The sequence below is a fragment of the Aethina tumida genome, chromosome 4 (assembly GCF_024364675.1).
Source record: "Aethina tumida isolate Nest 87 chromosome 4, icAetTumi1.1, whole genome shotgun sequence".
Classification (NCBI taxonomy): domain Eukaryota; kingdom Metazoa; phylum Arthropoda; class Insecta; order Coleoptera; family Nitidulidae; genus Aethina; species Aethina tumida.
Window position 1 is genome coordinate 8,034,925 of NC_065438.1, and position 144,179 is coordinate 8,179,103.

A 144,179-nucleotide genomic window follows, 5' to 3' on the forward strand; every position below is an offset into this window, starting at 1 on the left:
CTGTTATTAACGGTTACATTTTTTTCTGAATCCACTACATAAATACCTCGTCGTGGAAATATTAAGTAGCCGGAATAAACTTGCCGGGAATAAATGTATCTAGTCGTGGACACGAATAGAATTGATTGTGTGCTCTTTGATTGATGACCGGTTAAAAATAATCAAATTCACTAGCAGGAATCCATAAACAACAATTACATTAAATTTAATTGTAACAAATGAAAGAAAAAAAAAATGTGTCAACTTAGATATTAATAGATAATTTCAAAAATTTTAAGATTTTGTATTTATTTCTAGAAAACGATAAATTAATTTTAACGTTATTATTTAATATATTTAAATATTTAAAATTATTTTTTTTATTTAAAAAATGTTTCAACTTGAATTATAATTAATACATAATTTCTAAAATTTTTAGTTTTTGTATTTATTTCTAGAAAACGATAGATTAAATTTAACTTTATTATTTAATATATTTAAATATTTAAAATTATTTTTTTATTTAAATTGAATTATAATTAATAGTAAATTTTAATAATTTTTGGATTTTGTATTTATTTCCAGGAAACAATAAATAAATTCTAATTAACAATGAATATCTAAATATATATATAATTAAATAATTATATTTTTTTAATTTTAACAATAATATCTATTTATTCTTTTTTTTTTAATTTTAAGAAAACCTACAATTAATAACTTTTTAATCTTTTTTATAAATGAAAAAAGTTGTAGTATTAAGTCAAATTATAATTAATAAATAATTTTTAAATCTTCCAAAATTTTTTCTTATTAACAGGAAAAAATTTACTAAATATACATTTCCTTATATTTTATTATTTCATCTTTTATTATTTATTTTTAATTTCAATATATATTTCTTTAATTTTAACAAAAATCTAAGTTTCCAGTGACATTTTATCTTTATTTTAATACAAAATTTTAAATTTATTTTCAGTATTTTTAATTATTTGCAGGAAAAAGAAGACAATATACACATTTTATTATATTTTATTACTTCATTTTCTTTGTTTAAATAATTTCAATATATATATTATTTTTAATTTTAAGAAAAATATGAAATATTTTTATTTTTTTAAATAAAAAAAATTGTTGTCAAAACTCAAATCATAATTAATAAATAATTTTTAAAATTTTTATTTTTTTATTTACATTTTTTAATTTTAAGAGAGAAAATATAGAATTTTCCAATAACTTTTCAATTTTTCAATTATAATAATAAATAATTTTCAAAATTATTAATTTTTTCAGTTTTTTATTACATGTACAAATAAATTACTATTATAATTGTTATGTTTAAGAAAAAATATAATTTTTCAATATCTTTTTAACAGAAGAAAAAAATCGTTGGTTTATCTCAAATTATAATTAATAATTTTAAAATTTTTTAATTCAATTTATTTAATTTTAAGAAAAATAATTTTACAATATCTTTAACTCAAATTAAAATTAATAAATAATTTTTAAAATATTTAACATTTTCCAGATTAAATTTATCATTATTCTTTTTTAATTTTAAGAATAAATATAATTTTACAGTAACTTTTTAAATTATAATAATTTATTTCCTATAAATAATAACTTTTTAATTATTTACAGGAAAAAGTGAATTCATATTACATTTTCCTAAGTTTTACTGATTATTTTTTTATTATTTAACTTATTTATTATTATTTTACAATATTTATTTAATTTTTCTAATAAATATTTAATAATAAATAAATTGATACACTTTTATATTTGTTCAGATTTTCTGTTTAATTACAAGAAAAATAAATTAAATTTTTGTAAATTTATTTAAAAATTACCAATTTTTATGGTATTATTACAATAATATACGAAATTTATTTAATTTAACTAGTTAAATTGTTTTATATAATATTACAAAATATTTATTGTTTTATTAGACATTTACATTTTAAAAATTTTATATAATATGAAAAAAAACTTATTCTGGAACAAATTGATTCATTTTATATTTTTTTATATAGGGTATTTTCCATTTTTCAGCTTTTGTGTTTATTTTCAAAACAAAAATATAAACTTTATTTCATAATGCACTTGAAAAATAATGTGATACGTTGTATGAAACAGCAATTCTAAAAATACATTGTTTACAACGTAAAACAAATATTTCCAACCTGAACAAGTTTTCCATTATTTAATTACACAGTATGCTTAATTTAATTAATTACTGTATACTAATAATATTGAAAATAATTATTAATTATCTTTGCAACAATGAAATTAAGAATTTTACAATTTGTGGATTTTGTGGAAACAAAATCATATAAATTTCTTACACGGAGCAAAAAAAATATAAAAATGTCTTTTTCAAAAAAAAAAAATAAAATAAAATAAAATGTCAAAAATGGTAAAATTTTTAGATAAAAAATATCAAAAATCTTAAAAATACAACTTTTGAAACAAAATATTTGTAATAAAAATTGTTTCAGAAATGAAAAGAAAAATATAAAAATTTCTTAAAAAAGGACATAATTTCAAAAATCATAAAATTGTATCTCAAAAAATTAAATTATTAAAAATTATTAATTTATTACAAGATTTTTAAATTTCTAAAATAGTAAAACTTTTATATATGATAAAAATTCCAAGAACCATAAAAAACCAACATTTCAATTGAAATTAAATTAAAAATAACGTAATGAAAATTATTAGTTCTAAATCTAAAATATTTTAAAATATCAAGACAACAAAATAAGTTAAAAATTGTTAAATTGTTGTTAAATTTTATTATTTAATTTATTTAAATGTTTTAATTTAATAATTTTTCTCCTTAAATTTTTTAATAAATAAAATAATTGTTGTTTTAACAAGACAATAATACTTCAATAATTATAATTAATAAATAATTTTAAAAAATTTTAAAATTGTTCTGGTTTTTTTATTATATATAGAAAAAATTAAATTAACATTACGTTTGGTTAAATTTTATTATTTCATTTATTTAAGTGTTTTATTTAATCCATTTTTTTTCTGAATTTTAAGTAAAAAATTATAATTAATTAATAATTTTCAAAATTTTTAATTTTTTAGAGGAAAAAAATTTAATATTTTATTATATAATTTATTTAAATATTTTTTATTTAACAAATTTTTCTTTTGTAATTTTAAAGAAAACATTTTTTATTTTTTAACAGATAAACATATTATAATTAATAAATAATTTTTAAAATTTTTAATTTTTTACAGTTGTTTGTATATATATATAATTAACAGGTTATTTATTTCCTGTAACAAACTGTAACTTAAACTTAAAGAATGTTGTTTTCAGATATTTTAGAAAAAAATATATTAATATATAACACAACTTTTCAGCTAAATGAAAATAAAAATTGAATTAAAAATTCAAAACTACATTGTGTAGTTACATAAAGTAATAAATCAATGTTTAGAAAAAGTGAAAAAATTTAAAAATTGATTATAAAATCTTTTTCAGACAACACAAAAAGCCAAAAATATATTTCATATGTATTTTTTGAAAATTAAATTAATGATTTAAAGAGTATTTTTAACAACAATTTCTTTAAGATATATTTAATTAATAATATATTTGTACCCATACTGTGGGACACATTATATTTTTTTATTTATCAAAAATTTAATGTATTTAATAACTTCATTTATCTAAATTATTTTTTTAAAGTTGTTTTATACAGGTTAGAAAGTCATTAAATTAGTGATGTGTGAATAGGTTTAATATAATTTAACTATTAAAATTGCTCCTCTTCATATCACAGTATGACATCAGGAATGCATTAACAACCTTAAGTCAATTAAAAATGACAACAATGTTGTTGGGAAGCCCGAAACCGTCCCATAACCAGCACAATCGGAGATGGATTATTCGGCATTCGCATCCTTGCATCCTCGTGCACATAAACAACGGGGGGCCCCCACGTATACATGCATGTCGGCGGGCGCGCGCGGCCCGCCACTGCAGAGGAATAACGGGGAACGACCAAAAGGGGGGGAGCGTGGGGACGGCGACGCCGCGGGGGGAACGGCTTGGATGGCGTCCAGGCGACGTTGCATCCTCAGTTCAGCACGCGGGCCTCCGGGCTCAGCCACGCTGTACTGCCAGCAACCAAAATAAATAATAATAATAATAATAATAATGGTTAACTACTTAGTAATGTAACTCACCGCTTTACAAGTAACCCCTAGTCGATAAGGATGGGACCTTGACTGACCATTTGCCGAAGGGATGGAAGCTGTTACGAACCCGGTGAGTGCATCCCCCCAATTTTTCACCACCTAAACAACACGTTTTATTTTATTATTATTTTTTTTATTTTGTTGGTTTTTATTTTTTATTTTGCTGTTATGTCATCAGTTTTCGAAATAGATTCGTGGGCATGTTTACGTTCCACTGTTCTCACATTTAATGGTAGGAAACGTACCTGTTTATTTTGGTAGCGCGACATTTCTATTTTACATAAGAAATCCGCTAAAAATACCACCACGTCAAATGTGCTAAAGACGAAATTATCCTGTGGCTCTTTTATCCTTTATCGCCCCGTACAATACAAAATATGCACATTTAAAAATAAATTGTTTTCGAAAGCTCCCCCTCAATAAATTACGTGTTGCAATGACAAAACAAAATGCTGGCGAACATATGACGTTTAAACGTAAATCACTCATCCAGATATTTATTTGGTGCCTGTCAATTCTCGCACCTGTTTCAAATTGGCCGCGTCCCGTTGCGAAATAGTTTTTTCTAACCGCACAGGCATAGATAAGAGTGTGTACTTGAGTTTCGCAGTATTGATCTATCTCGGTTCAGATTTCTATCTTTCGAACTGGCCAAGATATCATATAAAAGTCCGCAGGAAAGGTCCTCCGACTACCAATGTAAATAACTAATTTTTTCATCACAATTAACAACGTGATGTGATGAGGAGTTTCTAATCTAATAATATGATAATAATGAAAGCGGTGAAGCTCCACGACATGTACTAAACGACAAATCTAATTATAAACGGGTTGAAAACATGTTGTGGATGGTTACCATGTTTTAAGAGACTGAAGTAAAGTGCTCATCATCTTTACACGCGGATTAAAATTATTGTTTTTCACTGCGGATTATTCAGGTTTTATTATTAGCAGCGATTCCTTACACTTGTTTATAAAATTTATTAACTTAGTTAAGTACCTTAGTTTAACTTATTAATAAATATATTTAATAGAAACAAAGATTATAAATATTACGATTTTATGTAAAAATAACAAGTCAGTGAAAAGATAATGTCATATTGAATTGATATACATTTGAAAGCAGGACACCCCTTTATAATTTATATTTTTTGTTTGATATTGACTGACTTTTATTTCATTTGTAAAGCATGAAAATATGTACTCATAGACAAAAGTTTTGGCCCAAAACCAAAAGCTACAGAAAAATTTTTAGGCACGAACACTTAACCTAACAAATTCTTTTTAGTCAATCTAATTACACCACTGTTAAGCACCTTTTGAAGTGGGCTATACTAAATTTCATAAAAAAAATTGTGCATATTCATAATTTTTTGAAAAAATTAAAAATTATATTCTTATGAATTTATTTTTCTAGTCATATAGCTTGTCTATCCAAAATAGCAAATGTTATTCAATTTTTTAAGAATATTAAAATATTATACTAATAATACTATACTAAAATATTTATTAACCAAATTTTATTTACTTCTACCAATTCATCGTGAAATTCAATGGATTTACATTACATATTTTTCGTAATTTTCTCAATTGTTCTTTAGTTATTTCTGCACACAATTCGTTAATTATAATACGAATTTACAAAAATTTGAATTTAAGAGTTAAGTATAGTATAATATGTACTATATATTGAGAAATATGATTATTTGTATTATTTTGGACTGTTCTACAGATTACTTAATTCGGAAAAAAATAAAAACTATATATTTATGAAATTTAGTATATACTCATATCAGGGAGTTCTTAATTAAGTGGTGTAGTTAAATTTTACAATTAAAAAAAAATTAAAAAAGTTAATTAATAAAATAAATTTTAAGTATATGATTTTTAATTTTTTTCAATAATTCTAATTATAAATATGCAGAAGGTGGTTAATCAAGTGGTGAAATTAGATTTGCTATAAAAAATTTGCTAATTTGATTCTTCAATTTTCATACCTTTACACTTATCCAATGGGTTTTGATTTTGGGTAAAAAAACATGTTATTTTGTCTATAAGTATATATTTTCATACATTACAATTAAAAAAAAAATCTGTCAAAGAATACAAATTCTTCTACGAATTTTAGTTTAAGTACAGTATAATTAATATGGTATTATTAATACAATATTCCAATATTATTGAAAAATAAGATAAATTGTGCCACTTTAGACAGTTCCATAGATTACTTAAGGTGCTTAATCAAGTGGTGTAGTTAGATTTGTTATAAAAAATTTGCTAATTTGATTTTTCAATTTTTATACCTTAAAACTTATCCAATGGGTTTGATTTTGTGTAAAAAAACGTGTAATTTTGTCTATAAGTATACATTTTCATACTTTTCAATTACAAAAAAAAATAAATCTGTAAGAAATACAAATTCTTTTAAGATTTATGAAAATTTGAGGTTTAAGAATATTAGTTAAGTATAGTATAATTAATATGGTATTATTAATACAATATTCTAATATTATTGAAAAATAAGATAATTTGTGCTACTTTAGACAGTTCCATAGATTACTTAATTAATAGAACAATTTCATAAGAATATAATTTTTAATTTTTTTCCTCACAATTATAAATATACATTATTATCACATTATGAAATTTAGTATATACTCATTTCAGGAGGTGTTTAATCAAGTGATGTAGTTAGATTTGTTATAAAAAATTTATTAATTTTATTTCTCAATTTTCATACCTTAAAACATATCTAATGTGTTTTGATTTTGAGTAGAAAAAAAAACGTTATTAATACAATATTCTGATATTATTGAAAAATAGAATTTGAGCTATTTTAGACAGATAATTTGTTCTATTTTGGACAGTTCTATAGATTAAAAACAAATTTATTTATAAGAAGAATATTGATTTTCAACTTTTTCACAGAATTATAAATATGTACATTTTTTATGAAATTTGGTGTATTCCCATTTCAGAACGTGCTTAATCAAGTGGTATAATTAGAGTTGCTATAAAATATTTTTCTAATATGATTTCTTCAATTTTTATATACGGCTTTGATTTTAGGAATAAAAACAAATTGTATGAGGATATCCTACTTTCAGTTTAACCACACTATTTTTGAATCAATTCAATATCAATCAACAAAATTTATTCTGTTTTTATCATTATTTAAATCGAATAAACCTTAATCTATTTACATATTTTTTTAAATTGTTTTATTTTTGTAAAATCTTGATAATAGTTCAGCTAAGAGATCAAAGAAAATATCTCTAATTAGAGCAAAATTAAATTTAATTACAGTTTTAAAATAAAATATTTTAAAAATAAACTAAAACATTTTTATTAACTGTTTGATGTTTGATAATTAAATCATATAGTTTATTTTTATTCGTCAGATATAAATAAACAACATTCTTGTTTATTTTTATTATCCATATATAATGGTAATGTAACTAACTAATAAAATATAAAGCAAGTTTCATATTGTTTATTAAGAAGGATTTTCGGTAGCAGATTCTTAATATTGATTTAAAAACACTGCCGCAGCCAGATTTGGTGGAGTGCATCCATAAAACCACATAAAATTAGTGCTCCGTTCCGAGATTTTATTTTCCCCCGGAACATACACACATAAGACCATCCATCATCCGTATTCATAACTCCCCATTGTTATTTAAAGCAGCCAGAAGTACAAAAATCACCGGGGCCAAACCCGGACGATATATCACTTTAAAACGTTCTATTAACCGAAGCATAACACGTGGAAGAGTTACAGTCATGGAGAATATTGTCCCGTTGGAAAAATTATTAACGAATTATACAGGTAGACGGGAATAATATCTGCGGCCAACGTGTCGGTGACTCATACGCGGCGGCTAAATAAATTATGCCCGGACGGACAATCCCGGCGAGGCGATAAAGTTCCCGCAAAGAAATGGGTCAAAGAATACGTCGGGTTTTTATTTTAGGACGGGATAGTGCGGCACAGTGCGGTGTAAATTTACAAAACAATAAAAACCACTTCGACGTTCCACGTTGTTTGTCAATGATTTCGCTCAAACGACTTCCGGGCGGCTCCGGCAACTGTTTCTTGCGCCACCGTCTCGGCTTAAAAGCGAAAGCTTTCGTCAAATACACTGCGTGCAATAAAAATGCAACACCTAAAGATAATTGATTTATTCATTTTTTTTTTTTAGAGAAATGACGTGTCGTGGCATCAATTTAATGAAATTATTGACATTTTTTTATAGTATCTCATCCCACACGAACTGAATCTGACGTCTTAGTTCATTAAGAATCCGTGGAGGGCGCTGTAAATTCCTTAAGCTTTGCCCCATTATATCCCACACAAGTTCGATTGGGGAAAGGTCTGAAGATTTAGGTGGCCAAGGCAGTAAATTCGCATGGGAGGCTTCTAGGAAGTTTAATGTATTTCTGGCAATATGTGAATGGACATTATTCTGCTGAAAAATTAGTCAAATTATCAAACTCGCTTAATTGGCTAAATCTATTTCTTCTTCGTACTTTAGGCATGTTAAATGTTTAGTATAAATTACTAAATAAAACAAATTGTGACCAAAAATAAGTACAACGCTTGTTTGAGATACCTTAAAGATATGAAGAAAAATGGATAAAAAACAGACAATGCTTTTTCCGATTGACTTCAAATTTTAATCATTTCTTATGGTACCCACTTGTATTCCAAATTTTATGAAAATATTTGAATGCATTCTGGGTGTGTTTTTATAGTTAGTATATTAATGTAATCGAAATTTGAGTATTATTACAGAATAATAATTAATTAAAAAATTAAAAAAATCTTGACATAAATTGTCAAAAGCTAATAATGGGTAGGACCCCCTCTTTGATTAAGACACTCATTAACACGTCGAGACATAGATCTAATGAGATTATCGACATTTTCTAGTGGTATCTCATCCCACACGAACTGAATCTGACGTCTTAGTTTATTAAGACATGGGACACTTCTAGGAAGTTTAATGTATTCCTGGCAATATGTGAGTGGACATTATCCTGCCGAAAAATTAGTCTGAGATCTTTTCTTATGTAGGGATGAAAATAAGGTTCCAAAACGTCATCCACATACCACTAGGACGTCATATTGCCACTAATGAAAACTGAAGGTGACCTGCTACCTTAAGCAATAGCACCCCATACCATTAAACTCATAGTCTTAAGAATATGACTCTCCACAGCAAAGAGAGGATCACGTTTTTCTCCATGTCGCCGTCTTACTAATACATGACCATCGTGCATGAACAAGCAAAAGCATGATTCATCACTAAACACAATGTGTTGCCATTCCTCATTCCACTGTTGACGTTCCATACATCAGTCACTACGTTGGTGCCTGTGATTTGCTGGTAGAAGTAAGTCCAAAAAAGGACGATAAATTCATAGGCCAAAGGACCTTATATGAAGGTAAACGGAACGAATACCAATTGGCCTACCTTCATCGGCAAAAAATTCATCAGCAATTATCCGCGTTGAACTCATTCTGTTCCTTAGGTCCAATAATATAAGACGACGATCTGGTGGCTCTGTGGTAGCTCTGGGTCTTACGGAACCTCTTGCTCTACCTCTCCTGCCCACTTCACTCCATGACTGCCAACATCGTGTTACAAAACCTACATTTCTGTTCAAATGCCACTCTATATCTAGAAACGAAATTTATGCTTCATCCAGGCCCACTATTCTATCTCTATCAAACTCGCTTAATTAGCTAAAATTATTTCTTCGTACTAGTACGTTTAGTATAAATTACTAAACAAAACAAATCGGGACAAAAACTAAGTACACGCTTGTTTGAGATACCTTAAAGATATGAAGAAAAAAGAACAAAAAACTGACGATATGTTTTCTGATTGACTTTTAATTATTCCTTTTTTCAGTAGAAACCACATGTATTCCAAATTTTATGGTTGGGTGTTGCATTTTTTTTACTATTAGTATAAACACAATAAATTAGGGGAATAACCTGAAGAAGTGTATTGTTGGTTGTCTAATCCAAGAACATTTCAGTTCAGTTATTGAGCCATTAAATCGCTTGATAATGTCGTGGCAGTTTTGCAGGAATTATGTGCCCAGGTGGCATTAAATTGGAAAAACATTTACATACAATTTTAATTTCAAAAGACATTCGAAATCGATAAACCGGTGAGCGAATATGAGACGGAGTTAAAACTTTGGAGTAGTTTTAATCAATTTACCGCTTCCGGAACGGCAAACTAATAAACCAAATTGCATGTATCTGGTGGCAGGCGAAATTTGTGCATATACGCCTTTGGTGCAACCGAAAACAATCGATCGCTGCATTCGGAGAAAACGCAAAAACCGCGGATTGTCACAAAGGACAAAAAAATGCGGTGACGTCAAAATGCGGTTGATAAATTCGATTTAGATCTCCCCGGTAAACAACTATTCAAACAAGGCAACATCAGTTGGTAACAGTAACTAAATTTGAACGGGCAGATAAAAATAACCGATCAGGCCTCACCTACTAAAACAAAACCGTATCCTCAACGAGATAAAGAACACCATCCCGCCTGACCCATCGGTGGAAAGGTGAGCACTCGCCGAAAAACTTTCAGGACAATCTGCGACTTAGCGTACTTAACGGACTGCGAACAGCTGTAACTCCAAAAATACCAAACGTGTAATTTTAAATGTTTTGACGACCCTGTACCACAACGATTCGTCATTTATTTTTAGTTGGACTGACATTTGATTGAAATTCTCGCACTAGCAAAAAAAAACTCTCCACCGCTGATTGAAACATAATTACTGTCTCGTCAATCATATCGTTTACTCGAAACCGGCGTTACATTGTGATCTTATTCGATTTTCGTCGCTGTTTCAATACGGACAGAAAATTCGCATTAAATCCGCCTGTTTTTCAATCTACGTATTGTGTTCTCGTTTGTTGATTTATGAATTTTACTTGTCACGTTCGTGCTTCAAGTTCAAGTGGAATATGAATTTCAATGTTTTCGGTTTTCGAATTTATTAATTTCCGGCCACGTCGTATCAAAATATTTTCCCACTTGAAGTTATGTTTGAAACTTTGTAGTTTGTGTAAAAAATTAATATAATAAACCACACTCAACTGTCTTATACGAGAGACGAAGTTTGAATCTATTTAAATTTTATACTGTTGAACTTCTGAAGTTTTAGAGAAATATCTAGAGTTTTAAAAGTTCTAAACTATCTAAACTGTATACGAAGTTATATTAGGAATTTTGATGCCTATCTAATTACATAAAGAATAATTTAATATGTTTGAAATTGTCTAAATTATATACAAAATAGCAACAATAAAACAATGTTCTAATTGTATATAAAATTACTTGAGAGGTCTTCCGAATGTCTAAAGGAGACTTTAGACAGTTTTAAACAATGTCAAATGTATAGAGAATGGTTTAAGAAAATTCACGATTAATTATACAAACAAGAGATTGGGAAGCATGAAAATGTCTACATTGTATACAAATTGATAGAAAAGTTTCGTAACTGTTTTATAAAATATAGAACAGTTTGGGGAATTTGAAACTCCATGAATTGAGTAAAAAATTACTTAGGAAGTTCCACGAATGTTTCAGTTACATAGAGAAAATATTGAGGAGTTTATAACTGTCTAAATTATTCATAAAATGGCTTATATATAAAGTTTTATAAAAATCTTAATTGTATAGACACGAAATTGGAAAGCATGAAAATGTCTAAATTGTTAAAAAAATTTCATAATTGTTTTATAAAATGTAGAACAGTTTGAGGAATTTGAAACTGCATAAATTGTATAAAAAATTACTTAGGAAGTTCCACGAATGTTTTAATTACATAGAGAAAAGGTTGAGGAGTTTATAACTGTCTAAACTATTCATAAAATGGCTTATGAAGTTTTATAACGCCACGACATTGGGAAACATGAAAATGTCTAAATTGTATAAGAATTGTTAAAACATTTTCGTAACTGTTTTATAAAATATAGAACAGTTTGGGGAATTTGAAACTTTAGATAGTTTTAAACAATGTAAAATGTATAGAGAATGGTTTAAGAAAATTCACGATTAATTATATAAACAAGAGATTGGAAAGCATGAAAATGTCTACATTGTATACAAATTGATAGAAAAGTTTCGTAACTGTTTTATAAAATATAGAACAGTTTGGGGAATTTGAAACTCTGTGAATTGTATAAAAAATTACTTAGAAAGTTCCACGAATGTTTTAATTACATAGAGAAAAGATTAAGGAGTTTATAACCGTCTAAATTATTCATAAAATTGCTTATAAAGTGTTATAACTGTCTTAATTGTATAGACACGACATTGGGATGTATGAAAATATCTAAATTGTATAAGAATTGTTAGAAAAGTTTCGTAACTGTTTTATAAAATATAGAACAGTTTGGGGAATTTGAAACTCCGTGAATTGTATAAAAAATTACTTAGGAAGTTCCACGAATGTTTTAATTACATAGAGAAAAGATTGAGGAATTTATAACCGTCTAAATTATTCATAAAATTGCTTATAAAGTTTTATAACTGTCTTAATTGTATAGACACGAGATTGGGAACCATAAAAATATCTAAATTGTATAAGAATTGTTAGAAAAGTTTCGTAACTGTTTTATAAAATATAGAACAGTTTGGAGAATTTGAAACTCCATGCATTATATAAAAAATTACTTAGGAATTTCCACGAATGTTTTAATTACATAGAGAAAAGATTGAGGAGATTATAACTGTCTAAACTATTCATAAAATGGCTCATGAAGTTTTATAACTGTCCTAATTGTATAGACACGACATTGGGAAGCATGAAAATGTCTAAATAGTATAAGAATTGTTAGAAAAGTTTCATAACTGTTTTATAAAATATAGAACAGTTTGGAGAATTTAAAACTCCATGCATTATATAAAAAATTACTTAGAAAGTTCCACGAATGTTTAATTACATAGAGAAAAGATTGAGGAATTTATAACCGTCTAAATTATTCATAAAATTGCTTATAAAGTTTTATAACTGTCTTAATTGTATAGACACGAGATTGGGAACCATAAAAATATCTAAATTGTATAAGAATTGTTAGAAAAGTTTCGTAACTGTTTTATAAAATATAGAACAGTTTGGAGAATTTGAAACTCCATGCATTATATAAAAAATTACTTAGGAATTTCCACGAATGTTTTAATTACATAGAGAAAAGATTGAGGAGATTATAACTGTCTAAACTATTCATAAAATGGCTCATGAAGTTTTATAACTGTCCTAATTGTATAGACACGACATTGGGAAGCATGAAAATGTCTAAATAGTATAAGAATTGTTAGAAAAGTTTCATAACTGTTTTATAAAATATAGAACAGTTTGGAGAATTTAAAACTCCATGCATTATATAAAAAATTACTTAGAAAGTTCCACGAATGTTTAATTACATAGAGAAAAGATTGAGGAATTTATAACCGTCTAAATTATTCATAAAATTGCTTATAAAGTTTTATAACTGTCTTAATTGTATAGACACGAGATTGGGAAGCATAAAAATGTCTAAATTGTATAAGAATTGTTAGAAAAGTTTCATAACTGTTTTATAAAATATAGAACAGTTTGGAGAATTTGAAACTCCATGCATTATATAAAAAATTACTTAGGAATTTCCACGAATGTTTTAATTACATAGAGAAAAGATTGAGGAGATTATAACTGTCTAAACTATTCATAAAATGGCTCATGAAGTTTTATAACTGTCCTAATTGTATAGACACGACATTGGGAAGCATGAAAATGTCTAAATAGTATAAGAATTGTTAGAAAAGTTTCATAACTGTTTTATAAAATATAGAACAGTTTGGAGAATTTAAAACTCCATGCATTATATAAAAAATTACTTAGAAAGTTCCACGAATGTTTAATTACATAAAGAAAAGATTGAGGAATTTGTAACCGTCTAAATTATTCATAAAATTGCTTATAAAGTTTTATAACTGTCTTAATTGTATAGACACGAGATTGGGAAACATAAAAATGTCTAAATTGTATAAGAATTGTTAGAAAAGTTTCATAACTGTTTTATAAAATATAGAACAGTTTGGAGAATTTGAAACTCCATGCATTATATAAAAAATTACTTAGGAATTTCCACGAATGTTTTAAGTACATAGAGAAAAAGATTGAGGAGATTATAACTGTCTAAACTATTCATAAAATGGCTTATGAAGTTTTATAACTGTCTTAATTGTATAGACTCGATATTGTGAAGCATGAAAATGTCTAAATTGTATAAAAATTGTTAGAAAAGTTTCGTAAATGTTTTATATAATATAGAACAGTTTGTGGAATTTGAAACTGCATAAACTGTATAAAAAATTTGTTAGAAAGTTCCACGAGTGTTTTAATTACATAGAGAAAATATTGAGTTTCGTAACTTTCTTATAGGATAGAGAAGAGTTTGGGAAGTTTCATATAGCCTAAATTGTTCACAGGATTATGAAGTTTTGCAACTGTCTTAATTGTGCAGATAAGATTTTAGATAGGTTGTAGACTGTGGCTTAAGAAGTATCACGATTATCTTCATTGTACAGACACGAGATTAAGGAGTTTGGAAGTGCTTATATTGAAAAAGAAAATGTTAAAGAACTATCATAATTGTCTTGTGGAATATAGAACAGTAGTTTGAATTGAAGTCAGAAATTTGGAAACTGTTAATTGTATTGTATAACATTTTAATTAGTGATAGTATCAGTTATATGATGTAAAATTTTTAGAAAGTGTGTAACTTTGGGAGTAACGTCCGGAAGGTAAATAAAAATATTGTTATTGAGATCGATAGATGATCGGGATTTGTTTTGACGGGCGATATGGTTGCGTGGCCAACACAAGCAAAACCAAAAGATCCCACGGTCGGTTTGCCAACAACCAATGTGCATACGGCACAGAGCATACGCGATCACGTTTGGCCCCAGCGTGTCGGTGCCACGTGTGCACGTCGTAAAAACGATTTTTGGCGTGCGTCGTGGTGAGCGCGCTCCGCGCCCGCAACGAAGCCAAGGTTGCGGCTGGCCCTCATGGACACCTCTCGACAGCGTCCCGACGTCTAATAAAGATGCCAATGTGCGTGTCCATTGACGGCGCAATCGGGGAAACGTTTTGTGTTCATTCCAGTTGGCACGGGAACAACCCGCCGCACCGGGAGCCAACTGGGGTGCATGCGTTTTTGCGTTTCGGCGTGTGTGTCCGTGTGTGCACTGTTTACACTGCTAGAGCCAACCCCGACCGTTGCCAGATGCTAACGCATTGACCACTTGCCGACGACGTTCCAGTTCCGCATTTTTTGACGCTCTCTTCCATTTCTTTTACCTTGAACCTACTATTAATAAATTACCTAAAAGTAATTTCACTGGTATTTCATAATAATAATTTTATTCATTTGCTGTTGTAATCTCACATTAATATCCAACTTTTAAAATAAAATGACGGTAAAAATATATAAATATTTATTTTTATCACTTATCCCACTTGACAAGACTATTAATCAGAACCCAAATCTAGGTCAATTTTTAAAAATACTCAATCCTTTATAACTCAAGTTTTTGAATTTTAAGTATTCAACAAAAGTTGAACGGTCCTTGTAGAAAATTTCATTAGTATTGGAACTTGAATAAGTTCTCGCTGTTTCTTCTAAAACGACAGTAGCAGTACTTCGTGCATGGAATTTCGAATGGAAATGCATCTGCAAGGAAGTACTGCATCTAATCTTAAATTTCAATGCATGCTAGTTTAATTTAGTGTAAACAAAGTAATTTTTTATTAGTGAAAATGTCTACTTTTTTGCCAAATAAAGTGTATTTCTGGGGAACTTTATTGCTCTACTTTATTCAAAAGAAATCTGCAGCTGAAACACACAGAATTCTTGCTGTAACAATGCTCTTTTGGATACAACATGCAGAAATTGGTTTCCGAGCTTCAAAAATAATGATTTTGAATTTGAGGATAAAGTATGTTCTAGTGCACCGAAAAAATTTCAAGACAAATAATTGGAGGAATTACTTGACCAAGACCAAAGTCAGTCAACAGTTTCAAAATGTTTAAAAGTGTTAGAAGGTCATTGGGTCATTAGTTGAAGCTGAGAGATGTCGAACAGCCTTATCTTACGTGTGAACTACTGCTTCAACGGCAGGAAGGAAACGTTTCATGCACCGTATTGTGTCTGGCGATGAAAAATCATCTATTCCCTTCGATGACGCATGAACTAGCTGATCAGTACTTCCATTCTTACGAAGATATTAAGGAATGAATAGATTCTTGGATAGCCTCAAAAGGTGTATGGTTTTTCCAACGAGGAATTCACATTTAATTTGAACAAAAATCAAGTATTAAAAGTAGAGTAACTATTAAATAAAACAACCTTACATTTAGCTTTAGCTTTATTTTTCTTTATTTAGTATCTAGTAGCATATCTATTATTTTTAATCACTTCTAAACACCATTTTTTTATTAATTCCAGTAGCTTTTCAATATATTATATTATGTTCCATATTTCTTTCCATGTTGTTCATTCAAACTTGACAGTCTTTTTGTACGGATTCTTCGGTCAATTACATCACAAAGGTTTTCAATTGGATTGAGGTCTGGGGTTTGTGCTGGCCAAGACATTACACGCACTTTCTGTGTAGCGAACCATTTATTAACTAACTTTGACGTGTGCTTCGGATCGTTATCTTGCTAGAAGGTCCACCTTAAACTCATATTATCTTCGACAAATGGAAGCCTATGATTCTCCAGAATGTCACAATAAAGAAATCGATCTATTATCACGTCTGTATTAACCAGCAGGTCGATGGCAGGCCTAGAAAAACATCTCCAAACCATAACACCTCCTCCACCATGTTTCACAGTAGGTCTAATGTACTTGGGATTATACCTTTCATTCATTGGTCTTCTTACCCATGAAATGTCATCACATTTGAATAATTGGAACCACCTTATTCAGGAAAACAAAATTGTTTTTCATTGCCCATCTGTCCAGTTCACAAGTTCTCTTGTAAAAAGTTTTGTTGCTCTATTTTTTGCCGAAATGAAGAGTTTCTTTGTTGATTATCTACCATAGGGACGTTCTTTTAATAAAATAATTATTTAATATTTTTGAATTTGTTGCTCCACATATGCTGACAGAAAGATGGGAGGACTTAGTGGTTAGTGTTATTTTTGTTCCTTATATATTAAATAAAACTGTTATTTTGAAAAAATAAAACAGCGAGAACTTATTCAAGGTCCCAATAAATGATATTAAAGAATAAAAAATCACCAATAAATCTGTCGAACATGGTAATCAATAGCAAAATGAATTATCTGCAAGTTATAGCTGTTTAAAAATACTTTAGCGCCGTAACGCTTCGAACTTGTCAATGACAAGACCAGGCAGATGGACTGTGAAACGGGCGTCGCGGCGCACCGTTTCTCATTTCGAAATTCGCCTCTATTAATAGCGGGAAAACGGTGCGTGGTTCCAGTTGCGTAAATGCAAGAACACATAGTAAACAACCGCTGGTAATGTTTTGCAGGAATAAAAGAACGTTTGTAGTTAAAATAAACACTGTACGAATAACTGGATTTATTTAGCCATTTTGTAATGCAGGATAAAAGCAATATTTACTTTCAGTTTCGTTGATGTCTTAATATAAAATTTAATGGGACGAATTTTGGGCACGTTAGAATCTAACTGGTACAATTTAACAACAATAAAACAGTTAAAATGCTCAAACTATATTTAACTTCTGCTGCAACCAGAAAAATTTACGTTTCATCATACAATTTACTGGGAATGGCAAAAATAAATTAGTTTTCCATGAAAAACTTTATTTCAGGACAAATTAGTGGAATACGAAAATAACTTGACGACGAATTAGTATTATAAATTAATCTTATTCCAGATGGCTTTTAAAACGCCGCTATATTTATAAATAGACCGAATCACAATCTTAATAATTAAAGTTAAAATTAGTGATGAAAGTGCAATTTAGTTGTGAAACTCTAAAATGTTCTTAGAAATTGCATTATTACTTACAAAGAATGTTTGGACAATGTATAAATCGATTACTCATTGATTTGGTGTTAAAACACCGACCTAAAAATAATATTTCCGGTGAGGAATGTAGGTACTTTGTGTACTTAACGGGTATTTACGGTAACATCGGGTGACTCTTTGCCGTGCGAGTCTAAATATAAATTAGCTGAAACTATTCCCGTAGCATCTTCGCTGTGTCGGCGACAGGCATCCTACTCGACGTGCGTCGCGACGCAGACATTTCACCATCGCCATAGGTCAAGTGTAACGGACGAACAGTTTATTGCTTGGGAATTTGTTCGTTATGTCTTGGCAAAAAGTCGACAACGGGTTTATGAGTGGTTCGAAATGTCGTTCATTTTATCAACAGTTTTAAAAAGGTGTTGAACAGGAGTTTTAGGAAATTTAATACTATTTGCTTCAGAAATTTCACAACTATTCCAATTGTAATATAGAAGAATTTAGGAGGTTTAAAGCTGTTTAATTTGTGTACAAAACTACTTAAGAAGTCGTAACAGACTTAATTGTTTAAGGAATAATTTAGGACGATTTGAATCTGTCTCATTTGATACAAAATTAGATTCTCAACAAAATTAACTGCTTACAAAATAAGAAGCTTAAAGCTGTCTTAATGTGTATATAAAATTGTTTAACAAGTTTTCCAACTGCCTTAATTATATACAAGAGTGTTTAGTTTTTTATTGCATAATTTGTATATAAAATTGCTTAAAATATTTACCAACTATCTTAGATTTATATATAAGAAATTAAGAAGTTTAAGTTTGTTTAATTTGTAAATTAAATAATTTTTTAATTTTTATACAAAATATCATAAAAATTTGTATATATAATAGGTTAAAATGTTTACCAACTTCCCTTATTGTATATAAAAAATTGAGAGATTTAAGTTTGCCTAATTTCTATTACTTAAGAAGTATTTTAACTGTTTTAATTGTATACAGACAAATTAGGGACGATTTGAATTTGTCCAACTTAATTCAAAATTGTTTAATAAGTTTCTCATAGGTCTTAACTATATTACGAAGTGTTTATAAAGTTTACGACCATTTAATTCATGTATAAAATTGCCTAAGAAGTTCCATAACTGTCTTAGTCGTATTCAGGAAAATTTAGAAAATTGAGATATGTCTAATTCAGATCAAAATTATTTAGGAAAATTGGCAACTATTTAAACAGAACATAGAAGGATTCAAAAAGTTTATAACTATTTAACTTTTATACAAAAGACTGAAAGAAGTTAAATAAGTGCCTTAATTCCATATAGAGGAGTTTAAGACGTTTAATATTATCTAAATTGTAAATAAAATTGTTTAAAATGTTTAACAACTACCTGAATTGTATGTGTTAGAAATTAGGAGGTTTAAGTGACATACAGATAAATTTGGGACGATTTGAATTTGTCTAACTTAATTCAAAATTGTTTAACAAGTTTCTCATAGGTCTTAACTATATTATGAAGAGCTTATAAAGTTTACGACCCTGTATGTCGTCTATAAAATTGTCTAAGAAGTTTCGTAATTGTCTTAGTCGTATTCTAGAAAATCTAGTAAAATGAAATATATCTAATTCTCAAAAGAATTCTTTAGGAAATTTGTCAACTATTTAAAAAGAACATAGAAAGATTCAAAAAGTTTAGAACTACTTAATTTTTATACAAAAGTCTGTAAGAAGTTAAATAATTGCCTTAATTCCATATAGAGGAGTTTAAGACGTTTAATATTGCCTAATTTATAAATAAAATTTGTTAAAATGTTTAACAACTGTCTGAATTGTATATAAAAGAAATTAGAAGGTTTAAGTGTTTATAATTACTATACTAAACATCTTAAGAAGTATTGCAACTGTTTTAACTGTATACAGACAAATTTAGGACGATTTGAATCAGTGTAACTTAATACAAAATTACTTAATAAATATCTCATAGGTCTTAACTATATTATGAAGAGTTTATAAAGTATAGGATCGTTTAATTCGTTTATAAAATTGTCTAAGAAGTTTCATAACTGTCTTAGTCGTATTCAGGAGAATTTAGGAAACTGAAATATGTCTAATCCTTAAAAAAATTCTTTAGGGAATTTGGCAACTGTTTAAACAGAACATAGAAGAATTCAAAACGTTTAAAACTATTTAATTTTTATACAAAAGACTGTAAGAAGTTAAATAATTGCCTTAATTCCATATAGAGGAGTTTAAGACGTTTAATATTGTCTAATTTATAAATAAAATTTGTTAAAATGTTTAACAACTGTCTGAATTGTATATAAAAGAAATTAGAAGGTTTAAGTATTTATAATTACTATACTAAACATCTTAAGAAGTATTGCAACTGTTTTAATTGTATACAGACAAATTTAGGACGATTTGAATCAGTGTAACTTAATACAAAATTACTTAATAAATATCTCATAGGTCTTAACTATATTATGAAGAGTTTATAAAGTATAGGATCGTGTAATTCGTGTATAAAATTGTCTAAGAAGTTTCATAACTGACTTCGTATTCAGGAAAATTTAGAAAACTGAAATATGTCTAATCCTTAAAAAAATTCTTTAGAGAATTTGTTCAAATTGCCTTAATTCTATATAGAGAAGTTTAAGACGTTTAATGCTGCCTAATTTGTATATAAAATTGGTTAAAATGTTTACCAACTATTTGAATTCTATATAAAAGAAATCATGAGGTCCTGTATTCAGGAAAAATTTGGAAATTGAAATTTCATTTTTCTTATTCTTATTTGAGAAATATATATTATATATAACTATTTAATTTTTATAGAAGATATCTGTCTTAAGTCAATATATATATATATATATATATATATATATATATATATATAGCTTTAGAAGTATACAAAAAAAAGAATTTAATACTATTTTTTACATACAAAATTACTTAAAAGTTTGGCAACCGACTGACTGAATTTAGAACTGCTTTTTACACAAAATAACAAAATAAATAAAAAGCTTCGTATAATTGTATATAAGGCTGCTGCTTTCACAATTGTTTAATTATATACATACAGAAGAAATTGAAAAATTTAAAACTACCTAGTTTTAAACAGAAATGTATAAGCAGTTTGGGAACTGTTTATTTTACTTGTACACCAAAGAGTTCATCAAAGTTTGACGAAAACCGTTATGTTCCAGATTCCATGTGCACATAGCCCCACCGGGACATCGGCATCTATGGACCTGAAGAAGCTGTTGTCCCCCGTGCAGACCCGGCCTCTGATCAAGGCCCGTCCCTGTGTCCACGTGGAACATTTTCGCGCCAGTCCTTCTGTGTCGAGTCGGACTTAACCGTTTCGGAACGGCTTCCAGAGGACCGCAAGCACTTTTGCGGCCCAGCCCCAAGTGTACGCGGCGACGCACGCCGCCCGAACATTTGTATATATGGAAAGTTTATTCTAGTGTTTAAGGGATGGTGACGTGCGCCGCCGCCTCAATTGTTAATTAAGGCCTTCGTGATTTGCTTTACTAATATTATGTAAGTTGCACAAAGCAAAATAAGTTTTGGATTGCTGTTTAAAAAAAAATAATATTAATAATAAGAAACAAACCCTCTGATTATATTATATTATATTATAGATTGTAGGTTATACATATTATTATAAGTAAGGAAACGAGTAGAGAAACATATTTTCAATACGGCATCACCTGCAATTAAGTGTATGCGGCGTATTAAACTAATACTGCATGTTACTTTTATAATTAATATACTTATACAATTTTTTGCGTACCTTATTGTATTAAAGTTGAACAACGTATATACGTAAATTGGGAGTCCGATCCGTTAAAAATAAAAAAAAACGAACCCGAGGGAACAGTCCAGAACTGTCTCGTCACGGGAGTAGTTCAGCCAATTATACAAAAGGTGCAAGTAACTAACTATTTATTAGGACTTTTACAATAGATACAATTCATAGACTCAACTCACTGGTCAAGTAATCAGGTTGTTCGTATGATCAATTCCTAATTACCACACCAAATAAAGTCAACAAGAAAAACCTTTATTTATGGGATTGAGTCGGTAAACTAAACGGAGTTGGTCGTACAAATAAGTTGATACGACACGCAATAAACCTAACTGATTGATTGCTTTTGTTTATGGATCCGTCCAAGAACAATTAACAAGTCTCACAAACTTCTGATGTCAATACTCCTGTCGCTAATAACCGAATCCGTATGACCGGTTCGGTTCATCGGAACTGCAATCAACAGTATCTAAAAAAAAAAAATGAAAAATGGCTAGTGATATAAAGAGTTAGCTATTTAGTTAGAGTTTAAGTGCCCTGTATACAAAGGGATTGTCAAATTATACTCGATAGTGAATAGTGGCCTTTAAAACGATAAACTTATCCGAGCATGCATCACACATTATTAAATTACACCGTAATAGTGATTGCTAACCCTTTGTACAATGTATTTATCCTGTATTCATTAAAATGGTTTGAGAAAAAGCATTTGTTTGTTTTAATTCTACGCCCCAACATCCCCCCCCAATCTGACCACCAATAATAAATCTATAGATGTTTCAGCATGATTAATGGATCAATTCGAAGGGAAAAAATAACGAAGATGTTTTTTCTATGGAGTAATATAAAAACACCCATTCAAGTTCAGAACTAGAGCGAATCGATACTCGTCGTTCATGATAATTACTATTTCAGGCAGTATCAGAATACCAAGCTTTTCAGCACTAACTTATTTATTTCAAGTTAAATAGCATAGAAAATTTAAAGGGATGTAAATATACAAATTTTAGTTTTTAAGTATAATTAATCAATTTACTGTTCCTAAATTATTAAAAAAAAGTTAATCAATGAAAGTAATTAAGCTGAAAGTGCAGCATTTTCAAAAAAAATATTAAGTAAATTTTTTCTGAAAATCTATTCTTTAAATCATAATTTTATGAGAAATTACTGAAATATTAATTTTATTATGATTCAGAAAAACGATAATTAAAATTTAAATTTCTCGTTGATTTTAATGTGACCCAATAATTATAAATATTAGAGTGTCCATAACACGATCAGAATCTAATAGCACTAAAAACTAATCACCACACACAGTTCATCCCCACATTAACCCTCTGAATTTCGGAAAATTATAACGCACACATCCCAGTCTGCGACCGCGTATTGATTATCCCATCTCCGCAGGACCCGACACTGCATAGTTCCGTAATGCACGTGGCCCCATAGCTTTAATTTTCTTTGATGACTCTACACAGACACCGTGTGTCTTCCAATCACATGAACGTCTATCAAAGTTAATCGAATTAAACTCTGTAATCTTACTAATCACATTTTTTTTTGGAAACAATTGGTTCAGTTGTATAAAATTAAAGAACTGTCTAAGTCATTTTGTATATCATTTAAACAGAGTCAAACTTTCATAACTTTAATGTGTATGTTAATGTTACAAAAAGCTTCTTTATTTTTTTATTATCTATAATCGCGTCTACATCATCTGTATCATGAACAACGATGCTCTTGGAAGACTTATTATATTACATTATAAAGAAGACTTCTTCAAGAAGGTATATCATAGAGGTACGTGGCAATTTTGCTCCAAACAAGTCAGTCGATTCTTCACAGATTGTGGAATCGTTCCAGAGAAATTGGTATCAGTCATAGGAAACCATATACTGGTCGTCAGAAACTGACTGCACCTCGAGAAGATTCGAAGAAGAACAGCCGGCCAGTTAGGAAACCTTCACTTTATGACAACAAGGACCCATTTATCTATTCAAACCGTACGTAACAGACTTCATGAAGCCAATTTACATTCAAGACGTGCATCTGTTGTTCCTGAATTAACTAAAGAACATAGGAGAATGAGAAAAAACTTTGTTAATGAATACATTAACTGGAACATGAACCAATGAAGTCTGGTTCTCTTTACAGATGAATCCAGGTTTTGTTTAAAATCAAATGATGCATCACAAAGAGTCTTTAGAGGCAGAGAAGAACGATATTTCAATACATCTGTGGCTGAGAGAAGAGCTTTTAGATGAGGATCTGTAATGGTATAGGGTTTCTTTTTTGAAGGGCATAATATGGGGGTTATGGAACATTTTTGGGACATTCTAGGGCGACACATAAGAAATCTGGAACCCACCAATAACCTTCAAGAATTAGCCCAAAAGCTTCAGAGGGAATGGAACAATGTTCCTCAAGACTTGATCCTCCGGTTAATGATATCAATGTCTCATTGTTGCACCGAACTTCAAAGAATTTGAAGAGGACATACTAACTATTCAAACATTAATTTGAATATTGGAGCACATTTTTATTTTTGTTATGCCCTTCTTTACTATGATTAAATTCTGTAATTTATTATTCAGTTCAGAGACATTTTATATATAATTTAGACAGTTTAAAAGTTCCAAAACACTTTTATATATAATTGAGACTTTAACATAAATATATATGCAACTAAGATATACTAAAACTTGAACATATTTTTGTATATAAGGCAGTCTTAAATTCTATAATATAGGACTATTCTATCTGTACAATTAAGAGGGTCGTGAAACTTTCTACTCCATTATGTTGTTTGTTGTTCATATATGGTATTTAACATAGACAGCATCAAACTTCCGAAGCTCCTTAGTCTGCAAGCTTTTTTACGTATTTTTGTCAACTGGAAGCTTTTTTTCTAAACAAACGCTATAGTGTGTAAGACATTTAAGGGAGAATTAGGGGGTCGTGGGGCGGCAAATCGGGGGCACAGACGATGGCGACGGGTCGGTGCTCCTATCTCATTTACAGCCAGCGACCATGCGAGCGCATTACGGATATTTATGGGTCGGAGGATTATCAAGAAAGGGCGGGTTTCCGCAGACATCGATTTTTCACATGTGCCCCACTGTTCAGATGCAACCGACACTATCTGCGGCAATTATGTCTCATTATCGCTTGCTGCGACGCCACTGATTCAAATAAAATACATCCGACACGATCTCGACTCGAGATATTTAAATTTAATCATTTTAATCAATTTTTATCATTAATTAATTAATTAATTAATTTATTTATTTGTAGAGGAAAAGCTTCCAAATTAATTAGAGACATATTTATTTATTTTTTAATCAATATTTGTAACAGTTAAAAATGCTGCATTAATCCTTCCACAAAACTGCAATGATTTATTAAAATATAATTCCAGTTGCAAATGTAACTGGGATAAAGTACTCACTATGATTTATTCGAAGTTATAACAAACGCTAAAAGTGTTTTAACCTGAAAACTTATTTCCACTAATTGAAAACCTAAATCATCCCTTCGTGCATCAAAACATTCGCTAATTACTAAATTAGGATTCTAAGTCCTAATGCAACAATGGTTGCATATTATTTAATTGGTTTTATAATTTTTACGTCATTGTATTTAGTTTATTACAAAAGTAATTTAAAAAATTTTAATAATTTATCTATTATAACAACATATATATTTTAAAAAAATATTCAGTGGCGTAGAAAATAAAGTGAGAAAAAGAAGATCTTAAATTCTACACTACTTTCTTAGTATGAATGAATTTTAGGTATATGTTTTAGGATAATGCATACAAAATTTTAACATGATGAAGTCTACATTTGATGGAATGCATCTTCTTCAAGAGAAAAATATTTAGATTCTCTTCATTATTAGACGTGTTCTAAACTTACTTTAGAAACACCTTATGTATTTTATTATTTTTTAGGTTAAAATAAAAAATATAATTAAGAAATTTAAACATTTTTATTTATAGATGGAAGAATAGTTAATGTTAATAGTTCATTTGAACATTGGTATTTATTCATCTATCTGTGGGTATATTTTAAACTGCTATAAAGATTTTTTTTAATTATACATATATATTAATAAAAAATATATAGTACCATGACATTATATAAAATATTTATTTGTCAATGAAAAGTAATTGAAAAACCTTATTCGCTACATACTTTAATTATAAAAGTAATTAACAAAATTAGATTTTTATCGTAAGACTACATTACATAAATAATGCAAGAGAAATTAAATTATAGGGTAAAATGTTACAATAAATAATTTGCCTGTACTCGAGCAAAATAAAAAATGTGTTTTGCAAAATTGTCCATTAATTATACTAATTCCACAGAAAATGAATAATTAAATTAAGCACAAATGCGAAAATAATGACAAATCAGATTGATCAATTCGCATAGTATTATGGTTTTTTGCCCAAACGACAAAATAATAATGTCCATGCAAATTTCCGTATCCGCATTAAAAAAGGATAATTAACTTGGAACTTTTAATCAACAATTAATTTCGTTTATTAAATATGTTTAAGAAAAACAGATTTATTCGACGTTTAATATAAAAATTTACAACATTTTTTAGTTACTATGAATTTTGCAAATTACCCATTAACTTTCAGCTTGTGAAACTAACTCATTCCATTACATTTTTTAGGTTGTGTAAAACAATTTGTTTAATAAAAACTGTCCAAATTAAAAAAGAAAATCTCGCGAATCATTATTTGTTGAATTTAATAAGGTAATTAGATTAATTACTTGTTTGGTACACTTACTTTCTCTCTTGAGAAAAATAATTTGGTGGAACAATTAACGACTTATTGATAGTTTAATAATGATCTCGGTAATGATAAAAACAATACAACAATAAAATTTGGAAATCACCTAATTATTAAAAAAATATTCCATCTTCGGAAAATTATTAACAAAATAAAATAATGTTTCAACACTTAAACGTTTTTATTAATATTGATTTTATCGGTTAGAAATTTGTGGTAATAATTGAGTTATTAAACTGCGTGAATCAGCGTACCGGACCCACAACATTTTCCATTTAGAAAAGCGTCTGGTGACGAATGCCTTTAAACCATAATAATTATCGTTTATCTCGCCTATATTTCCAACCCACAATTACGTTATTAATTCAAAAAATAAGCCCCCAACAATTTCCATCGGTGCAGTACTGTTTCGTTTGATGAAGAACCAGATTTCCTCCCGACTTTCTCCCGACAGAAGTGTTACACGCACCGAATCATATGAAGAAACGGCGCGGCGTGTTTCGATCGAGTGGGGACGTATCCGCACTATCCGGGGGTCATACAATAATCTAACCTCCTGGCATTGTTACCGATTAATTTATTTATATTTATGCTTCGTGCACAGTACCGGCGATTCCGTTCCCGAATGTGGACTTACAGTGATTGATTGTTAACGGTGTTTTTTTGTGATTCTCTTACATTTAATTAGTTGAAAAGTAAGAGTAAGTATTTATTATTTTTTTACACATGAATAATAATAATAAGTACATTAATTAGTATTGTGTTTTTCGTGAGTGAAAAAATTAAAATTACATTTTAGTTACTTAGAAAAAAAATATATATATAAAAACTTTCAAAATTTACTAAATTATGAATTTAATGTGAATGTGAAAATTATATGGGGAAGAAATTTTGAAACAATAATAATAATAATAATAATAATAATAATAATAATAATAATAAATGTATCTAATTAATTTTATGTCAATCTAATAATTATTCGACTAATTAAAATAATTGTTCTTAGTGATTGAAAAAATTAAAATTAATTTGTAGTTTCTTAGTTTTTTATATAAAAAGTTAAAAATAAAAAAAATGCATATTTAAAAATTTACTAATTCATTAATGTAAATGTGAAAATTATATGAGGAAGAAATTTTAAAAAAATAATATTAAAAAATGTGTCCAATTAATTTTATGTCAATCTAATAAATATTCTAGTAACTAAAAATATTCATTAATATTTTTTATTTACTTCAACTATATTGATTAACAAGAAGGTACATAAAATAATTGTGTCTTTTGTGAGTGAAAAAATTAAAAATAAATTTTATTTAATTATATAAAAAGTTAAAAAAACTATTAAAAAATTTACTAAATTCATTATACATTCGTTTTTTCTATTAATTGATAAATGTCAATTTAAAAAAATTCAGTTTATTTAATTTTTGTATATAAATAAATAAAATAATGAATTTATTTATATTTGTTTTTTTATTCCATCCATGTTGCTTGTTAAATAAATGTGATTTCATAACCTATTACACGTATGAAATAATAATTATCTTATGAAGTTGTAGTAATCAAATGTTGGTGTATAATTATATAAAAAATTATCTGAAATGCAAATTCAATCATTGTTATTGTCATCTAAGCTATTTATAAACACACTCGACCATTTAAATAAGATAAGATAATAAAACATGTCAATGTCCATATTTTATGGAGACAAAACAAAAAACAATTTAATAAAATTAATTTTCCATAAGTTATAAAAAACTATTTATAAATTTATTAAATTCATTATGTAAATCTAAAATTTATATGGGAAGAAATATTCAAAAAATAATATTCAAAAATGTGTCTAATTAGTTTTATATAAATCTAATAAATATTCTAGTAATTAAAAATATTTATTAATATTTTTTATTCACTTCAACTATATTGATTAATAAACAAGTAAATAAAATAATTGTGCTTTTAGTGAATAAAAAACTAAAAAAACTATTTAAAAATTTACTAAATACATTAAAATAAATGTAAAAATTATATATAGGAAAAAAATTTTTGAAAAAATAATATTAAAAAACGTGTCTAATTGATTTTATGTCAATCTAATAAATATTCTAGTAAATAAATATATAGTGATTAAAGAAATTAAAATTAAATTTTAGTTACTCATATAAAGAGTAAAAAATTTACTAAATCTATTAATGTAAATGTGTCTAATTGATTTTATGTCAATCTAATAAACAAATAAATAAAATAATTGTTTTTTTAATTAAATTTAAATTTTAGATACTTTTTTAAAAAGTTAAAAATAAAAGAAAAACTATTAAAATATTTACTAAATTCATTATAGTAAATAACTAAAACATTCATTTTTCTATTAATTGATAAATTTCAATTTTAAAAATCTTTATTTATTTTTTTTATATAAATAATACAACAATAATGAATTTATTAATATTTGTTTTTCAGTCCATCCATATTACCTATTAAATAAATATGATTTCTTAACATTATTACACATATGAAATAATAATTATCTTATGAAATTGTAGTAATCAAATATTTGTTTATAATTATATAAAAAATTATCCGGAATGCAAATTCAGTCATTGTTATTGTCAACTAAGCTATTTATAAACACAATCTACCATTTAAGTAAATAAGTTAATAAAACATTCAATATTTATTCAAACAACACAAAAAACAATTTATTAGTATTAATTTTCCACAAGCTAAAAATAAATAAAAAGTATTTAAAAATTTAATAAATTCATTAATGTAAATGCGAAAATTATATAGGGAAGAAATTTTGAAAAAATAATAATAAAAATGTGTCGAATTGATTTTATGTCAATCTAAAAAATATTCTAATAGTTAAAAATGTTCATTAATTTTTTTTATTTACTTCATCTATATTGATTAATAAACAAGTAAATAAATTAATTGTGTTTTTAGTGATTGAAAAAAATTAAAATTTAGTTACTTACACAAAAAGTTAAAAAAACTATATAAAAATTTACTAAATACATTAAAATAAATGTAAAATTTATATATAAGGAAGAAATTTTGAAAAAATAATATTAGAAAATGTATCTAATTGATTTTATGTCAATCTAATAAATATTCTAGTAAATAAAAATGTTAAATAATATTTTTTATTCACTTCAACTATATTGATTAATAAACAAATAAATAAAATAATTGAGTTTTTAATTAAATTTAAATTTAAAATAAAAAAACTTAAAAAATGTAGTAAATTCATTATAGTAAATAATTAAAATATTAATTTTTTTATTAATTGATAAATTTATTTAATTTTTGCATATAAATAAGTAAAATAATGAATTTATTAATATTTGTTTTTTTATTCCATCCATTTTGCTTCTTAAATAAATATGGTTTTTTAATATTATTAAACATATGAAATAATAATTATCTTATGAAATTGTGGTAATCAAATCTTGGTTTAGAATTATATAAAAAATTATCTGGAGTGCAAATTCAATCAATGTTATTATCAACTAAGCTATTTATAACATAGTCGACCATTTAAATAAATAAGATAATAAAACATTCAATGTCCATATTTTATGCAGACAACACAAAAAACAATTTATTAAAATTAATTTTCCATAATTGTTTTTGCTGCTTTATTTGTTACTCTAATTATTTTTTACTTATATATAGCAATAAATACGTAATTAATTCTTGTTTTTGTTGAAATAATTTAACTTTTCCTTTTTGGCTTATTGGAGTTAATTAAATAATAACACTAAAAATTATTTGCATATAATAAGATTATAATATTGCCAATTAGGAATTACATTAAACTATGATAAAAAGAAAGGTTTAATTGCTTATATCAACTGTTAAGCATATTTCTAATTAATGCAACCTGAAACCGTTCAACACGAATAGAAACTGCAGATAATGGGGGACACAATAAATTACAAATATCAGTCGAAAACTTTTACAGCTTTTGCAATGAAACACCTGCTTTACGTATGCGGATAATTATTAATGTAATTGAACGAATTACTGATTTATTATAAATGGTAATTGATTGAAATTTTAACATTTTACATACCGTCGTCAATTCGAATTCAGTTCACGAAAGTTTTAATAAATAATGCAAATAAATACTAAATGCAACGAATATTTCATTGCATATTGATTGATTTTTTTACATACACAACTAAAACGTTGTATGCGTGATTTTGACACCTCACATTGACATTGACCAAACAACCATTACATAATATTCCCCGTTTTGAGTGTGAAATTTAATATTTTTCTTAACAAATACATTAAAATTTCCAACCATTTTTTATGCAATATTTATGGCGGACCCCCAAATTTATACAAAAACACAAAACTGGTTCAATATTAACAAACAGAAACTGTTAACATTGACATTGCATAAATTAGATACGTAATGATTTCCTAATCCAAACATTTTTCGAACACTTTTACATTTCTCAACCCTGCCATACAAGTGGCGTTCTCTATAAATTATTTATCTCTTCTTATAAACAATCTTTATTCCTTTGTCGTGGACTGTTTTAAGGCGTTTTCGTTTTATGGCAGGTTGTGCAATGATGAAACCTCAGATTAAGTCGAGCCTCTTTCAGTAATGTATTCAACATTCAAAAGCAGTTTTGTTTTAGGCTCGTGTAATAATGAAGTTACATAAACGTGTTAAATGTGAAGTGTTAACAGTACATACTTTCTTTGTTGAGATTCTTCACAGAATTCCCAGTTTAAAATAAAAACTGAATGAAATCTTAATATAAATCGCATATAAAAAATGTTACTTGACCTTCATCTTAGGTCCAGCTCCAAAATTGATCTGTATTTTGCACAACAATTTTTTATACGTTTTTGTTTTGAAATAATTTTAATGGCAAGTCAATGTCAGAAGTATGTTTGTACGCGGCTTTGCATTACGGTTTGATTTTGCAATTCCTATGGCGAAACTGGTAATAACCTAACCATAAGGCGAATTGCCTCAAGTGTTCTCTTAGTAAATGTCAAATTAATTATTATTTTACTAAACTGTTCCGTTTTTTGCACAAAATTCCAAAACCAAATAAATGTTTGTTGTTTAAATGCATCAACAAATTAAATTTATGTATAATATAAATTGCTTTTGCATAACTAATTTTACAATTTGTTAATTTTCCAGAATATAAAATACGTTTTAATATTTGTTTCCAATTTTAAAAATATTTAGTTAAAATTACTTGTTTTATTTATTTATTATTATTTTTTTAATGTCTAAAACTTAACTTGTTTTTCAAAATATTCTATTTAATTAAATTACAAAAAGACAAATTAAAATGATTACGCAATGCAGCAAAAAAATTAACAGATAGTAAGTAATTAATTTAAGTAACAATTTTTTTATTGTTAAGAAATCCTCTACAAATTACTAAATAACGACGGAGTTTCTCTTTTATACTGAAGTGCATCTGCTGAATGCAAATTTAATTGCATATGCATTTACTATTGAAATCCTTGTGTACTTTTATTGCATCATCTCCAATAAAAATAGCTGCTAAGGAACTATGCATATTTTATCCTACTGCACTTTAATTTATTGTTTTTATAAAATGCCACTGATTTAAATATATTCTGATCGACTAGTTTTTTGATAATTTGCATAATGAACAAAATTATCATAATATATTGAAAAACAACTGATCATTTATAAATGTGGCGGAAATCAGAATGCACAAAATCTTCCAAAATTATTTCCAAAAATACACATTAAAAACCAATTTGTAATCGGATGGGAAAAATTTTATGCCAAAATATTATTTCCATTGAAACTAATATTAATGATAACATTACAACAATGCAGTTTATATCAGACGATTTGTCGATTTGCCATTTTCCCACGAAAAATTAATTAGATTTATCTTATTTCAATTAAGAAGTAATTATGGTACGTTTGAAATTATTAATGAAATGTTAAGATTGCAAGAAAAGGATTTAGGTCAGTTACTATTCAAATTTGCAAACTCAATGTAATCAATATGAACAACTGGTACCGTTTTATTCAAGGTTGCAAATGAATAAAATTGAAAGCAAATAATTAATAAAACATACTTGATATTAAACATGTTATTTATATTACTTAAATTATCTAAAAAAGGTCAAAATATCTTCATTTAGTGTAGTTAAAGTAGTTAAAATATAATTAAATATTAACATATTAAAAATTCAAACATTTTAATTTAAATATTTAAAATTTAAACTTGGATAATATGCACTTTTATTTTTACTGCCAAAAAATATTATCAGAAATACATCTTTATTAATATAAATTTATCAAAACTTATTGGTCGACGTTTGTTAGTGTTAGATATGGAAACAATGATCACGAAAGCCTCAACCTTTACATTGGTAAATGCATTCAAATTCAAAAACTCATTGAATATGTAAATTATTAAAAATATAAAACATTTAATTTTAATATTTAAAACTTAACCTTTCATTTTTATTAAGAGAGATTTATCTATTTATCTTTATCCAGAAACACATTTCCATTAAGATATATTTATTGAAATTCCAAATATTAGTAAGTAGATTTTGTTCATTTTGAACAGTTCTTAAAAATTTTAATTATGATTATTTAAAATTTAAGCTGAATAATATTTTATACATTGCCAAAAAAAAATTGAAACACTTAATGAAAACATTAAGATATATTTATCAAAATTTCAAGTTTTAGTAAATGGATTTAGATCAATTCATTGTTAATAATTCAATTGGATTATTAAAAATATAAAAGATCCAATTTTAATATTTTAAACTTAACCTAAATTATTAGAAATATTCTATAAAGTGTTAAAAAATCGAATTTAAAATTTTCATTAAGATAAAATTAATTTAATATTTAAAACTTATTCTGGATAATTATCAATCTTTTCTACAGTGCAAAAAATTAAATCAGAACATATTTTCATTAAGAGAGAACAATGTTGTTAAAAATTTAAATTACAAAATACAAAAGTTCTAATTTTAATATTTAAAATTTAAGCTGGATAATTAGCAATATTTTATACAATGCCAAAAAATCAAATTTGAAACACATTTTCGTTAAGATATATTTATCAAAATTTGAAATTTTAGTAATTAGATTTTGTTCAATTCATTGATAATAATTCAATTAGAAATATTAAAAATATAAAAGTTCCAACTTTAATATTTTAAACTTATCCTGAAAAATTAGCAATATTCTTTACAGTGCCAAAAAAATGAATCTGAAATACATTTTCATTAAGATAAATTTATCAAAACCACAAATCTGGCTAGACAGATTTCGTCGTATTAGAACAGTTATTAAAAATTTAAATTATTAAAAATATAAAATTTCTAATTTTAATATTTTAAACTTAACCTTTGAATTAGCAATATTCTTTTCAGTGCCAAAAAATCGAATCAAAAAAAGATTTTCATTAAGAGAAACTTGAATTTCAAAGTCTTGGTAAATAGATTTTGTTCAATCGGAACAATTGTTAAAAATTTAAATTATGAAATGCAAAAGCACTAATTTTAATATTTAAAATTTAAGCTGAATTAGCAATATTTTTTACAAGGCCACAAAAATCAAATTTGACACACATTTTTATTAAGATATATTTATCAAAAATTTTACTAAAAAGAATTTGCTCAATTAATTGATAATAATTCAGTTAGATTATTAAAAATATAAATGTTCTAATTTTAATATTTTAAACTTAATCTGAATAATTAGCAATATTTTTTACAGTGCCAAAAAGTCGAAATAAATTTATTAGAATCACAAATCTGACTAAACAAATTTTGTTGAAATAGAACAATTATTAAAAATTTAAATTATTAAAAATATAAAAGTTATAACTTTTTTATACTTAATCTATAAATGAGCAATATTCTTTACAGTGCCAAAAAATCGAATCAGAAATACATTTTCATTAAGAGACACTTATTGACATTCGAAATCTACGTAAGCAAATTTTGTTCAATTGAAATATTTGATACAAATTTAAATTATAAAATACAAAAGTTCTAATGTTAATATTCAAAATTTAAGTTATATAATTAGCAATATTTTATACAATGCCACAAAATCAAACCTGTCACATTTTTATTAAGATATATTTATCAAAACTTCAAATTTTAGTAAGAACATTTTGTTCAATTTATTGATAATAACTAATTAGATTATTAAAAATATAAATGTTCTAATTTTAATATTTTAATAATTAGCAATATCCTTTACTGTCAAAAAATCGAAATAAATTTATTAAAAGCACAAATCTGGCTAAACAGATCGAATTAGAACAATTATTAAACATTTAAATTATTAAAAAAATGAAAGTTTTAACTTTTTTTTATACGTAGTCTGTAAATGAGCAATATTCTTTACAGTGCCAAAAAATCGAATCAGAAATACATTTTCATTAAGAGACACTTATTGACATTCAAAATCTTCGTAAGCAAATTTTGTTCAATTGGAACAGATATTACAAATTCAAATTATAAAATACAAAAGTTCTAATGTTAATATTTAAAATTTAAGTTAAATAATTAGCAATATTTTATACAATGCCACAAAAATCACACACATTTTTACTAAGATATATTTATCAAAACTTCAAATTTTAGTAAGAAGATTTTGTTCAATCCATTGATAATAATTCAATTAGATTATTAAAAATATAAATGTTCCAATTTTAATATTTTAAACTTAACCTGTGAATGAGCAATATTCTTTACAGCGTTAAAAAATCGAATCAGAAATACATTTTCATTAAGAGACACTTATTGACATTCGAAATCTTCGTAAGCAAATTTTGTTCAATTGGAACAGTTGTTACAAATTTAAATTATAAAATACAAAAGTTCTAATGTTAATATTCAAAATTTAAGTTACATAATTAGCAATATTTTATACAATGCCACAAAATCGAACCTGACACATTTTTATTAAGATATATTTATCAAAACTTCTAATTTTAGTAAGAACATTTTGTTCAATTTATTGATAATAACTAATTAGATTATTAAAAAAATATAAATGTTCCAATTTTAATATTTTAATAATTAGCAATATCTTTTACTGTCAAAAAATCGAAATAAATTTATTAGAAACACAAATCTGGCTAAACAGATTTTATCGAATTAGAACAATTATTAAAAAATGAAAGTTTTAACTTTTTTTCATACGTAATCTGTAAATGAGCAATATTCTTTACAGTGCGAAAAAATCGAATCAGAAATATATTTTCATTAAGAGACACTTATTGACATCAAAATCTTCGTAAGCAAATTTTGTTCAATTGGAACATATGTTACAAATTCAAATTATAAAATACAAAAGTTCTAATGTTAATATTTAAAATTTAAGTTAAATAATTAGCAATATTTTATACAATGACACAAAAATCACACACATTTTTACTAAGATATATTTATCAAAACTTCAAATTTTAGTAAGAAGATTTTGTTCAATCCGTTGATAATAATTCAATTAGATTATTAAAAATATAAATGTTCCAATTTTAATATTTTAAACTTAACCTGTGAATGAGCAATATTCTTTACAGTGTCAAAAAATCGAATCAGAAATACATTTTCATTAAGAGACACTTATTGACATTCGAAATCTTCGTAAGCAAATTTTGTTCAATTGGAACAGTTGTTGCAAATTTAAATTATAAAATACAAAAGTTCTAATGTTAATATTCAAAATTTAAGTTGCATAATTAGCAATATTTTATACAATGCCACAAAATCAAACCTGACACATTTTTATTAAGATATATTTATCAAAACTTCAAATTTTAGTAAGAACATTTTGTTCAATTTATTGATAATAACTAATTAGATTATTAAAAATATAAATGTTCCAATTTTAATATTTTAATAATTAGCAATATCTTTTACTGTCAAAAAATCGAAATAAATTTATTAGAAGCACAAATCTGGCTAAACAGATTTTATCGAATTAGAACAATTATTAAACATTTAAATTATTAAAAAACTGAAAGTTTTAACTTTTTTTATACGTAATCTGTAAATGAGCAATATTCTTTACAGTGCCAAAAAATCGAATCAGAAATACATTTTCATTAAGAGACACTTATTGACATCAAAATCTTCGTAAGCAAATTTTGTTCAATTGGAACATATGTTATAAATTCAAATTATAAAATACAAAAGTTCTAATGTTAATATTTAAAATTTAAGTTACATAATTAGCAATATTTTATACAATGCCACAAAATTAAACCTGTCAAATTTTTATTAAGATATATTTATCAAAACTTCAAATTTTATTAAGAAGATTTTGTTCAATCCATTGACAATAATTCAATTAGATTATTAAAAATATAAATGTTCCAATTTTAATATTTTAAACTTAACCTGTAAATTAGCAATATTCTTTATGGTGCCAAAAAATCAAAGCAGAAACACAATTTCATTAAGAGAGACTTATTGAAATTCCAAATCTTAGTAAGTAGATTTTATTTCCATTAAAACAATTGTTAAAAATTTAAATTATGAAATATAAAAATTCTAATTTTAATATTTAAAATTTGAGGTAAATAATTAGTAATATTTTTTATAATGCCAAAAAAATCAAATCTGTCAAACATTTTCATTAAGTTACCACAAATCTGGGTAGATAGATTTTATCCTATTAAATATATAATAAAAGATCTAACTTTAATATTTAAAACTTATCCTAGATAATCAATGGTATTTTCAACAAAGCCAAAAAATCGAACCAAAAACACTTTTTCATTAAAATAAATTTATCAAAACCTCTCGATAGTTTTAATTGTTTCAACGCAATTAACTCTTTAATAACTTTGACCAACAGATTAACAAACGACTGACGAAAGAATCGGACTTCATTGAACGGAACGACCAATGTTAATTCGAAATCAGGTCTATACCATTTCCGAAATACGAACAAAATTACAAAATTCACTTCCACATCACAACAACAATATTTTATTTTATTATTACGTTTTGTTCACACGAGCGTGAAATTTTGCTACTGTGTATTTGTTTAGATGGTTATAGAGCCGGAAAATGCTTTAATTAACTGATAAGAAAATCAATCACCATCGGTTTTATTAAATAAATATGTGGAGGTGTTGGAGCAGTTAGTGAGGCAAGATCAAACAAAACTTGTGGTAATATGTTATATCCTTCATGGGACATTAAATATTGCATTCGACTGCAATTCCCCAATAAAATCATAATTACTATGCAAAGAGAACGCAATAAATTTATGCTAATCATTAATTAAACAATATAAATTATTCAACAAACTATTAAATGCAGCCAATATTTGTATTTGCTTATGATAATTACCATTAAAGCAATGTTTGGAATAAATTGTTGAACTTTTGACAAACACCAAAATAATGTTAAGGCTAAATCATCTTAAGTAACAAAACATGGTAAAGGCGTCGAAAGTTTGTGAAATTATAAGTAAAAGTGCGTAAACAGTTACATAATTCCGTCTGGTGAGTTCACAAATCTATAAAAATGTCGCAACCCAATTCATTCCTCGAAATTTTAATTAACTCCTGAAGCAACCGTGAATTAATTAATGGTCAGTACCATTTTGCAGGAAAATGGTATCCAGCGAATTCTACATTTATCCACTGGCGGCGCTCGGGGTACTCGTCCTGTTCTTCTTCCTGCTGGACGTGGTCTGGAGCCTTCTGCAAGTGAGCAGGGCGATTTTGGCACCCTTCTTCATACCCAACGAAGAAACGTCGCTGGTTAAAAAATACGGTCCATGGGCATGTGAGTATTAATAGCATTAATTTCGGTGATCAAAGTTCGAAGAGTGGGATTTCCACATTTTGAGTGTAGCCTAGTTTCAGCTGTGATGAAATTGTATTTGCTAATTAACTTAATATTGAATCACGAAACTTTCCAAGTTCAATGTTATTAAATTATACTAAATCTTTTGAATTATTTTATGCGTGCCTAATACCGTTTCAGAAAATGTCAACTGTTACTTAATATCTCATTTAAACAACAGTTAATAATTATGATCAGTGTGTGAAAGGAAATGCTACTTACTGTGGTATGTTTCCAATTTTTTGCTGGAAGTGGCATTTTATGTATCTTTGACAGTGTGGTTAAACAGTTTAATTGTAAATATTTATCTCGTGTTCGACTGGTTTCAGTTTTGCAACTGAATGTGCAATGTGTATTTACCGAAGTGCGTTTTCGCAATTTCGATCCTTTATTCATCTTGAGTCGTGATTCATGACTTTAAAACGCTGCCCAATTTAACACAATCGATTTTTATACATATTGCCAAACAATAACCATAAATTTATACCAAGATAATATAACTCTTGCGGTTTTGTTTGATGTTTCGTATCTGCATCTTTATTTACAATTTTAATGGATGTGCAAAAACATGTTGTAGATATTATCTTAAGCATTTCTTGGGAATTCGGTAACATTTATCCCTGTACGAATTTTTGCGATCAAACTTCAATTGTTCAGACACATTCTTCTCTTTACCATTTTTTGCAATCAAACTTCAATTGTTCAGCGTTTTGCAACGTGTATCCGATTAATAAATTAAAGATTTGCGAAAGTCTAACCATAAGCACAATAAACCATTATTGTGCCATTAACTAACGTAAATAGAAACCGTAACTGACAGATGGCTAAGTATTTTGGAAATTGTTAAAAATCATCTTAATTGAAGAGAAACTTAAATGAAATAATAAATCAATGTTATTGCAACAGAGTTTCCATACTTATTTTTGTAAATATTTATTTTGTTTTATTACATTAATTCCTAGGCTTAAGGGGCACACCTAGTGTGATGTTTTTAGGATATTTCTATAGTCTGGACTTTTGAAAATAACATGCTAAAATTTAAAATGATTATCTCAAATAATTTTTGAGTTACAGCTTTGAAGAAGAGGAAGGTGAATTAAACTAGTCCAATGAAAGTCACAAAAAGTGTTTGTAACTTTTTATTTAATAAATATATCGAAGTGAAATTTTGATCATTTATAGTTAACACAATTATAGAAACAATTGAATAAGAAATTTTACAAAATTTAGTCATAGTAAAGAAGGGCGTAACAAAAATGAAAATATATGTTAATGTCCAAATTAATGTAACATTATAAAATATTACATTAACCTAACCTAACCTAACCTAACCTAACCTAACCTAACCTAACCTAACCTAACCTAACCCAACCCAACCTAACCTAACCTAACCTAACCTAACCTAACCTAACCTAACCTAACCTAACCTAACCTAACATAACATAACATAACATAACCTCTTCTCTCAACCACAGTTGTATTAAAATATCGTTCTCCTCAGTCTCTACAGACTCTTTGTCGTGCATCATTTGATCTTAAACAAATTCTGGATTCATCTGTGAAGAGAAACTGACGGTTACGGTTTGAGTAGATAAATGTGTCCCTGTGACCATAAAGTGAAGGTTTCCTAACTGGCAAGCTGTTCTTGTTCACTCTTGAAGAGACATCTGAACCAAATGTCAATCTTCTCGAGGAGTAGTTAATCTCTGACGAGCTATATGTGGTCTTCTATGACTGATACCAATTTCTCTGCACCGATTCCACAATCTGTGAATAACCGGCTGACTTACTTGGAGCAAGGTTGCCACGTAATTCTGCGATCCACCTTCTTGCAGAAGTACAAAGACCTTTACCACTTCATCTCGATTGAGATGTCTTCTTTGTACAAGAACATCGTTGTTCAGGAGACAGAATGGTGAAGGCAGTACCTTAGAAACTAACGAATTAAATGCTTAAAATTATTTTTTGTTTAATTCAAAATTTCATTCAATTCACTATTTCTACACAAATGTACCTATCAAATTTTAAAACATTTGAATGTGTAGTTTTCTTTTTAATTCCAAAAATCACCTTTCTTATGCCATCACAGTAGTTGTGCCCCTTAATTCGTAACATTGAAATATCCTTTATTTCCCTTCTGGAGTAAAATTTATCGTGTTTTCCACGGCTAACAAAATTAAAACCCCTTGACAAATGTGTTAGGAAACACCCAGATTAAAATGAATATTTGATCGATTCACATTTTTGTAGTGGTGACCGGATCGACGGACGGAATAGGAAAGGCGTACGCAATCGAATTGGGACATCGAGGCTTAAACATAGTCCTTGTGAGTCGCAACGAACAAAAATTGAAAGCCACCGCATCTGAAATCGGTAAGAAACTATTAAATTACGCAATTACTTTAATTTACGTTCAAGTGGATAATTGGAATTCTCGTGGTACTGAAAGAAGATGACTAAATGTCGTTTCAACACACTCATAATTTTTTCTTAAGAACTTTTTATGAACCACCTCCTTAAAATGTTAAGTATTTGTCGTGCCAAGAGCCTGGTAGTGTTTTTAGAAAGAGTGTACTGTTTGTACTAACTGGTTGTTTCAATGCATGCCAAGGATAAGTTTATTGGAATCTGCCAATCAGACAGTTTCTCAATGTCTTACAATTGCAGTTTCTAAACGATTCGCGTTCAACAATCTGTTGCAACAAAATGGTCAATTCATTTTTTACTTCGTTGCAATATGCCATGCAACTTAACATTCCAATTTTGTACGCCTGATGAAAATTGCACTTTAAATTAAATTGGTAATCGATAATTAACTGTGAATTTTAATTTACTATGCTTCAATAGAGTCATAAAAAATAATATGTTAATCGTCGTTCCTTTACGATTGTATATGTACAAAGTTATTTACTTTTAGTGTACTGTTAAAACGATTCCTTCTTTGTCCAGTCATTTCCTATTTTATAACAAAATTTGTACTTTCTCTTTGCGACATCATCAAATTAATTGAATACCATAATTGTTTGACATACCCAGTAATTTAACCGTTGGGTAAAGATGGCTATAATGAAGCTTGCAAAATTTGGTAACTGAAGTGCAGAAACACATGTTATTTACATGGTTACAACGTGTATAATTATAATAATTACTGTCGGTTTCAGAGCAACAATGTTCAGTAAAAACACACATAATAGTGGCCGACTTTTCTGAAGGATACAAAGCTGTGGAAAAAGTCAAAAAGGAGCTAGGAAAATTAGAAATCGACATTCTGGGTAAGGCAACGCAACACTGTGGCTAAAACTGACATCACCAATTTATTTTTACTTTGTTTGTAGTAAACAATGTGGGAAAACAATATGAGTACCCAATGTACTTGAACGAAGTACCTGAACAAGAGCTTGCGGACATCATAAACGTAAACGTGGGAGCTGTAACGTTGATGACACGTGCCCTAATTGACGACATGAAGAAACGAGGACGTGGTGCTATTGTCAACGTTTCTTCTGGTTCTGAATTGCAGCCTTTGCCTCTTTTGACTGTCTATGCTGCCACAAAGGTACATTTTCTATTTTTATATATCTTCATAAACTAACATGTTAATTGTTTTCAGTCTTACATTAAGAGCTTTACTGCTGCCCTTCGATACGAATATGCAAACAGTGGAATAACAATTCAGCACTTAGCCCCCATGTTTATAAACACAAAGATGAATCACTTCAGTAATCGCCTGCAAAAGTCGAGCACTTTCGTGCCATCAGCTTCAAGTTACGCCAAATACGCAGTCAGTACTTTGGGCAAAATGGACGAGTCGACTGGCTATTGGTCACATGGCATCCAGGTAACAAAATTCCAGTTGCAAAAAAAAAGACAATCAGAAAATCTTTGCTTTCAGTACTTCTTCACTAAAATCCCCCCGGTTTGGATCAGGATGTACATTGGAGGTTACATGAACCAGACTTTTAGGAAGGACTATTTCAGAGAACGGGAACAAGTTAAGTCTGAATGATTTCGTAAATTTTATAAATTTTTCTAGTCATTCGATTTACAAGAAGCAACCACTGCTGTCTTGTAGGTGTTAGTTAACCGAATTATGTTTTTAAACTGTGTTTAACATAAAATTGTTGTTTTTATACGTGAAATCTAGGTTTGTGTATTTGTATTTTTGTAATTATTAATAAAACAATGAAACAATTTTTGTATTTTTATTCTATTATAAATTAAATTTATAATCAATGTTCAGAAAAAATACACATAATAGTAACTGACTTTTCTGAGGTGTATAAAGCTGAGGAAAAAGTCAAAAAGGAGCTAGAAAAATTAGAAATCGACATTTTGGGTAAGGCTACTCAATACTGTGGCTAAAACTGGTATCACCAATTTATTTGGTGTTACTTCTAGTAAACTATGTGGGAAAACAATATGAGTACCCGATGTACTTGAACGAAGTACCTGAACAAGAACTTGCGTACATCATCAACGTAAACGTGGGAGCTGAAACGCTGATGACACGTGCCTTAATTGACGACATGAAGAAACGAGGACGTGGTACTATAGTCAACGTTTCTTCTAGTTCTGAATTGCAGCCTTTGCTGTCTTGTAGGTGTTAGTTAACTGCTGTCTTGTAGGTGTTAGTTAACCGAATTGTAATTTTAAACTATGTTTAACTTAAAATTGTTGTTTTTATACGTGAAATCTAAGTTTGTGCATTTGTATTTTTATAATTATTAATAAAACAATGAAACAATGTTTGTATTTTTATTATATTATTAATTAAAATTTTTTAAAAAAACTAGAATCCGTTTCTTCTCAATTTAATCTAAATATTTATACAGCATTAAATGATTAATTACAAATTGTATCCTTCTGAAACTACAGATATACTTTACTCATACTTAATCTGTGCTGTTACAACGAATGTGATATCATATTTGAAGATGCAAACTGGGTTGCTCGTTTCCAGGCGCATTTCTCTCCTGCAATTAAAAGTTTTAGGCCGACAATTAACACCGCACTAATAATCTACCACACTCATAAATTAGTTATGGATAAAACGTGATGGACAGTTCAAATAGAAGGCTGATTCAATAATATCTCATCTGATTTAAGCTTGTCAATCATTCGAAAGTTGTAGCCGCCTTATAACGATACTTTAATAAACATGATAAAGAAATTTATCGATTCTAATATCGGTTTATTAATTTACAATATTGGTTGGATGAATTCCGATGTGTGGTCTTGGTGATTAGGATTATTAAATTGTCGATAATGTTTGTAATTGATGGGTGGATGATTTATATTTATAATTTTGGTATATTATATAAAATTTTATTAACAAATCAGTTGTAAATATGAGAAGAATGTCGAAATCAATTATCCAATTTTGGTTTTGTAATCATATTTTTCGGAGAATAATCATAGTAGTGGCCCAGACAGAAAATTAGTTACTTGGAAGGTATTAATTTTAAAGAAGTTATAACGGTAAAATAGTATAACGAATTACTTGATGAGCCATAATAAACCGTAATTTACCAATAATTCCGTCTACGTTTATAGAACAAAAGAACATTTATAGAAATATGCTAAAATACAGTTACAGTTAGTTAATTGTATTTTAATCGTGTACAACTTTCATTTTTAACATTATCAGGAATTTCTCACAATATATTATATTAATTGCCTGCAGCTCAAATCTCTTAAAATTTATTTATAAAACGAAACAGGTTCGAAATTGTTGTGATACATTATTAAATAAATTTTAAAAAGTACCATTAAATAATGTATTAAATCCGTCTTCGTTTGTGCGTTGAATTTAAATTGGGCCGTGGACTTGTTTTTAAAATCAGCTATGTAGCGTAAAGTTTATTGATTCGGCCGAAAAATACTCGCACTCGTTCACTTGTTGGTAAAAAGGCTGCGACGCTGAAAGTGTATGGGGTTCAGAACCAGTTTAAATACATTATGGGGCCATATATTCGCGGAATTGTCAATTATATAACCGAGTGCGTTTAGTGTTTTTTTTTATCTTACTGCGGCGGGGTGATAATAAATTTTCATTAAAAAATCCAGTTGGCAAAACTACATTTACAATTCGTATGAAAAATGCGCTGAAAAAGTTCAAAGTCCTCTAAGATTAATTAAAATATCCAGTTGGCAAAAGTACCACAGTCCATTAAAAATTCCAATGAAAAGTGTACTAAATAGTCCCAAAGTTTCATTAAAAATCCAGTTGGTAAAACTACATTTAAAATTCGGATGAAAAATGCACTGAAAAAGTTCAAAGTCCTCCAATATAAATTAAAAAATACAATTGGCAAAAGCACCTTAGTTCATTAAAAATTTGAATGAAAACTTGCTCTAAAAAGACCCAAAGTTTCATTAAAAAATCCAGTTGATAAAACTACATTTAAAATTCGCATAAAAAATGCACTGAAAAAAGTTCAAAGTCCTCCAAGATTAATTAAAAAATACAGTTGGTAAAAGCACCTTAGTTCGTTACAAATTTGAATGAAAAGTTGCTCTAAAAAGACCCAAATTTTCATTAAAAAATCCAGTTGGCAAAACTACATTTAAAATTCGAATGAAAAATGCATTGAAAAAGTTCAAAGTGCTCCAATATAAATTAAAAAATACAATTGGCAAAAGCATCTTAGTTCATTAAAAATTTGAATGAAAACTTGCTCTAAAAAGACCCAAAGTTTCATTAAAAAATCCAGTTGATAAAATTACATTTAAAATTCGCATAAAAAATGCACCGAAAAAAGTTCAAAGTACTCCAAGATTAATTAAAAAATACAATTGGTAAAAGCACCTTAGTTCATTAAAAATTTGAATGAAAAGTTGCTCTAAAAAGACCTAAATTTTCATTAAAAAATCCAGTTGGCAAAACTACATTTAAAATTCGAATGAAAAATGCATTGAAAAAGTTCAAAGTCCTCCAATATAAATTAAAAAATACAATTGGCAAAAGCATCTTAGTTCATTAAAAATTTGAATGAAAACTTGCTCTAAAAAGACCCAAAGTTTCATTAAAAATCCAGTTGGTAAAACTACATTTAAAATTCGGATGAAAAATGCACTGAAAAAGTTCAAAGTCCTCTAGGATTAATTAAAATACCCAGTTGGCAAAAGTACTACAATCCATTAAAAATTCCAATGAAAAGTGTACTAAAAAGTCTCAAAGTTTCATTAATAAATCCAGTTGGTGAAACTACCATTTAAAATTCGCATAAAAAATGCACTGAAAAAGTTCAAAGTCCTCTAAGATTAATTAAAAAGTACAGTTGTCAAAAGTAACTTAATTCATTAAAGGAGTGCACTAAAAAACCCTCAAAGTTTCATTAAAAAAATCAGTAGAAAATAGTGTTTAAACTTATTTAAACTGAAAAAAAGTATGTACCAAAAATATTAAAGTCCTCAGACTTTAATACTAAAATGCAAAATAAATTTTAATTTGATATTATATCTCCCATAAACCAATTTGACATGTCAAAAATGGCCAAATTCAACATGTTTTACATGTTGATAAAAGAGAAAAGAATTCGAAAACCTGTTTATTACATTATGAGTCACATGTACATTATACATTCAGGTAGGTACTTAAAAGGTATTGATAGAGCACTAATGAATCACCATTAAAGTGTGTAATGTTGATGATGGTAATTTTTAGAGTAAAGTAATTTTAATAATGTTAATAAAACTTTCTTTTACCATAACTTAATACAATTTTGTTCAAGAATTTATTGGTTCCATTAGCAGTACCAATAAATAACAATTCCATTGGAGCAAAAGATTGAAAATTAATATAAATGGTTCGAGTATATCAAATAAAAGCAGCAACAAAACAAATTAAAGCTCCACAAATCATCATTACAGCAGCCGTCAACACACGGTACTACTAGAACAAATTAATAGTAGGAAAAGAGAGGATGACGCACGGCGGAGCATCGAAAACCTGGAGGCAGGTTCCCGTGGCGCTTCCTGCTGCGTTAAACCTGCTGCCTACCTGTCAGGCGTCCGCGTCGGGTTCCCATCGGTACCAGCTGGTCTTGCCGTCTTGGAGGTCTTCCGCAAGACATTCACCCACGTGCGAACATGCGCACTGGCCGCCGAAAGGAACGATCTCACTTCTTGAATTCGGATTCTGACAGTTCTTGGCCGATTGCCGTGGGTTGGCCAGCCGCAAGTGGGCTGCGGGGAATTGGCATTTGTTTTTTGCGCGACGCGACCATGTCATAAATTTAGGGTGGTCATTAGTTGAGGGACGATGCGACATAAATAATTTGTGAGGGTGTTTTCAGCGGACTTGTTCTGGATAAACGCGCACTGTGACTGTTTTGCCATTTGGATTTTCCCGCCAGGGGATTATTTTGAAAATTCGCTAGTAAGTACCCACTTTTTTTAATTTAAAAAAATTCGTCCAAAATTTCCAAAATTTACTAAATAATTTCAAAATTTTATTTTCAACCCTTACCCCATATTATATAATTTTTCATCCCTCTGGGGGGTAATAATAAAATAATATTTTGTTAAAGAGAAAATATATTTTAGAATTTATTTTCGGGCATCGTTCCCAATAAAAAGAATTCGAAATTGACGATTGCATTGGAAAGCATATACATAGAAGAAGTTTAGTAGGTTACCGCTTTCTTACCGTCTAACACTTGTTGGTGCTGCCTCGTTTATTATGCAACGTCCAATATCCGTAATTTTTATTAATAATTCACGTTTTGTAATTAATATGCGTATGGGCAAATACGGTTTGTTGGTGCGTTACAGTTATGGTAGAAAAAGTAACAAGGTTTGCGGCGATTTTTACGATTAGAAAGGAACGATGAAAATTCTATATTAGTCGACCTAAAATATTTATGTTTTTATTTTTGTGAAACTTAATTAAATGACAAAAATAGAAACGACATAAAATTAAACATATGCAGAGTTTTTAGCAAACTTTAATGATTAGAAAAATATTTTATGTAATAGATTACAGAAATTAACAGAAAACAAAAGTTATTTTTTATATTTAATTAAAAAATAAATATTTAATATAAAAAATCAATAAAACAAACAAAAACATTCTTAAATTTACTAAATGTTTATAAAATTAATTACATAATAAAATTTTCAATCTAAATAATGAAATAATAATATAAAAGTAAACAAGGTTATGCCAAAAATGTTCACTGTAAAATAAAAGAGAGAAATATAAGGCTGAAATTAAATTAGGTAATGTTTTAACTCTTTTTTATGTATCTCTTATTTCATTAATCTGAAAAATTTAAAAGATACAGAAAAAGTGAATAATAAATTATTTAATTTTAAAAATTAATATAAAAATAAATATTATTTCAAAATTTATAAAAACACACAAGTTGTTTAAATTAATCTGTTAATAATCTTAAAATATAATATTTAAAATTAATTAAAAATTAAAAAAAAACATTTGTTTAAAAAGTAAGACGGTAATAAAAAAATTAATAAAACCTATAAGAAATTAGCATTTCACCATTTATATAATATCTTTAATTTAAATTATTACACAATACAGAATTAAAACAAAAAAATATATAAAAATTTAAAAGAAAGAAAGGAATAGAATAATAAAAACTATTAAAAATGTATTAAACTAATACACGAAAGAAAATAAAAAGGAAAAAATTATAAAAGTCCTTTAAAAATTTGAAGAAAAAATAAAAAAAATATAACATGTATATTTCTAAAAATCTTCATTTCAAAATAAAGAGAAGGGAAAAAGGAATAAAAAAGAAATGATTATAAAACTCATTCTAAAATTGAAGGAAAAATAAAAAATATGTAATGTGTTTATTTCTAAAAATCTGCATTTCAAAATAATGAATGGCAAAAAAGGCTTAAAAAATAAAGGCATGTTTTTAATTTTCTTTATAATATTTTTATTTAAAAAGTAGGAAAGTAATAGAAAAAATTAATAAGAACTATTAAAAATGTACCAAACTTTACAAATTAATTAATAGAAATAATTATTTGAAAATAAATTTTTACAATAAAAATAATAACAATATTATTGTTACAATCATTGTTAAATAATATCTTCTATTTAACTTAATACACAAAAGAAAATTAAAAAAACTATTTATAAAAATCATTCAACAAGAAAATAATAAAAAATATATAATATGAATATTTCTAAAAATCTTCATTTCAAAATAGACAAAAATAATAAAAAATATTTAAAAATTTACCAAACTAACACACAAAAAAAAATAAAAAAGAAAAAATTATAAAATTATACAAAAATTTTATAAAAATCTTCACTTCCAAATAATGAGTAACAAAAAAGGCTTTAAATTAATAAGAACTATTAAAAATATACCAAACTTAATTAATTAATAGAAATAGTGTAAAAATATTTTTTACAATAAAAATAATAGCAATATTATTATTTATTGTTAAATAATATCTTCAATTTATTTAATTTAAATTCAAATTTAAAACAGAAAAAAAATATAAAAATCATTCAACAATTGAAGAATATTTATAAAAATCTTCGTTTCAAAAGAGGGAAAAAGATTTAAAATTAAGGGGAATGTTTTTAATTCTGTTTATATTACTTTTTATTTAAAAAGAAAGAAAGGAATAGAAAAGAATAATAAAAACTATTAAAAATATATCAAACTAATACACAAGAGGCAATACAAAAGAAAAAATTGTAAAAATCATTCAGAAATTGGAGAAATAATATAAATAAAAAAAACATGTATATTTCTAAAAATATTCATTTCAAAATAATAGAGAAAAAGAATTAAAAAGAATGCTTTTAATTCTTTTTATACTATTTTTTTATTTAAAAAGTAAGAAAGGAATAGAAAAAATTAATAGCAATTGTTATAAAATGTGCCAAATTTTACAATTATTTAATAGAAATAATTACTTGAAAATAAAACTAAATAAATTATAGCAATATTATTAAATATTGTTAAAAATATTATCTTCAATTCGGACTAATACACAAAATAAAATTAATAAAGAAAAAATTATAAAAATTATGCAATAATTGAAGAAAGAATTAGAAAATATGTAACATATATTTCTAGAAATCTCCATTTCAAAATAATAGAAGAGACAAGAGAGGCTTTAATTAAAAAGAAGATGTTTTTAATTTTCTTTATACTGCTTTTTAAAAAAAAAAAATAAGAAAGAAATAGAAAAAATTAATAAAAACTGTTAAAAACGTGCCAAATTTTACAAATTAATTAATAAAATTAATTACAATTTAACTAATAGCAATAGTATTAATTATTGTCCAATAATATCCTCAATTCAAACTAATACACAAAAGAAAATTAATAAAGAAAAAAATTTCAAAATGATTCAATAATTGAAGAAAGAATAAAAAATATATAACATATATATTTCTAAAAATATTAAAACATTAAAATTACAAGGAATGTTTTTAATTCTCTTTATATAAAACGTAAGAAAAGGATAGAAATAATTGCTAATAACTGTTACAAATGTGCCAAATTTTATAAATTAATTAATAGAAATAATTACAATAGAAATAATAGCAATATTATTATTAATAATAACATTTTTATTCAAACGAATAAACAAAAGAAAATGCTAATATTCAACTTGAGAAATAAAAATAAAAAATAAACAAAATTAATACTAAAAATCTTCGTTTCAGCAGGAAACAAGTGTTGAGATTTAATTAGGGAATGTTTGATCTCTTTTTACGCGTCTCTGATCACTATATTTAACCTGTCATCATTTAACAACACACAATTATAAACCGTTTCATCATGCAAACTAGTTTTAAGGTATTTTTTTTTTTAATCACAGCTATCGAAATCGTAGTCAACTTTCTAACTGTCCCACAAATAGCTTCATTTTTGTTTTGTTTTTACGTAAAAAATCCGATAAATTACAAAACAACCGGCCGAGATTGAAAGTCATGCAGTGACTTATAACATCAGTGGGCTCGGGTTGCGGCAAAAACCGCAACTTATCCGAGGAAAATCAAACTTAATCAATTTACGAGTGCCATTAACTCCCACCAATCGATTCACAATTTCGAATTGATTCGAGGTTGTTGCCGGAGTGGCAAAACAAACAAAAACCGTTCGGATTAACAAACGCGGAATTGCATTTATGCAAATTCGATTATAACGCAACGTATGACTTTTTTAGCGGTTCCATGTGGTTTGTGAACAAAAGCTGTTGTCCTTAAAAACAATGCTCGATTGGAATAACTGGAAGTGACCCTCGGCTGCACCTTAAAAATTTAATTTAATAATAATTAAATAAGCACAAAATATTTAATTATTTGTACGGGTTGGGCCTTGAAAGAAATAATTATTCTACACATTGTTAATCACAAAAGGGTTAACGATTAAGCTATTTATATTTATTTTTACATTGATAATTTATTACGCTGTAAAAAGAAGTAAAGTTGGTCATTTTTAACAATGCATCAAAATGTTTTAAGACCAATGTTACAACTTAATCGTTAAAAAAAAAAATAAAACAATAAAGCCATTAAAAATAGCATTGAATGACTGAAACAATCAGCATAAAATAATGAGCAAGTACGACCCCGCGAAAAAAAAAATGCACCAATAATTTCGATTGTTGCCGAACGGCCACAGAACATGAGTTCATGACATTTCCTGTCGAAGGTCTCGCGCCTGATCCACCGTTTCGGTCGCCGAGAGTGAAAGGCGGCGAAATCCCGCGCGGCGATTTATCGTCGCCGCTCAAATTTCGTCGCGCACGTTTTTCTTGTCGCGCGACACCGGCTAATTGCGCCGGATAAATCTTGGCAGCGCCGAAGTGGATTTTTTCCTGAACCTGAAACCAACTTGGGGACTCGCCGGATTGTCTTTTTTTTTTTTTTTTGCTGGCTGCCAACAGTTTGTTTTGCTGTCGGGGTGTTGGCGACGAATTTATTTACTCGTTGCGGGGAAATTTTATCCCGGCCGTTTGTTTGTGGCCACTAGACTCGGAGCGATTAGGCTCATTTTGGTGTTCGTTAAAATTGAATTCAAATGCGAAACAAATGAGCACGTTAACGGGTTAATAAAGTTGAACAGCTTTCACTGAAATACCAAAAATAAGTGAGTAATTACACAAGGTCGCACTAATTCCGTTTAATATTAAAAATAATTTACATTTAAACGCTACACTTTAAAATCATCCAACTTTCTTCATTATTACAATCAATATCAGTTTTCACCTCTTCTATTATATAAAAAATTTAACAAACAACAAATAGTGATGGAGAATTAATATTTTGAAGGTTCCTTTGAGTCTCCAAAGTAACATCTGGTATTGCGTTGGTAAAAGTACCTTAGTTCATTAAAAACATCCAAAGTTTCATTAAAAAATCCAGTTGGCAAAACTACATTTAAAATTCGCATGAAAAATGTACTGAAAAAGTTCAAAGTCCTTCAAGATTAATTAAAAAATAAAGTTGGCAAAAGTACCCTGGTTCATTAAAAATTTGAATGAAAAGTTGCTCTAAATAAACCCAAAGCTGCATTAAAATATCCAGTTACTTCAACTTCTTTTAAAATTCGTATGAAAAATGCACTGAAAAAGTTCAAAGTCCTCCAAGATTAATTAAAAAGTACAGTTGGTAAAAGTACTTCAGTTCGTTAAATATTTGAATGAAAAGTTGATTCAAAAAGGCCCAAAGTTTTATTAAAAAATACAGTTGGTAAAATTACAGTTAAAATTTTCATGAAAAATGCACTGAAAAAGTTCAAAGTCCTCCAAGATTAATTAAAAAATATGGTTGGCAAAAGTACCTTAGTTTATTAAAATTTTGAATGAAAAGTTGTTCTAAATAAATCCAAACATTCATTAAAATCTCCAGTTAGTTAAACTACATTTAAAATTCGTATGAAAAATGCACTGAAAAAGTTCAAAGTCCTCCAAGATTAATTAAAAAATACAGTTGGTAAAAGTACCTTAGTTCATTAAATATTTGAATGAAAAGTTTCTCCAAAAAGGCCCAAAGTTTTATTAAAAAATACAGTTGGTAAAATTACAGTTAAAATTATCTTGAAAAATGCACTGAAAAAGTTCAAAGTCCTCCAAGATTAATTAAAAAACACAATTGGCAAAAGTAACTTAGTTCATTAAAAATTTAAATGAAAAGTTGCTCTAAATAAACCCAAAGCTACATTAAAATATCCAGTTAGTTAAACTACTTTTAAAATTTGTATGAAAAATGCACTGAAAAAGTTCAAAGTCCTCCAAGATTAATTAAAAAATACAATTGGCAAAAGTACCTTAGTTCATTAAAATTTTGAATGAAAAGTTGCTCTAAATAAACCCAAAGCTGCATTAAAATATCCAGTTACTTCAACTTCTTTTAAAATTCGTATGAAAAATGCACTGAAAAAGTTCAAAGTCCTCCAAGATTAATTAAAAAGTACAGTTGGTAAAAGTACTTCAGTTCGTTAAATATTTGAATGAAAAGTTGATTCAAAAAGGCCCAAAGTTTTATTAAAAAATACAGTTGGTAAAATTACAGTTAAAATTTTCATGAAAAATGCACTGAAAAAGTTCAAAGTCCTCCAAGATTAATTAAAAAATATGGTTGGCAAAATTACCTTAGTTTATTAAAATTTTGAATGAAAAGTTGCTCTAAATAAACCCAAACATTCATTAAAATCTCCAGTTAGTTAAACTACATTTAAAATTCGTATGAAAAATGCACTGAAAAAGTTCAAAGTCCTCCAAGATTAATTAAAAAATACAGTTGGTAAAAGTACCTTAGTTCATTAAATATTTGAATGAAAAGTTCCTCCAAAAAGGCCCAAAGTTTTATTAAAAAATACAGTTGGTAAAATTACAGTTAAAATTATCTTGAAAAATGCACTGAAAAAGGTCAAAGTCCTCCAAGATTAATTAAAAAACACAATTGGCAAAAGTAACTTAGTTCATTAAAAATTTAAATGAAAAGTTGCTCTAAATAAACCCAAAGCTACATTAAAATATCCAGTTAGTTAAACTACTTTTAAAATTTGTATGAAAAATGCACTGAAAAAGTTCAAAGTCCTCCAAGATTAATTAAAAAATACAATTGGCAAAAGTACCTCAGTTCATTAAAATTTTGAATGAAAAGTTGCTCTAAATAAACCCAAAGCTGCATTAAAATATCCAGTTACTTCAACTTCTTTTAAAATTCGTATGAAAAATCCACTGAAAAAGTTCAAAGTCCTCCAAGATTAATTAAAAAGTACAGTTGGTAAAAGTGCCTTAGTTCATTAAATATTTGAATGAAAAGTTGATTCAAAAAGGCCCAAAGTTTTATTAAAAAATACAGTTGGTAAAATTACAGTTAAAATTTTCATGAAAAATGTACTGAAAAAGTTTAAAGTCCTCCAAGATTAATTAAAAAATATACTTGGCAAAAGTACCTTAGTTTATTAAAATTTTGAATGAAAAGTTGCTCTAAATAAACCCAAAGCTGCATTAAAATATCCAGTTAGTTAAACTACTTTTAGAATTTGTATGAAAAATGCACTGAAAAAGTTCAAAGTCCTCCAAGATTAATTAAAAAATACAGTTGGTAAAAGTACTTTAGTTCGTTAAATATTTGAATGAAAAGTTGATTTAAAAAGGCCCAAAGTTTTATTAAAACATACAGTTGGTAAAATTACAGTTAAAATTTTCATGAAAAATGCACTGAAAAAGTTCAAAGTCCTCCAAGATTAATTAAAAAATATGGTTGGCAAAAGTACCTTAGTTTATTAAAATTTTGAATGAAAAGTTGCTCTAAATAAACCCAAACATTCATTAAAATCTCCAGTTAGTTAAACAACATTTAAAATTCGTATGAAAAATGCACTGAAAAAGTTCAAAGTCCTCCAAGATTAATTAAAAAATACAGTTGGTAAAAGTACCTTAGTTCATTAAATATTTGAATGAAAAGTTCCTCCAAAAAGGCCCAAAGTTTTATTAAAAAATACAGTTGGTAAAATTACAGTTAAAATTATCTTGAAAAATGCACTGAAAAAGGTCAAAGTCCTCCAAGATTAATTAAAAAACACAATTGGCAAAAGTAACTTAGTTCATTAAAAATTTAAATGAAAAGTTGCTCTAAAAATACCCAAAGTTTCATTAGAAAATTCAGATGGCAAACCACAATTAAAATTCATATGAAAAATGCACTGAAAAAGTTCAAAGTCCTCCAAGATTAATTAAAAAATACAATTGGCAAAAGTACCTTAGTTCATTAAAATTTTGAATGAAAAGTTGCTCTAAATAAACCCAAAGCTACATTAAAATATCCAGTTAGTTAAACTACTTTTAAAATTTGTATGAAAAATGCACTGAAAAAGTTCAAAGCCTTCCAAGATTAATTAAAAAATACAATTGGCAAAAGTACCTCAGTTCATTAAAATTTTGAATGAAAAGTTGCTTTAAATAAACCCAAAGCTGCATTAAAATATCCAGTTACTTAAACTTCTTTTAAAATTCGTATGAAAAATCCACTGAAAAAGTTCAAAGTCCTCCAAGATTAATTAAAAAGTACAGTTGGTAAAAGTACCTTAGTTCATTAAATATTTGAATGAAAAGGTGATTCAAAAAGGCCCAAAGTTTTATTAAAAAATACAGTTGGTAAAATTACAGTTAAAATTTTCATGAAAAATGCACTGAAAAAGGTCAAAGTCCTCCAAGAGTAATTAAAATATCCAGTTGGCAAAAATATATTAGTTCATTAAAATTTTGAATGAAAAATTGCTCTAAAAAGACTCAAGATTTCATTAAAAAATTCGGTTGGCAGAACTACATTTAAAATTCACATGAAAAATGCACTGAAAAAATTCAAAAGTTTTACCAGCTTCAGACACTTTAAAGGTTAATTTCTTCAATGGTATTACAATAGTAAAAAGGCTTCCAAATTAATGTATTCAAATAAATCATAAAGCAAAGACGTAAATTACTTTTTCCTGTACCTAATAACAAAACTGTTAATTGATTTCATCCTTCTGAAATGAAAACACGATTAATCTCCGATCATTTTATTTTTCAATGTTCATATCACAAAAATGATTTATGACCGAATCCAAGGAAAAAAACCATTGACTTATTCCCTTGTAACATCTTCAACAGATACAGTTAATTTACACAGATTGTATCGGTGCATGTTTTATTTCCCGCGTCGTCGCAGATAAAACACGTTTTGTATTTGTTGTATGATCGGTTGCGTAATGGTTCGTGAATAAAGCCGACCACATTTGCATTTTGCAATATTCGAGATATTTAAAATGATATCACTGGTTGGTTATTCGATATTACGGGTGGCGAAGTTAATCGAGGCTCGGAGCGAAACGCTAAATGTCGTAACAGTCGAAAAACTGGTCGATTAATAAAAATTTCGATGTAAATTTATGCAGTTTTTTTATTAAACCCGGGTCAATGTCGTTATTTTGTAGGTAATAATTAGTGAAACTTTGTTTGGGTACACGAAATTGTTGAGTTAGTTATATAAACAATGTAGTGTGGCTTGTTTTTAATTAAAATTTAAATTACACTACTGCAGTTCTATTGTCAGTAATTATTTTTGTAATTAAGACTTAAGAATGAACTTTCTCCAGGCTTTCTTATGCTTTTTATTTATGGAGAGAATTCTGTACAAAAATGGACGTGAACTATTTGTTTACACTTTTTATTTTTCAGAATTACATCATTATCATGTTTCAGAAAAAAATCAGAACAAAAAGTGAAAAAATATTGAGTTTGAAGTGAATTAGAAAGGTCATAAACATTAAAAAATAAATAAAAACAAACACGTATAATTTATAATTACCTAAAATCTGTACAAAATGTGATATTTATAATTTGTTTTACTACAAGACAACTATTAATTTCCTCAAATATCATTTAAAACAAAAGGTATTAAAAGTATACAATTAAAAATATTTGGTATTAATTTAAAAATAATAAAAGTCTTTATTTTTCTCATTAACTTTGGAGATAAAATAAATTAGAAACAAGGATTAATAAGCACAATAAATTTCATCATAAAATGATTAGTATATTAGTTATTTCTTATATTAAATTAATCACTAAAAATCTTGATATTTATTATTCATTTTACCACGAAACATTCTTAGTCATCATTAAGAAACATAAATCGTTTAAAATTAAAAATATCTCATTCAGAACATCTTTAAACAATATGGAATATGAAGTGGATTAGAAATTTCAGATTAATATAAAAATTAAATAAAAACTAACACATAAAATTTTAATTGCCTAAAATCTATACAAAATGTAATATTTATAATTTATTTTGCTACAAGATTACTAATACTTATTAATTTTTCCAAATATCTTCTAAAATAAAAGATACAAAAATGACACATTTAAAAACATTTGGCATTACTTAAAAAATAATAAAAACCTTTATTTTTCCATATTAACTTTGGATATAAAATAAATTAGAAACAAAAATTAATAAACACCATAAATTTCAACACAAAATGATTAGAATATTAGTTGTTTTGTTTCTAGTATTAATTTGATCACTAAAAATCTGGAAAAAAACTTGATATTTATTATTCATCTTACCACAAAACGACTAGTATTAAAATTCTTAGTCATCCTTAAGAAATATTAAATGTTTAAAATTAAAAATATTTCTTCTATAAAGAAAAAAATAAAATCTTCATTTTGATATTATTTATTTTCAATGAAAATCAAATAAAATCTATTTTTCTAATTAAAATATTGTGTACGTAAGTGAATTAGAATTGAACGACTATAACTTATTAGTTTTCTCAAATATCTTTTAAAACAAGAGATATTAAAATGTCAAATTAATAAACACATTAAAAGATTAATACAAATATTAAATATTAAATAAAAACAAACACATAAAATTTTAATTACCTAAAATCTATACAAAATGTGATGATTATAATTTAATTTTAATTAATTATTAATTTTCTCAAATATCTTTTAAAGCAAAAGATATTAAAAGTATACAATTAAAAATATTTGGTATTATTTAAAAAATAATAAAAATCTCTATTTTTCCTCATTAATTTTGGATATAAAATAAATTAGAAAGAAGAATTTTCCCCATTAATTTTGGGTATAAAATAAATTAGAAACAAGAATTAATAAATACAATAAATTTTATCACTAAATGATTAGAATATTAGTTGTTTCTTATATTAATTTGATTACTAAAAATCTAGAAAAGTAAACAAGAAATGTCAGATTAATATAAACATTAAAAGATTAATACAAATATTAAATATTAAATAAAAACAAATACATAAAATTTTAATTACCTAAAATCTATACAAAATGTGATGTTTATAATTAAATTTTAATCAATTATTAATTTTCTCAAATATCCGTTAAAGCAAAAGATATTAAAAGTATACAATTAAAAATATTTGGTATTATTTAAAAAATAATAAAAATCTCTATTTTCCCCATTAATTTTGGGTATAAAATAAATTAGAAACAAAAATTAATAAATACAATAAATTTTATCACAAAATGATTAGAATATTAGTTGTTTCTTGTATTAATTAGATCACTAAAAATCTAGAAAAAAACTTAAAAATTAAACATTAAAAATTAACATTAAATTAAATTAATTTAAAATCTAGAGAAAATGTGATATTTATAATTTTTAACTAGTACATATTAACATTCTCGAACTTTTTTAAAACAAAACAAATCAAGTGCATAACTAAAAATATTTGGTATTATTTTTGTCTTAATTACAAAATAAAATAAAAATGTCTGTTCTTTCCGAATTAACTAAGATATAAAGTTAATTAGAGCAAGAATTAACAAACACAATAAATATTAACATAACATAATTAGATTAGTTGTTTTTGAACTAAAATTGTTATTCCAGTATAAAAAAACTTAATATTTATTATTCATCTTATCAGAAATAAAATTTATTTTATTTATTCTTAAAAAAATATTAAATTTTTAAAATTAAACATATTGAGCTCAATGAGGAATAAAAACTTTTTTTAACTTTGATCTTTTAATTAAAAAATAAAACAAGCATCATTTTTCCTATTAAAAAGTGAAATAAAAACAATAATTGGAAGATATTTAACAGAAAATAAATAATATACGTGGGCTTTTCGTTTAAATCAATCGTTAAGAAGCCTAGAATATTAATTGAAATTTATTATTCATCTCGCCACAAGATGACTGGTAGTAAAATACTGAAAAAGTCCGTTTAAAATAATTAAGTAGATGTTCCGAGAAGAGAAACTGCAAAATTAAATAGTTTTAGTGCTAAAGAGCTGATAACGAGTGCGTTTTAATTAAGCACTTTCTTTTTATTTTATGTTTAACTGCGTAATGCCGCCGCATCTTTGTAACGTCGAGTCCGCCGTTAATTTTCTCATTGTTAATACGCTTGGGAAGATTTTTATTGCCTGGTCGTTGTTCCACTGATCTCGGAACAATTCGCGTGTCGCGCAAACGAAGAGAAATGCGCACCGTAAAAATATTATAATAACAGTAATTGTAGATGAAAAATTAATAATATTGTCGATGACATTGAACGGCTGGGATTTAGCGCAGGATTTGATGCAGCGCTAAAAATAATACTGATTGTTATTCATAACGTAATGACCACGAATGTATGGTAAGCGGTTAAACAATTATGCCGCACAAATTAAACAACAATAACTGTAATTTGTGTGAGTTGTAAAAATGGGAAACGAACCGTTCATTCAAAATACTTCGGCACATTTTATGTCATGTACTCCATTTTCTCTTTTTGAACACATGCTTAATTACTAATCCCAATTGTCCACATGTTTTAGTTGGTATCCAAGATTATTATTACTAGAAAGTGACTTCTATAAATCGATTGATGTAACACACACACACGGAGTTTAAAACTAATAACATAAATTTGCAGTCTGGCACGCTTTTACTTACGTAATTGAAATTCCTGCAGATAGAAACAGAATATACGACAAAACTATGGTAAATAAAGATGTAGTTATTATGATAAAACATGTGTAATTCTTTGTAGTTGATACGATCTCTTGTGCCACTGGAATAGCCTCAGTTCGTGAACTAGATAGAAGATACAAGTACTTATTTAAAAAAATGTTCAACACAATTAAATGTTAACTAACCGTAAAATATTTTGGATCCAATCTTTGTTTTGTTAATTGTAAAACACGATATAAATTAGTCACAATGAAATCACTTCAAAAAGTGTTTGTAACTTTATATTTAATATATTGAAATGATGACTGATTGATCACCCCTTTAAAAACAACAGTCAAATTAATGTGACATTATAAAATGTCGGAAAATTGCCTATATTTAATAGTGAGTATGTTCTCCTTTACTTCTTAGATGTTCGACGCAACGTTGAGGCATTGATTGTGTTAACCGGTGGATCCAGTCTTGGGGTACATTGTTCCTTTCTTTCAGAAGCTATTAAGCTAATTTTTGAAAGTTATTTGAGGGTTCCAGATTTCTTATACGTCGCTCTAGAATGTCACAAAGATGTTCTATCGGATTCCCATCGGTGGTATTTCCTGGCCACTCCATGACCTTCAAATTATACTCTTCAAAGAAATTTTGAACAATTCTGACAGTGTGTGAAAATTTGGTCCATACTGATTCATAAAAGGTGACTCAATAGATTGCAGAATATCGACAATGTATCGCTTAACCGTTAGGGAACCATTTGCCGAGACATGAAGGACTGTACGTCGGTTTAAAGTTATACCATTGCAGATCTTCCTCCAAAACCTCTTCTCTCAGCCACAGTTATATTCAAATATCATTCTCCTGGGCGTCTATAGACTCTTTGTCGTGCATCATTTGATCTTAAACAAAACCTGGATTCATCTGTAAAGAGAATCTGACTCCATTGTTCATGTTCCAGTTAGCAAAGTTTCTTCTCATTCTCCTGTGTACTCTAGTTAATTCAGGAACAACGTAAATTGGTTTCATGAAGTATGTTACGTACGGTTTGAGTAGATAAATGTGTCTCTGTGGCCATAAAATGAAGGTTTTCTAACTGACAAGCTGTTCTTGTTTGCTCTTCAAGTGACATTTGAACCAAATGTCGGTCTTCTGGAGGAGTAGTCAGTCTTTGAAGAGCACTATATAATCTCCTATGACTGATACCAATTTCTCTGCATCGACTTTCTTGCAGAAGTTCATAGACCTTGATTGAGATGTCTTCTTTGTACAATATGTCTTGCAAGTTCATGACACAGCATGGTGAAGACAATTATTTTAGTTTTTCTACAGATATTAAAAAAAATAAAGAAGTTTTCTGTAACATTCAAAAGTATTGTACTGTGTAATTAATGTGTACAAGATTTACATGATTATCATAAAAAATATGTGAACTGTTTACATTTTAAATATTGATACTAATTTCATTGTGACTAGTTTATTATAAATAAAGTAAAAGTATCAATAAAATCTTCTAAATCACGTTGCGGCTCATTAATTTGCCTTTATTGCTAGCATCAATTTTCTCCCAGACAACATGTATCACTCCATGGCATAATTCATATCAAATAGCCAACTTTCTATTTATTTGTACTCTAATTGGTATGCACATTTTGAGAAATTCCTACAATGATAATTTTGGTGAAAGCATCGTTACATTGCTAACTGGTGCTCTTAATTGGATAATTATTATTGTCAGCAATTTAAATCTTATTATGTGCAGTAGTAATGTAAGTGCAGTTGTATAAGACGTTATGTAAAAGGCTGTCACGCAAATTCACTGTCAGAACTTTGGTTGTGAAATGAAAAATACAATTCACAATTTTCAACTTGCACAATGACATAATGTTAACACTTTTTTATAAACAAGAATATTTGAAGAGAGTCTGTACTTGATGAAGAAGCAAAACTGGATTTAACAGTATCAGTAACAGAGTTACTTTATTAGCTCTTTGAAGGGTATTTATACTTCACTTTCATCTTAGAAACTGCAAGAAGAAAACTTACAAATTGGCAATCTCAATTTGCCCCCAGATCCAACAAAAAAACCCCAACAATCTCCGGCGCTACCGAAGATAATCGATAGGAAACGTCGACCACAAGAAACACAATCATCCATTGTCTCTAATCGCCGATATCTGAATAATTTTCACCTCCACAAGACGCAAATATTAAAAACGGAAGTCCTCGGCCAGGTTGACTCGAAACAAAACAACGATATCACATCTGATCTGAATCTCGAATCTAGACGCAAGTGAAAGTGGGTCATTCGCCACCAACAGCTGCCAACCGCACGATAACGAGTAGTTTCTGTCGCACAAGAAAAAAAATTGAAACGTGCGACAGACACGGTTTATCGATTGCCAGGAAAAAGTCGATCTGCTTTTTTTTGGGTTCGGGGTTTGTGGGGCATAAACTGTTAATGGATGCTACCTACTGAAATGAAGATGTTAGTTACTTAGTTAACAAATCAAATTACAAGCGTCGAATCAAGCTCCAAATGGTTTAATTGGAACCATAAATCATCCTTTGTCAATAATCCAATCAATTAAATCAAAATGACTCTGGAGACCATTCATTACTGACGCACAAGGGTATTGAAAGGAAATGTAGATCATCGTCGAAATGAAGATGAAATGTCAATATCACGGTTGTAGCCTTGTAATTCGTAAAGTGAACGAACAATTTGTTCATCCAATAGAGGTAATTAATCGGTTTAAATTACCCACTGATCGAAACTTAATTTGTTCATAAAGTGAGGAAACATCAACCGCTAATTAAAATCAACGCACACAATATTGACTGACACACTTTCATAGTGCCATCACTTCGATTTTCCTTTGGGCTATGACACAAATTGTGGATTTTCGAATTTTGCAACTAGCTTACTTGTTAATGATGTTCGGACTGTTAAAGGTCATCAAGTCTTTATGAATTTATCGGAGGTCCTTTGCGAAACAACATTTTGATGAATTGGCGGATGTTGCGGCAAATTTCCACGGATCGTAAATAGTTTTATCGTTTGAACATCAGTATTTTTTTTTTTTTATTTTGATGTTTTTCCTAATAACACACGGACTTTAACGTCGTGTTGCGACGCAATCGATAACACGCTTATTAAGGAACGTTGCACAAACAGCGATTACCGTTTTATGGCGATTCATTTATTTCTGTCTATTTATCAAATTAGGAACGTTCCCAAGTTGTTCAGGAATTTTGCATGGTTTCGTTATGTAAGACGCTCCGAAAGGTCGCATGCGTACAGAATACTTGAAAATGTGTGACTCACCGAAATGGTCATTTCTGAGAATGGTACAGAAAAGAAGATATTTTTATCCTCTCATGATTACCAAGTCGTAAATGATAATCGTAATAAAGTGCAAATTAATTGTGATTATCTTGTAACAGTGTCATAAGTCTGGAATTAAAATAATTAAATTTGTTTTATCTTTATCTTAGTTAGGATCTTTTTTTGTGCAATATCATTATCTTTTCTTGCACACTTCCTTTGTAAATATTGACTGTAATTATAAATAATACGATAAATACGATCTAGATAGTGAAAGAAACTGTGGAAGGTCACAACTGCATGTTTATTGGAATTACTGTCTTAAACGCATTCCAATACTTGTTTCTTAAGATTCAAAATGAGCCACACATGTTTCCTTTTACTTAGGTAAAACATTTTAATGTCAGAAGAATATGGAACAAATTTAAAAGGTGCTAATAGTCTTTCAGAAAACAAAACAATAGTAGTTTAGAATATACCATAGTCAAAATGTTGACTTTTGGACATGTTTAAGATAAATGAAAATAAGTGAACAAGTAATTAAGTTTATCAATTAATTTTAAAAGTTTTTGGAAGTATCTTTAAAGATTTCATATCAACAAGTTCTCTGAAAGTGTCTAAAGATTTCACGTCAATATACAATTGTCATAAGATATTTACTAATTAACAAATATTGGCAGGTGTCGATGGATATACTTACTGGAGTCATTGATTCTCTAATGATTTAAAAATTCCTGCTAATACAAAATCCATAACAATTATATGAAACTAATTTAAAAAGTTTAGAAAAAACGAGGCTGTGAACTTTTGGAGAAGTTTAAAATCAAAGAAATCTATTAACCTAGTTATTAAGTTTATTAATTAATTTTTACAGTTTTCTTGAAGTGTCTTTAAAGATTTCACATCAACAAACAAATGTCATAAGATATTTACTAATTAACAAACATGGAGAGGTGTCTATGGATATTCTTACTGGAGTCACTGATTCTCTAATGATCTAAAAAATTCCTGCTAAAACGAAATCCATAAAAATTATATGAAACTAACTTAAAGGATTTAGAAAAGACGAGACAGTAAACTTTTGAAGAAGTTTAAAATCAAAGAAAACAAGTAACTTAATTATTAAGTTTATCAATTACTTTTTAAAGTTTTTTGGAAGTATTTTTAAAGATTTCTCATCAACATACAAACGTTATAAGATATTTACTAATTAACAAACATTGACAGGTGTCGATGGATATTCTTACTGGAGTCACTGATTCTCTAATGATCTAAAAAATTCCTGCTAATACAAAATTCATAACAATTATATGAAACTAATTTAAAGGATTTAGAAAAGACGAGACAGTAAACTTTTAGAGAAGTTTAAAATCAAAAAAAAAAACAAGTAACTTAGTCATTAAGTTTATCAACTAATTTTTATAGTTTTTTGGAAGTATCTTTAAAGATTTCTCATCAACATACAAACGTTATAAGATATTTACTAATTAACAAATATTGACAGGTGTCGATGGATATTCTTACTGGAGTCACTGGTTCTCTAATGATCTAAAAAATTCCTGCTAATACAAAATCCATAACAATTATATGAAACTAATTTAAATGATTTAGAAGAGACGAGAATAAACTTTTGGAGAAGTTTAAAATAAAAAAAAGAAACTTAGTCATTAAGTTTATCAATTAATTTTTATTGTTTTTTTGAAGTATCTTTAATAATTTCTCATCAACATACAAACGTTGTAAGATATTTGCTAATTAACAAACATTGACAGGTGTCGATGGATATTCTTACTTACTGAAGTCACTGATTCTCTAATGATCTAAAAAATTCCTGCTAATACAAAATCCATAACAATTATATGAAACTAATTTAAATGATCTAGAAAAGACGAGACAGTAAACTTTTGGAGAAGTTTAAAATCAAAGAAAACAAGTAACTTAATTATTGAGTTTATCAATTAATTTTTATAGTTTTTTGGAAGTATCTTTACAGATTTTTCATCAACATACAAACGTTATAAGATATTTACTAATTAACAAACATAGACAGGTGTCGATGGATATTCTTACTGGAGTCATCGATTTTCTAATGATCTAAAAAATTCCTGCTAATACAAAATCCATAACAATTATATGAAACTAATTTAAAGGATTTAGAAAAGACGTGACAGTAAACTTTTGAAGGAGTTTAAAACCAAAGAAAACAAGTAACTTAATCATTAAGTTTATCAACTAATTTTTATAGTTTTTTGGAAGTATCTTTAAAGATTTCTCATCAACATACAAACGTTATAAGATATTTACTAATTAACAAATATTGACAGGTGTCGATGGATATTCTTACTGGAGTCACTGATTCTCTATGATCTAAAAAATTCCTGCTAATACAAAATCCATAACAATTATATGAAACTAATTTAAAGGATTTAGAAAAGACTTGACAGTAAACTTTTGAAGGAGTTTAAAATCAAAGAAAACAAGTAACTTAGTCGTTAAGTTTATCAACTAATTTTTATATTTTTTTGGAAGTATCTTTAAAGATTTCTCATCAACATACAAACGTTATAAGATAGTTACTAATTAACAAACATTGACAGGTGTCGATGGATATTCTTACTGGAGTCATTGATTCTCTAATAATCTAAAAAATTCCTGCTGATACAAACCCGATAACAATTATATGAAACTAATTTAAAGGACTTAGAAAAGACGAGGCAGTCAAGTTTTGGAGAAGTTTAAAATCAAAGAAAACAAGTAACTTAGTTATTAAGTTTATTAATTAATTTATAAAGTTTTTTGGAAGTATCTTTAAAGATTTCACATCAACAGACAAACGTTATAAGATATTTACTAATTAACAAACATGGACAGATGTCGATGGATATTCTTACTGGAGTCACTGATTCTCTAATGATCTAAAAAATTCCTGCTAATACAAAATCCATAACAATTATATGAAACTAATTTAAAGGATCTAGAAAAGACGTGACAGTAAACTTTTGAAGGAGTTTAAAATCAAAGAAAACAAGTAACTTAGTCATTAAGTTTATCAACTAATTTTTAATTTTTTTGGAAGTATCTTTAAAGATTTCTCATCAACATACAAACGTTATAAGATAGTTACTAATTAACAAGCATTGACAGGTGTCGATGGATATTCTTACTGGAGTCATTGATTCTCTAATAATCTAAAAAATTTCTGCTGATACAAACCCGATAACAATTATATGAAACTAATTTAAAGGACTTAGAAAAGACGAGGCAGTCAAGTTTTGGAGAAGTTTAAAATCAAAGAAAACAAGTAACTTAGTTATTAAGTTTATTAATTAATTTATAAAGTTTTTTGGAAGTATCTTTAAAGATTTCACATCAACAGACAAACGTTATAAGATATTTACTAATTAACAATGTCGATGGATATTCTTACTGGAGTCACTGATTCTCTAATGATCTAAAAAATTCCTGCTAATACAAAATCCATAACAATTATATGAAACTAATTTAAAGGATCTAGAAAAGACGTGACAGTAAACTTTTGAAGGAGTTTAAAATCAAAGAAAACAAGTAACTTAGTCATTAAGTTTATCAACTAATTTTTAATTTTTTTGGAAGTATCTTTAAAGATTTCTCATCAACATACAAACGTTATAAGATAGTTACTAATTAACAAACATTGACAGGTGTCGATGGATATTCTTACTGGAGTCATTGATTTTTTAATAATCTAAAAAATTCCTGCTGATACAAACCCGATAACAATTATATGAAACTAATTTAAAGGATTTAGAAAAGACGAGGCAGTCAAGTTTTGGAGAAGTTTAAAACAAAAGAAAGCAAGTAACTTAGTTATTAAGTTTATCAATTAATTTTTAAAGTTTTTTGGAAGTATCTTTAATGATTTCACATCAACATACAAATGTCATAATATATTTTCTAATTAACAAAGATTAGCAGATGTCGATGAAAATTAAGACAAATGGAGCTTCAAACATTAATTACCTGATGACCTACAAATTCCTGCTAATAAAAACTTGCACAATTAACATGAACAAGCTTAAAAAGCGACATTAATGCAGCAAAAGAAAAGATCTTAGTAGTTTTGGAAAGGACTAAAATGAAAAGTACAAAAATAAAAGTATCGTAACCGTCGGAGTTTATCATTTAATATTAAAAGTTTTTACAACGTTCCTTTAAAGTTTTAACACCTCATACATTGTAAAAAAGTACGAGTCAACAAACGTTAGCATGTGTCGAATGAAATAAAAACAAACGGCGCTTCAAACATTAATTCCCTACTGACCTAGAAATTCCTGCTAACACAAAAACCTGCCACAATTACAGTAATTGCGGTATCTTGAGCACGGCTGCGGTAATTATCCGCGGCGTCTTCATTAACGAACCGCTCGTCTCGTCACTGGGCATAAACTTATAATCGATTTTGCGGCTTTTAAACTGACGTTATTAATTAGGAAATTAAAACGGATTGCGCAACGCTTATTGAACAGTTAACTGCGTTTCCAAGGAATCGCAGTTCCTTATTTATTGTTTGTGCTTCGATTGAGCAAATCGACGGTGCTCGGTCTAAAAAATATGTGTGCTGCGCCTGTAAAATGAATAAAATGGTCGCGAGGTTGCTAACCTTATGAGTTGTTGCGGAAAAATGTTATTATGCGAATAAATGTGAGCGTTTTACGAACCGTAGGCGGCTACAGTTAAAGTTAAAGATTATTTGCATATGTCCTTTGATCCGTTGTAAAACTCGTGTAGACATAATAATGGTAATAGGGATTTGTCGTTCTGTCCACTTCTTTACCTACGTATCCTTGACTTTTATTCGATTAGTCAGACGAAAGTTGCAACTTAATTGTTCTCTTCTTCTTTCATCCTTCCGATATAAATAAAGTCTAATCATTTTCCTGTTTTCTACATCATTTAAATTTTTATTGGCTTTATTTTACGTGCACCAATTTCTGTCAACTAAGGATGGTTGATTGAACGCCAAATGAAGTAAGAATAAACCTCAGACAAAGAGTTTTCACATATCCTGCCCAGCCTTGACTTTTTCAAACGTGGTGAATAATCACGGCTCAGTTTAGCAATTAAAAATGTGACAGTTTGGGTGCGGAGTCGAGATCGTGAACCTTGATACAAAAATTTTCGACCCGGGGTGAATTTTTGTAAATATAAATTGATAATTAAAAAAAATAGACAGTTATTAGCAGTAAATGTCGCCGTATTTATGAGCTGCACCCACTCAAATGTATTAAAATTTATAACTGTAATGTTAATAAACAACAAATTTTAGATTACGATGCAGCATGTTTAGAATAATAAAGGGGAAAGTGCACAGTAAAACTGTAATAAAATGGGTTCAATAAAACTGAAGACAAATAACCAATTCAATAATGCACACATAAAACGTTTTTGTTGCCTCTCTTGATTTGGAATATTGTTGGATGCAAATTTAGGATCGTAAAAGCGTTCAACTTTTACGTTAATTAGCAGTTAAACAACCGAAAATTTCATGTTGATGCTCCATTTCACACGCGTACATTAATAATATCGAGACCACTTGGTGAACTAATTCCTTTTAGCAAACAACCTATTGTTTCGTTATACATTTTTCATAACTTTTAATTCAGTATAAGCTTTATTAATAATTCAATTAGTCTGCAATAATTGGAAATTATTAGCCAATTGTGCATTATTTATTAAAACAAAAGGCGTGTGCGTTTCCACTATAAAATACGATTTTTTGACGTAATCGTTGTGCACGATTGCAGTTGTAAGTTTGAGAAATTTGGACCTGAGACGAGTTTATCATCCTTGTAATTTTTGATTAACCGTGACCTTTGAAGAAAAACGTAATTATTTGGTAACGATTAAATATCTTCGTTTTTATATACGTGTGACATTTCCGTAGATGAAATTAACGCAATTATGTTATTAAACAATTTGTTTTCATCAAAAATTGCTTAAAAAACAATGGCAATATTACAGCTCTTTAAAATGTTAAATGTTTTAGCCATAACTCTCTTTTTCAATGTAAACTGTCATATCATTTTTATTTACAATTATTGTTTTATACAGTACTGTACTTTATATTCCAAAAAATACATAATTTTTGTAATTTTGTTCATATAATGGAAAAATTAATTCCGAAATATTAAAAAATTAAGATGCATAATTTAATTTTTATTGTTTCAAGTTTATTGTTATAAAGCATATAATTTTATTTTATTTATATTATCAACTAATTAAAGAACTTTGTTTATTGACTTCCCAACATCAAATGTAGATTTTGTTCATAAAATGGAAATATATCTTTCAAAATATTTGAAATCCACATCAATTTTGTATTCCAAAATTATTTTATTTATATTTTCAAACAATTAAGGAATAAATTGTCTATAAAATTAAAAAATCCTCTCGAAATATATGACATCCTCTTTCTAATCTATAAAATATATAAAGTAAGATACATAATTTTATTTATATTGTTTCAATTTTTTAAATATTAAAATTAAATTGAACAGTTGCATAGTGGATACAACAATGACAGAAAAAATAATAAACATTATAGTTACTGCTAAAGAAATAAATAAATATAAATTTTCTTCGTAAATGTATGTTATTTAATCTTTATTTCTTTAGATGCAACTAGAAAAAGATCTGAATATTTGACATTCTCAAATCAACTCTCTTTTATAAAATATATATAATTTTATTTTATTCATATTATCAACCAATTAAAGAACTTAGTTTGTTGACTTTCCAACATAAAATGTGGATTTTGTTCAGAGAATGAAAATATATCTTTCCAAATATTTGAAATCTTCATCAATTTTATTTTCCAAAAAATGCATATTTTTATTTTATTTATATTTTCAAACAATCAAGGAATAAATTGTCTATAAAATTATAAAATCCTCTCGAAATATATGACATCCTCTTCAACTTTCTAATCTATAAAATATATAAATTAAGATATATAATTTAATTTTTATTGTTTCAATTTTTTAAAGATTAAAATTAAATTAAACAGTTGCATAGTGGATACAACAATGTCAGAAAAAAAATAAACATTATAGATACTGTCAAAGAAATAAATAAATATAAATTTTCTTCGTAAATGTATGTTATTTAATCTTTATTTCTTTAGATGTAACTAGAAAAAGATCTGAATATTTGACATCCTCAAATCAATTCTCTGTTATAAAATATATATAATTTTATTTTATTTATATTATCAACCAATTAAAGAACTTAGTTTGTTGACTTTCCAACATAAAATGTGGATTTTGTTCAGAGAATGAAAATATATCTTTCCAAATATTTGAAATCTTCATCAATTTTATTTTCCAAAAAATGCATATTTTTATTTTATTTATATTTTCAAACAATCAAGGAATAAATTGTCTATAAAATTATAAAATCCTCTCGAAATATATGACATCTTCTTCAACTTTCTAATCTATAAAATATATAAATTAAGATATATAATTTAATTTTTATTGTTTCAATTTTTTAAAGATTAAAATTAAATTAAACAGTTGCATAGTGGATACAACAATGTCAGAAAAAAAAATAAACATTATAGATACTGTCAAAGAAATAAATAAATATAAATTTTCTTCGTAAATGTATGTTATTTAATCTTTATTTCTTTAGATGTAACTAGAAAAAGATCTGAATATTTGACATCCTCAAATCAATCCTCTGTTATAAAATGTATATAATTTTATTTTATTTATATTATCAACCAATTAAAGAACTTAGTTTGTTGACTTTCCAACATAAAATGTAGATTTTGTTCACAGAATGAAAATATATCTTTCCAAATATTTGAAATCTTCATCAATTTTATTTTCCAAAAAATACATATTTTTATTTTATTTATATTATCAAACAATTAAGGAATAAATTGTCTATAAAATTAAAAAATCCTTTCAAAATACATGACATCCTCTTCAACTTTCTAATCTATAAAATATATAAATTAAGATACATAATTTAATTTTTATTGTTTCAATTCTTTAAAGATTAAAATTAAATTGAACAGTTGCATAGTGAATACAACAATGACAGAAAAAATAATAAACGTTATAGATACTGTCAAAGAAATAAATAAATATAAATTTTCTTCGTAAATGTATGTTATTTAATTTTTATTTCTTTAGATATAACTAGAAAAAGATCTGAATATTTGACATCCTCAAATCAACTCTATTATAAAATATATATAATTTTATTTTAATTTTATATTCCAAGAAATACATATTTTTATTTTATTTACATTTTCAAACAATTAAGGAACAAATTATCCATGAAATTAAAAAAAATGCTTTCGAAATAAATGACATCCTCTTCAACTTTCTAATCTATAAAATATATAAATTAAGATACATAATTTAATTTAAATTGTTTCAATTTTTTAAATATTAAAAATAGATTTGAACAGTTGCATAGTAGATACAATAATGACAGAAAAAATAATAAACATTGTAGATACCGCCAAAGAAATAAATAAATATAAATTTTCTTCGTAAATGTATGTTATTTAATCTTCATTTCTTTACATGCAACTAGAAAAAGATCTGAATATTTGACATCCTCAAATCAACTCTCTGTTATAAAATATGTCTAAGTTTATTTTATTCATATAGTCAACTAATTAAAGAACTTTTGTTCAGAGAATGAAAATATATCTTTCCAAATATTTGAAATCTTCATCAATTTTATTTTCCAAAAAATGCATATTTTTATTTTATTTATATTTTTAAACAATTTTAAACAAAAAAATTCTTTCGAAATATATGACATCACATTCAACTTTCTAATCTATAAAATATATAAATTAAGATACATAATTTAAATTTTTAAAGATTAAAATTGAATTGAACATTTGCATAGTGGATACAACAATATCAGAAAAAATAATAAACATTATAGATACTATCAAAGAAATAAATAAATATAACATTTTCATCGTAAATGTATGTATTTAATCTTTATTTCTTCAGATACAACTACAACAAATCTAAATATTTGACATCCACAAATCAACTTTGTGTTATAAAATATACATAACTTTATTTTATTTATTTATTTACTATTATTAAACAGTTAATAAATGTTCATAAAATAAAAAAAATCCTTTCGAAATATATGAGATCCTCTTCAACTTTCTAATCTATAAAATATAGAAATTAAAATACATAATTTAATTTTTATTGTTTCAACTTTCCCCTCTGATACAGATCTAAGATTTCCAAGTTAATATTATATTAGTAAAACCAAGCAGGTTATTAAAACACAATTTATGTTGACCCTCCTGTAAATGGCTAGAATTCTTGACATTTATCAACAAACCTCCCTCATTTTGTGGGTGTAACAATTACCCTTTTAAACGGCCATTATAAATCCCTCAAGCTTTTTATCATAACATCGATTTGTATCGATTTGAAATGGTCCTTTATTAATATTCAATGGGCCTTAATGAGTACGACCAACATATTTTATAAGTATGGCAGCGAGTTTCACTTTCAGTATAACTGCAGGCGATCCAAGTCCGTATCTTACGTTCACAATGATCAGCGAATTCAACCGTTGCAGTACTACAAGCGTACAATGTTATTGCATCGGCTTTTTTTCGTGCATTTCGCCGATAAATCGTGACATATTTTATATCGTAGGGACACCCACGAGCGTTCCGAATGGAAAAAAGAGAAAAGTGCAGTTAAGAAACTAATTTATTAGGTTACACAACTTGTAAAGCGAAACAGTTGAATGGTTTTAGGTACTGTCCATTTCGGAAGCCGTACAACTTGCATGCGCTCCGAATAATAAATTATTTGTAACATGTTCCCACTATCTATACTATATCTGGAAAATGCGCATACGAATGCGAGGATAATTACGTTCTTACTTTGGGCTATTGTCCTACAAAAAACAAACAACAAACATTGATCTGTTTAAAGTACTCCCGTACCGGTAATATTTGTACACGAAAATAAATATACCTTTACTATTGTGCGTTGGGTAATGTTTAATCTGGTACAACAATGGGATGGTAATCATTGTTGTTACAGACAATCGATGACACAATGTGTTTTAGAAATCAATTTCGGATGGCTGTCAATAGATTACACGCCGAATTAATTTTCAAAAAGTATTTGCAATCGTTAAACAATCGGCGAGAAAGTCTATTACTCGGTGATACTTCCTTATATCTTTATGATCCCCCGAAGATGAGACTTATTTAATTATTTTAAATAAAAAATTGATTGATGGACAATATCCTTTTATGTCCCGTTATTTATGTTCATTATCTTAACTCATAAACTTACTTACTTACTATTATAATTATTAAATTTTAATTAAATTTTGCTATTTTGTGTTTTAATTTAGTGTAAAATTCGTTATTATTAAATTTTCATTTATTGTTTTCTTCAAAATAAGTATTTTAGAATATTTTTTAAGTTTATATGATTTATTCAAAATTTCAATTCAATTTATTAATATTATTTTCTATGATAATATTGTCGATAATAATAGTAATAATATTATCTATAATATCCTATCATTAAATTTAAAATGCTTTATTAATTGAATATCAGTTCTTGTTTTCTTCAAATTAATATTTAGAAAAATAAAACAATATTTTTAAACTTTTTTAATAATTTATTCAGAATCAAATTCAAATTATTAAGAATATTCGTAATATATTAATAATTCTTAAATTTCAAAGATTTATTTACATGTTTTATGCTACAATAATAATTTGAAAGTTTGTTTTATCGAATATTTTTTATGATTAAATTCAATTTAATAAGATTTCTAAGAATATTTGTAAGTAATATATTAATAATTTATAAATATAAGATATTTCTTTCACTATTTTATGTTTTACGTTAATTTATAACATTTGTTACTATATTCTCAGATATTTTTTTTTCTACATAATATTTTGAAATTTAATAAATGTATTATCAAATATATATTAAGTATTATTTATGATTTATTCAAATTTAAATTCAATTTATTAAAGATAATTAAAAATATTTCTTAGATTCTTATAATTCTTAAGTTTAAGAGTTTTCTTTAGTTATTTTAATTTAGTGAAGTATTTCATAAAGTGTGTTCGTATATTTGTTAACACTTTTTATGATTCATTCAGTTTATCATTTCAAATTATTAAAATTATTCATAATAAATTAATAATTCTTAAGATATTTACATATTTTATATTTTAATTTAGTATAATATTACTTAAAACTATTTGTTACTAAAATCTTATTTATTTTTTTCTAAATAATATTTTTAAAGATAAAAAATGTATTATCGAATAAGTTTTTCATGTTTTTTTTTTTCAGATTTAAATTCCATTTATTTAGAGTAATTAAGAATATTCGTTATATCTTAATAATTCTTAAATTTAATAGTTTTCTTCAGCTATTTTTTGTTTAAATTTAGTGAAATATTTCATTAAATGAAAATAAAAATCAGTTCTTATTTTCATCAAAATAATATTTTGTATTTTCGAATATTTCTTGATTTTTTTTATTCATTTAGATTTAAATTTCAATTATTACAATTTCTAAGGATGCTTATACGTAATATATTAATAACTCAAAAGATTATTTTTTTTTCTAAATAATATTTTGAAATTTAAAATGTATTGTGTGTATTATCAAATATATATTAAGTTTTTTTACGATTTATTCAAATTTGCAATCAATTAAGAATATTTGTTATATTATTATAATTCTTAAGTTTAAGACATTTATTTAGTCATTTTAATTTAGTATCTTGTATATATATATATATATATATATATATATATATATATATATATATATATATATATATATATATCTTGTTAATAAAATATTTAACACTATTTATGATTTATTCAGATTTAAATTCAAATTATTAAGATTATTCATAAAAAATTAATAATTCTCAAGATATTCTTTACCTATTTTATGTTTTTATTTAGTATAATATTTTCTTAAAATATCTTGTTACTAAAATCTTATTTATTTTTTTTTTTTTCTAAATAATATTTCGAAAGTTAAAAAATGTATTTTCGAATATTTTGTTGATTTTTTCAGGTTAAAATTCAATTTATTAAGAATAATTAAGACTATTCGTTATATCTTAATAATTCTTAAGTTTAATAATTTTTTTCAGCTATTTTTTGTTTTAATTTAATTTAGTAAATATTTTGATAGCAAAAACTATGTATTTTCTAATATTTCTTGATTTTTTTATGATTCATTCAGATTTAAACTTCAGTTATTACAATTTCTAAGAATATTAGTAAGTAATGTATTAATAACTCATAAATATAAAAGATTCCTTTGTCTATTTTATGTTTTAGTTTAGCACAACATTTCTTAAAACGCCTTGTTACTATAGTTTCAGTGTTAAAAAAGTGTTGTATCAAATATTTCATGAGTTTTTTTTACGATTTATTCAGATTTAAATTCAATATATTAAAAACAATTAAGAATATTCGTTAAGTGAAATATTTCATAAAATTCCTTGTTAAATTAAAATTAATAAGATTATTCTTAATACATTCATAATTCTCAAATTTAAGTTATTTTTTATCTATTTTATGTTTTATTTAAGTATATTTTTTCTTAAAATGTCTTGTTACTAAAATCTCAATTATTTCTCCCAAATTATATTTAGAAGGTTAAAAAGTGTATTATCGATTATTTCTTTATGATTTTTTCAGACTTTAATTCAATTTATTAAGAATAAGTAAGAGTATTCGTTATATTCTAATAATTCTTAAGCTTAAAGGTTCTTTTTACCTATTTTTTTATTTTAATTTAGTAAAATATTTCACACATGCCTTGTTAATAAAACATAAGTTTTTGTTTTCATTAAAATAATATTTTAATAGTAATTTCGAAGATTTTGTTAATTTTTTTAGATTTCTAAGAATATTATATATTAATAACTCATAAATATAGATTTATGTGTCCATTTTTTTAATTTAGTACATTTCTTATGTTTTTTTTTTATGATTTATTCAGATTTAAATTCAAATTATTAAAACTAATTAAAGAATATTCGTTATTTCTTGAAGTATCTTTTTATTTTAATTTAATGAAATATTTCATAAAATCCCTAGTTAATAAAAATGTTTTTTATGATTCATTTAGATTTAAATTGTAATTTTTATAATATTCTATAATATAATAAATTAATAATTCTCAAATTTAAGATATCTTTATACCTATTTTATGTTTTGATTAAGTATAATATTTTTTAAAAATCGTTATTACTAAAATCTCAGTTATTTTTCTTCCAAATTATATTTTGAAAGTCACAAAATGAATTATCGAATATTTTTTAAATCTTTTTATGATTTATTCAGATTTAAATTCAATTTAATTAAGAGTTTTGGTTATATCCTAATAATATTTAAATTTTTCTATTCTATTTTTTATTTTAATTAAATAAAATATTTCATAAAATAACGGTTCATGTTTTTTTCAGAATTTTTCAGATTTATATTTTTATGATTTATTCAGATTTAAGATTAACTTGGTGAGATTACACAAAAATATTGGTAATATTGTAAATAGTATCGAAATTTTAGAGTTTTCTCAATCAATTTTTATGTTTATGTTTTATTTCTTAAAACACTTGGTTTTTATATTTTTACGAATTTCAATAAAATATTTTTTGAAACGTGTCTTGGTCATGTTTTACGTATTTTTATAATTTTTTATGTCTATATTGAAAACTTCAGATCGTTAATCTTGAAAAAAGGCTTGCCCATAAAATTTGGGTTGTCGTTTCTCGTTCATTTTGGACCGTTTATCGGCAAATTAATTGCGGAAGTTGCCCCGTTCTATATCATTGTAAAAGGTGCGGTTGCGAAGTGGTCGTTCTTGATAAATCCAGCCAGTTTTCTATTATACAATTATAAAATCTTTCGTGCCTTTGTCGGGCGAGGCATTGCGAAGTAAAAAAAAAAACTGTCGCCTTGAAAACCACCAACAGGCAAAAGAATTTGTACGTAATTTAACGAGATATGTATGTGTATTGAGAAATCAGACAAAGAACAGAATTCCTGTTTTCGACGGCAAAAAAAATGAACAAAGGGAAAAATTATATTGTGAATAAGATTTACAATTGCACGGACGAACGTTTGCGCATCGATATATCATCCCGAACGTTTTACAAGCTAAAGATGCATGCACCAATCTTTTAAATGCTAAACTGTTTACATAAAAAACCAAACAACTTCAGTAATTGTTGCTGCAATAAATCACAACTCATGCATTTTTAATTAATAATATTTATTTGCTATGTACTTTTTGTGATAAATTGTTGCTGGCTAAAAATTAATGGTGGTGCTATTTTGGATTTTGTTTTGATACGAGTCTAGTTTACATATTAGTCACTAAACAAGTTTTTAATTTATGGTTATCTGAAAGAATTGTTAATTATAAACAGCCAACCACTAAGTAGTATAAGTTCAGTCATCTTATATAACAAACCAACGCATAATGTTTATGGTAAAGGTAACGGGATTCACTTAAAATAATAATTAGCAGGAAATAATTGTTTAATATTCATACAAAGCGTCTGTTCGTCAAAGCCATTTGCACTTTCTACACAGTGTGCACAGAAATCTTTGACCAAACACATTTAACTCAAATTTACATTATATTGCATCAACAGCTTCCATAAATAAACAATCTTCAATGTTTAATAACACAACTATTCCTTCCCACGATAATTACTTGTCTTTTAAAGGTTGCAATATGATCAATAAAACCAAACCTTTACGGGTGAATCATACAAGGATTTGCTCAGGATATGAGAACAATTAAATGTGTAACACCGTTACATTGCAAAACCAATCGTGTTTAATATTAATGAGTTAATTTTTGTTCCAGAAATGACTTCTAATGGTCTGAGAAGCGGCGACAACAATTACAGCGATGAGGTCTTCACGGATGACGAAAGTTCGCCACTTACCGAAAATATCTACGGGGGAAGGTTTGTATTTTTCATTAATCAATCGATAAGAATCAATATTTAATCCAATTACCATTTAACCGCAATGCATTGTAATAATATTACATAAGTAACTGATACACATCTGCTCCATATTTGTTGTAACATGGGCGTGCGTTTAGTTGGCTGTACCTTTTAGCTTTATTACAAAATTATTAGAAAGGGGAGAATGTCCAGACTGACAACGATACGTGCTACACTTAAAAAAAAAATACTGTTATTTGTGACATAAAAATGAAAATTATAATAAATCTACACAACTATTTTTATGGGTAACAATATACAAAGGCGTAAAAATTGTTAAGATACAACGGCAGATTAAAAATTCTCGTGAATAACCATATATTTTACAGTTATTGTGTTAGTGGTTCAAAAACGCCATTGTTTTACGAAGTGTTGACATATTTAGAATAAAGATAAACGTTTTGAAATCATACATTTTTTTCCCTATAAAGAACTGGAATATATATTAAGCAATGCAGCAAAACATTCTAGTTTCTTTCTTTCAAGAATTTCTTCAAAATTAGTTACCTGAATCCCACAATTTATTTCATAGATGATTTAGTAAAATATTTAAATACAATAATTAATATTGTTGTTTCTAGTTTGACTTTTATTAAAATGTCTTATATATTTGGACCTTGAATAAGTTCTCGCTGTTTTTGGTTTACAAAGTAAAAGGTTTATTTAAAATATAAGGAACAAAAATGTTTCACTCAAAATGTTGGCCATCACCATTCACTACTTTCTCCCATTTTTCTGGCAGGATATAAATTTTTCGTTGGAAAAAACATATGTCTTTTGAAACTATCCAAGAATTGATCCATTCTTCAGTATCTTCATAAGAATGGAAGTTCTGCTCAACCAGCCCATGTGCAATCAAACCAAATAGGTGACAATCAGATGGGCTATGTCAGGAGAACACAGCAAGTGTTGTAGAACTTACCAATGAAGAGTTTTCAGATAGGTATCCATTGGTTTTGCAAGAAATGGCCGACCGCTGACATGTAACAAAATCACTTTGTCGTGTCTCTGTTCGTAAAGCGGCTGTACCCGACTCAAACACATCAATTGAAGTTGACAGCGATCTTCCGTGATAGTCTCATTCAGTTTGGGCAGCTCATAATAAATTACACCCTACAAATCCTATCAAATGCACAGAAGAAGCTTCGAATCATGAATATTTGGTTTTGCGGACGATGTTGATGCATGTCTGTGCTTACACAATGACTTCCTATTCCTGAATCATCGTAGTATATTCACTTTTCATCTTCAGACACGATACACCGCAACTTTTCAACTGTTAAAGCAGTATTTCCCACCTGAGAAAACGCCATTCGACGTCTCTGAGCTTCAAATCACACGGTACCCAGTGTCCTTGCTTCTGGATCACTTCTAACACTTTTAAACGTTTTGAAACTGTTGATTCATCTACTCCAATTATTTGTCTTAAAATTTTTTCATTGTGACAAAAGGTTCTTTATCATCAAGTTCAAAATCATTATTTTTGAAGAGTCGACACCAACTTCTATATATTGTATTGGAAAGAGCATTGTCACCGTAAGAATTCTGTGAGCTTCAGCTGCAGATTTCTTTTGAATAGAATAGTGCCATATAATTCCCCACAAATACACTTTATTTGGTACAAACGTAGACATTTTCAGAAAAATTACTTTGTTTACACTAAAATAAACTAGCACACGCTGAAATTTAAGTTTAGATACAGTACTTCCTTGCAGGTGCGTTACCATTCAAAATTCCATGCACGGAGTACTGCTGCTGCCATTTTTGAAAAAACAGCGAGAACTTATTCATGATCGTAATACTTATTAATACACGTATTTCTTAATAATGTACAGTTTCAAATTATTATAATAATAAAAAAACAAAGTTCGTCTGATGATGTTATTAAGATACAGCATCAAAAAAAAAACTTATTACAAAAATCAATCTAATAAAAAAGCTGCGTGACACATCAACTTTCAAAGTCGATTTACACGCTCATTACCGTCAAAAAAGACCCGATAAATTCCTAAAATCATTTCGAATCCGATCGCGTCCAAGGACAATCGAATTAAGTCTTAATTAAATATTCGAATTAAAAATAGATTAGCTCGACATTTCGAAGTGAAACATGCCTCGGTTGGTAACAAGATCGGACAAAAGCGCCAGAAACAAATTCTCGTAACCGATTGTGTACGGTAATTGAAAATAAAAAATTCGTTGCAAGGACGTTCGCAGATCCAGTTTTAAATAATAATAACGAAGTGAACGGAAACTTTCTCGTTGTTTAGAATTATTTGACGCGTGGTGAGTGCGATTGTGGCTGGGCGTGTTTCCAAACTCAACCGAACGATTTCTGATTTATTTATTGCGACTATGAGCGGGGTATAATTTTGGGCAAGGACGTAAAACACGCTCAGTTTGATTCAGAACAGATGTTTCATGTTTTAGTTATCCTTTCAAGTGTGAAATAAATTTAATTGTTTCTAGTTGAAGTTAAACTTTTAGGAGGAACTAAAACATTTATTCAAATGTTTAAAATATAAATTATCGTTATATTATATAGATTAGATTAGTTTTTATTATTCTATTAAAATATTGACCAAATTTAAATACCTACCGATTAAATAAGTATGTCTAAAAACTGTTTAAGGAAGTAGATTGAAAGTTCAAAAAAAAAAAAAAAAAATTAGAAATGTTAGATTTTAAAAGAAATTGTTAAATTAAACACATATTCAATGTTGGTTCTCATTGTTCTATTAATAAGGAACTAATATAGATAACTTCAATGCTGAAAAATTGAACAAAAGTGAAAAATTCTTAAAGAATCTTTGCAAAGATTTAAAATTCAAAAATATATTTAGGAAATTTGTTAGATTTTAATAATTTTTCACCATTTATTAAAAAGTGCACAAGTGTTAAATATTATTTTGTATTTAAACAAAACTAAAAAATACCTTCAAAAATATTTGTCAAAATAAAAATTAATGTAAAATGTTAAACAGATGTTAAATATTTATTGCAATTGATCCTTTAATATGTGGAACAAATTTGGATAATTTTCTTGTTGAAAAATTGAGCAAAACTGAAAAATTTTGAAAGAATCTTTGTAAGTATGTAAAATTCAAAAATATATTTAGGAATATTGTTAGATTTTAATAATTATTCACCATTTATTAAAAAGTGTGCAAGTGGTAAATATTATTTTATATTTTAAACGAATGTAAAAAATACTTTGTCAAGATAAAAATTAATGTAAAATGTTAAACAAATGTTATTTATTCTAATTGACTCTTTAATATGTGAAACAAATTTGGATAATCTCATAGTTGAAAAATTGAGCAAAACTGAAAAAATTTGAAAGAATCTTTGTAAGAATTTAAAATTCAAAAATATATTTAGAAATTATGTTAACTTTGTTAAAAAGTGAACAAGTGTTAAATATTATTTTATATTTAAACAAAAATAAAAAATATCTATAAAAATATTGGTCAAGATAAAAATTAATGTAAAATGTTAAACAAATATGTATAATTTCATGGTTGAAAAATTGAGAAAAACTGAAAAAAAAATGAAAGAATCTTTGTAAATATTTAAAATTCAAAAAAATATTTAGTAATTTTGTTAGATTTTAATAATTTTTCACTATATTCTAAAAAGTGAACAAGCGTTAAATATTATTTTGTATTTAAAAAATACCTTCAAAAATATTTGTCAATATAAAAACTAATGTAAAATATTAAACAAATGTTAAAAATATTATAACTCATATTAAATATGTGTATCAAATTTGGATAATTTTGAAAATTTGAGAAAAACTGAAGCACACCAGAAAAACATATTTTAGTATATTTGTAAAAAAATATGATCATTTGTACATCGAAATTCAAACATAATTTTTACGTTGGGCGCCAACAAAGCACATTTTCAATATATATATATATATATATATATATATATATATATATATATATATTCTTAAAGAATCTTTTGTAAGGATTTAAAATTCAAAGATATATTTAGAAATTTGGTAAGATTTTAAAAGTTTTACCATTAATTAAAAAGTGCACAAGTATTAAATATTATTTTGTATTTAAATCAATGATAAAAATACCTATAAAATATTTGTTAGCATAAAAATTAATGTAAAATGTTAAACAAATAATAAATATTAATTCTGATTGATCCTAATAATTTAATAATTTTTCAATGTTGTTCAAAACTAGGAAATTAAGCAAATTTGATTCACATATTAAATTTTTTACGGTGATTGAAGGTGTTATAACCAGGAAGAACGAAATAATTACATCGGAATTGGTTCTTTATTAAAGGAGAAAATATCTTTAAATAAAAACAAATTGAATATTTTATTTCTTCACACATAAATAAACCATAAAAACACTAATTAGTAACACGAAACTAGATTATGGAACAACAGCATAATATGTGTAATATTTGTGGTTTGCTATTTGAGTAAACAATTTTATTATACAATAATTGCGTGTAAAACAGGATGTAAAATTTATTTCCTACATCGGTAACACTCTATTAAACGACGCAACCCTTTACGATAAATAATCAATTGTTGATGACTGAATAAAAAAGACGACTAAGACGGCTACTATATTTATTTTATAGTTTAACTGTACACTCGTCAATTACTTAACATGCATTTACCGTAGATCGGTTATTACTCGTTGTTTAGAATCCTTAAACATTATCGTGGCAACACGAAATCTACATACAATGTGATTTTGTGGTGAACATTCTCAGCTACTGCCCAACTACATAAACATTGTCGATGACCTTTCTTATTTAAATGCCGAAGCCGATTTATTTTTTAATATGTTGCATTAACCTAATTATTTGGGGGTCGATTGGAAGATGACGGAATTTAATAGAATGAAGTAATTTTTGCGGAAAGTGAATCTCTCCTCTGACTAATGATGGGTTTTACAATCGGGTTTCCTAAGTGACAATGAAACAACTTATTAGCAGGTGATTCAATGAGGTTATTAGTATTTGATATTAGCACATTATTTTCTCTTTTCATATCACAAAGAAACTATTTAAATAAAAATAGATATACACGAGTATTTAAAGAATCTAAAACACCATAAAACTCTAATTACAACATAAACAACCGTAAAAATGTTCTGTGCATATGAGCTTATAGTTAATTTACGTATAATTAACTAATAATAGTAATATAATAAACAGTGAAGGAATCAACGTAGAAAAATTATACCACACAATAACGCACATCCTAAGCTCAATTAATCCCTCAAATTACAGACCAAAACAGAAATTACCTCCGTCAAATCGTCGGTAATCACCGTTTCACTCGCACCAACAGATTAACCACGTGACGCAATAGAAAAACCAAAAGTAATAACGAAGTACATGCAAGAATTCCATCATCAAATTAATAATTGTGACGACTGGGAAATGGAACAGTTAAAAGAACCTTTACAGTACAAAATAAATTCCCCCGGTGTGATGAATAAACTCGACGATGAGTTGTCAGTCGAAATGGCCACAATTTTGGAATACCTAATTAAAAGTGAAATGCCAAGGATAACAAGAAACTGTGTACGCGGATGTGAAAACGACGACTGCAACCGCTCGACATTCAATATGCCAAGACTCGGCCGAGTACGAATATTTGAGGCTGCTTAAACTGGCAGATTACGTTGTCTGCTGCACAAGAACGAGATCTTTTAGAAAATACGTTGACATTTGCGGGAGTCAATGCGATTCTTCGAGTTTTTTTGTATTATGCTAAAATTTTCGTTAAGATAAATATTTTGATATTTGTTTTGCTTCATCTAAATGTCTAAATATATGTTGGCACTATAAATCTTAAAAGTAGTTATAACGAACATTTTAATAATATTCAAATTTCAATTAGAATAAATATTTGACATTTTACTTTAAACTTTTATCATTGTTTAGATTTGTAATAGAATTTAAATCTGTTTCACTCTTTAATGGGTAACAAAACTTCTTAAGCATCAATAAAGGATAAATTAAAATAAATATTTAATATTTTACATTAAATTTTTATCTGACACATATTCTTAAAGGTACTCTTCACTCTTATTTAAATACAAAATAAAATTTAACACTTGTTCACTTTTTAATCAAGGATGAAAAATTATTGAAAAGCATAAATTTCCTAAATAAAATTTTGTTATTTTTAAAACCTCCCAAAGAATCTTTCAATTTTGCTCAATTTTTCAACTACGTAAATTATCGAAATTTGTTCCACATATTAAAGAATCAATTAGAATTAATATTTAACAATTTTTTATCTTGACAAAAGTAAAAAAAAGTTACAAAACTATTTGTCAAGATAAAAATTAATGAAAAATATTAAACAAATGTTAAATATTTATTCTTTTTAGTCCTTTAATGTATACAATAAATTTGTATAATTTCTTAGTTGAAAAATTAATCAAAACTGAAAAAATTCTTAAAGAATCTTTTGTAGGGATTTAAAATTCAAAGATATATTTAGAAATTTGGTAAGATTTTAAAAATATTTCACCATTAATTAAAAAATGAACAAGTATTAAATATCATTTTGTATTTAAATAAAAGTTAAAAATAGCTTTAAAAATATTTATTAGTATAAAAATTAATGTAAAATGTTAAACAAATATTAAATATTAATTCTAATTGATCTTTTGATATGTACAAAAATTTGTATAATTTCTTAGTTAAAAAATTAAGCAAAACTGAAAAATTCTTAAAGAATCTTTTGCAGGGATTTAAAATTCAAATGATTTTAAAAATAGTTCACCATTAATTAATAAGTCAACAAGTATTAAATATTATTTTGTATTTAAATAAAAGTTAAAAATACCTTTAAAATATTTGTTACTATAAAAATTAATGCAAAATGTTAAACAAATATTAAATATTAATTCTAATTGATCCTTTGATATGTAGAACAAATTTGTATAATTTCTTAGTTGAAAAATTAAGCAAAACTGAAAAATTCTTAAACAATCTTTTGTAGGGATTTAAAATTTAAAGATACATTTAGAAATTTGGTTTGAAATTTGGAAAGATTTTAAAAATGTTTCACCATTAATTAAAAAGTGAATAAGTGTTAAATATTATTTTGTATCTAAATAAAAGTTAAAAATACCTTTAAAAATATTTGTTAGTATAAAAATTAATGTAAAATGTTAAACAAATGTTTAATATTAATTCTAATTAATCCTTTGATATGTAGAACAAATTTGTATAATTTCTTAGTTAAAAAATTAAGCAAAACTGAAAAATTCTTAAAGAATCTTTTGTAGGGATTTAAAATTCAAATGATTTTAAAAATAGTTCACCATTAATTAAAAAGTCAACAAGTATTAAATATTATTTTGTATTTAAATAAAAATTAAAAATACCTTTAAAATATTTGTTACTATAAAAATTAATGCAAAATGTTAAACAAATATTAAATATTAATTCTAATTGATCCTTTGGATATGTAGAAAAAATTTGTATAATTTCTTAGTTGAATAATTAAGCAAAACTGAAAAATTCTTAAAGAATCTTCTATAGGGATTTAAAATTCAAAGATCAAAATTTATATAATTTCTTAGTAGAAAAATTAAGCAAAACTGAAAAATTTCTTAAAGAATCTTTTGTATGGATTTAAAATATATTTAGAAATTTGGTAAGATTTTAAAAATATTTCACCATTAATTAAAAAGTGAACAAGTGTTATTTTGTATTTAAATAAAAGTAAAAAATACCTTTAAAATATTTGTCAGTATAAAAATTAATGTAAAATGTTAAACAACTGTTATATATTAATTCTAATTGATTTTTTTATATGTAAAATAAATTTGGATAACTGAAAATTGAGCAAAACTAAAATATTCTTAAAGAATCTTTTGTAAACATTTAAAATTCAAAGATATATTTAGAAATTTGGTAAGATTTTAAAAATGTTTCACCATTAATTAAAAAATGAACAAGTGTTTAATATTGTTTTGTATTTAAATAAAAGTAAAATATACCTTCTAAAATATTTGTCAGTATAAAAATGAAAGTAAAATGTTAAACAAATGTTAAATATTAATTATAATTGATTTTTTTTATATGTAAAATAAATTTGGATAACTGAAAATTGATCAAAACTGAAAAATTCTTAAGAGTCTTTGGATTTAAAATTTAAAATTATATTTACTAATTTTGTTACATTATTGTAATGTAATTATTTTGTTCTTCCTGCTATAACACTTTCAATTACCATAATAAATCGATAATAAGACTAAAATTTCCTTTGCATCCTTTCGTAGTAACCTTAATCCAATTATTTCACAAGCGAATAATTGAACGAACGTTACGAATAGCGTTGAGTATATTAAGTAAATGTTATGACATTTGAAACGAGCATTGCATCAATCTTTTTTGCATCCTAGACTTAATTAACTAATCAATAAATTTTAACGATGTCGACTTAAAATTTTCGGTTAATTACATTTTATGACTGAAATTAATAATTATAATTAGTACCAAGCGTAGTACCATTCTTGGTACCACAAAAAAAGATTAAATTAATATTCAGCCGTATATTTTTATGAGTTACTGCACCCCGAAAACCCGAAAAATAATTAATTACCAAGTAGAACACCCATTAACTAGATCGTAACATTTTCCCCATTCGATCTCGATTTAGATAAGCTTCCAGAGTTGAGCGGGTGTTGACGTTTCATTATCCGACGGTCATTTCTCATAAACCCAAGGACAAATTGGTCCACTCCCTTTCTTCTAAGGTCACCGTCCACGATCCGGATCCAGAAACGGAGAAACATTGACAACGGAGTTGCACACACACAGGCACGCCCACGCACGCGAGATTTACGAAACAGAACGGCATAAGTATCATGTTCGCGTTGTGCTGTTATTAAAACAAGACGATAACGTTTGTATGGATGTAATACAGGACGGACTTTGTCGGTTACGAACGGGAGATATATTTTAGCTGGATGCTGATTGTAACTCACCGGTCTATTGTTCTAAAACCCTACGCGCGTCACTAGAACCATTTTATTGCGGTTATGATGCGAAGAATTTCTTGTCCTCGATTTGTGATTGTTATTTTCTTGTCTTATTGTTCCTATTCTTCACGCAAATCGCTCGGCAATAACTTTAAACTACCACTTATAGTCGGAACGATTGAGTCATAGATAATCATATGGTTCGGGCTTTTTGTATTTTGTACCTTTTCCTAAATGTTTCAGCCGCGCTTAAATGTAGTCCTCCAATTAAGGTGATTAATTGTTGTTCCAATATCTTAATTTACAATAATTGTACAGATTTAGACACTTTCAGTCCATTAACTTTAAAATAATCATTAGTAGAAATTTATGATAAATGGTATTCGGTGTTAAAATTTGAGATAAATATATTTAATTTAAAAGTAAAAGTATTTGACAATAATTTTTTATCAGATAGTAAAAGTTAGACTTGGTGATTGTTATATTTCCTTTCTTTCTTCATACAAAAATATTCACGAAAGTCAATGCTGTTATAATTTAATCAAAATGTCGAATTAGTTTAACATTAGTCAGGACAGATTACTTTTAGATTTGTTTAAGATTATAAACTAATTAATCATCGCCCTATCCTTACTAATTTTTGTAATTATTAAAAAAATTGTGAGGCATACAGTAGTGATTAGAGAAATAGCATCTTCAAATATATTTACATTTTCTGGCAATGATCACAAGGGGAAAAAAACAATTCCAAAAAAAATAAGAAGAAAATAATAATTAACATGATGTAAATATTAGTGACGATTTTTAAAAATTAGGGTAATTCCAAAAAACAAACTCGTTTTATAGACATATAAATTCGAAGAATCATTAAACGAAATATAAAAAAGTTAAAATGTGCAATATATAAAAATATGTAAGATAAAAACATTTATTTGTAGGTAAAGATAAAAAATAGATACTTTCAAATCATAGAAGTTTAAAAAAATGTATTTATAGAAAACCACTCACTAATACCGACAAACTGTATACATATTTTTAGATGTGGTCCAACTCTGCATTCTTGTACACCATGAGATAAAACGAGGGCCACAATTTCAATGTTAATATTCACAACAAAAATTAATACAAAACACTGTACTCTCATAAATTATTAAGATTTAGTCTATCATAAGTAGTAATTATTTAGATTTAGGTACAAAATGAATAATTGTATAAAGAATATAATACATTTTTTAAATAAAACTGCCTAATTAACATCCAATAATAATGTGTACTAGTTCTCTGGCCACCACTGTATATTAATTTTCATAGTTTACAAAATGGCATTAAATACTGACAAAATTAAAAAAAGAATCAAAATGTGCAATATATTTAAATATAACAAAAAATATATAAACAACCTTATAATTTACTAAATATATGTAAGATAAAAAACATTTATTTGTAGGTAAAGATAAAAAATAGATACTTTCAAATAATATAAGTCTACAAAAAATGTATTTACAGAGAATCACCCACTAATACCGACAAACTGTATACATATTTTTAGATGTGGTCCAACTCTGCATTCTTGTATACCATGAGACAAAACGAAGACCACAATTTCAATGTTAATATTCACAACAAAAATTAATATAAAACACTGTACTTTCATAAATTATTAAGATTTAGTCTATCATAAGTAGTAATTATTTAGATTTAGGTACAAAATGAATAATTGTATAAAGAATATAATATATTTTTTTAAATAAAATTGCCTAATTATATGCAATAATAATGTGTACTAGTTCTGTATATTAATTTTCATAGTTTATAAAATGGCATTAAATATTCGCATAATTAAAAAAAGAATCAAATGTGCAATATATTTAATAAAACAAAAAATATATAAACAACCTTATAATTTACTAAATATATGTAAGAAAAAAAATATTTATTTGTAGGTAAAGATAAAAAATAGATACTTTCAAATCATAGAAGACTACAAAAAATATATTTATAGAAAACCACCCACTGGCACCGACACACTGTATACATATTTTTCGATGTGGTCCAACTCTGCATTCTTGTACACCATCACCACCAGACAAAACAAAGACCACAATTTCAATGTTAATATTCACAACAAAACTTTACTAAATATATGTAAGATAAAAAACATTTATTTGTAGGTAAAGATAAAAAATAAAAGTCCACAAAAAATGTATTTATAGAAAACCACCCGCTAATACCGACAATCTGTATAAATATTTTTAGATGTGGTCCCACCCATCCAGCATCCTTGTATACCATGAGTCAAAACGAGGACCACAATTTATAATTTTCAATGTTAATATTCACAACAAAGATTAATTCAAAACCGTGTACTTTCATAAATAATTTATTAGTATGTATATAATATTTTTTAGTTTAATTTTAACACATCCTTGTAAATGTCAGTAAGGTATTTCTTAACCAAATTTACCAATCATTCTAAATTAACAAATAATAACAAAAATATATTTACTTAAAATTGGTTTGGCGTGTTGAATTCAACTTTCACCGAATCAGATTCGTATTTAAAAATCACACGTAACGCTATTTCCACCTAATTATCCTTTATATGTAAATAGGCAGCCGTTGCACCGCATTAAAAATCTAGCCGATAATGGTTTTATTGAAACAACTCCTTAATTGAGTTCAAGTCTTTCCATATTTTATCGGCCGACACATAAAATAAAAACGTATCTGTTGCAATGGCGCAATAAATTAGTATCATCTGCCAAGTGACTTGTCAACGGTGCGCAAGAATGTGAACGTGCCCTTTCGAACATTTGTAGGCCAAGATCTTCTTTGTCGTCGAAACATTGAACCCGACTGAAGTTTTACGGAGCACCGTGGTGAACAACTTCCTGTTGAAAATCGTCCCGGCCCGGCATTTTCATCGGAACCGACAAAAGCCACAATTTAGGCTGAAAACGAAAGTCACCTTGACGTTAAATATCAATAGCCAACATAACTGATTCATATTAAAGCTTATCATGAACAAAGTGAAGTAAAAGTACTCCGTTGTTGTTGCCCGGTTTTACAATCTAAAAACTCATTGTCTGGCCTTTTTGAAGTGCGGCTTTAGCAACGGTCCAATTTACACCCACAATTATACTTATATTGTTCACTCCCATTTTACTACTAATCTAGATTGTGTTGTAAATTGTATTACAAATTCGGGCGTGTTTAACACCACTTACTTTGTCCTTTACATTTGATTAATTTACTGGAATTTGAATAGTGTATGTTAATCTCACACAAAACGTGACACTGACTGGATGAAGGTCAGATCTGAAGAAATTTAAATTCTTCCAGCGTTCAGATTTCTATCATTACCAATAATTTAGTGGGTTTTAATGCAGACGAATAATTTTCGATTATTTCTACCGAGAAATGTACGAATGCATTAAAACAGTCGAAAGAACAGGGTGAAAATTATGAACAACTTGATTACTCAAACGATATAATTGTTTATTAGTGGGTTTAGTTAGATATTTATTAATATTTGGAAAAAATTCAAGGGTCAACTATAAAATAAATCAACCTTACGTACATTTACCCTTATTTAGTAAACTCATTCATTGATTTCAAAATAATCGTTCAATATTTCTGTCCACTGATTCTGAACTTTTTCGTAGAGTTTATTCAAATTCAACAGTCTCTTTGTATGATTTTTCCAATCAATTTCATCCCAAAGGCTTTCAAATGAATTGAGGTAGAAGGAACAGGGTGTAAATTATGAACAACTTGATTACTCAAACAATATAATTGTTTATTAGTGGGTTTAGTTAAATATTTATTAATATTTGAAAAAAAATTCAAGGGTCAACTATAAAATAAATCAACATTACGTACATTTACCCTTATTTATTAAACTCATTCATTGATTTCAAAATAATCGTTCAATATTTCTGTCCACTGATTTTGAACTTCTTCGTAGAGTTCATTCAAATTCGACAGTCTCTTTGTATTGCTTTTCCAATCAATTTCATCCCAAAGGTTTTCAAATGAATTGTGGTCGAAAGAACAGGGCGTAAATTATGAACAACTTGATTACTCAAAAAATATAATTGTTTATTAGTGGGTTTAGTTAGATATTTCTTAATAATTGAAAAAAATTCAAGGGTCAACTATAAAATAAATCAACCTTACGTACATTTACCCTTATTTAGTAAACTCATTCATTAATTTCAAAATAAACGTTCAATATTTCTGTCCACTGAACTTCTTCGTAGAGTTTATTCAAATTAGACAGTCTGTTTGTATGGCTTTTCCAATCAATTTCATCTCAAAGATTTTCAGTTGGATTGACGTCTGGATTTTGTGCTGGCTAAGACATTTCAGGTGCTCCTCCTTGCCAAACCAAGAAAAACATCTCCAAACCATAATACCTCCTCCTGCATGCTTCACAGTAGGTTTAGTGTACTTAGGTTATGCCTTTCATTAATTGGTCTTCTCATCCATGAAAAGCCATCAGATTTGTTGTTATTGGTATTTTGGTTTCGATTATATTGGGTTAAACATAAATATGTTTTTACAGACGAAGATAATTAAAACCATTAATTGTTGCAACAAACTAATTTGCATTGTTTAAATACTGGGATGTTTCGCTTTTGTATTGTGGGCAATTACAATGGTCAGGAACTACCCAATAATGTGTTTCCTTATTCATGGTATAAAATTACCTATTGACATAACATTTAATTCACTTCCATATAGACCATATAAAGACAATTACATTTACATTCGTAATTAGAAACTTCGTACATATTTCCACGTTAATTACTTTCGAATGTAAACAGAATAAAAGTTAATTTTTAATTTACTTTGTGCAAATAAAGTTTATGTATCATAAAAAATAAACTATGCTTTTAAAATTGTTTTAATTTTTAAAATTTATTACGCTATTAATTTTTTAAACTTTTAAATTAACAAAAAATTGACATAAAAATCGTATATTATATATTATATTAAATTTACAGTCACTATGTCGAAACTATGAACATTAAATAATCATACTCAAAGACATTTTTCTAAAGCAACCTTTACGGTACCATTTCTTGCATCTATTAAAATCTCCTCGCAAATGTCAGCGTTATATAACGTTCTTTAAAAAACTTATTATAAAATTTTTATTCATTCGTACTTGACTACGAAACTTAACTAACACACGATCTGCTAATAACAATAAAAAAATATAAATTGCGCATAAGTTATGTTAACACATCAGCAAAGCAGTCTGCACACACAACCCTATTAAACAAGGTCCCACCGTCTTTCCAAGAACAAAATTAATTTACAGATTAAGGTGACTTGTGCTTTCGCAGTCCATTGATCCTCCATGTCCAACTGAGTGATTTCGCTGTTTATTATTTAACCCTTGTTTATTTCATTTTTTCGCCTAACCGGTTCGTTTTCTGCGGCCGTCTCCGCTTTATCAACGCTCATTTTCGGGTTACCTAAGCAAATTGCCTTGTTCTAACAATTCTTTTTCAATTAACATGGATTTTTATGTGCACGTTTAACTTTTATGGCGTCATAAATTCGGTGAAAGTGTCCGAGAAGGAGATTTTTATCCGAAACGGATACAATTTATCCACGGCCAATAATTATTGCACGTTGTTCAAGAATCCTGAAATAAACGTTTCAGGACCTTGAGCGTTTTACGCCCGACAATTATTCCAAACAATTAAATGTGATACTGTTTGTACACAATGTAATCTACCTGGTAAAAAATACACACGTTTGGTTTTAATTACTGAGAACTGGTAGCGAATTTATGTTTGTTTATGTTTAATTTTTCTAAATGAAAAATTAAGTCACGGCTTTGTCCTCAATGAAAATAGTTAAAAACTGTTTAATGTCGATTCAGATACGATCTCAGCAATTTGAATATTCATTCTGATTATCTACGGTAATTTTGGGTTTGAAACACATATTAGTTGGTTTGCAAATATTGCTATTATTAACAATGTAATGGTCACCTTCTTTACCTACTGTAAAGTCATCTTAAAAATAGAATAACAAAAGTTAATTGTATAACTAAATAACCAAAACAATTCGAAGGAGGCAACGAACATAAAGAATTTAATTTACTCTGAACAAAAACAAATAATCCAATCACACATTCGAAATTGCCAAAATACCAAAACACCTTGTCGTGCGTCGGGAATACCGGACCTGGTGAATCACGACGGGTTCAACAGCTCACCTTGTGGAATCCAGTTCGCTACCCTCGCAACGGATTTTCAAGTCCAATAATGGCGATTAAATTAAACCCCGATGAAATATAGGTCTGTTATTGCACTAAAGGTTGATTCATTGGGCTGCTACTTTATTTTATTGTTAATTAGGTTCTGCAGCAGTGTGTGGTCTTCAGGACCCATAAATATTAGATGAAACATTAATGTATTATTAGAATCGGTTGTGAGAACTGTTTCATTTTCTCAACATTGTTGTAAATGTGACATTAAGACACGATTATTACAAATAACTCAGGAACCACGAACAATATATAAAACATTTCAAAATATGTCTAAATATGTTTGTGCAATACTCGTAACAAAGACTAGTTTTTGTCAATTACATTATTACCCAACACTTCCTCCTTAAGTCTTAACTTTTTCTTCTTTGTTTCAGTACGAGGACGGTTCAGGAGACGAAAGGATGGGACGTCTTCCGAGACCCTCCCATCAAGGAGGTGTCTGGGTCTATGGCAAACCAAAAATGCTTAGAAATTACTGTAAAAATACTAAAAGTAATAGCATATCTATTAACGTTTGTGATAGTCCTTGCATCCGGCATTGTGTCAAAGGGCACTTTGTTCTTCATGACGTCGCAGTTGAAACCTGACAAAGTGGTGGCGTATTGCAACAGAGAATTAGGTAGAGATAAACAATTTATAGTGAAATTACCATCAACGGAAAGAGTGGCGTACATGTGGTGCCTTTTGTTCGCCTTCGCGATACCACAACTTGGAGTGCTGTTTAGGTCCACCAGGATGTGTTACTTCAAGTCATCGAAAAGGCCCCTCTTCGCCCACTTCCTTGTGATATTTCTTGTTGAGACTGGTCACACCATCGGTTTAGCCCTTCTGATCTTCCACATACTGCCAGATATTGATGTGGTGAAAGGAGCAATGTTGACCAACTGCCTTTGTTTCGTACCTGCCGTTCTGGGGCTCTTATCAAGGAACAACAAGGAGTCGCAACGGTTTATTAAAGTAATAATAGATCTCATCGCCATCGCAGCTCAAGCAACAGGTTTCATAGTATGGCCCATTGTTGAGAACCGACCTGATCTATGGATTATACCGATCGCAATATTTCTAGTCTCTCTCGGGTGGTGGGAGAACTACATCTCCAAACATTCCCCCCTACCATTTATGAAAAAACTTGGACGCATCAAGGACAAATTCGACGACACCAGATATTTCACCTACATGTTCATCTCCATCTGGAAAATCCTGTGCTTCTTCCTCGCAATCCTTTTCATAATTTTGATTAAAGAAGGCGAAGTTGGCTTCTTCTTCAGCGAATTCTCAGAAGGTTTCGGGGCACATACAATCACAGTCTTGGAAATCAAACCAACATTAGGAGGGACCGCCCTGACGGACGTTTCTGAAATCATCCCAACAGGGGACGACACCATCATACCAGCTAACGATATGACTGCCATATACGTCCTGATGATTAACGTGCTGGGCTCATACTTCGCCTACATCTTCGGCAAGTTCGCTTGCAAAATTATGATCCAAGGATTCTCTTATGCTTTCCCGGTAAATCTGACCATCCCCATCACTATTTCTTTGATGATTGCCGCTTGTGGACTAAGGAATGGAGACCCGTGCATCTTCCATGACACCATACCGTCATACTTGTTCTTCGAAAGTCCCGCTAGTTCATTCTTGAATGACTTCATTTCGCATCAACACGTGTGGATTTGGTTGTTGTGGCTTTTGTCACAAACGTGGGTCACCCTGCATATTTGGACGCCGAAATGCGAACGTCTGGCCAGAACTGAGAAATTGTTTGTCACTCCAATGTACGAAGGCCTCTTAATTGATCAGAGTTTGGGGTTGAACAGGAGAAGAGACGACGAAGCTGACGTTAAAACTGAAGATCTGGATGAAATCCAAAAAGAGAAGGCTGATGAGTATTACGAAACGATTTCGAATCACACCGACGGATCATCACCGAAGACCATCAAGAGTTCAGACAACATCACCAGAATTTATGCCTGCGCTACCATGTGGCACGAAAATAAGGAAGAGATGATAGAGTTCTTGAAGTCTATTTTGAGGTTAGACGAAGATCAATCCGCCAGAAGGGTGGCACAGAAATATCTCCGTGTTGTCGATCCTGATTACTACGAATTCGAAAGTAAGTTGCAGTAGTTTTTTAATGATTTAGTTTAATTGTTTTAATTTCAGCGCACATTTTCTTCGATGACGCTTTCGAAATTTCTGACCACAATGACGACGATACTCAAGTGAATCGTTTCGTGAAGCTTCTAGTTTCAACAATCGACGAAGCTGCATCAGACGTTCATCAAACTCACATAAGAGTGAGGCCACCAAAGAAAATACCAACCCCTTACGGAGGTCGTTTGATTTGGACTCTGCCAGGCAAAACTAAGATGATTGCTCATTTAAAAGACAAGATGAAGATTAGGCACAGAAAGAGATGGTCGCAGGTCATGTACATGTACTACCTTTTGGGTCACAGACTCATGGAACTGCCAATTAGTGTCGACAGGAAGGCCGTAATCGCAGAAAACACGTATCTTCTTACTTTGGACGGAGATATTGATTTCCAACCTTCTGCAGTGCTTTTGCTTATTGATTTGATGAAAAAGAATAGAAATCTGGGAGCTGCTTGTGGGCGTATTCACCCCGTCGGTTCAGGTCCCATGGTCTGGTACCAACTGTTCGAATACGCTATTGGGCATTGGCTGCAAAAGGCTACGGAGCACGTTATCGGCTGTGTATTGTGTAGTCCTGGATGTTTCTCACTTTTCAGAGGCAAAAGTCTTATGGATGACAACGTAATGAAGAAGTACACCACAAGGTCCGACGAAGCCAGACATTACGTGCAGTACGATCAGGGAGAAGATCGTTGGTTGTGCACACTGTTGTTGCAAAGAGGTTATCGTGTCGAATATTCAGCTGCATCAGACGCCTACACTCACGCCCCCGAAGGTTTCAACGAGTTCTACAATCAGCGTCGTCGTTGGGTACCATCCACCATCGCCAACATCATGGACTTGCTTATGGACTCCAAACGGACTATCGAGATTAACGATAATATTTCTATGCCATATATTGGATACCAGATCTTGCTTATGGGTGGTACCATTCTTGGACCCGGCACTATATTTCTTATGTTGGTGGGAGCCTTCGTGGCTGCCTTCCAAATCGATAACTGGACTAGCTTCTACTACAACATCATCCCCATTTTCTTCTTCATGTTGGTCTGTTTCACTTGCAAGTCCAACATACAGGTAAGTACTAATTTAATTAAAAAGCAACTTTGAATAATGACGAATTGTTTTTAGTTACTGGTGGCGCAAATTCTCTCGACTTGTTACGCATTGATTATGATGGCTGTGATAGTGGGTACGGCTCTGCAGTTGCGTGAGGACGGTGTGGGCTCGCCTTCGGCTATATTCTTGATAGCTATGACGGGTTCGTTCTTTATAGCTGCATGTCTGCATCCGCAAGAGTTTTGGTGTATCGTTCCCGGAATAATTTATCTGTTGTCCATTCCCTCTATGTACTTGCTTTTGATTTTGTATTCCATCATCAACTTGAACGTCGTATCTTGGGGTACTAGAGAAGTGGCAGTTAAAAAAACTAAAAAGGAACTTGAGGAGGAGAAGAAACAAGCTGAGGAAGCCAAAAAGAAGGCTAAGCAGAAGTCCCTACTTGGATTCCTGCAAAACGGAGGAACAAGCGACGATGATGAGGGCAGCATCGAAATTTCTTTGGCTGGACTTTTCAAATGTATGCTGTGCACCCACCAAAAGGCTGGAGATGAAAAGGCACAACTAATTCACATCGGTGACACTCTTGATGCGTTGGCAAAACGTTTAGATCACATTGAAAAGTATGATCCATTTAAAATTCATAACCGATTTAATAACTTGTTGATTTGTTTTTTAGAGTGGTAGACCCGACAGGCCACGCATCGAGGAGGAGGAGCATGTCGGCTTCATCGCGTGGTGACCATCATTTGGGACCAGTTACTGAAGAAACCATGGAAGACGAATCCGATAATTCCGATTCCGAAGCAGCATCGACCGTTCCACAGAACAAGAGAGACGACCTGGTCAATCCTTACTGGATTGAGGACCCTGATGTTGGCAAAGGTGAAGTGGAATTCCTGAGCAGCAGCGAAATGAGCTTCTGGAAGGACCTGCTGGACAAATATTTGTTCCCCATAGACGAGAACAAGGAGGAAAAGGTATTAAGATACGTTTTATCAATTGTGCAATTATCTGACATACGATTACATTCGATGATAAATTAATGAGTTTTTCTGAAAATTATAGGCACGTATAGCATCAGACTTAAAGGAGTTGCGCGATCAGTCCGTGTTTGCTTTCTTTATGATGAATGCTTTGTTTGTTTTGATAGTATTTTTACTCACTCTGAAAAAGGACTACTTGCACATTAAGTGGCCATTCGGCGTAAAGACCAACATAACCTATGACGAGAGCACACAAGAGGTAATTATAACGGGGTGCACATGGTTTTATGTTCATGTCTTTCTTTCTCTAGATGTCGACAGGAATCATGTGGCCCCAAATCACTGCTTTACTAATATGTTTTTTTTACATTTTTACAGGATAGAATTGCGAAAGAGTTAATCGAACTCCGCAATAAGTCGGTATTTGCGTTCTTCATGTTCAATGCTCTATTTGTCTTAGTCGTGTTCCTATTACAACTTAATAAGGATCAAATCCACGTAAAGTGGCCTCTTGGAGTACGAACTAATATTACGTACATTGAGGAGACCGCTGAGGTATTTAAAGGTCTTATTTGATGTGTCTTCTATCTGGATTTTGGATACTAATGTGTCTATTGGGCTGGGACCCATTTCCAGTAGTGTTCTGTTAACAATTTTGTTGACTTTGAATTGTTCTTTGTGCTAGTGGTATGAAGTTGCATTCAATGTTCAAAAATATTGTTAACCAAATACATTACCACACCGCAACACTGTTATGTGATTAATACACTTGAAACAATTTACTTTCCGATGCAACAGAGGTTTAAGTGTTTATAACAAATGTTTTTTGTTATAATTTAGGTTAAGGCTCATCCACCACACCGACACATTTCACATCACATACCCTCAGACTGACTCAGGGCTATGACAATAACTAAATAATGCACTTGTGAATATCTCACCCGATGTGACGGAAATAACCATAACACTGACCAAGACCATACTTTTAACATTATTTTAATGTTGGAGGAATGGCATTAACAATCCATCCCATTTTCGTTCCCCCTATCACCATCCAAGATCATCCGTTTAATATAAAATATATTTAATTTTACTGTATTTTACCACCGGTACTCATATACCATAGTAGTACTAAACATCATGTTTATTTTTTTCTAAATTGATTTGGTTTTGAATCATTCATTTCATCAGAAACAAGACAAGTTAGTTTAACACAAAATCATTCTCATTAAATTTAACACCATTTCATGACCATTAAGCATTTGAAATCATACAAATTACACAATATTATATTTTGGCAAAATGAGCAAAATTGTGTCTTCTAAATTTTGCAACCTCCATATCGTTCGCTGATCATGCAGAAAAGTTCCTGCAGTTTTTAATGTTTTGTGTTCCTTGACCTTGTGGTTAATGTTTAACAATTGTTTACGTTAAACACATTCCTCTTCTAAAATGTATTCTGTATATATGTTATTAATTAAGATTAACCATTTTAACAATGCTATTTAATGTTTAATTAACGTAGAGCACGAAGGCAGAAATTAATTAATAGTAATTTTATAGGTGCACATCTCCAAAGAATATCTACAGTTGGAGCCAATCGGTTTAGTGTTTGTGTTCTTCTTCGCCTTGATTTTGGTCATCCAATTCGTGGCTATGTTGTTCCATAGATTCGGAACCATTGCGCACATCTTGGCTTCCACCGAACTGAACTTCTGTTGTAACAAAAAGGTAAGATCATTTGCGTACCTCCAGTACATAAATTGCAACCAATCTGTGGAAATTTGTAGAAGGAAGAGATGTCTCCAAACGCCTTGCTGGACCGGCAGGCCGTGGAGATAGTCAAACAGCTGCAAAAATTGCAAGGCATCGACGATGGTGATTACGAGAACGACTCAGGCTCAGGACCAGACAGAATAGGAAGACGAAAAACGATTCACAACTTGGAAAGAGCGGCGCAAAAGAAACGACAAATCGGAACGCTGGATGTGGCCTTCAAAAAGAGATTCGCCAAACTTAACGCCAACCCTGGTGCAGGTAAAAAACAAACTTAAATATTTGTTCACGATGACTAAACAAATTCAATTCAATGTTAGGTACACCCGTGTTGAGCAGAAGAATGACTATGGGCCGCGAAACGATGAAAGCACTGGAAGTGAGAGTCAACTCTGTGATGGCGGAACGCAGAAAGTCCCACATGCAAACGTTGGGCGCCAAAAACGAATTCGGCAACAACAACGTGGTGCAAAGGAACCACAGGAACAGCGTGGCCAGCAGCATTCCCGCTAAGGAGATCTTCGAAAACGGACACGTGAACCAAGCATACGAAGAGGAGGTCTACGGGAACAGGAACTCGCTACAAATGCATCCCAGGAACAACGTCACGTGGAAGGGAAGCAACAGCAGGATGTAACGTTGTGTGCGCGTGTTAATTTAGAATACTCATGAACAATTAGGATAAACAATTTTACCCTGACAAGCGCAGGGTGTGTAATTGTAAATACTCGTATGTTAGTAAACGAAAAGACTAATGAAATTGTTAATTCTTTCTATTTTTTTATATTTATGTACCAGGTTTTTTACTATTATCATTATCTAGCTACTTAAACTGCCTTTTGTACATAGTCCTTCACTTATACAAATTGCCGTCTTTTATATCCCGAAATTATCGATTCTAGAATTACCTCTAAATATAAGACTAAATAAATACCTTAAGCTCAACTTTTTATACAGATTTGATTTTTTTATAATTTAGTTTAGTTGTATTTATATTTGATTGTACGTTATGTGATACATAAATAAAGAAGATGTATATATGAAATTTCAAAATTATTTCTCCCTTTTTGTTGAATCAAACACCACATAATTCATAAATAATTTATTATAGCATATAAAAAAGATAACTTAATTTAAATTATCACACTATAAAAAAAAGTCATGGAAAACAGCCAACTAGTATAAATTTTAACTGGCAAGGTTAAGAGGCGCATCGTCACTGCTTGTTTCCATCGCTGATGTTTCCGATGGGACGCTCAAATCAGTAGGAGCAGCAACATTCTCTGTAACATCCTCGGATGTTTTACTTAAGTCAATTTCTTTCGGAGGACTAGGTTCCCTCTCGGATAAGTCTTTGGCAGACGCAGATAATTCCCTTAAAGCATTTAAGTCTTTAGAAATGCTCAGATCCAACGAAGAGTAATCAAGTTTGGGTATTTTAGCAGGTTTTTCACTGAAATCTGTAGGTTTGTTACTGAGATTTATAGAATAATCTGAAGCTGTACTCTTCATGCTCAAATCGGGTACTGAGAAATCTTGTTTTGAAGTGTCTGTGCTGGGAATGCTGTAGTCGTTCGGCGTCTCTTTGCTGGCTTTTGTGCTGGGAATCGAATAATCGACGTAGCTCTTCTGATTTTTGGACAGATTCAAGTCGGGGGCGGAAAACTCCATCTTATTCTTTAAATTCATCAGATCCATGGAAAAATCAGACTTCATAGACTTTATATCTGTTGGTATTTTTAAAGGTGAAGCCTGTGATTTATGTTCTTTAGATTTCGGAATGGGGCTGCTGGCGGATAAAGGCTTCAACAGCTCCTGCATTTTAAAAAGATTTGTTGAAAGGAACATGTTGTTGGCTGCCAAAGTACTGTGAGCCATCGGATCGGGCAAACCTAATAAACTGCTGGCGCTGGGAAATTTACCAGAATTGAACAACAGAGAGGAAATATCACCGGGGAGCATCGAACCAAAGTTAGAACCTAAACTAACTGGTGGCAAAAGTTGACTGGCTTTGCTGACACTGGGAATTGAAAGAAGTGACTCTTTCTCTTCCAAACAACAGCCTAGTAACTCGCGTATAAATCTCCAAAAGACACTTTCACGTTCATCTCTGGGAAACTTAGACAAGAGAGTGCTTTTTAATTTGTCTATATATAATGTGGTGCTTATGTATCTGTCTGTGAAGTTTATGTAATCGGGATCTTTTTGATAGTATTCCACGCAACGTTTCATTTCGTCTTTTATTTGTTCATTGAGAACCGTGTCTTGAATTACACTATAAGACATTAACATAGGTCTTCCGTACTCGTTGGGTTTCGTTTCCGGTGGGGGAATTACCCAATAGGCGATTATGCTGGATTCTAAAGAGTTGTTTTCGTAATTATACGGTGCTACAACACAATTTTTATGATTATAAACAAATGCTACTTTAAACAACGTGGGATAACTTACAAATTATAATACCAATGCACGGTGTGTAACTGTTATCAGACGTTCCTTTCATTTTAATCTGATAGTCGAGTTGTGCATCCACATCTCGTAACGTTGGAGCGGCTGCTGCAAACGGATGAGAATGATACCAACCTACCAATGTTAACTTTTCTCTGTCTATTTCTTTCGCTATTTCGGCTTCCACTTGAGGCGCATTTTCTCTGTCCGTTTTAACATTTTTCAACGGAAACGCGTGAGTTATTTGCAAATCTGAAGATAAGTGGTCGTCAGAAATTAAATTTATGTAGTTTCTAGGTACTTACTGTGGGCATTTACGTCCCAATGTCCCGCCAAGTAACCAGAGACTTCAGCTTTGGTTAAGTGGCAATGAAAATCCATCAGCAAAGCTGCATTAGTGTGCAACGAAACCAAAAAGGGTTGAATTTTGCCTAAATTTGAAAACGGCACACATTCTATCATCGTATTGGCATCACTACAAGTCAATTACCAGGATTAATGTGGTTTAATTATTGTATTAACTAACGTACTGTGTGAGAGTTCTATTGGCAATCGTATTGTGTTTAACAATAATCCTCTGGTACATAAGGGTGTTCGCCATGTTTCTCTGCAACAGTTGCTCCAAATTAAGACCTTCACGTTCCAATTTCTCTTCCTCCTTCTTCTTTTTGTACCAGATGTTCTTGTACGCGTCTAATTTACGTCCGCGGTACTTTACGGAGGCCCAACCGCATCCGGACTTTTTGTCAGGGTTGATGAAACGTTTGCAGGCGATCGCCCAGGCACTAGGGGACGCAAAAACTATGTCAGTCTCTTGGCTGCGGATCTTACCATCTTCCAGGAGGTCGCCCACGAATCTCTGACCCTAGAAATCTCCACGATAGAGATTTGTCAATTGCACGAGGCACAGGGGAAGTTTGAATTTAAGTGCTACGAGTTAGACTGGAAGAACGAAACGTAATATAGTAAAATATTAATTAGCAATTAATTCCTATATATGAAAATGTTGGTTTCTCGTAATAATACATATTGGATTGTATGTAAAACATTTTTTCTTTGGAGACATGTACAAAATATTGTAGTATTAACAGAAAAATTAGAATTCTTCCAGTAAAAACTGCATAATTTGTATGGTACAAACCAGGTATTCAATGGTCATAAAACCAGGTCCTGGATCTAAAATCCCACCAGACAAAAGCATCTGCAGGGTAACAGTTCTGTTCGAATTGCCCGCATTTTGTTTGACTTGCTTACTTGGGATTTCACCTTCTGCTTCCTATAATACATATTTATAATTGTAGTTGTCTGTTTTCTAGTGGGGACTTTAAACAGCACAGTTTCATCAAAAAAATCCTATTAGATAAATTAACACATTTCTGAGGCTGGTAATCATTTTAATATGTACTGTTTTTATCCACCACTAAGACAACATGCAAGAGAAAACGTGGAAGCATAACTCAACAAAACGAAAAAGCAGATGAGTGTTGAGTTAGTGGCGAGAGAACGTGTTAAGGAAGTCAAGAAAGCATGTTGGGGGGGTTCGTGTATAAATTACAAAAGAAAATGCGACACGTGCAACATGCAACTAAGAAATAAATGTTAAAACAGTAACGCAAAGACCTCGTCAATAAAATCTTCGACCTCTTCAGTGTCTTCTTCTTGAACAATCGAATTATTTTCGTCTTCCTCGACATGATTTGCGACTAGACTAGAAGTATGACCTAATAAGGCTGCTTCTAGTTGCGACTGCATCTTAAGGGAGAAACAAGTGTTAATAGTATGACAAATGAGACTATTTTCTATCACCTTAGATAAGCCAAGAAGCTTTAAAAGAAAAATTTTATAAGCCTTAACCACGTACGACCGGATTTATTTAACGCACCAACTTGCCTATTTTACCTTACCTTAACGTCGTCTTCGTCACACTTTTGTCTTGGGTGGAAACGGCGCAAGTACACTTATTATTTATTGAGTTATTGACGAAAATTACAAGAACAAATCAACATAAACAGACGCCTTTTCATCCATTACAACTACCGGTAAAAAGCTCACATCAAACAATAAAGTGATACAGACTTATAAACTCTCAATGTGTTAAAGCGAGACAGCAGACAGTGGTATATTTGACCTACGAGTTCTGACACATTTAATCTACTTGAATTTAAACGTCAGGTTTGACGTTTGCTGTCATAAAATGAATAATACACAAATATTTTTAGCAGAAACAAATACTTGTAGGACATGTATGGATACGGGAAACGAAATGACCTCACTTTTCAGTATTATATGCATCGGGAACAAACAAGAAAGTCTCTCAACACTTTTAATGAAGTCCTCTGATTTACAGGTACAAATAATTTTTAAGGGCTGAATGGTATTTTAATGAAAAACGTTCTAGGTGTCAGAAACTGATTTATTTTCAAAAAACATATGTGCAATATGCTTAGAAAAACTAACACAATGTTACTTATTTCGGGAACAGTGCAATGAAACTCATCAGAAACTTCAAAAGCTCTACGAAACAAGCTGTTATAATTTGTCTGTGATTAAAATTGACCCTTCAATAGAAGAAAATGTAAAAACTCCAAACTCCGAAAATGAAAAAGACGCGATAGAAAATCGGGACAACGAAAATGTGGATTGTAAAAATTCCAATGAACTAAAATTTAATTGTGATCAATGTGGCAAAGAGTTTCCTAACAAATACTATGCACAAAGACATATGAAAACACATTCTGATGATCCCAATTTGACTTGCAAAGTTTGTTTAAAAAAATTCACCAGGTAATAAGATTTAAAAGTACAAATAAAGTGTGTTCATTCAAATCAGTCTTTTAACATAAAATACACATAATGCATGGATTCTAACTACTTCCTATCCTCAGATATTCTAGTCAGTTTAAATACAGTGTGGCTTGTTTAAGGTGGAAACTTTTTTAATGTGATGCTATCAAAACTACTATGTGAAGATATCTGGTTTTGAATCAACGCTCCTTAAATATGCAACATATGAATGTACTGAATTTTTAGAGCAGCAGATGTGAAACGGCACATGTCAATTCATACAGGAGATAAACCATTCCATTGCATCCTCTGTGACGTGTCCTTCACTCAATCCGGAAGTTTGTCAAGTCACATGAGAAAACATCACAATTTCCCTCAGAAAACAAAAAATTCCGTAAGAACATACTTGTGTTCAATTTGTGGCAAATCGTTCAAACAGTCGTCGATTCTTACAATTCATTTAAGGCGACACGTGGGCGAGAAGCCTTATTCTTGCAAATATTGCCCTATGAGGTATGATTGTTAGTACACGAAAATCACCAAAGACTAACTTTATTTTTATTGTAGTTTCGTGTCGAGCGGACGCCTGACGTCCCACCAAAGGGTGCACACGGGCGAAAGACCCTTCCCGTGTAAAGTGTGCGGCAAAAAGTTCGCCCAATCCACGGCGGTGGCGAAACACATGCAAACCCACACGGGAATCAGACCGCACGAGTGTGGTGTGTGCAAGAAGAGTTTCAAGTCGCAATATTTTCTTAACATCCACGTGCGGAGACACACGGGCGAAAAGCCCTACCTGTGCACCGTGTGCGGCAGGGCGTTCGCCGACCCGAAGAATTTCAAGGAGCACACGAACATACACGCGAACTTACGGCCCTACTTGTGCGGCAAATGCGGGAAAAGCTTCAAGAGGAACGCTCACTTGAAGATACACGCGAAAACTCACGAGAAATAATTGCTGGACAATTAAATATGTGTATTAAATCAATAAACTTTATTAATATAATACGTAAATTATATTGTTTCCGTCGGTTTCATAAAATCAATATTAAATTGTTGTCATTATAGAAGAAAATACTAGAAATAGTTGTTCAAAAACTTACTTTGCGTTGCCAGTTGCCCAGTCAACAGGTCTCGTTCTGGACCTACCTGAAAACATTCATAATAATTAATTAATCCCATTATTTAATTAGGAAAATTATACATGGTGTTTCTAAAACCAGTCTCCTCTTTTTCTACCCCTATTTTCTGAGTTATTGGGTATTTTTTTAAATTATTAAGCTGCATAATTTAGAAGAAAACAGCTATTGTTGATTATTTTTTATTCATGTTAAGATATTTCAGTTTATATAATTGAAGGAAGCCATAGTAACTTTTATATAATAAAAAATTCAGAAGATATATTTAATTACTTTTAATATTTAATAACAAAAAATATTTACTATTTTTTATTAATTTAATAAATAACTGTCCAAACTGTCCTTTATGTAATTTTATTTCTTAATCTGCCTGGGAGGAATAATATAGTAGAACTATTTTAAATAAAATATTTCGATTACAATTAATAAGAGGTGTCTGTTTCCTAATTGACATTAAGATAATAAAGTATGATATTTGTCTGAAGGATAACATATCAAATTTAAATACAATTGGACTAAAGATAATAAAAATAAAAGGAAAAAATAATTTCTGAAATTTAAATTTAATGAGAAGAGATTCTTCATTATTACCTGCTCCCAAATTTAGACTACTTATTTTAGAAACATTCATTTAAAACTAAACATCTCTACTTTCTACATAAGTTATGAAATGTAAGTAAGAAGTTTTTGTGACTTTTTTTGGAATCCACTTTTTATGTAATTACCTTTTCCTGTTGTTTTATTGTCTTTCCAAGGTTTATTCATTCTAGAATGACTAATTCACTTCACATGAGTCTTGGAATTAAAGAAAAGCAACTTACAAGAAATATAAGCTGCTATCTATTGTGTGAACACAAAAAATACATAGCCAAGCATGTGGAATTTAGAAGAAAAAAGGTATTGTTGATTATTTTTGATTCATACAGTAATTTTTAAAATATTTCAGTTTATATATTTGAAGAAAGCCAAAGTAACTTTCATATAATAAAAAGTTCAAAAGATAAGATACATTTGATTACTTTTAATACTTAAATAATAAAAAAATATTTACTTTTTTATTATTAATTTAATAAACAACTGTCCCAACTGTTCTTTATGTAATTTTATTTTTTAATCTGGAGAAATAATACAGTATAACTATTTTAAATAAAATATTTCGATTGCAATTAATTAAAGGTGTCTGTTTCCTAATTAACATTAAGATAGTAAAGTATGATATTTCTCTTGAGGATAACACATATCAAATTTAAATACAATTGGACTAAAGATAATAAAAATATAAGGAAAAAATAATTTCTGAAATTTAAATTTAATGGGAAGAGTTTCTTCATTATTACCTGCTCCCAAATTTAGACTACTTATTTTAGAAACACTTTGTATAACAGAGAAGCATTAATTTAAAATTAAACATCTTTACTTTCTATATAAGTTATGAAATGTAAGTAAGAAGTTTTTGTGACTTTTTTTTTGGAATCCATTTTTTATGTAATTACCTTTTTCTGTTGATTTATTGTCTTTCCCAGGTTTATCCATTCTAGAATGATTAATTCACTTCACAAGAGTCCTGGAATTAAAGAAAAACAACTTAAAAGGAAATATAAGCAGTTAGCTATTGTGTGAATATAAAAAATACATAGCCAAGAAAAAAATTCACAGTTGTTAATTTATTCATTTAAATAATGAATATTTCGCCATTTTCAAAATGTACTGATAAAAATGTGACATTTTTTAATCTAATGAAATTAAAAGCTTACCTAAAGTTTTCCCACAACCATTTAAAATGACGCCATTTTTAACATACTAAGTATAGCCAACTTTAAAAATGTATATTTTCATATTCCTATGTTTTAAATTTATTTATTCCTGGTAAAATACTTCTTCAACACCTTCATGTTAACAAGTGGAAACCAGTTTAGAGGAGGAGTGACTTTAAATAGCACTAATTTGATCACTTAAAGCTCTTGATGACGTCACAACATCGAGTGTTGGCAAACCTGCTCCACCAATTTTTAGTAGGTGATAAAACGTCAGACGACTCGTCCAAGTAAACAATATGATTTTCCCTGAAAATACGTATTGTTTGGCAGTTTTCCTTGCCTTATTACAATCAGTTTTATTCATTGAAGGTATGTAGAAATTTCCATAAGCCAATTCCAGTGATTTCATTCATTTATTCCAATTACAATCGCATACACTTGTGTCGCTTTCTGATTGGTCCAAGTGTTCGATTTAAATTCCTGATATAAAATGCCGAATTTACTAATAATATAAGTTACTACAACTTTATTCTTATTAATTGAGCTAAGTCATCAAAAAAATGGTGTGTACGTTCAAGGTGCGAAACAGAAATATGTGACGTGTGGCTCCGTTGTAAAACTGCTGAACACAGACTATAGAGTCCGACTGCATTCTCACGACGTGAAATATGGTACCGGAAGCGGACAACAATCTGTAACGGCTACGGAAATACAGGAAGACATAAATAGCCACTGGATTGTAAAGGGGCCCACTGGTAAATCATGCACTAGAGGTGAACCTATAAAGTGTGGCAGTGTTGTGAGGCTGGAACATATCGAAACCAAAAAGAATTTGCACTCGCATCATTTCTCCAGTCCCTTGAGTGGTAACCAAGAGATTAGTTGTTATGGGGATAATGGAGAGGGTGACACTGGTGATCACTGGACTGTTATTTGCTCAGGTAAAAGTAACACCATAACTGTTGTGAAATTTGATATCACCTCCCAATTTTTACAGGCGACAGTTGGTTAAGAGATGACAGTGTTATGTTGAAACATGTGGACACCAGTATGTACTTGTCAACCTCTGGTAGAACTTTCGGAAGGCCCATCAATGGTCAGATGGAAGTTGTGGGTGTTTCATCTTCATCTGGTTCTGTACATTGGCAAACTATGGAGGGCGTTTATTTGCATGCACCTGATATCATGGCCCACAAAACTGTGCACACTGAACTATAGTGATCTAGTTTTAAATAGATTAATTTTGTACAATTTGTAATTTATTTATTTGTATATTTGTGTGATTTAATTAAAGTTTTTAAGACCTCTCCTTTGTTTTTTTCTTTAATAAATGTTTATGCAATAAAAATATCTCATTAAATTGCAACCTATATTCTCAATATAAAATCATTTTCAATCAATGTTAAAATACTATGACACATTGTTTTTAAATAAAAAGATTTCACACTATGAAATAGACCATGTAAGCATTTAATTGATAAAATAATATTTAATTAAAACTCAATTGCAACAAAACTAAAATAAAATTATAATTTTAATACATAAAAACATGCATCATAATTTTATTACATAAAAAACTAATCACACTGAACTAAACTAAACATTTTATGTTGATTTTATTTGAGCTGCACTTGTGCTATTTGTCTGCCTTTGTCTGTTCTTTCTTCGCACATTTAAAGACGATTCCACGACGATTTCATCGAAAGCAGGTCCAAAGACAGCTACAAAAAACAATTTTTAATTAAATTACTATCTTAGCATTGATTAACTAACACAGTATAAGGCGTTTTCTTTGTTAACTTACATTGTGACGGTTTTGTAGGTTGTACTTCCTTTTGTGTTTCCAATTTAGCACCACAAGCAATATGCAAAACAAATAAACTACACAAAACAACAAATAAAAATAGTTTACTGTTCATTTTACCGGTTAGTCCGCAGCGAACTGGTTTGTTATAGATTGGACGTCGGTTTGAAACTAATCATTCTCATTTGGTATATGTATAGGTATCAAATGGGATCAATTTTCTTCAACTTTCACTAATTGCGTAACCCATATGTGTGCTCGGACTCAACAGGTTCTTTAATATTTTAAAAGAAATGCAACAACGACATTTTAAATCGGTTCAGCCTTTCGGCTATAGATAATTTAAATATTATATAAAGAAACACAAACGCAAATGTTGTATTACCATAAATAGGAATATATTGAGAGCTAATTATTGTACAATATTAATGATTTTAATTAATCTTTTATAGGTACACATTATATATACTCATAAAATCATTTAGATATTTATTAACGAAAATCATTAATTAAATTAATTGAAAATTATGTTATGTTGAAGTAATAAAATAACAATCGTGACAGCTTTGATTTAAACCAGATTATAATTTATACACAAGTTAATTATGAATATTTATTAGTAAAGAATTTAGTAAATAATTTTATTGTAAGTTACAATGAATGAAATAAAATAATAAAAAAAATTACAGAAAAGTATTGAGAATTGAAATTTTAATGCAAATTAAACACCTAAATTCCACTTTTCTATCACCAAATTATGTAATTTTTATATATCTTAATGTGATAATTCTTTATAGGGATTAAAAGCAATGTTGTTGTAAAATAAACTATTTTATTTATATTTTAATAAATAAAAACAATTGCTTAATTTATTGATTATTTCAATTTTTTGCTGTTTCATTTGGAATAATATTAGTCTTGGTTCACTAAAAGCTGTGGCATGAAAGGATGAAGCAACTCCTTTACCTTAACAAAAACACAGTTTATAACATTCATAATTATTAATTTGAAACAAAATCCACAGCCATGTATTTATATACACTTTACATACTACACAAATAAAATGGATCTTCCATATTTAAATTTTTCACTGTTGGGTGTAAAATAAACTGGTGTTTATAGTAGAGATTTTATTTTCTTATTAATAAATATATACATTCAATTAAATAGGTCTATTAATGGCGATTATCTAAGTTTTTGTTTTTCTTCAAGTTCTTCCTCAAAAAGTACTGGCTAGCAGCCGGGTCTCCGAAAGCTGTGGCGTGACTGGAAGCAACACCTCCCTTACCTGAATGGAAACAGAAGAAAACATACCATAACAAGATGAAGCAGAAAATCGAACCCTTAATCCATAACTATATATATACATGCTAACAATATACTGTACAGTTGTTACGTTTAGAACGAAGATACGAATAGAAAATGGCCGTAATCAGATTTATTACCGGTGCTGAAAGCGTTGGCGATCGCTGTGGCGGACCCGGCTGGGTAACTGCCATCTTCATCCTGACTTTGTCTTCCACCGGAACGGATCACACCGAAAGAAATTGGGAAGAAGGCGTTGTAGCCGCGTCCTCCGAAGGGCCATGCGATCTGATCATCATCATCGTCTTCTTCATCTTGGACGATTACAGTTTTTGGCTTTTGTTTGCGTCTTAGAGTCTTGGGTTTGACGGTGGTGGGTACGATCGCTTCCTCTTCATCTTCGGCTGCTGGTTCTTCTTCGGTTACTGGTTCTTGGGGTTGGAATGGTTGTTGAGTTACTGGAATTTCTTGTTCGTCGGCAGGTTGCTCCTGAGGAGTCTCGACTAGAAATTGTTCAATTAAACTATTGTACAGTTAATGGTATTTGTTGTCTTACTGGGTGTTTGTTCAGGAACAGCAAATGAATCGTCCTGTTGGTTAGCTTGGATGGGATAATCTTCCTGTGCGGCAGAAGCCTGTTCATCCTGGGTGGGTGCGCCGTATTGATCTCCGATGAAGGAGTTTGTGACAACTGCGTCACCACCACCACCTGCTGCGAACATGGCCATTGTTGGAGGAACGTATGAGCGTCTCGACAAGGGATGGCCATAGTATCCTCCGAACATGACCGTCTTTTGAGGCACTGACCTTCTGTGTACTATACAAGGAATTTTAATGATTGATGGGTGATTGATTGTGTTAATTTGTTAACTTACCATTGTATGGGTAGGCAGTAACACATGCGAGCAACGCGAACAGACACAGAATGTTAACACTGGCCATGATAGATGTTATCTAGTGACTTTGATCGGTAATGTTGTGATGAGACATGCACTTCTTGATTTTATATTTATATAATGGCCCCTCCCCACTATTTTATGCAAAATGAACGAAACAAAACGACACCCCGTTAAAGCATATTTCAGGTGAACCGAACCCGGAATTACGTGTGATTATTTTAATTAAGATTCGAAGTGACTTGTATTAACATATATTTTTTATTCAGTTATATTTATTTTAATGAATTGAATTATTTTGACTATAGTTAGTTATTTCTGATTATATTGAGTAAGAAATAGTTGATTTACTTTATTCATATCTAATATTATTTTTTATTAAATTTCGAATTGCCCTTTTAATTTAATTTATTTTTATTTTTCTTATAATTTGGTAAATAATTCATATTATTTCTTGAAATCTATTATTTTGTTTCTAATTATTTCTTTTATTTATTTATTTATTCTAATTCTGACGTTCTTGCTATAATTTCGTTTATTTTTATTTATTTCTGACAATTTTGTAAAAATCAGTAATAGTATATTTTATGTACTTAAAATATTGTTTAATATTATATAATTTATTTTTTTTTTGTATTTTTTTGGATATATACATTTTAATATGTGTAATATTTTGAATCAAAATATTTTCTTATATAATTAGTATATTCAAAATTACTCCTATTAAATTTAATTAATTTGAATTACTATATTTTTTATTATATCTTGATGTTCTAATTTTTTATAGAGAATATTTATTGAAAAAATAAAAGCAAAATTCTACAATGAACTATTTTATTTATATTTTTATAAATATTAACAATTGTTTAATTTATTGAGTACTTTTAATTTTTGCTGTTTCTTCTGGAATTATATGATCTATATAGAAGTCTTGGATTACCAAAAGCGGTGGCATAACTGAATGAAGAACTTCATTTACCCTAACTAAAACAAAAATTATACCATTTATAATTATTAATTTTAAACCAAATACACAACCATGTATTTACACGTATGTACATTTTAAAACTATTTAATATACTATAAAATAAACTCTTCCATAATTAAATTTTTATCGGGTCGGGTGTAAAATATACTGCTGTTTATAATAAAGATTTTATTTTCTTATTAATAAATATAAACATTTAATTTAATAGGTCTATTCATGGCGATTAACTAAGTTTTTGTTTGTCTTCAAGTTCTTCCTCAAAAAGTGCTGGCTAGAAGCCGGATCTCCGAAAGCGGTGGCGTGACTGGATGCAACACCTCCCTTACCTGAATAGAAACAGAATAAATCATAAAATAACAAAATAAAGCAGAAAATTGAACTCATAATCCATAATCATATATTTATATATACATGCTAATAATATAGTGTACAGTTGTTACGTTTAGAACGAAGACACGATTAAAAAATGGCTGTAATTAGAATTATTACCGGTGCTGAAAGAGTTGGCAATCGCAGTGGCGGACCCGCCTAGGTAACTGCCATCTTCATCCTGATTTTGTCTTCCACCCGAACGGGTCAGACCGAAAGAAATTGGGAAGAAAGCGTTGTAGCCGCGTCCTCCGAAGGGCCATGCAATCTGATCATCATCATCGTCTTCTTGAACGATTACAGTTTTTGGCTTTTGTTTGCGTCTTACGGTCTTCTTGGGTTTGACGGTGGAGGGTGCGATTGCTTCCTCTTCATCTTCGGCTGTTGGTGCTTCTTCGGTTACTGGTTCTTGGGGTTGGAATGGTTGGAAAGGTTGTTGAGCTACTGGGAGTTGTTGTTCGTCGATAGGTTGCTCCTGAGGAGTCTCGACTGGAAATTGTTCCATTAGATTATTGTACATTTAATGGTTTTTGTTGTCTTACTGGGTGTTTGTTCAGGAACAGCGAAGGAACTGTCCTGTTGGTTGGCTTGGATGGGATAATCTTCCTGTGCAGCAGAAGCGTATTCATCCTGGGTGGGTGCTCCGTATTGGCCACCAATGAAGGAGTTTGTAGCAACGGCGTCACCATTACCTTCAGCTGCAAACATGGTCATTGTTGGGGGATCGTATGAGCGTCTCGACAAAGGATGACCATAGTAACCTCCGATCGTTTTTTGAGGCAGAGACCTCCTGTAAACTACAAAAGAGATTTTAATGATTGGTGAGTGATGGATGGTGTTAATTTGTTAACTTACCATTGTATGGAAAAGCAGTGGCACATACGAGCAACGCTAATAAACACAAAATGTTAACACTGACCATGATAGGTGTTATCTAGAGACTTTGATCAGTAATGTTGTGATGAGACATGCATTTCTAGATTTTTATATATAAACGATGGCCCGTCCCCACTATCTTTTACAAAATAAACGAAACAAGATGACACCCCATTTAAGCACATTTCAGGAATTCAAATTTGTATGCAATTATTATAATGAATGTTCGAGACGACTTAAATTTACATACATTTTTTATTCTGTCTATGATTAATTATTTCTGATAATTTTCAAATAGTCGATTTATTTTATTCATACCCGATAATATTTATTATTAAAATTCGAATTGTCCTTGTAATTTAATTTATTATTATTATTACCATTATAAAATAATTATAAAATTAAATAATTATTTATTTAAATTCGTTATTTTTGTTTTATAATATTTCTTTTATTAATTTATTTTGATTATGTCGATCTTACTACATTTTAATTTATATCCATTTATATTTTAAACCTTGGTAAATATGAATAATAACTAATTCTATGTACACGTACTATCGGCTCCAGAATTGCATTACCACCTCAAGGTTCATTTTCGCTTGCAGTGTTCGTCGTTGCTCACGACCGATATTTGTGGAGGGGATCAATTTGCTTGGTGTGCTCGGCGCGACGCGAGACGGTCAAATCGTATTCGTGGTGGGGGAAGTGAGTAGTGCGCCAAGCGATACTGAATTGAAAGTGGTAATGCAATTCTGTAACCGATAGTACATAAAATATGGTTTTATATTGTACAATATATTTTTATAATTTATTTCTTTAAACATAAACTATAACTAAAGGTGTGAAATGTTTAATAAAAATATTTTACTATACAATTACTGTATAAATCATATACCTATTTATATATGTTTATTTAAATATTAACAAATATTTTATTTATTGAATGCTTCTAATGTTTGTTGTTTCTTCTGGAATAATTGGATCACCAAAAGCTGTGAATAACGAGATGAAGCACCTCCATTACCTTAACAAATTCACAATTTATACCAATTATAATTATTAATAAGAAACCAAATTCACAATCAAGTATTAATATACATTTGAAAACTATTTTACATACTGTACAAATGAACTGGGTCATGATTAAATTTTTCACTGTCGGATGTTAAATAAATGGTTGTTTATAGTAGAGATTTTATTTTCTTATTAATTAATATAAACATTTAATTTAATAGATCTATTTATGGCGATTAACTAAGATTTTATTTTTCCTCAAGTTCTTCCCCAAAAAGTGCTGGCTAGGAGTCCGATCTCCGAAAGCGGTGGCACGACTGGATGCAACACCTTCCTTACCTGAATAGAAACAGGAGAAATCATACCATAACAAGATGTGAAAATGGTCGTAACCAGATTTATTACCGGTGCTGAAAGAGTTGGCGATCGCAGTGGCGGACCCGGCAGGGTAACTGTCATCTTCATCCAGACTTTGTCTTCCACCCGAAGGGATCGGACCCAAAGAAATTGGGAAGAAGACGTTGTAGCCGCGTCCTCCGAAGGGCCATGCGATTTCGTCTTCTTGAACGATTAAAGTGTTTGGTTTTTGTTTGCGTCTTACAATCTTCTTGGGTTTGACGGTGGTGGGTACGACCGCTTCCACTTCTTCTTCGGGTACCGGTTCTTGGTGTTGTAATGGTTGGAGCGGTTGTTGAGTTACTGGGATTTGTTGTTGGTCGGCAGGTTGCTCCTGAGGAGTCTCAACTGGAAATTGTTCAATTAGTTCATTGTACTTTAGATGGAGTTTATTATCTTACAAGGTATTTGTTTAGAAACAGTGAAGGAATCATCTTGTTGGTTGGCTTGGATGGGATAATCTTCCTGTGTGACAGAAGAGTATGTGTCCTGATTGGGTGCACCATCTTGTCCTCCGATGAAGGAGTTAGTGGCGACGGTGTCTCCACTACCTTCAACTATAAACATGGTCATTGTTGGAGGAACGTATGAGTGTCTTGACAACGGATGGCCATAGTAACCACCTAACATGACCATCTTTCGAGGCAAAGATATCCTGTAAACTAAAAAATACAATTTAATAATTGATTATTGATGATGTTAATTTGTTTAACTTATCATTGAATGGGAAGTCAGTGGCACAAGTTATTTAGACAAAGAATCCATTATTTTTATTTATATTATTTCATTTAATAATTTTTTCTCATTCTGTCGTTCTTACTGTAATTTAATTTATTATTATTTATTACTGATAATTGTGTAAAATCAATGTTTATGTACTTAAAATATTTTTTGTTTTACACAATTTATTTTCATTATGTATTTCTTGGGACATAGGTAACTTAAGATGTAACATTTTTAATAATAATATTTTATTATATAATTATTATATTTAAAATTACTTATATTAAATTAAATTACTTTGGATTACTAAATTTTTTATATATGTTGGTGTCTAAGTTTTTATGGAGAATATTTATTGAAAAAAGCAACATTCTAAAATAAACCATTTATATTTTAATTAATATTAACAATTTTGTTTAATTTATTGAATACTTCTAATGTTTGCGGTTTCTTCTGGAATAATATGACCTATATGGAAGTCTTGGATCACCAAAAGCTGTGGCATGACTGGATGAAGAACCTCCTTTACCTTAACAAAAACATAATTTATACCATTTATAATTATTAATTTGAAACCAAATCCACAACCATCTTTTATATACATTTTAAAACTATTTTACATACTGTACAAATGAACTGGAACTTCCATAATTAATTTTTTCATTGTCGGGTGTAAAATAAACTGTTATTTATAGTAGAGATTTTATTTTCTTATTAATAAATATAAACATTTAATTTAATAGGTCTATTCATGGCGATTAACTAAGTTTTTGTTTTTCTTCAAGTTCTTCCTCAAAAAGTACTGGCTAAGAGCCGGATCTCCGAAAGCAGTGGCGTGACTGGATGCAACACCTCCCTTACCTGAATAGAAACAGAAGAAAACATACCATAACAAGATGAAGCAGAAAATCGAACCCATAATCCATAACCATATATATACATGCTAACAATATACTGTACAGTTGTTACATTTAGAACGAAGATACGATTAGAAAATGGCCGTAATCAGATTTATTACCGGTGCTGAAAGAGTTGGCGATCGCAGTGGCGGACCCGGCTGGGTAACTGCCATCTTCATCCAGACTTTGTCTTCCACCCGAACGGGTCAGACCGAAGGAAATTGGGAAGAAGGCGTTGTAGCCGCGTCCTCCGAAGGGCCATGCGACTTGTTCGTCATCATCGTCTTCTTCGTCTTCTTGAACGATTACGGTTTTTGGTTTTTGTTTGCGTCTTACAGTCTTCTTGGGTTTGACGGTGGTGGGTGCGATGGCTTCCTCTTCGTCTTCGGCTGCTGGTTCTTCTTCGGCTACTGGCTCTTGGGGTTGGAATGGTTGGAGTGGTTGTTGAGTTACTGGGATTTGTTGTTCGTCGGCAGATTGTTCCTGAGGAGTCTCGACTGGAAATTATTCAGTTAGTCTATAGTTCTTTTAATAGTTTTTGTTGTCTTACTGGGTGTTTGTTCAGGAACAGCGAAAGAATCGTCCTGTTGGTTGGCTTGGATAGGATAATCTTCCTGTGCAGCAGAAGCGTATTCGTCCTGGGTGGGTGCGCCGTATTGGCCTCCGATGAAGGAGTTTGTGGCAACGGCGTCACCACTACCACCAGCTGCGAACATGGTCATTGTTGGAGGAACGTATGAGCGTCTCGACAAGGGATGGCCATAGTATCCTCCGAACATGACCGCCTTTTGAGGCGCAGACCTCCTGTAAACTACAAAAGGCATTTCAATAATTGATGGGTGATTGATGGTGTTAATTTGTTAACTTACCATTGTACGGGTAGGCAGTGGCACATGCGAGCAACGCGAACAGACACAGAATGTTAACACTGGCCATGATAGATGTTATCTAGTGACTTTGATCGGTAATGTTGTGATGAGACGTGCATTTCTAGATTTTATATTTATATGATGGCCCCTCCCCACTATCTTCTGCAAAATAAACGAAACAAGACGACACCCCATTTAAGCATATTTCAGGTGAACCGAACCCGGATTTACATGCGATGATTTTGATTAATATTCGATATGACTTGAATTAATATTAAACAAACATTTTTTATTCAATATTATTTATTAAATTTTCAATTATTTTTAATTATTTCTAATAATTTTCATTGATAAATAGTTTATTTACTGGTTTATAATAATAATAATATTTTTTAATAAATTACAATTGTACTTTTAATTTAATTAATTTTTAATATTCTTATGATTTGGTAAATAATTAATTTTATTTATTTAAATCCTTTATTTTATTTTATATTATTTGTTTTATTCATTTCTTTTGATTTGGTCGTTGTCGCCATAATTTCATTCAACATCTTTTATTCAATATTATTTATTAAATTTTCAATTATTTTTAATGATTTCTAATAATTTTCATTGATAAATGGTTTATTTATTGGTTTGTTCACATATATACTTATTTAATAATATTTTTTAATAAATTTCAAATTGTACTTAGTTTGTACTAGTTTATTTACTGGTTTATAATATTAATAATATTTTTTAATAAATTACAAATTGTACTTTTAATTTAATTAATTTTTTATATTCTTGTGATTTGGTAAATAATTAATTTTATTTATTTAAATCCTTTATTTTATTTTATTTTATTTGTTTTATTAATTTCTTCTGATTTGGTCGTTGTTGCTATAATTTCATTCAACATTTTTTATTCAATATTATTTATTAAATCTTAAATTATTTTTAATTATTTCTAATAATTTTCATTGATAAATGGGTTATTTATTGGTTTGTTCACATATATACTTATTTAATAATATTTTTTAATAAATTTCAAATTGTACTTAGTTTGTACTAGTTTATTTACTGGTTTATAATATTAATAATATTTTTTAATAAATTTCAAATTGTACTTTTAATTTAATTAATTTTTAATATTCTTTTGATTTGGTAAATAATTAATTTTATTTATTTAAATCCTTTATTTTATTTTATATTATTTGTTTTATCCATTTCTTCTGATTTGGTCCTTGTTGCTATAATTTTATTCAACATTTTTTATTCAATATTATTTATTAAATTTTCAATTATTTTTAATTATATCTAATGATTTCTAATAATTTTCATTGATAAATGGTTTATTTATTGGTTTATTCATATATATACTTACTTAATAATATTTTTTAATACATTTCAAATTGTACTCTTAATTTAATTATTTTTTAATATTCTTATAATTTGGTAAATAATTAATTTTATTTATTTAAATCCTTTATTTTATTTTATATTATTTGTTTTATTAATTTCTTCTGATTTGGTTGTTCTTGCTATAATTTCATTCATTTTTATTTATTTCTGATATCTGATAAATCAATAAAAGTTCAATTTCTGAATTTAGATCTATTGTTACTTTATACAATTTATATTTATTATGTACTTTTTTGGACAACCTATGGTGTACAATTTTACTATATATTTTATTAATTTAAAATTGTAAATTATTACAGAACTTGAACTTCTTGTAGGTCGTTTCATATTTCATAAAGAAATAAAGAAATAAAATAGTTTACTAAATTATTTTTGGATGAGATATTCTATTTTTAACTGCGTCTTTGTACATGCGATGATCCTTTGTTAAATTAAAAAATAATAATAATGAAATTAGCATAAAAACAAGAGTTTAAATTCTTTATTTCATTTTATATTATTTGTTATATTATTTTCTTCTGATTTGCTCATTCTTGCTATAATTTCTTTCATTTTTATCTATTTTTGATAACTAAAAATCAATAAAAGTTCAATTTATGTATTTAAATCTATTGTTATTTTATACAATTTATTTTTATTATTTTCCCTTTTGGACATAAGTAACCTAAGGTTTACAATTTTTGGTTTATATATATTAAGATTTTTATTTAATAGTTTTCTGTTACTTTATTATATTTTTTATTAATTTAAAATTATAAAGTATTACGCAACTTAGATTTCTTGTAGGTCACTTCATATTTCATAAAGAAATAAAGAAATAAAATAGTTTACTAAATTATTTTTGGATGAGACATTCTATTTTTAACTGCGTCTTTGTACGTGCAATGATCCTTTGTTAAATTAAAAAATAATAATAATGAAATTAGCATAAAAACAAGAGTGGAATCGGTACGGTTCATCGGAATAGACAAAGATATTGGCGGAGTTTTATTATGTAATGTGCGTGCTTATTATCCATCCAACACGTAGCATTTTAAATCATTCAACGTATGTGGCTACTCATCCTGTATGTTTTACCATATAAATTAATACGGTTCTGGATGAAATTTACTTGTTTTACTAAAAAAAGATTTTTTATAACAGTTCTAAAACTGTATTAGAATTTAATATTTTTTAATTTTTACATATCATAAATGTACTGTAGATTTTAAATTAATTGATAATTTTTACATTTTTTAAATTTTAATTATGTATATTATTGTTTTTTTTTCTCATTTGTTAAGTTTAACATAGTTATTTCTGTTGTGAAGATAAATAGACTGAATAAGTAATTTTCTGCGCATTCGCCAAAATTTAAACCAGGACTACAACACGCGATTCCACTTGTTAAATTGAAAAATTCGATTATCGATTAACGAACGACATGCGGCGAATAAACAATTTTGCGAAAACTAATATTTTTCAATTGCGACAATAATAACAAACACTTAAACCATTTGACACGTTTCCTCAAGTGGGTACGAACTTTAGATAAGATCAATTGTATTCAGCAAAAGATTTAATTTCAAATTTAATTTGTGTTTTTATTCGAATCGGATGCTGGCATTATTAAATTTCAGCAGGAATACCAAGGCCGCTAAAATGTAAATCACAATTCCGAAGGCTCGTTTGCAATTCAACGACGGACGAAGTGTGCGCCAGGTGCAACGTTTCTAACGACGATTGAGTCGAATTGTCGTGGAAACGACGCAATTTCATCCATCGTAGTAATTGTGACAAGGCGAGTAATTCGGTGGTGGCCAGATGCAGCGATTCCTGCCACTGATTATTATGTAACGGACGTTGGAATTATTCATGTAATCGTGGACGACGGCAGCATGAAAAATCCGATCGTTGGATGAGTTTAGAATTTCGTAGTTGGCAAAAATCGGTGGATGACATATCGATGCGGAATACAAAATCGACCGATTTATTACTTCATTGGCATGGACGAAAAAAAAAACAACCATTAAATTAACTGTTTTGTTACATCTGTGTAATTGTTTTATTGCGAACAGGATATAGCTACTGTTGCGGTTAAGTTTCATGTTAGTACAATGAACTATGTGTATAAAACATTAGGTAATTTGGTTTAGACTATTAATAATTATTCACAACATATTTTAGGACATAAAAATTTCCACTTTAAATGTTGATGTCCTGGTCATTATTAGTTATTCAAAATTGTAGTTAACAATTTACAATTGTATTTAATTTAAAAATTAAGGTAACTTAAAATAAATACATAAAAAAATTTTCTGTTTAATTCTGATATAATTATATAATTTTTATTATTTCTAAATATTATTCTCAAATTATTTATAAACGTTTTTTTTTTAATTTTAAATAATTCCTGCAATTTAATATATTATTATTAAACATAATTTCTATACAGTCTAATTTTTTACTTTACACTAATATTTAACAATTTATTAGTAATTTTATTAGTAACTATCTAATTATTTATATAATTTTTAGATATCCTCCTATATTCCTATTTTAGTAATTTTTAATTTCATTTTGTAGTTTCTAATTAAAAATTAAAAGCTTAAATTAAATTTAAATTTGCATGACAAAGTTTTGATAAATTATTCCTATTTTTATGTATTTAACATAAAAATATTTAAAATTTTTAGTTTTCAGTTTAAGTTTAAATAGAATATTTAAATATATTAAAACAATATTATAAATTTATATATTTCCAAACCTTTACAATTTTTTGATATTTCTCAATACTTTATTTATATATTTATATTTTTATTTATAAATATATAAATAAATAAAAAATGATTATATAAATAAATTTATATAAACATTTTTTTTAATAAGTTTAACAATTCTAAAATTTATTCTTTAATTTCTGCGCTCTCTAATTATTTGACATTATACGGATATTCAATAATTTCATCATTTTTAACAATTTTATTGTGAATATATTACTAAATAAATAGTTAATTATATTATTATTAAAAAAATACTTTTTGGCAATCTCATGAAATTTAGATAGGAACTGAAATTTTAAAATAATTTAACATTAAATTTGCATTACATATTTTATTTTTTGATAATAAATTAATTAAAATTATAGTAAATTAAATATTATTGTTTTTAACAGTTATTACTAATTATCTATTAAATATTTATATAATTTTTAAGTAATCCCTTTATTTATTTTAGTAATATTTCTCCTTCTTATTCTTAAATACATAAAAAGAATAATTCAATTTAAGTTTAATTAGAATATTTAAAAATATTAAAACTATTATAAATTTATATACTTTCAAACTTTTACAATTTTTTATAATACTTCATAATTGTTATACTTTTTATTATGTATAAATATATTTTTATTTTTATATAACCATTTTTTAAGATTTAATAGTTTTAACAATTCAAGCAATTTAGATTCTTCTAAAATTTAAATTTATTTAATTTAATTGCTAGGTTATACGAATATTCAATGATTTCATCATTTTTAACAATTTTATACTGAATTTATTACTATTTAAATGATTAATTATATTAATAATTAAAACTTAGTAACTAAATTTTTAAATTAATTTCGATAATCAATTAATTAAGTTAAAATAATAAATTTATTTATTTTTAATTTGTATAATTTCATTCTGATGTTTCATAATTTAAATTTTTGTTATTTCCATGATATAATTTTAGAATTTTTTTAATAAATTCTTTCCTTTCTATAATGTTAATTAGATACTGAAATGTGTATAAAAATTTAAACAAAATTAATTGCTTCAAACGAATAAAATTTTGAAGTGTTTATATATTAATTTAGAATAATTTCCACAAATAATTAAAAATTGTATCTACCATTATAATACATGCAATTCTAATAAATTTCATTTTGATTCAATGTATAAGATCAATTTTATGGTAGTGTGTAAATGTAAAAATGTCTACAATTAAATATCAGAATAAAATGCTTAACTTATTTCTATATTCTCAAATATTCAAATTAAATAAAAAATATCATTTTATATTTTAAAATTGAATTTATTTTTTTATTAGTTTAGTTCGATTTAAAGTTAAATTAATTCATTATAAAACTCTTTGTTTAATTTCTATATTTTTGTTTTAAGTAATGCAATTTTTACTAATTTAATAATTAATAATTTTTATAAATTCTCTCTTTAAGTTCTTATTAGAACCTAAAACCTTAAATTATTTTAACCTTAAACTTGCATAACATACTTTTGTTTTCGATAATCGATTTATTAAAATTATAGATCATAATCTTCCTTTTTTAATAAGTGGTATTCTTTAATTTAAATATTTGAATATATAAATATAAGTGTGCAATTTAATTCTGATATTTAATAATAGTAATAATTTTTTTATTAATTCTTCCTTTATGTCGTTTCTAATTAGGACATACAAGCTTAAATTAATTTAACTTTAAATTAATTAAACTTTAACTTGTATAACATTAAAATTAAGATAATTTCAATTTTAATTACATAAAAAGATACAATTATCTATTTAATTTGAATATTTGGAAATATAAAAATAATACATTTAGTCTTATGTTTCATAATATTTATATTTTTTATATAAACGATTATACACAATTTCTACACATTCCTAATTTTTTATATTAAACGAATATTGATAATTTTTAACAATGTTATATGAAATTTATTGTTAATTACCTAATTAATTATACAATTATTGAAAAAAAAATAGTTTTAGATATATTATTTATGTATTATGTATGTATTTTAGCAATTTTTAATACGTTTTTCCATTTATAGTTTCTAATTAGAATCTTATTCTTAAATTAATTGAATAACATATTTTAATTTTTTATAATAAATTAATGAAAATTAAGATAAATTTAATGTACAGTACATAAAAGGATTTTAATTGTTTTGTATAATATTTGAAAATATAAAAATAAGTTTACAATTTTATTTTGAAATTTAATAATAGTTTTAATTTTTAATTAATTATGAATAATATTCTTAAATTATGTATCAACACTTCAATATATCATTTATTTAAAGCAATTATTTAAATTTATAAAATTTACTGTTTAATTTCTATACACTCTTGTTTTAAATTATGCGAATACTAAATAATATTATCGTTTTTTATTATTTAACTAATTAATTATATTAATAATTGAAGTATATTTCTTATTAATTACAAATATTGTGTTAAAGTACATAATTTCTTCAATTTAAATTGTAATATCAAACATTTTTTCTACACAGTCTATTTGATTTTCCTTACACTAATACTGATAATTTAATCGTTATAACAACAAATTATTTAATAATTTATAATTAATGTTAATTTAAATTTTTAAATAATAAGTATAACTATTATGAAACTTCTGAATAAAATTGGTGATGAATTTTATCTTAATTAGAATTAATTTATTATTATAAACTTAAATAATTGATTCAATTTTAAAGTTAATTTAATTTAAGAACAATACATTTTGAAAATAACTAAAGATATGATTTTGAATGACTAATAAAATTAATTGAGTAAAAAAAAATGTTTAAAAATAAAAATTTATATCTTTTTAAACATTTCAATTTTATTCTGATATTTTGTAATAGTTATATTTTTTTATTTTTCCTCTTTTGTTAAAATTATTATAAATTTTAATGTTCAATTTCCACAGGGTCTAATTTTTCAATTTATGTTAATATTTAACAATTTTATATTAACAAAAACATATTAATAAAAATGTATGTTAATATTTTTTTATTAATAATTTAAATAAATATTGCCGATATTGCTGATCGTATTATTTATAAATTATTCTTTCTTAGTTCCTAATTACCATAGATACTAAAATCTAAAAATACTTATTTAAGCTTCCTCAACTTACATAACATTGTTTTGGTTTTTGACAATCAATTAATTAAAATTAAGGTAATTTCAATTTAAAGAACATAAAGCGATTTAAATAAATTGAATTTAAATATTTGTTAGTAATATGCAAATAATTTACTATCAACAATGTAAGATGAGTGTGATTTAGGGGGAATTTTGTCATTTAAATACAAAGGTAAGTGTACATATGGAATAATTAAAATCATTTGCTCTATGAATGATAATGATGATGACACATTTCAAGTGGCGTGTTCAAACTTTAGATCGCGTTTTGTTTCCTTCATTTTATCATTAAAAACATGCATATTAAATAACAGACGACTGTTAATCGAACATTTTGCATATTTATTGTAAATCGGCGAATTAGAATTAGCATAATTAAAATTCAATTAGCTTTTTTTTATTGGACCATAAAAATGGTACACCCATGGTTTATTTATATTATCCAGACAACGAACCCAATTCCTACAAAACGTATTCAGTATGCGGTTCATAGAATTTCGACATGTTAAAATGCAAATCGGCGATCGCATTGTTTCGGTCCACGGGTTGAAAATAATTCGATCTGCGATCGGCGATCTGCGATCGAATGAAATGCGTCGAACGGGGAAAAAGTCGAGGTAACGCCGAGTTGCCGGGAATCCTTGGACTGATCGATAGCGAGGAATTTATAAAAATATGAAAACAGGATACCGAAACGTACGTGCGTTACAAATGAAACGTGTGCTTGGTAAACAAACTCGCGGCTCATTTGGATGGAGATCACTCCTCAAGCAGGATATTATTTATTACTTCCTAATGGCAGAACGGTTTACAACACATGCCCGTGTTAATGCTGTCATTATTTTTAAGAATCCACATTAATAAATATTAACCACCGTCGAACCTATTAGTTAATATTTATCCACTTACGTTACGCAACACATGTAAAACATGTCTCATATTATTATTGTGGAATGAAAATTGAAATCATTCTTTCATATTACTTGCGTCGTTACGTATGCGTAACTCGTACGATAAAATTGTACATTATAGTCGACAGGTAAAATCGTTTAGGACCATAATTCAATCCATCGATTGCTTATGTATTGAAATTGTAGTAATCGTATGGATCTGATTAAAATATTTTACCTATAAATTGTTGCAAACATGCACATAATAAAATCGATCAAGTGGAATAGGACAACTAGGCAATTACGTTCAATGTTGGATTACTAAAGCAATTACAAAATATATTTTTTATAGTTATTATAATACCATTCGTATTTTTATACAGCGTGGCCAATTTGAAGGACACCCTCATAAAATTATTAATTTTGTCCGATTTTATCACACTTCTTTCTAGACTGTAAATAATGAAAATATGTAATTATGGAGAATATTTTAAGTTTTTTTGCCTTAAATTAAAGCCATGTTGTTGTGTTAATAAAATTATTAAGTTATAATAACATAAATAAATATGGAAGACACATTAATTTTCATGTTCGTAAGTGAAGAATATTAAACTTCATGTGTTGTTCACAAACATACATTAAAAATTTAAATTTGAAGTTTTTTTACAGAAAAAGATATACTTAAAGAAAAATGTCAGGTCATCAAGAGGGATTTTTTATTTAATAATTTAATTAATAAATAGTCCTAATTATCAAGACAAATTACTTGTACGTGTTTGTCGTATACAAATAATGAAGATGAAGTTTCATATATTTGAACACTTAGTTGTTCATGTTATTTAAATAATCTCTAGCTGTTATATAAGTAAATAGTTTCAATGATAGTTTTAATTTTTAAATTTAAATTTTAAGTTATAATAAAATTAAAAAATGTGAAGACAAATTAATTAATCTTCAAAGTTTTTTTACAGAAAAATATAAACTAAAAGAGGGTAAATAAACTAATTCAGTTTGGAAAACATACATTTAAAAAATTAATGATTCAAAGAACAATTGAAGCTAAAAGTTTTTTTGCAAAATATATATAATGGAAGAGAAAGGTCAGGCCATCAAATGTTAATATTAAATAATTAAATGTCTTTTAATTTTGGTTCCTTGAAAATTAAAAACTTAGAAGTAAATTTCTATCAAGTATTATAAAAAGTGGCGCCCAACGTAAACGTATATGCCACGGCCACGTTGGGCGCCACAATTGTACAATTTTTGTTACAATTAAAGTTAAATAGAAAATACATACACTTATTTATTATACATTTAATATCTTTTGCTTAAAAATAATTAAAGATATATTAAGTTAATTATTATATTAAAAAGGAAAAATAAAAAGTCATTTATTATGTTTTTACTTAAAGTTTCTCCTGACACAAATCCACAATTCTTTAGATCATCCTGATTGGTTTTGTTTGTCCCACGCATAATTAATAGGAGTATCCACCACATTCTTAAAATTACAAATTCTTAAAATTACAAATTAAACTTGTTATAGCATTGCTTTAAGTAACTATTATATTAAAAAAATATAGTAACCTATTAATTATACTTAATTTAATAGTTTTTATATATATTTAGATTTTTACAATTTAAATTTAATATTTTGTATCAATTTTAATTAGTTTCAATAAAATATTTTAGGGCATATAATAAAATTAAAATTATATATATTACAAAATAATATTTTCAAAAATATTTATTTTGTTAATATTAAAAATTGATATTATTATTATTTTTTAATTTCTGTTCATAATTGTTTATTCTGGATTTATATTTTTAATGGGCATCCATGAAATATATAAATAAATGTCATATTTCTATTTGAGTTTCCACCAGATTCTTAGAACTATAAATTAAATCTAAACAATGTAAAATAGACATAAGTTTATTTTATTTATGCCTTTTAATTCTGGTTTTCTTTAAAATTAGAGACTTAGTTATAAGTTAAGTTTTATAAAAAGTGGCGTCCAACGTATATACGACGGCCAAGTTGGGCGCCACACATGTCATGTATATTATAAAATAATGTTTTCAAAAATACTATGCTATTTTTTTATAAAAACTGAAGAAATCTTACTAGAGATTTGTTTAAAGCAAATCTACCCCATCCTTTAAATGGGTCATAACCAAATGTCATAAAAATTACGCTTACTCATATTCTTTTTATGAATTTATTTAAGTTTAATTAATTGAAATTTAAAAAATTATTTTAATTTTTTATAACTAATTATCAAATGAAAAATTTGAATATGTAGAATTTAAACGTTAAATTTGTAATAATTTAAATTGAAGGATTTTATTTAGACGTATAAAGTCTTAAAAATTATTATATTATGAAACATCAGAGTAAAATTGATGGTGAATTTTATCTTAATTTTAATAATAATTAATTTATTATCATAAACTAAAGTAATTAATTCAATTTAGTAGTTAAATTAATTTAAGATTTCATTTTCTAATTAAAAATGACAAGAAATAATTTTTAAAAAGATGACTAAAATAAATCATGGATAGTGATTTAAATAGATTTGCTATAAAAATTTGCTACTATGATTTTTTATGAGGAGTGTTCCATTTCAAATCGATCACATCGTATATTTTCAAAATATAACAGATGTTTATATATATTATTTTTATTTTTTTTTTAAATAGCTTATATTTTAATTTGAATTTATTTATTTTGATGATTTTAAAAATATTTTCTTTAATTTTTGGAATACTTTATTATTTTACAAAAAATATTAACAATTACAAAAATAAACTTACTCACAATCTCTAGGTTTAAATTAAATATTATAATTACAACATTACAATGATAGTTTGTTTTTTAAGTTTGTAAATATATCTCTTATACAAATAATTAGGTTTTAGGATGTAATCTTATATTTTATCATACTAATTATGACACTACTGATTAAAAAAATAAATTCATTAGTAGATATTTAAGAAATTTTTAATTTTTCCACAGCATTATTAATAGGAATATTTTTTTTATAAAATTCGTGTATATGCTGAAAAAACTGCTCAGTAATTACTAAGTTTTGGTTTTGTACCAAAAAAACGTCAAATTTCGTCTATATTTTCATGCTTTTCAATTGAAAAAAAAGTGTCAATATGGGATAAAAAATACATTTTTAATAGAAATATCCCACTTTCAAATGGGTCACACTGTATATTTTTAATATATATAGTTTATTTTACGAAAAAACATTAAAAGTTACAAATATAAAATTACTCACCATTTCTGGATTTAAATTACAATATTATAATGACAAATTATTTTTTAAAAGTTTGTAATCATATTTTCTTATACAAACAATTAGATTTAGGAAAATTTATGAAAACAAATATAAGATAATTTTTTTTAATTCACATTTTGTTATCTAAACATAACAAATATTTTCCACTTAACACTAAACTTGAGTATCATCGAAATATTGATTGTAACGAGATTTATACAAGATAATTTGCAGTTTAGTATGTAAAATTTATCTTTATGGAAAAATACACCACTATTTATTAAAAACGAACTAAGTCTTTTAAAAAAATATAACTAAAAATATATGGTTTTAATTTTCGCACAATAAATAATACCTCACTTTATTAAAAATAATAATTAGCACTGGTCTTTCTTACGACCTCATCATTGTTTCCGAAATATCTCAGACTTTCCATATTTTCCTCATTGGGATTAAGAGTGAATTGTTGAGTGTGGGAGATCGTCCTGCTTCTGCGAAATTCTCTGTGAGTTATGTCCCTTAAGGAGAAGTACTTTCTTCTCAATTCCGCCTGTACCTCACAGTTCAACAAACAATACACCAAAGAGGCAAAAAATCCCTAAAAACAAAAACCATTAAAATGGTACATATGTACTAGGATATAATTACTTGAAATGCTGAAAAGGATTGATCAAACAGCAGCCAAATTAACTCCAAAGTGGGGCTTTCGTCGATCCAAAACTGAAGGCAAAACGACATGAAATAAGGAATGCCGAATAAAGGTATTAAAATCAAGGTCGACTTCAGCAACTTCCTAAAAATAAATCAGATGTAAGAAATGTCGACGATTCACTTAAATCGAACCTATATTTAATTTTCCGCTGCTGGATACATATCATGTTCAATTTTAAAAATAATACTCTCACAATAAGTATAAACAAGATAAAATTTATCTGCAAACAGAATCCTAGTTAATCAGCCAGATTTATGCTTGTGTCATTCATACCACAACAGAAACTCCGATGGGAACGTTGATGAGCATCGACAATCTGTTCTTTTTTGTCCAACACATCGTGTCGTCGTAGATCGTCTGCATAACGACCCACGAAACGATGAACACAACGGGAACAATCCAACCGACCCCGTAATAAACCCCAACAACATTATTCTCGGAGAACAAATTCAGGAACATCAAATTGTGCAAGTACATCCCTTCCATCAGCACCATCATGAAGTTGCACATGATGAAGTAGTAACGGATGCTGATGATCGCCTTGCAAATCCACGACTGGAAATTTTTGTGTTTGATTTTTGTTGTATTTCTTATTGTTGTACTTACGTAGTTGGTTTTGGTGAATTCGGCCGCCCCATTTTCGTAATGAACTTCGTCCGTGAGGGCTGTTCCTTGCACGAACAGGAAGTCTTTGATGAAGAACATCACGCCTTTCAAAAGGAATGAGATGAAGAGGTGGATGTGCAACTTGTTACGTTGGCAATGCAGTCTTCTGGAAATATATTAACGATTAAAAATTGGCAATGGGGGTTAAATTAACCTACTTTATGGTAATAAAAATGACTATTGATATAATCAAAGACACGATGGAAAGGGTGTAGCCAAAATAAGATATGTTTTTGATGACTGGTAACCATTTGTTGTATTTTATTTCGTTGAAGTCCACTTGTTCTTTGTATTCAAAATACATGAAGCCACAAAGGGTGTAATTTGTATAATAATTGTTGGTGACTGGATTTTTGTACCACGTTCCATTTTGGGTGCAGTATTTTGATGCTTCCGCCTGAAATAAATGAAGCAAGTAACTTAACAAGAAGTGAATCTTAAAATTGGTTAGACTTATATTAAATTCAGTGTTTGTTCAAGTTCTACTTTGTTCAGCCCGAAATAAATGTAAATTTATGGTAAATTTAAGACATGTTAATTCAAATGTAAAATTTTAAAGATACATGGGAAAAATTGTATTGGGACCTTGAATAAGTTTTCGCTGTTTTTTACGAAATTTAAAATAAATTAGTCACGATGTAACTTTAAATTTAATAAATTTATCGATATGAAATTTTGATCATTTATAGCTAATATTCGCATAAAAACAACTGAATTTAATTAATTAATTTACACAATTTAATCAAAGTAGAGAAGGGTGTAACAAAAATGGAAATATTTAAATTATCGTAATTATCGTTATAATATGTAGAAAAATTAAAGATATAAGATTATGTTAAGATGGATATCTTTATATTTAGTATTGAGTATGTCCTCCTCAATTTCTTCGAAGTTCGGAGCAACATTGAGGCATTAATGGTATCAACTGGTAGATCAAGTCTTGATGTATATTGTTCCATTCTCTTTGAAGCTGTTGAGCTAATTCCTTAAGGTTATTTGCGGATTCCAAATTTCTTATGCGTCTCTCTAGAATGCCCCAAAGATTTTCTATCGGATTCATATCGGGATGACTTGCTGGCCACTCCATAACTCCCAAATTATGCTCTTCAAATAACAACTTTGGCAGTGTGTGGTCTTACATTATCTTGTTAGGGCCGTTAGGGAACCGTCCACCAAGACTTGAAGACCTGTATGTCGGTTTGAAGTTATACCATTACAGATCCTCCTCCAAAAGCTCTTCTCTCAGCCACAGTTGTATTCAAATATCGTTCACCTCAGCGTCTATAGACTCTTTGTCGTGCGTCATGTTCCAGTTAATGTGTTAGTTCAAAGTTTTTTCTCATTCTTCTATGTGCTTTAGTTAATTCAGGAACAAAAGCTTAAAGTCTTGAATGTAAATTGGTCTCATGAAGTCTATTACGTACTATTTGTGTAGATAAAGGTGTCCCTGTATCCATAAAGTGGAGGTTTCCTATCTGGTGAGCTGTTCTTGTTCACTTTTGAAGTGACATCTGAAGCAAATGTCGATCTTCTCGAGGAGTGGTCAGTCTTTGAAGACCAGTATAGGGTGTCCTATGACTGATACCAATTTTTCTGCACCGATTCCACAAACGGGATGTCTTCTTAGTACAATCGGACCTCCAAGATTGTTGTTCATGAAACAACACTGTGAAGACGTCCGACAAACAATTCAGAGTCCTTCAACTGTAGATTTCCTTTGAATAAAATATTGAAAAAAAATTCCCTACAAATACAATTGATTTGTTAAAAAAGTAGACATTTTTGGAACCAAAAAAATTACTTTGTGTACTCTAAACTTAATCATCAGACAGAGAATTTAAGGGTGTACAGCTACTGCCATTTTTGGAGAAACAGCGAACACTTATTCAAGGTCCTAATATAAATTATTTTTAATGTTTATTGCTTTTAACTTTCTTGTAAGTGCGCTACCATTTAAAATTCCATGCTACTGTCATTTTTGAAGAAACAGCGAAAACTTATTCAAGGTCCTAATATAAATAATTTTTGATATTTATTATTTTTTAACAATTGTTACACTTGTTATTTTGTAGAATGTTTACTACTGGGATAAATATAATAATTATAAATATGAGAGTTGTTAAGTTGCCTCAGAAAAAAACTAAAATATTTAAATAATAATTCATTTTTCAATGTTTATTTATTAATTAAATTCTTTAATCATATTGTTTATTATATTTTGTATATAAATTTAAAAATATATGATGTAACAGGTAATTTAATAAAAAATATAGCTTCATTAATGATATTAACATACTAAAAACTGTATATATCATCTTATGTTTATCATTAAAAAATTAGCCTTTCAAAATGTTTTCCATTAGCATAAATGTCTGTCAGCCGCAATTTACGAGATTATTTTTAAACATTGATGAATAGTTTTGACAAAATTCTAATTCCCATCACACTCACACTTGACTTAAGCCCAAATAAAACGTATAAATAATTCAACAACAGGAAAAAAAAGCTAACAATAAATCGTATATGTACATCGAATGCATCACTTACTTGAACCTTAGATTTGACATAATCGTTAGTGCAATTCTGATAAGCGGTCTCGCCGGACTTCGTGTCCGGCCAACACATCAGCCCGTCCCAAACGGAAGCGCACTTGCCAATTAGGCCGCCGCCATCCGAATTGGCCATGCACTTGTTCCTCGCCTCCTCCAAAGCCCACTCGGCGTTCTTAAGCATGTTGCCGCCGGCGAAATGTTGGTGCGGCTCGTAGTCGCGGTGGCGGACCGTGAGAACTGACCGGTAAAATCAATGCATCAAGTAAATTAATACATGGGCGTATAGTTTAATACTTTTAGCATGTTTACTGACGTCTTTCAATAAGATGAATGGACGTTGGTGCGATCCGACACGTGTTTCCCCTTGCTCAAATTGATTGGAAATGAATGTGGTCGTGTAAAAGGACAATTGACGGGGGGCACAACAATATTACTTTGTGACGGCCTCCATTAAAAGCAATCATATTTTATATCGTCTGAATTATTATTGACTGGTATTTTTAGATTCGCTCACTTCAGGTTTGGATTGTTTCTAAATTTATAGATTCGTAAATTTAACGCAATGATGAATGCACTTTAGGTCTATTTTGAAGTTGGTGCCAAAATTTATGGTTTCCTTTAATAAAAATTAAACGTGTTTTAATATATAATCTTTATTTACATGTAAGGTATTGTTATAAATATATTTATGATAGTACTAAATGAATATAAAAAAAAACTAATTTTAAATGATTATTAAAGATGAATTAAAAAATTAATAATAAAATAATTATATAGAATATTTACATTTCTCAATTTGTTATATTAAATATACGGTGAAGCCTATTTGAAAGTAGATATGTATACCATTTTAACAATCTTTAACACAAATTATCATATTTTTCAACAAGAAATCATACTAACAAATTTTTTATAGCAAATTTAACTAAACCCATGGTACACCCCCTGAAGTGGGTATATACTAAATTTAATAAAAATATCATGCATATTAACAATTAGTTGAAAACATTAAAAATTAAATATTTTTCTTATGAATTTTTTAATTAAGTTATTTATTATTATTATTATTATTTAATAAATTGTCTTATTTATCAACAATATTTGAATATTAATAATACTATACTAATTACATGACTCAAATTTTCGTGGAAGTTAATAGATTGTTTTAGAAAATTACTTCAGAACAATTAAAAAATTAAATCTGTATAAACATTTCTTGAAAAAGATAAGATTTTGATATTTTTAACAGTTTATTCCATAGATTATTTGATTAAAAAAATATATTCATAAAAAATGACCAAAATACATCTTGGAAATAAATAAAAATATTGTTTTCAATGACTGATATAATTAATTGAATAATTGGTAATTAAATCAATATAACACTGTTAAAAATTATTAATATTAGTGTAACGTAAAAAAAATTAAACTGTGTAGAAATTATGTTTAATAATACTTTTGTAAAATTTATAATAAAACAGTTAATTCAATTTTAAAGTTTAATTAATTTAAGATTTCATTTTTTAATTAGAAACTACAACATGGAAGAATTTACAAAAAAGTGACTAAAATAAATCATAAAAATTATGCTTAATAATACTGAAATTGAAGGAATTGTTTATAATAAGTTGAAAAGGATTAATTTAATTTAAAGTTTTACTATAAAATTATTGAAAAAGATAAAATTACTAAATATTAGGATAATATCAAAATTCAGTCTGTGTAGAAATTAAACATTATTATAATAATTTAAATTAAAAGATTTTGTTTAAATGTAATAAAATCTTAAAAACTTTTATAAAAATTTGAAATAATATTTATAAATAATAATAAATATAATTATTATGAAATATCAGATAAAATTGCTGATGAATTTTCCTTTAATTTTAATTAATTTACTATCATAAACTAAAATAATTAAATCAACTTTAAAGTTACATTAATTTAAGCTTTCAATTTCAATTTAGAAAATATAAAAAGGAAGAATTTACAAAAGTATATTATGAAACTAAACATATGTTTTTCAATCACTGATAAAATTAATTAAATAATCAGTAATTAATTCAATATAATATTTTTAAAACGATAAAATTATTAGGTTTGATTTAAATTAATTTAAGATTCCATTATCAATTAGAAAATGAGAAAAAATAATTCAAAATAATAAATAATTTAAATAAATTAAAAATATTATTTTAAATTATTAACATAAAAGAAATAAACAAATATTAATATACATTTTTGATAATATATTCAATATAAAATTGTTTAAAAAGATAAAATATTAAATATTAATATAATGTGAAGAATTAGACTGTAGAAATTAAACATTAAAATTTATAATAATTTAAATTGAAGAATTTCGTTTAAAAGTATAAAATCTTAAAAAATCTTAAAAACTGTTATCTAAATTTAGAATAATATTTATAAATAATAACATATATTTACTATTAGAATAAAATTGATGATAATCGAAATTTTATTTGAATTTTTTATTAAATTATTACAATAATTACAATAATTAATTCAATTTTAAAGTTAAATTAATTTATGATATCATTTTCTGATTAGAAATTATGATAAAGAAGAATATATAAAAATATAACTAATATAATAATATGCCATAGAAGCAACTAAAAATATATTTTTGAATTAATTAGTAATTAAATCCATATAAAATTGTTAAAACGATAAAATTTTTAATATTATTATAACGTAAAAAATTATACTGTGTATAAATTATGCTTAATAATACTATAATCGTTTGTATATAAATTTAAAATAATATTTATAAATAATAAATATAATTAGTATGAAACATCAGAATAAAATAAAAAACTTTTAAAAATATATAATTTCTTTATTTTCATATTTACAAATATTTAAATTAAACATATAATTGTAAATCTTTTTATATAATTAAAATTAAATTTAATTTTAATTAATCGATTATCGAAAACTAACAATTTTAAAGTTAACTTAATTTAATATTTTAAGTTTTATTTAGAAATTACGTAAAGAAACAATTTATAAAAAATATTCTGTTTATCATGAAATCTAAAAATTTCAATTATTAATATGATTAATTGGTTAATTAGTAAAAAACTATTTACAAAACTTCGTAACAGAATTTTGAATGTGTACAATTTTTTTATGAAATTTGGTATATACCCATTTTACGGAGTGTTTAATTCAATGGAAAAAAGTTTGCCTAAATCAGTCAAAAAATACAAATTTTATGGAGTCCCGCTTCTAGATGAGCCACACTGTATATATATATATATATATATGATTGTATGTTATACTTAAAATTGTTTCATTTTAACTTTATTTTTCAAACTCTATTTTTTCTCAAATAATAGGAATAATATAAATATATTTAATTTTAGAATATTAATTAACAAAATATTTTAATTTTATATTTTATTACATTTAAATATAACTACAAAAAACAAAAAGTAATCTAAAGTTTATAAATTAAAAGACAAGTTCAACAGTTATAAAAGAATATCTGATATAAATTCTATCTGATTATAAATTTAAAAATTTATTATATTAAAATATTTGTTTTATGATTTAAAATTTATTTTATTTGGATCAAGAAATACGCACAGACACTTCTATTTTTAATGTCCGCTTTAAGAAATCCAATGTTTTCTATTAATAATGATTTGAAATATTGATTCAGATTTTATATTTTTAATATTATTATTTATATTAAATTAGTTTATTTTTTCTCAGTTACCATTTACAATAATTAACACAATAGAATTGAACTGATATTTTGCAATAATATTTGTTCAAGCTAAATATTTTCCTTGTCCAGCATTAATATGTTAAAGTGTTGTCGGATATCGATTGTTAAAACAATGTCTAGATTGAAGTAGCTGTCACTAATGCCACAAAGGAGTGTTAAAACAAATCACTTGTATTTATAGGGGACATGTTTTTTCCCACTCAAGTTCATAGGAAACGATGTTTAAGGTTCTCTGGAATTTTCTACGAAATCATACGAAATTATAAATTTATTCACTTCACACAAACTGTATTATTTAAATAAATGTATCTGTTGAATACTTGATTTTTTGCATAAACTAGCCAATTTTTATGAAATATGGCAACACATCAATTGGTGCAGAATAGGATTTAATTATTTTTGGTCCAATATGGATGCATTCACTATTGCCATCCTGCCACCTTCCTGTGGGGATGTAGATGTCTCTGTAAATCGCCCCTTTTTCAACAACTGGAGCAACTAATATCCATTCTCCCACCAAAAATTCTACAAGAAACTTTTTAAGTAAATTACTTAAAAACGGTGTAGTTGATTGTTACCGTCTGTTATTTTATAAGCAGTGGAATTTCCTGGTTCAACCCACCAAACTGGAGGATTTACAGGAGTGCCAGTTTTAACACAACTCTCAACTGCTCTAAGTATTGTACGGTAATGCTTCCTTCTCAATTTTAGGGCATTTTTAGTTAGTTCATTAACATTTATCTGCAATTAAAGCCACTTAACTCGTAAATCAACTGATAGGATTAAATGAAAAGTACCAGTTCATCTTTAACCTCCCAAGGAAGGTAACCAAACTGCATGGCTGGTAAAAAAGTACAAACTTGCGTCCATCTGACTAAAAGTTCGGCGTCTGGTTTTTGTGGGCTGCCGTTTCCGCCAATAATGTCGGGCAGCACACTTGAAATAAAAAAATGATTATTTTTATCGCCAAGGCCAAGAACTTACTAAGTGTAGCCGTTGATGTTCATCTGGAGGAGTGTGGCAATTAAACCTTTCAACCCGTTATTAATGCCCCAATCAGATATTTTCGTACGCATCGTTACTAACATGGATAAGTGTTGAGTTCTATAAAATTTGTGTAAATAATAATGAAGCAATCAATGGATAAATTAATTAATTTACTTCCATCCAACGCGCACTTGAGACATTGTCCGAAATTCTGAGCAGGTTTCAACATATTTTTGCGTTGCTACGTTTGGCACCAACTCCACATTCACTCCAGGATAAACTCCAATCTGTTTTTTTGGGGAAAATAATTATGTTGTTTTATTTTTTGAGCTCCTACTTACGTTATTAAAATAGTCAACTTCTCCAGCGTCGAATTTGAAATGTTCAATTTTGTGCTCGTGTTGGATTTTGTGAAGACGATCAGTGAACCATTTAGCTGCTTTTTTGTTAGTGAAGTCTATTTGGTTGGAATAATTTCCAAACCACCAACTCGTACTTGTATTTCCATACTTATCTTTCACGAAATATCCTACATATTAATGTTTAAATTAATCTTTTCACCTTCAATTACAATTTAAAAACCTTCTCGTGTGCCAGTTACTACAGTGGGTTCACAATTTTGGTTAACGAAGGGATGAATCCACAATCTCACAGTAAATTTCCTCTTTCTCAATTCTTCCACAGCTCTCTGAACGTTTTTAAATTTGTTTTTATTAAATTCCAACGACCCAAAACAGTTCTGAAATTTAAAAGCAATTAGAAACTATTTTGAAGGTTTTAGATCCAGTCCACCTCCCACACGTCATCAATATCTATTATTCCTGAGTAACCGTGTCTCTGCAGTTCGTTCCCTGTTTGCAATAAACGTTCCTCAGTCAATCTTGCCACTTTAAAATGATCCCACATGGACCAAATTGGTTCCCCCGTTACAAGTTCAGAGAGTTTATCTAAAAACACAACCAATTACAGGAACCAAGAGTATTTTTAAATGTTTTAGGGGTAACCTTTGGGTTTTCCTAAAAATTTATTAACTGCGTGCAAGTGAGCTGCCCTAATATTTTCGAAAACGCCTATTGTGTACTTTAAAATCACCTAAAACCCAACTGAAGGTCATAAATATTAGTGAAAGTTTATGTAGCTCACTTTTTCTCTTCCAGCATAAACTCCACCATTGTTGGCAATGAAACAAACCCTTTTTATGTGCATGTGGTTTTGACTTATGGTGAGGGGTGTTATCGAGTTCACGTACAAATAAACACCCTTGGAGTTTAACCAGTAGGGTTCAATAATACTCGAACCTTCAACTTTGGATACTATCCAAGGATTGGATGGATCTATATGCATCGCCTCTAGTGGTAACTGCTCGTATCTAACAATAAAAACTGTGAAGTAAAAATAAAAATGAAGCAAGTCAAAACCTTTCTGGTCCTCCGAACCAACTGCAGTCCTCGGTATTTAAATCGAAACAATCCATGAAGGTTGTGATATCTGTTGTTTCCCATGTTATTTCTAAAGTGTTGTCCGTTTGATCCACTTGGAAACATATGTTTTGTTCCGGGGTGGCGCAGGTCAAGTTTCTTCCTATTCCTAAGGTTCCAGTTTGTACTATAACTTCCCCTAAAAACTCTTTGTGGTGGACTCCTTTAAAACAAGATGGATTTTACCTCTTTTTATTATGATTCCAAGCCCTTCATCACTATTAGTAAAACTAACGGAGAAACTTGCTTGACCTGAATAAATTAAACAATAAATACAATATACTAATGGTATAATCATGTTAAGTTAATAATAGTTATGAGGGGCACTACAAAATTAATGTATATATACTGTGGGTTTTGATTTAAATTGTAAATTTTGATAGGAATACTTATTTAAATTATTTTAATCAGTAACATTCAAATTAATTTATATCAATGAGGATATAAATGTGTCGTTCAAACTGATAATTACTTTTATTAAAATTTAATCATTGCTTTAATGTCTGGTTTGCTAGAAACAAAAGAATGTATTTCAGTAATCGTTCATTGTTTAATAAAATAAGGCAAAACATCTCTATAATTCTCAACATTGATAGGTTCAATGAAGATTTTTCCAGTGTTTTCATCCTTCCATGATCCAGCAAGATGCACCATCTTCTACAATTGGAGCCACCAATATTTTCTCACTCAGTAAAAACTCTAAAAAACACCAACATTAATTAAAATAGTAAATAACTATTATTAATGATGTACCATTGTACACAGTTTCCAAAGTTTCAATTATGTTATTGCTATATTCACTGTAGAGCTCCAGATTACTACTAATGATTTTGTCGATGTCAAACTAAAAAAGTCTGTTTGTCATTCAATAATTTATATCAATGAGAATCGTCGTTCAAAACTGATGATTACTTTTATTAAAAATTAATCATTTCTATAATGTCTGGTTTCATTAAAAATAAAGAAAGCTCCATATATTTCAATAATCATTTATTGTTTAATAAAAGAAGGCAAAACATCTATGGGTGCTCTATAATTCTCAACAATGATAAGTTCAATGAAGATTTCTTCAGTGTTTCCATCCTTCCATGATCCAGCAAGTAAATAAACGTCTCTGGAGACTGCACCCTCTTCTACAACTGGAGCCACCAATGTTTTCTCACTCAGTAAAAACTCTAAAAAACACAAACATTAATTAAAACAGTAATTAACTATTATAAATTAATTCCCATCTTTAATTCTGTGTGCGTCTGAGTTTAAAAGATCCTCCCACCCAATTGGAGGATTAACTGGTGTACCATTCTATATTGTAGCTTCCAAAGTTTCAATTATGTCTTTGCTATATTTACTCTGGAGCTCCACAGTACTATTAATGATTTTGTCGATATCACACTAAAAATATTTGTTTCAACAGTAACATTCAAATTAATTTATATCAATGAGGATCATCATCCAAAACTGACAATTACTTTTATTAAAATTTAATCATTTCTTTAATGTCTGGCTTGCTAGGAATAAAAGAAGGCTCTATGTATTTCAGTAATCATTTATTGTTTAATAAAATAAGGCAAAACATTAATGGGTGCTCTATAATTCTCAATATTGATAGCTTCAATGAAGATTTCTTTAGTGTTTCCATCCTTCCATGATCCATCAGGTAAATAAACTCAGTAAAATCTCTAAAAAACACCAATATTAATTAAAATAGCAATTAACTATTATAAATTAATTACCATCGTTAATTCTGTGTGCGTCTGGGTTTAAAGGATCCTCCTACCCAATTGGAGGATTAACTGGTGTACCATTCTATGTTGCAGTAGTATTAATGATTTTGTTTAATTTATATCGATGTGAATCGTCGTTCAAAACTGATAATTACTTTAATGTCTGGTTTGCTATGAATAAAAGAAAGCTCCATATATTTCAATAATCATTTATTGTTTAATAAAATAAGGCAAAACATCAATGGGTGCTCTATAATTCTCAACATTAATAGGTCCAATGAAAATTTCTCCAGTGTTTCCATCCTTCCATGACCCAGCAGGCAAATAAATGTTTCTAGAAACTGCACCTTCTTCTACAACTGGCGCCACCAATATTTTCTCGCCCAGCAAAAACTCTACAAAACACCAACAATAACTTAAAGCAATTAACTATTATAAGTTAATTACCATCGTTAACTCTGTGTGCGTCTACATTTAAAGGATCCACCCACCAAATTGGAGGATTAACTGGAGTACCATTCTCGATTGTAGCTTCCATAGCTTCAATTATGTGCTTGCTATATTCACTGTGAAGATCCACGGTACTCTTAATGATTTTCTCCACGTCAAACTAAAAAAAACTGGTTAATCGTATTTATAAAACAATATTAGGAACTTACTTCATCACTACTTAACTCCCAAGGAAGATAACTAAATTGCATGGCAGGCATGAAGACATTCGCTTGTGACCAACGGACTAGCAATTCAGCGGTTGGTTTTTCGATGTAGCCATTTCCTCCAATCATATCCGGCAAAACCCTAGAAATTTAATATTTGTATAAAAATTAATGACAATTTATGCTCTTACATTGGGTATCCAATCATATTCATTTGCAATAAAGTTGTAATTAACGATTTAAGACCGTTGTCAAAACCCCATCTGGAATCCTTGTCCAGCATTCTGATGAATATTGGCAAGTCTTGGGTTCTAAAAATAACATTTTAAAGACTTTATTGGATTGCAACTTTAATAACTCTTCTTACTTCCATGCTGAACGCACTTCAATGAGATCTCCGAATTGAGCAACAGTTCTAACATAGTTATTTGTAAGAAGATTGGGCATCCGTTCTATGTCCTGATTTTCAACTTTTGGCTGAAACCAAATTTGTTAATAGATTAAGCCACTCACTAATTTTGCCATAATTACTTCATCGACGTAATCTGTTTCTCCAGCATCAAATTTGAAGCTATCGATGCCGTGCAACTGTTTAATCTTGTTAAGTCTATCACTAAACCATTTTCGAGCTTCCTCTTGAGTAAAATCAATTTGATTAGAATTGTCGTTGTCCCACCAAGAAGCATGCGTCTCTCCTTTAGAATTTTTTACGAAGTAACCTTTTTTAATTCCAGTTTCTGAAACTGGATTACAACCATCATCTACGAATGGATGGATCCATAGTGTAACTCTGAAGTTCTTCTCATGTAAATCTTTTACTGTTTGGGTAATATTTGGGAAGCTGTTGCTGCTAAATTGTTGATCACCATAACATACCTGAAATTATTATCAATCATTTTACTGTGTGCAGAAGTTTATGATAGTATTTGCCTCCCAATTATCATCAATTTCTAATTGTCCTGTATAACTATGTTCTATAATGTCATTTGAAAACTGCAAAACTGTTTCGTCGTTGATGTCCTTTTTGTATTTAGCCCAGGTGGTCCAAATTGGCTCACTTATCATTTTCTCTGCCGGATGACCTGATAAGTAGATAGAGTCAAGGATTTTGTTTATTCACAAATTCTTATCACAACTTACCTTTAGGTTTGCCCAAAATATTATTGATAGCAAACAGATGTGCTTCTTTGGGATCGTCCTTAAGTCCAATTGTGTAGTTTAAAAGTACCTTAAATTAATATAATATAATTTAATTCATTCACATTGTGGGCTGAAGCTTACTCTGTTTCTTCCAGCAAACACCCCCTGAGCATTAGCTATGAAACACACCGAGTCCTCCTGCAAATTATTCTGGTCCACGTACAAAGGCGTTCTTTCGTCCACATAAATGAAAGCACCCTTAGAATTTAACCAGTAGGCTTCAAGCACTGCAAAGTTATCCAGATGGGACGTAACGTAAGCTCTATCTGAAGCTTTAATTTGCATTTGATCCAATGGCCAAACTTGGTTAAAACGTTCTGGTCCTCCGAACCAGCTCGAGTCGTTTTTGTTCAAGTCGAAACAGTCACGAAATTCTAAGTCTGTGTCGTTAGTTTGCCAGATAATTTGAACGGTGTCTCCATATTTGGTTACTTCCACTGTGGCGTCGTCTGGAATACCGTTCGTGAACCTTCTTCCCTTTCCTACCGTTCCTGTTAGTACCACCTGAGTTGCTGCCTGATCTAATTGTGTAATAGAATAAATGATTATAATTTATAAATTTAATTAATGTGCTCTTATTTACCTCTTGAGACCACCATATTCATGCCATCATTAGCTGGAGACAATTTAACGAAAACTTCCCCGTTTGATGGATAAATGAAGATGCTAATTAAAACTAGCACAAACAAACTTGCTGCAAATTTAAACAACTTATATTGTACACATACGGAAGGTTAATATGAAATTTAATACCTATTTTTAGAGCCTTCATAGTTGTTTTGACACCCAAAACACAATGATTTTTAAATCTATTTTAGCTTATTTATAAGTGAGTTCTGTCCATTAATCTTTATTATCATGGGTATCTAGGCATGTGTTCTACATGTGGCGAGTATACAAAAGTAAACAAATATTTTTGTTGATTTTTTATATAGGTATTTATATAGAAATAAGTTGCTTAACTACTCAAGTACCTAATCAAAATTATAAGTGATAATCGTAGAAAACCTAAATGATGATAATCAAGTTACCATTTATATTTTAAATCAATTCTTATGCAAAACACACTCGAACTTGAATGTGAATATGTAGAAATATTTTTTTAAGTCTCAGATATCTCTTTATTAAACTCCAATTTTCTTCAAAAATCTCGATTATTAAATTTTAGAATTTTGGGTTAAAATAAATGTGTATTAATATATTTTGAACTGAAATAACTTAAGTAAAAGTAATTTTCTAAATGAGTGAAATAGGTAATAAAACATTTTTTATATCAATAAAGATAAACAATATCAAATTTGTTGTATTATGTTATAGCTACTTCAATAAC

At 28.1% G+C, this 144,179-nt stretch overlaps 11 protein-coding genes and 3 long non-coding RNA genes across 19 annotated transcripts; 5 read left to right on the top strand and 9 right to left on the bottom strand.

Moving 5' to 3' along the window:
• Positions 1–4,071: 4,071 nt before the first annotated feature.
• Positions 4,072–22,775, top strand: LOC109603503 (uncharacterized). The gene is made up of 2 exons (XR_002191817.2): positions 4,072–4,270; positions 21,460–22,775. It is a non-coding gene; the product is annotated as an uncharacterized LOC109603503 (long non-coding RNA).
• Positions 22,776–27,434: 4,659 nt separating this feature from the next.
• LOC109603504 (inactive hydroxysteroid dehydrogenase-like protein 1) lies at positions 27,435–42,937 on the top strand. Of its 3 annotated transcripts, none has more exons than XM_049966633.1 (7): positions 27,435–27,578; positions 38,507–38,685; positions 40,996–41,118; positions 41,907–42,017; positions 42,081–42,301; positions 42,356–42,583; positions 42,638–42,937. In XM_049966633.1, the coding sequence occupies exons 2-7, from the start codon at positions 38,511–38,513 to the stop codon at positions 42,749–42,751; spliced, it is 972 nt and encodes a 323-aa protein (XP_049822590.1). In that variant the 5' UTR covers positions 27,435–27,578; positions 38,507–38,510; the 3' UTR covers positions 42,752–42,937. The 3 variants fall into 3 exon arrangements, with proteins under 3 accessions (XP_049822590.1, XP_049822591.1, XP_049822592.1); XM_049966634.1 differs by having other exon boundaries at positions 27,475–27,578; positions 38,494–38,685; XM_049966635.1 differs by having other exon boundaries at positions 27,483–27,572.
• Positions 42,938–46,837: 3,900 nt separating this feature from the next.
• LOC109602388 (chitin synthase chs-2) lies at positions 46,838–100,392 on the top strand. Its single transcript, XM_049966630.1, has 10 exons — positions 46,838–47,125; positions 77,938–78,040; positions 93,742–95,483; positions 95,534–96,603; positions 96,658–97,208; positions 97,265–97,565; positions 97,654–97,830; positions 99,135–99,302; positions 99,362–99,608; positions 99,668–100,392. The coding sequence occupies exons 2-10, from the start codon at positions 77,940–77,942 to the stop codon at positions 99,982–99,984; spliced, it is 4,674 nt and encodes a 1,557-aa protein (XP_049822587.1). The 5' UTR covers positions 46,838–47,125; positions 77,938–77,939; the 3' UTR covers positions 99,985–100,392.
• A 42-nt stretch (positions 100,393–100,434) lies between these two features.
• Positions 100,435–103,813, bottom strand: LOC109602382 (MPN domain-containing protein CG4751). Of its 2 annotated transcripts, XM_049966631.1 has the most exons (7): positions 103,602–103,617; positions 103,416–103,547; positions 102,937–103,071; positions 102,326–102,660; positions 102,101–102,270; positions 101,799–102,047; positions 100,435–101,737 (listed from the first exon to the last, which is right to left on the bottom strand). In XM_049966631.1, exons 2-7 carry the CDS (start codon positions 103,545–103,547, stop codon positions 100,536–100,538), a joined length of 2,223 nt encoding a protein of 740 aa, XP_049822588.1. In that variant the 5' UTR covers positions 103,602–103,617; the 3' UTR covers positions 100,435–100,535. The 2 variants fall into 2 exon arrangements, with proteins under 2 accessions (XP_049822588.1, XP_049822589.1); XM_049966632.1 differs by lacking the exons at positions 103,416–103,547; positions 103,602–103,617 and adding an exon at positions 103,700–103,813.
• A 161-nt stretch (positions 103,814–103,974) lies between these two features.
• On the top strand, positions 103,975–105,598 carry LOC109602385 (zinc finger protein OZF). Its single transcript, XM_020018749.2, has 4 exons — positions 103,975–104,142; positions 104,194–104,579; positions 104,826–105,092; positions 105,147–105,598. Exons 1-4 carry the CDS (start codon positions 103,990–103,992, stop codon positions 105,532–105,534), a joined length of 1,194 nt encoding a protein of 397 aa, XP_019874308.2. The 5' UTR covers positions 103,975–103,989; the 3' UTR covers positions 105,535–105,598.
• On the bottom strand, positions 105,559–107,581 carry LOC126265379 (uncharacterized). Its single transcript, XR_007547877.1, has 3 exons — positions 107,473–107,581; positions 107,212–107,282; positions 105,559–105,728 (listed from the first exon to the last, which is right to left on the bottom strand). It is a non-coding gene; the product is annotated as an uncharacterized LOC126265379 (long non-coding RNA).
• Positions 107,582–107,705: 124 nt separating this feature from the next.
• LOC109602387 (stromal cell-derived factor 2) lies at positions 107,706–108,782 on the top strand. Its single transcript, XM_020018750.2, has 3 exons — positions 107,706–107,844; positions 108,054–108,416; positions 108,473–108,782. Exons 1-3 carry the CDS (start codon positions 107,772–107,774, stop codon positions 108,691–108,693), a joined length of 657 nt encoding a protein of 218 aa, XP_019874309.1. The 5' UTR covers positions 107,706–107,771; the 3' UTR covers positions 108,694–108,782.
• Positions 108,783–108,983: 201 nt separating this feature from the next.
• Positions 108,984–109,643, bottom strand: LOC126265350 (uncharacterized). Its single transcript, XR_007547852.1, has 2 exons — positions 109,280–109,643; positions 108,984–109,196 (listed from the first exon to the last, which is right to left on the bottom strand). It is a non-coding gene; the product is annotated as an uncharacterized LOC126265350 (long non-coding RNA).
• An 811-nt stretch (positions 109,644–110,454) lies between these two features.
• On the bottom strand, positions 110,455–111,633 carry LOC109602381 (uncharacterized). The gene is made up of 4 exons (XM_049966367.1): positions 111,460–111,633; positions 111,141–111,401; positions 110,725–111,087; positions 110,455–110,567 (listed from the first exon to the last, which is right to left on the bottom strand). The coding sequence occupies exons 1-4, from the start codon at positions 111,524–111,526 to the stop codon at positions 110,455–110,457; spliced, it is 804 nt and encodes a 267-aa protein (XP_049822324.1). The 5' UTR covers positions 111,527–111,633.
• A 920-nt stretch (positions 111,634–112,553) lies between these two features.
• Positions 112,554–114,008, bottom strand: LOC109607779 (uncharacterized). The gene is made up of 4 exons (XM_020024248.2): positions 113,693–114,008; positions 113,380–113,634; positions 112,958–113,326; positions 112,554–112,794 (listed from the first exon to the last, which is right to left on the bottom strand). Exons 1-4 carry the CDS (start codon positions 113,757–113,759, stop codon positions 112,679–112,681), a joined length of 807 nt encoding a protein of 268 aa, XP_019879807.2. The 5' UTR covers positions 113,760–114,008; the 3' UTR covers positions 112,554–112,678.
• A 2,270-nt stretch (positions 114,009–116,278) lies between these two features.
• On the bottom strand, positions 116,279–117,750 carry LOC109602383 (uncharacterized). 2 transcript variants are annotated; one of them, XM_020018747.2, is made up of 4 exons: positions 117,618–117,750; positions 117,299–117,559; positions 116,868–117,245; positions 116,279–116,378 (listed from the first exon to the last, which is right to left on the bottom strand). In XM_020018747.2, exons 1-4 carry the CDS (start codon positions 117,682–117,684, stop codon positions 116,284–116,286), a joined length of 801 nt encoding a protein of 266 aa, XP_019874306.1. In that variant the 5' UTR covers positions 117,685–117,750; the 3' UTR covers positions 116,279–116,283. The 2 variants fall into 2 exon arrangements, with proteins under 2 accessions (XP_019874306.1, XP_019874304.1); XM_020018745.2 differs by lacking the exon at positions 116,279–116,378 and adding an exon at positions 116,535–116,710.
• Positions 117,751–127,216: 9,466 nt separating this feature from the next.
• LOC109602380 (parathyroid hormone/parathyroid hormone-related peptide receptor-like) lies at positions 127,217–133,360 on the bottom strand. 2 transcript variants are annotated; one of them, XM_049966324.1, is made up of 8 exons: positions 133,043–133,360; positions 130,654–130,892; positions 130,436–130,601; positions 130,103–130,384; positions 129,961–130,049; positions 129,766–129,910; positions 129,478–129,715; positions 127,217–127,328 (listed from the first exon to the last, which is right to left on the bottom strand). In XM_049966324.1, exons 1-7 carry the CDS (start codon positions 133,226–133,228, stop codon positions 129,482–129,484), a joined length of 1,341 nt encoding a protein of 446 aa, XP_049822281.1. In that variant the 5' UTR covers positions 133,229–133,360; the 3' UTR covers positions 127,217–127,328; positions 129,478–129,481. The 2 variants fall into 2 exon arrangements, with proteins under 2 accessions (XP_049822281.1, XP_019874300.2); XM_020018741.2 differs by lacking the exon at positions 127,217–127,328 and having other exon boundaries at positions 129,431–129,715.
• Positions 133,361–137,141: 3,781 nt separating this feature from the next.
• On the bottom strand, positions 137,142–139,485 carry LOC109602379 (myogenesis-regulating glycosidase-like). Its single transcript, XM_049966369.1, has 12 exons — positions 139,479–139,485; positions 139,210–139,432; positions 138,935–139,160; positions 138,796–138,883; positions 138,584–138,738; positions 138,374–138,530; positions 138,133–138,320; positions 137,966–138,078; positions 137,789–137,908; positions 137,602–137,740; positions 137,383–137,545; positions 137,142–137,329 (listed from the first exon to the last, which is right to left on the bottom strand). The coding sequence occupies exons 1-12, from the start codon at positions 139,483–139,485 to the stop codon at positions 137,142–137,144; spliced, it is 1,767 nt and encodes a 588-aa protein (XP_049822326.1).
• A 1,701-nt stretch (positions 139,486–141,186) lies between these two features.
• LOC109602384 (myogenesis-regulating glycosidase) lies at positions 141,187–143,539 on the bottom strand. Its single transcript, XM_020018748.2, has 10 exons — positions 143,433–143,539; positions 142,931–143,370; positions 142,790–142,877; positions 142,580–142,731; positions 142,181–142,525; positions 142,017–142,126; positions 141,841–141,960; positions 141,653–141,791; positions 141,441–141,603; positions 141,187–141,388 (listed from the first exon to the last, which is right to left on the bottom strand). The coding sequence occupies exons 1-10, from the start codon at positions 143,452–143,454 to the stop codon at positions 141,204–141,206; spliced, it is 1,764 nt and encodes a 587-aa protein (XP_019874307.2). The 5' UTR covers positions 143,455–143,539; the 3' UTR covers positions 141,187–141,203.
• Positions 143,540–144,179: the final 640 nt, after the last annotated feature.

Coding starts and splice junctions, on each gene's coding strand:
- LOC109602383 (XM_020018745.2), bottom strand. CDS start 117,684: ATGGCCAGTGTTAACATTCTGTGTCTGTTCGCGTTGCTCGCATGTGCC. Junction 117,246..117,298: donor TGTTCCTGAACAAACACCCA/GTAAGACAACAA, acceptor AATAATTTCCAG/TCGAGACTCCTCAGGAACAA. Junction 116,711..116,867: donor CGCCAACTCTTTCAGCACCG/GTAATAAATCTG, acceptor GTTTCTATTCAG/GTAAGGGAGGTGTTGCATCC.
- LOC109602387 (XM_020018750.2), top strand. CDS start 107,772: ATGATTTTCCCTGAAAATACGTATTGTTTGGCAGTTTTCCTTGCCTTA. Junction 107,845..108,053: donor ATCAGTTTTATTCATTGAAG/GTATGTAGAAAT, acceptor TGTACGTTCAAG/GTGCGAAACAGAAATATGTG. Junction 108,417..108,472: donor CTGGACTGTTATTTGCTCAG/GTAAAAGTAACA, acceptor CAATTTTTACAG/GCGACAGTTGGTTAAGAGAT.
- LOC109602384 (XM_020018748.2), bottom strand. CDS start 143,454: ATGAATATGGTGGTCTCAAGAG. Junction 142,127..142,180: donor AAACAGATTACGTCGATGAA/GTAATTATGGCA, acceptor ATTTGGTTTCAG/CCAAAAGTTGAAAATCAGGA. Junction 141,604..141,652: donor GGGAGTTAAGTAGTGATGAA/GTAAGTTCCTAA, acceptor AGTTTTTTTTAG/TTTGACGTGGAGAAAATCAT.
- LOC109607779 (XM_020024248.2), bottom strand. CDS start 113,759: ATGGTCAGTGTTAACATTTTGTGTTTATTAGCGTTGCTCGTATGTGCC. Junction 113,635..113,692: donor CACTGCTTTTCCATACAATG/GTAAGTTAACAA, acceptor TCTCTTTTGTAG/TTTACAGGAGGTCTCTGCCT. Junction 113,327..113,379: donor TGTTCCTGAACAAACACCCA/GTAAGACAACAA, acceptor AACAATTTCCAG/TCGAGACTCCTCAGGAGCAA.
- LOC109602379 (XM_049966369.1), bottom strand. Junction 138,321..138,373: donor AGTAACTGGCACACGAGAAG/GTTTTTAAATTG, acceptor ATTAATATGTAG/GATATTTCGTGAAAGATAAG. Junction 137,330..137,382: donor TGCTTATAAAATAACAGACG/GTAACAATCAAC, acceptor AGTTTCTTGTAG/AATTTTTGGTGGGAGAATGG.
- LOC109602380 (XM_049966324.1), bottom strand. CDS start 133,228: ATGCTTAAGAACGCCGAGTGGGCTTTGGAGGAGGCGAGGAACAAGTGC. Junction 130,893..133,042: donor ATGTCAAATCTAAGGTTCAA/GTAAGTGATGCA, acceptor CATTTATTTCAG/GCGGAAGCATCAAAATACTG. Junction 129,911..129,960: donor CAGCGGAAAATTAAATATAG/GTTCGATTTAAG, acceptor ATTTATTTTTAG/GAAGTTGCTGAAGTCGACCT.
- LOC109602381 (XM_049966367.1), bottom strand. CDS start 111,526: ATGGCCAGTGTTAACATTCTGTGTCTGTTCGCGTTGCTCGCATGTGTT. Junction 111,088..111,140: donor TGTTCCTGAACAAACACCCA/GTAAGACAACAA, acceptor AACAATTTCTAG/TCGAGACTCCTCAGGAGCAA. Junction 110,568..110,724: donor CGCCAACGCTTTCAGCACCG/GTAATAAATCTG, acceptor GTTTCCATTCAG/GTAAGGGAGGTGTTGCTTCC.
- LOC109602382 (XM_049966631.1), bottom strand. CDS start 103,547: ATGCAGTCGCAACTAGAAGCAGCCTTATTAGGTCATACTTCTAGTCTA. Junction 103,072..103,415: donor TCGAAGATTTTATTGACGAG/GTCTTTGCGTTA, acceptor TATGTATTATAG/GAAGCAGAAGGTGAAATCCC. Junction 101,738..101,798: donor GTGCATTGGTATTATAATTT/GTAAGTTATCCC, acceptor ATTGTGTTGTAG/CACCGTATAATTACGAAAAC.
- LOC109602385 (XM_020018749.2), top strand. CDS start 103,990: ATGAATAATACACAAATATTTTTAGCAGAAACAAATACTTGTAGGACA. Junction 104,580..104,825: donor TGTTTAAAAAAATTCACCAG/GTAATAAGATTT, acceptor CTGAATTTTTAG/AGCAGCAGATGTGAAACGGC. Junction 105,093..105,146: donor TGCAAATATTGCCCTATGAG/GTATGATTGTTA, acceptor TTTTTATTGTAG/TTTCGTGTCGAGCGGACGCC.
- LOC109603504 (XM_049966633.1), top strand. CDS start 38,511: ATGGTATCCAGCGAATTCTACATTTATCCACTGGCGGCGCTCGGGGTA. Junction 42,018..42,080: donor ATTAGAAATCGACATTCTGG/GTAAGGCAACGC, acceptor CTTTGTTTGTAG/TAAACAATGTGGGAAAACAA. Junction 42,302..42,355: donor CTGTCTATGCTGCCACAAAG/GTACATTTTCTA, acceptor AATTGTTTTCAG/TCTTACATTAAGAGCTTTAC.
- LOC109602388 (XM_049966630.1), top strand. CDS start 77,940: ATGACTTCTAATGGTCTGAGAAGCGGCGACAACAATTACAGCGATGAG. Junction 95,484..95,533: donor TGATTACTACGAATTCGAAA/GTAAGTTGCAGT, acceptor TTTTAATTTCAG/CGCACATTTTCTTCGATGAC. Junction 97,831..99,134: donor ATGACGAGAGCACACAAGAG/GTAATTATAACG, acceptor GTAATTTTATAG/GTGCACATCTCCAAAGAATA.